Raw genomic sequence first — 144,179 nt, 5'->3', positions numbered from 1 at the left:
AAAATTCCAAGAAAGTGGGTCCAAGGGGTTCAACATTGGCTCGGAAAGAGGGGGTCAAAAGGGTCAAGTTGAATTACTGGCCGGCCATGAACTTTTAGGGGCCTCCCATGTGTGTAGATCACAGATATGTGGTTGAAAGTTCAAGAATGTGGGCCCAAGGGGTTCAACATTAGCCCGGAAGAAAGGGTCAAAAGGGTCAGGTAACCTTAATGGCCGGCCACCAACTTTTAGGGGCCTCCCATGTGTGTAGATCACAGATATGTGGTTGAAAGTTGGCAACATTAACTCCAAGGTGTTCAACATTAGCCCGGAAGTTGGAAAAATGGGTGCCGGGAGGCTCCGGAGGAGAGATAACTGGTTGCTGCAACAATTGCTGGCCTCCCACCCTTCAGTGACCTCTCCAGTGATAAAACAGAGGTACCTGCCAAAAATGAACGAAAACCGTTGCAAAACGAAAGCTCGGGGACCAAAACACGCAGTTCGGGGTCCCGAAAATGGGCTGTTAAGCACCGAAAGTGGTATTCGACCACGAAGTGGGTTTCTCAAACCTCAGTGTCCCTCAAAAGGGAGAAAATAAGAAGTATGCCAAAAATCAGAGCAATAGGAGATGGTTAAGCGGTCCCGAACCGAGGCACACGGCCTACGGTCCCGAAAACCGGGAACCGGACTCCGAAATTGGCAAAATGGCCTACGGCCACCAAATGTAGCCTACGGCCACTGAGAGATGGTCTACAGGACCTCTCCCTTCCCTCAGGAAAAGAAACAGAGAAAACCGAGTCTGGTTCGCAAACCGAGACAAGGCACAGAAGAGGGTTCGGAAGTCCGGAGACATGGCTCACGGCCGCGACTCTGAAACTTCTGAACGAGTACATTATGCAATATCACCAAGCGCTCAATCGGTGACGTCTGAGTCTTAAGGTCGGTCAAAAATGGGGTGCCTACACCTTGTTCTATCTCGTCCATGTTCAAATCATCCTAGTATGCAGAGTCTTTATTCTTGAAATCATTATATTCATAGATAAGGTTCACTACTTCATACTGGGTATGAACTCGACGGGCTGAGATTTGATCCAAAGTTCGAGTGGTGGCCAGAGAAATGTGATGCCAATGAAAAAGCAATGAGAGTTGGTCTAAAAACATCTGGAGCTCTGCTTGGGCGATAGGGTTAAGGACATGACCCGGGTCATAACATCACAAGCCCATCGAAAGTTCTTGAGAGGAACATTGTACTTGAGAACATTGAAGGACAAGTGAGAAAAGGCCGCAAGTAGAAGTTGGGCTTGCTGTCGCTGACATTTAGGAGGAGGAGATGGAGGGTGATTGTAGACACCCCATTTTTGACCGACCTTAAGACTCAGACGTCACTGATTGAGCGCTCGGTGATGGTGCATATTGTGCTCGTTCAGAGGTTTCAGAGTCTCGGCTGCGAGCCTCGCCTCTAGACTTCCGGACTTTTTCATGCTTTGCCTCGGTTTGCGAACCAGGCTTTGTTTTCTCTGTTTTCTCTTCCTGAAGGGAGGGAGAGGTCTCGTAGATCATCTCTCAGTGGCCGTAGGCTACGTTTCGTGGTCGTAGGCCATTTTGCCCGTTTGGAGTCCGGTTTTCGATTTTTCGGAGCCGTTGGCCGTGTGCCTCAGTTCGGGACCGCTTAACCACCTCCGTTTGCTCCGGTTTTTGGCATGCATCTTATTTGCTCCCTTTTGAGGGACACTGTGGCTCGAGAGACCAACTTCGTGGTCGAACACCACTTCCGGTGCCTAACAGTCAGTTTTCGGGGCCTCTGGCTGCGCGTTTCGGCCCCCGAACCTTCATTTTGCATCGGTTTGGGCTCATTTTTGGTGGGGACCTTATTTTCACTGCTAAGAAGGTCGTAGAAGGGTGGGAGGCCAGTAATTATTCTGACAACCAGTTTTATTCCTCCATCGCCCTCCGTCGCCCGTTTTTCTCACTTGAAAGCCAATGTTGACTACCCTAAGGCCACTTTTTCCAGCCCTAAACCACATATTTGTGTTGTACACACCTGGGAGGCCACCAATATCACATGGCCGGCCAGTAATTATGTTTGACCCTTTTGAACCCCTCCAAAAAGTGGGTTTTTCTCTCTCCTGGTTTACTTTCTCCAATTTTTTACCACATGGTTGTGTTGTGCACACATGGGAGGCCACCAATCTGGGGTGGCCGGCCACTAATACTTCTTGACCCTTTTGACCCTTGGCTGACCGGCCATGGGGAAGGCCGACCGGCCACCTAAACCCTAGAAAACTGGCCGACCATGATCCTCTCTACAGGTACTTTACGAAAATGCCCTCTGTTTCCCCCCAGATTTTGTATCCGGGGGGGCCAACTTTTGGGAGGAAACTTGAATTCCATTCCCCCCCTTTTTTCCCCCCTCTTTTGCCTATATATCCAGGCCCTCCAGCTCCCATTTGAAGGGTTACAAAATTTTCTTTAAGGCTCTTGCATTGCATCTCTCTCTCTCTACACTCCAACCCTCAAATCCCACACCCCTTTCTACACCACCACATAGCACCACACCACCACCATCCTTTCCAACACTTGGAGCTGGTTTTTCAGAGCTTAGGAGCACCTTTTCTCAAGCCAAGAGCTGCTGAAGCTTGGTCTACAAGGGTGAGTCTTCATTCTCCCTCTTTTGTGCTTTATTTTGTTCTATATCTAAGCCATACTTGCTTACATTTTTGGGCTCCGACCCTAACTGAAAATAGTCATGTTTTGATGTCTTTTTCATGATTGATTAAGGGTCCTTCCATGTTTAAGGTCTCTAGATACCACTTGCTTCTTTACCTCTCTTGTATGCCTCTTTCTTGCATAGTATTTTAGGCTCATTTGTAAACTTTTTTGAGCTTGGTCATAAACTAAAAAGTGGCTTATTTTGAGCCCTTATCCAACATTGTTGAAGGGATCTTCACTTTTTGAGGCTTCCTTTTGTCACTTGCCTCTTTATCCCTCTTTTGGCCTTATTTTTGCATGTTTTGTTAGCCCCTTGTGCTTGTATTTTTGGGCTCTGTTCCGAACTGTAAATAGCCTTATTTTGACCCCCTCTTCATGTTTTATCAATGTACTTTTGCTTTTTGAAGCTCCCTTTTTGCTCTTTGTGTTTAAACCTCTTTTTAGGCCTTATTTTGCATAGTATTTTAAGCTTGCATGCGCACTGTTTTGGGTTTGGTCACTAACTGTAAAATACCATGTTTTGGGCCCCTCTTCAACTTTGTTGAAGGGCCCTCCTCTGTTTGAGGCCAGCAACCATCACTTGCTTCTTTGTCTCCCTTTTGGCCCATTTCTTGCACAATAGTTTAGCCATACTTGTGTTTGTTTTTGTGGCTTGTTGTAAACTATAAAGTGCCTCATTTTGAGCCCCTCTTCAACTTTGTTGAAGGGCTCTTGGCTATTTAGGGCCAGAAGATGCTACTTGCTTAATTATCTCTCTTACAGGGCCTTTTTTGCATGTTAACTTAGCCCTATTTGTGTTCACTTTTTGGCCTTGCTTAAAACTGGAAATATGCATGTTTTGGGACTGCCTTGATTCTGTATTTATGCTTCATATTCAAATAATGCATGCTTTGTATAGCTATAAGTCATTCCATGCGCCTAGTTTCGAGTTTCAGGTCTCATTTCATGCATCGGGTGCCATGTTTCCATGTTTCGGGGCTGTTTTGCATCATATTTTGGTACTAAAATTTGCATGTTTGCATATCATGTTTCATACCTTGCCATGCTTTGTTAGAGTGGCATTTGTGCCTTAGGTTCAGTCCTCGGTTTGCGTGCATGTGTGCACGCATCTCGAGTGTCTCATTTTCATCCAATGGCTACTAATGTGAGTGTGGCTGAGGTCCACTTATGTTGGTGTAAGTTCATTGTGCATTGAGTATGCCATTTCATTTTATAGCATTGCGTATGCTAGGTTGTATGTTAGAGCATTGCGTATGCCTTGTTACATCGTGCATTGTGTATGCCGTCTCATAGCATTATGCATGCTAGGTTGTATATTAGTTGCATTCATGCATGTCATGCATATTGCATTGTGCTTGGGATAGGAATTAGCCCAAGCACGGGAAACGAGGTACGTTTCATACTTCGAGTGACGGAACGTGTCTCAATTCCTGGTCGCCGATGCTCCGGATTATCCATGATGGAGTCTAGGCCCTATTGTGTTTTCATGTGCATTCATTTCATATTGAGTCGTGCAATTCGACTCCTCGGCCATCATGCATCGATATACGTGATTTGTGGCACGAGGACCGAGGACTACACTCCCTGAAGAGTAGTCATGCATACATATGTGAAAATACTTTGCCATGTCCCTTTGTTGCTTTCTGTTGCAGCAAATCAGAAATCGACAGCCTTCCGGAGCTTGGCACGTATTCCAAGAACAATTGCAAACAGAGGCAAACCGGGGCATCGCGAGGGATTCTTCGCACAAGGTAACCCGAGCATGCATCATTCATCATCCGGAGCAGATTTGAGGCAGTCCCTGGCTTGCATGCCAATTTATTGCTTTCCTAATTTAATTTGTTAATTAATTAGGATTTTGTACATATTTGGACTGTAATTATTCATTTGGGACTGTATATTATTTATTCGGACCCTCTGTGTGAGGGCAATGTTGTAATAAGTGTGCGTATGTCTTCCAACCCCACGTCTTTCTCCCTTTTATTTATCAACTTATGATGGTTAGATTAGGGCATGTTTCAATTAGCATACAGTATGATAGCATGTTTGCATTCATTCATCTGTTTTGCATGCACCGGGCTTGGCGCATCATACTAATTGCATTATATTTCAATTTCAAGTTGAATACGTGTTAGCTGTAGCATCATCATCTGACATGTTTAGAATAGCCGAGCCTATCTTAGTTGCATTTTGCATGTGTTGCATTAGGCATTTCTGCATAGTTAGGATCATGCATGGATTTCTAATTAGCTTCTGTTTTGGCTTGGAGTACTCGGTAAGTTTTATGCTTTAGCATCCTTGCATGCGTGTGAGTAACTGCCATGAATAGCATGCTTACCATGAGGCTATATGCTTATGTGATATAACTGCCTGAATGCCTATGGGTGAAGGTTGGGTTATTTGGATTGGAACAATTCATTCACTGTGTGTTTTAAGCCCACTAGATAGTGGCAAAATCATGTTTTTCTAAGCCCACCCGAGGGTGGCAAATCCATGTCTTAGCCTACTTGCGGGTAGCACCATCAAACCATTTTCAAAATAAACAAACATGAAATGTTTTGTTCCAATTCAGACGATCCAGTCTATACTTGTATGCTGTGCGCGTCACATAGTAAATCTAGGCTAATAACCGTAATAAGAACGCATAAAGTTTTCAAAACTAGATATCATGGTTAGTAGAGGCCGATCTTTGATCGGGCGAGCGGGGGTGCTCACGAAGTGACCTTCCCTAATCGTACCCAAGTTCCCGAGCCGAGGCAACTTTGGTAATGACGAACACGTGGCCTTAGGCAAACGAGTCAGGGTTTCCTAAATTTCTCCAAAATAAAATATTTAGGTGGCGACTCTGTATCTGACAAAGCAGTCCATGTTTAGCACTTCTTTCTAAAAAAAATCTGCTTTCTCAAAACGATTGCCGGATTTGGACTCTTTGGTTCAGATTAAGAACCGTGACAATTTGAGAGTCCGAACTGTAGTGAGCCCAATATCGAACGAAACGGGGGACCTCGTTCCTCCCGGGGCGTTCGGGGACGTCTATAGTGATAGGAGGGAAGAAACTGGTCCTCAAAGAGAGTAAGTCTTAGTTCCTCCATCCAATGAGGATTTTACGGAAGAGGATGCGCATGAGCTTCCATCTTGAAAGAATGAGGAAATTGGGGGTTGTTGACAATATCAAGCCAGTCAGAAGAGCAAAGTTTTGCCTTTTGAGCTAAGAATGACGGGTTGTACCCTTGGGCCTCTTCTGGACGATGAGTGGCTTGTACTATCTTCGTAGGCATGGAAGACGTATACCATGTAGGTTGTCTTCCAAATGGTGTCGGCGGTCGATGGGTACATATGGGTAAACTGCCGAACTCCGAGCAAAGGGAGGGAAAGTTAGGGGATCAACAAATTCGACAAAATGATGATTGATTCGTTCCCTTAACTTAGACTCTTCAGGTTCTGGCCAGCTTCTCCAACCAGAAGCCCCAGAGGAAGAAGAAGCTGCAGCCTCATTCCACGCAGAAGGTTTTGGGTTAGAAGAAAAGCTTCCAATATCCATGTTTGCAAAATTTTGGGTTAAAGAATTGTGGATAACGGGTTCGTAATCCAAAGGTTGATAGTTTACAAAAGCTTCCATGACTTGAATATAGGAAGGTGGGTAAAGGTTGCTAATCAATGCATGAAGGTTCTTTCAATGATGAACAACATCATCAAATAACTCTTCGTATGCTTGATCAATGTAAGAGAAGATTGGCTTGGCCATAAAAGATGTATCAGTTTTTCCGAATACTGGGATAGTGGGGATGTTCAAAAGATTAGAAGAGAATTTAATGCAAATGATGAATGACGGTTGCATTTCTGGAAAATACAAAGCCCATACACGTTCTAAGACGTGGATAAAATACCTTGATCCACTAATATCACCAAGTATTGGGTATATTAGTACGGGGGGTAATGTTGGCTACATATTTTGTATAAGCCAATTATAGTTCGACACATGGCTGGATAAGAGCAATATGGGAAGACAATTCAAATCTTCAATCATAATCACACACGTAGCAGTTAGTATTGGTTTTTTTGTAGATTTACATAGCACTGGATCAGCAAAGAGATGCAAGATGACGTGGCTTCAATGGTTATTCATATTTAAATTCAAAATCAAGTGGGAAACTTAACTGCAGATATGGCATAATAGAGCTAATTATAAGACAACATGATCAGCGACAATGGAAAGATGGTTCGATCATTAGAAATGCAGTTCGACAGTTGTCATTGAGAAGTATAAATAGCAGAGAAGGCCCCAGAAAGTGCCCCCCAAACTCAGATCTAAAAAACCAGTTTTGTCTACTTTATTTCCTTTCTAGTTTTTACATTTCTTGTTCTTTACATTTCTGTACTTCAAATTCCTACACTGCACTTCGTTCATAGGAGTAGTTTCAAGTAGTTTGTTACTGTAAATCTCTACGAGGCTGATTTGGATCTTTGCAAGTCTTTCATTTCACTGAATGAAATGTTATAATTGTTCTTCATTTAATCATTGTTTACTTAATTTTTCTAAACAAAGCCACCAGTAAAAGTCCTCTTCATTGAGGCTGAAAGAACTAAAACACAATCGTCTGATAATTGGTTGGCAATTAATATTCTGTAAGGACTGATTGATCATTACTGGCACGCTCACAATTACAAAAATAACCTTCGAAAGCCAAAAAGTCAGCAATAGAGTATAAGTTCATAAATTAAGACTTGTGTGTAAATATTCCTATTTTTAATACATTTTCTAGATTTGAAATTATGGCAAGTTTTAATACAAAAATGAAGACAAAAACGAAAAATTAAACACTAACAAAATAATTTTTATTAATCTTGTGAAAGGCTATTCTTTTTTTATAATTGATATGAAGAAAATAAAGGAAAAAAAAATTATACATGCAAATTTAATATTTTTTTTGGGAATAAATTGTATTTGCCTCTTTCAAAATTTAGAAAAAATACAATTAGTCTTACATTTTCAACTTAATTTTGTTGATCTCTATTTTAATATGGATAAAATGACTTAAAAATTTTACATTAAACTGAATAATTAAAGCCATGTCAACAAACTTAAATTAAAAAAAAAATACTTAATCTACGAAATCAATCCTACAAAAGGTGACCTCATTTTCAACCAATTCAAACTCAATTATTATTGCTTTATTCTTTAAAAGAAAGTTAGAAGGAGTCCAATATTTGGACTCGCTAGTCACCTAAATGTTAAATTAAAGGATGATTGCTTTGTTTTTGGGAGTGACGAAATTAAGCCTAGAAGATGTTAGGATCTTTAGGCTAGAGAGCTACCCACAAAAACCAAATCAAGAAAAGGGGAAAAGAGAGTAATATAGGAGATCCCATTCATCACTCTTTTGGTTGGTATTATCCATGGAAAATACTACACAAATAAATTTTATTTTTATTTTTTTTAAATATTTATAACTTGTAGTGCTAATAAATTCTAGTATTTACAATGGAACTTGCTGAAATTAACAATTCAACTACCACATGAAAATACAAATTAAATTTGTACAAAAAAATATCTGTATAACATTACTCTTGTATAATAAAATATACTTCTTTGGCTAACAGCTAAAGGTCTTAAATATATCCAAAATAAGAATTTCTTTGATAATTTACAATTATCTCTCTATACATAGTGGCTGTAAAGAGTGTTATCCCTATAGTAGTGTGTGTAAATTAAATATATAAATTAAATATACAGTAAAATAAAGTAATTCAAAAAATAATTATACAAATTAAATTTCAAATTAAACGCTTACAGTAATTAAAGTCGAGTCTTGTGTTGGATACAATCTCCTTAAAGTAGATTTTACCCTCACTTCGCTGCTTCAAGTTTTAACCTGCGTTTACTTCCCAGGATGCAGCGACTAACACTTGAATTTGCAGCACTACAAAACAAGTCTGGCGAACCAAATTATGTTGTAACTCTTTCTCTTTCTTTTCCTAAAAATAAATGCAGAAACAGGCATTGTAGTGCAGGAGGTCGAACTGAAGAAGAAAGGGAAGAAGTTTGAAATTTTTTCGATGCAAATGAATGCTAGAATGGCAGTGTATATATAGGAAAATTGATGGCTATTCAAATAGGTACCAAACAGATAGAAATCTGTTTGGATAGATTGAACAGATACGGTTTGAATTTCAACAGGTAGAAAACCTATTCGGGTGGAACTTAACAGGTAGAAAACTTGTTTGAACCTGTTCGGGTGGGTTAGGATCTGTTTGGATGAAGGAAAAAATTTGGACCAATTTATTTTGAATTTTGAAACCAAAATAAAAAATAAATAAATAATTTACAAATGTTTTTTGCCCAAAAAGATAATTATTGGGCCGGACAAGCCCAACCCAACCTCACATTATGTGCCCAAGCCTAGCCCAACTAACCAAATGGACGGACGGCGGCGGCGTGAGTGTGTGTGGTTTTAGTTTTGGGTCCAATGGGTCTAGCCCACTTTATTCATAACCTCTCGCTTCCACAAACTTGGGTATCCCTTGGAGCCCATCCTAAATATCACAAGCTAAGGTATATAAACCCATTCAAAACCTTAAGCCTTTCTAATGTAGGATAAGTACATTTCACAAATATGTAGAAAACCCACCTAAAGCCATTCCATGAACCCGAAAACGCGTGTTGAATTCTCATTCATCCGGAAATGGTTTTGTGTAATCAAATTCACGATGTTATTCACTATGCGGCATTAAATATGAACCCAATGAAAAACGTTAAAAATAATGCTTGGGTCCCACCTTAATTTATGCTCAAAGTTTGCAAAAAATAAGAAATTTTCAAAGCCATTTTTCCAACAATCCTCCACATGAATGGAATTCACAAGAATGGATATGCAACAAGATACAGACAAAGAAAGAGTACATTAAGAAGAAACACCACATTGAGATAAGTAACTTTTGGCTTTGAACCTCCTCTAGTGAAAGCCTATCGGACTTACTGGCAATGGATACGATGCCTTGAACTATTTAGTTGTTTGTGTAAGCCAAGACAATATCCGCGAACACAGTTTAGTTCTTACGGTTGTGTTCATTTTGGCCCTGAACAACGCTTGGTAATTCAAGAGTGCTCTAGAGAATTTAGCCTTCTCAATTCTCACAGAACTGGCCTAGTTCACACTCATATAGATGATTTTTTATTAAGAGTATCATACTATATCCCACTTGGATGTCCAAGCTATAAGAATCATTAAAAGCAAACCTTATCCTACTAACGCTACAGATATCACTCTTCTTATCATAGAAATAGGTAGGAGTAAACCTCCTTAGTGATACTTGAAGTCATTCATAATTCGATTGTAACGCCCTCAAAATTAACCCATTATATATATATCATTGACATACAATATTTAAAGAAAACAATTCATTAATTCATTCATCAGAGTATTACTAAATAAAAGCGTTACATGTAACATCAAATTAAATGCCCTACGGGCTAACATCTTTCCAAGCCAACACTTGGACACAGAATATGAGTTCTAACTCAAATACAAATAAAGCCCTAGGCTTGAATGTTTACATGTTATATCAAATAAATAAATAACAACTAAACTAAACAGAGTCTTCAACTCCAATTCCTTCCAAGCTAAGTCCTTGGAGGTAGCTTATCACCTGAACTTGAAAATGATGTTCCCATAAAGGGTGAGCCACAGCCCAGTAGAAAAATACTAAACCAAATATAAGCATTGGATAAAGCTATAGCATTCAATAGATGGTTAACCAAGATAATTAATTATAACTTGATACTGTCTCATGACACTAATGTCTATGACATGTTTCAATTCCCATTATTATCAATATGGCTCAGAACCTGGCCAAACCTACAACAGTGAACTATATATCACATTCACATTACTTCCAATATCAACAACACAGATGAGACTCAGGCTCATATCAAAACACTTCGTACTTCTCATTTGATACACATTTTAGTGCTGTATCAATAACATGTAAAAACACTTCAATATAATAAGCACACATAATAGTGATGCTAATGGAGTCCATCCCCTATCTCCTCCCAAACAAAAATCGGGTTTAGAGGTCCATCCCCTATCTTCCCCTAAATCGTGGAGTACATCCCCTATCTCCTCCCAAACAATATGCATATGCAATGCTCAATCAATACATGTATTTTCTGTATTAATTCAATAGTCTAAATTTATGACTTAAACAAATTGATTAGTTTCAATTTTCCCTAATCCACATGCAATGTCTACAACAAACACGACTATCCTCCACCGATAGCCCAAAACAGTTATTTCTAGACTGGAAATAAATATATCAACAATTCAATAGGCGAGTGATTTTAATGATCCAACTACACCATTTAATCAATGAATTCCTCAATTTCCTTAAATTAATTATACAAATAATTTATTAATACAACTAGGGTTTTTCCCAAAATTACCAAAGTACTCCCAACATATTAAAATACCAAAACTTAGAACTAAACTTATAGAATGGAGTAGGAAATCCCTACCTCGAAGAAAATAACCCGAATGGAGAAGACGAAGATGAATACCCAAATTCCAAAGTGCTCCAAACCACCAAACGTTCAGATTGAATGAAAGCCCTTGACTCACTCTATCTTTTTAATAAAGGACCAAGGTTAGATACTCACCCTAGGTAGATCAATTTTTAGAGAGAAGGCAGGTTTAGAGAGAGAGAAAAAGAGAGAGACTCTCAAGGGGCGGTTTTCTAAAAGTTAAGAAAGAAAAGTAGGTCAAAAAGTGATCCAAAAAGTGAAATCTCAGACTGATGTAGTCGACTCCCCGCTCGAGCGTGAAAATCCCCGCTCGAGCGTCAGACACAGACTCACGCTTGAGCGTGAAAAGAGCCGCTCGAGCGTCGATTGCACACTTCCAGAAGTTTTGCAGGCGATGGTACCCGCTCGAGCGCCAAACTCTCCGCTCGAGCGGAGGGACTGCAGAGTAAAGTACTGGGAGATGGAAAAACACGCTCGAGCATCAAAACTCCCGCTCGAGCGGATAAGCAACAACGAAGAGCCCGCTCGAGCGTTAAAACTTCCGCTCGAGCGTGAAGGCCAAAATCTGGACATCACCTTTTGGTTTCAAAGTGCAACCAACCTGTTTCAAACCTGCCCATCACAACCCAAGATTCAAATACAAAGAGGAAAGGCTAGAAGTGATAATGATACAAAAACAAGTCCACGGAACCAAGTCCAGAATACAGTATAGAAAGAAAGGAAAAACCGGGATCGCTATATCGATTGTCCCTTTGAACCTAGATCTTGAGATCTCCAGTCAACTAGGTTGGGTTGCCATTATGGCGACTTTTAAGTAATAGGCTTTAATCCTATTCCCCTCGATAAATGGTACACTTGCTCTCTGGCTAGCCCTTTAGTCAATGGATCCACAATATTCTTCTTTGACTTTACATATTCAATGGAAATTATTCCATGTGAGAGAAAATGCCTAACGGTATTATGTTTTCGACGAATGTGTCGAGACTTACCGTTATACATACGATTATGTGCCCGTCCTATTGCTGTTTCACTATCATAGTGAATGCATATAGCTGGCACAGGTTTAGGCCACATTGGAATATCTTTTAAGAAATTACGAAGCCATTCAGCTTCTTCTCCTGTATTATCTAATGCAATAAACTCATATTCCATTGTTGACCTTACTATGTATGTCTGCTTGGAGGATTTCGAAGAGACTGCAACAACCCCCAAGGTAAAGACGTATCCACTAGTGGATTTTGAGTCTTTAGTATCCGATATCTAATTTGCATTGATGTACCCCTCGAGTACTGCTGGATATTTTGTATAATGTAAGACATTATTCCGGGTATGTCTTAGATACCTAAGTACCTCAATTATTGCTTTCCAATGATCGAATCCTGGATTACTTGTATACCTACTCAATTTGCTTACCGTATAGGCTATATCTGACCTAGTGCAATTCATTAAGTACATCAAGCTTCCAATTATCCGAGAGTACTCTAATTGTGGTATGCTTGCACCTATATTTTTTGACAAATGATGACTAATGTCAACAGGTGTTTTAGCATGACGGTCGTAATGCTTTCCAAATTTCTCTAGAATCTTTTCAACATAGTGAGACTGAGATAAAGTATATCCTTCAGATGTTCTAGTAATTTTTATTCCTAGAATTACATCTACTATTTCCAGATCTTTCATGTAAAACTTTTTGTTCAACATTTTCTTTATGGATTTAATCATGTCATTATTGCTTCCAATAATGAGCATGTCATCCACATAAAGACAAACTATGACATAACCTTTGTCTGTGCTTTTAACATAGACGCATTTGTCACATTCGTTTATCTTAAAACCATCCGAAAGCATAGTGTGATCAAATTTTTCATGCTATTGTTTCAAAGCTTGTTTTATTCCATAAAGGGATTTGACAAGTTTACAAACCTTTTTCTCTTGGCCGGGAACCTGAAACCCTTCCAGTTGTTCCATATAGATTTCCTCATCTAGCTTGCCATTCAAAAAAGTTGTTTTAACATCCGTTTGATGTATTTCCAAAGTATACAAACTTGCAATCACTATCAACATGCAAATAGATATTATTCTTGTCACTGATGAATAGGTATCAAAATAATCAAGGTCTTCCTTCTGCCTGTATCCCTTAATAACAAGCCTAGTCTTGTATTTATCAATTGAACCATCTACTTTCATTTTTCTCTTGAATATCCACTTATATCCAATAGGTTTACACCCTGGTGAAAGATTCACCAGTTCCCAAGTATGATTTTGCAGTATTGATTCAATTTCACTATTCACAACCTTTCTCTATAACGGAACTTCAGGACTTGACATTGCTTCCTTGAAGTTTTGAGGCCCATTTTCTAACAGGTATGCCAGAAAATCTGGACCAAATGATTTAGAGATCCTACCCCTCTTGCTACGTCTAGGTTCATCTGCTTCATTATCATCGTGGTCTTCACTGCTACCTATAGCAGTATCAAAAGTTCTTTTATTTAAACTTTTCTCTTCAGTTTCCTTCCATAGAAAAATGTGTTAAAAAATAACGCATTCCTTGACTCAATAATAGTGTTTACATGCATATCAGGATTTTCAGATCTATAAACTAAAAACCTATATGGACTACTATTATTTGCATAACCAATGAACACACAACAAACGGTTTTTGGTCCTATCGTAGTCGTTTTGGGACTAGGGATTGCCATCTTGGCTAAACACCCCCACACTTTGAGATAATTGTAGGTAGGTCGTCGATTTTTCCATAATTCATAAGGTGTTTGATTGAGTTTCTTGTAGGGTACCTTGTTAAAGATAAAGTTAGCAGACAAAATCACCTCCCCCCACAAGTTCTGAGGTAACCCTGAACTAATCAACATGGCATTCATCATCTCTTTCAAAGTTTGATTCTTTCTCTTAGCATCTCCATTTGATTGATAAGAATAGGGTGCAGTGATTTGGTGAATAATACCATGTTCAGAACAAAATTCCTCAAATGGTGCATCATACTCACCACCTTTGTCACTTCTCACTATCTTTAATAGTTTTACCAAGTTGATTTTCAACCTCAAGTTTATATTGCTCAAAAGCTTTTAAGGCTTCGTATTTATTTCTTAGTAAGTAAACATAGTAATATCGAATGCAATTATCAATAAAAGTAATAAAGTACTTTTTACCTCCTCTAATTTGAACAAATTTTAAATCACAGATATCTGTATGAATTAAACTTAGATGTTCAATACTTCTTTCTACTTTATTAAATGATGCCTTAGTGAGTTTTGCCTCAACAGAAATCTCACATTTATAATTAGGATAAAATTCTAAGTTTGGCAAACATTCTAAAGCAACAAGTCTACGCAAAGAATTAAAATTAACATGTCCTAATCTACCATGCCATAAAAAAGAAGACTCAGCAATATAAACAGAAAAAGCGTTCTTACTATTAATAGCCAAATTTGGTACAACAGTATTTACATTGAGCTAAAAAATCCCATCACTCATATAACCTCGCCTCACATACATTCCACTCTTGGAGAGTACAACCTTGTCAGATTCAAAGATTAATTTAAACCCATTCTTAATCAACAATGACCCTGAAATCAAATTTTTACAAATTTCTGGCACATGAAGTACATTGTTAAGAGTGAGTTCTTTCCCCGATGTCATTTTCAGCACGATCTTTCCTTGTCCTTCCACAGTTGGAGTGGATGAGTTTTTCATAAAAAGTTATTCCCCATTTTCCACTACTTTGTAGGTTGTGAACATCTTATTATCTGCACAGCTATGGCGGGTTGCTCCAATATCCACCCACCACTCATTGGAATTGCCCACCAAATTTGCTTAAGAGACTACTGCAGCAAGATTGATGTGGGCCACTCCATCAGAAAGATAAAAATCCTCGGCTATGTTAGCTTGTGCTGACTTTTTGCTTGAACTCCTTCCGTCCTTGCGAACATGACAATCCATAACGCGATGTCCATCTTTGCCGCACACAAAACACTTGCCTTTGAACCTCTTGTTGAACTCGTTGTTGATCCCTTTATTGATCTTACTTGTGGATCCTTGTTTGGGACCATTCCCATCATGCTTTCACTTTTTGTTGTTGAACTTTAACCCTTGTCCATGTTCCACAACATTTGCCTTAGCCTGCATGACATGGATTCCTGGCTTTTTGTTGGAACCACGGTTGTCCTCCTCAATCTTGAGTCGTACTATTAGTTCCCCAATTTCATCTCCTTGCGCTTATGCTTTGGATAATTATTGAATTCTTTCCAGGATGGTGGCAATTTTTCAACGATTGTCGCTACTTGGAAAGATTCACTAAGAACCATCCCTTCCGCATGTATGTCATGGAGAATTAATTAGAGATCTTGAACCTGGCTAATAACCGTTTTGGAATCTATCATTTTAAAATTTAGAAAACGGCCGACAACAAATTTCTTTGTACCGGCGTCCTCCACCTTATATTTATGATCTAGAGATTCCTACAGGTCTTTAGCAGTGCTTTTAACACTATACACATTGTACAGTGTATTGTCCAACCCATTGAGGGTATAATTCCAATACAAAAAATCACCATGTTTCCATGCATCGACTGCGGCAACCACTTGCCTGTCAGTTTCTCCCTCGTTCAGTGCCGGAGCTTTTTCATGGGTGAAACGAGCCAAATTCAATGTGGTAAGATAAAACAACATTTTTTGTTGCATCTTTTAAAATCATTTCCATTGAATTTTTCTAGCTTCTCCCCATGATTTATCGGTACTGCCGGAGTTATCACTGGCACAACAGGTATGGGGGTTTGAGTAATAACAGTCTCAGTACTGTTTATTTCAATTGTCATAATTCTGACGAAATAATAAGACACCAATCACAACTTTATACAGAAAAGAATTTACACACAAAAAATACAGAATAATATTTTGCAACAAAATTTCAATGATAAACAGTATATTAGTACTATGTTATCAAAGAAATCATTAAATAGTATATTATTACTATTTAATTTCCCAAAACAAAATATTCGTTTGTCTAACACAAAAATAAATAAAAAATAAAAAATCTATTTTAAGATTGATATCCCCACAGTTGTGTATGTGTATAAATTAAATAAACAACAAAATAAAATAATTCAAAAAATGATTATATAAATTAAATTCCGAATTAAACGCTTACAGTAATTAAAGTCGAGGCTTGTGTTGGACACAATCTCCTTAAAGTAGATTTTGCCCTCGCTCTGGTGCTTCGAGTTTTAACTGGCGTCTACTTTCCAAGATGCAACGACTAACACTTGAATTTGCAGCACTACAAAGACAAGAATGGCGAACCAAATTATGTTGTAACTCTTTCTCTTTCTTTTTCTAAAAAAAATGCAGAAATAGATGCTGTAGTGCAGGAGGACGAACTGAAGAAAAAAGGGAAGAAGTTTGGAATTTTTCTGATTCAAATGAATGCTGGAATGACAGGGTATATATAGGAAAATTGGTGGCTATTCAAATAGGTACCAAACAGATAGAAATCTATTCGGAGAGATTGAACATATACGGTTTGAATTTCAACAGGTAGAAAACCTGTTCGGGTGGGTTAGGATCTGTTTGGGTGAAGGAAAAAATTTGGACCAATTTAATTTGAATTTTGAAATCAAAATAAAAAATAAATAAATAATTTACAGATGTTTTTGGCCTAAAAAGATAAGTATCAACCCAACCTCACATCATATATCCAAGCCCAACTCGACCGACCAGACGGATAGCGGCGGCGCGCGCGTGTGGTTTTAGTTTTGGGTCCAGTGGGTCTAGCCCACTTTACTCATAATCTCACCCTTCCACACATTTGGGTCTTATCCCAAGTATCCCAAGCTAAGGTATATAAATCCATTCAAAACCTGATGCCTTTCCAATATGGGACAAGCACATTTCACAAATGTGTAGGAAACTCACCTAAAGCCGTTTCATGAACCCGAAAACGCGCATTGCATTTTCATTCATCTGAAAATGGTTTTAAGCAACCAAATAGACAATGTTATTCACTATGCAACATTAAATATGAATCTAATGAAAAGCGTTAAAAATAAAAATTGGGTCTCACCTTAATTTATGCTCAAAGTTAGCAAAAAATAAAGAATTTTCAAAGCCATTTTTCCAACAAAGAGAAATATGTTTGGTGTATTTAGAACCTCTTGCTAACAAGGCATGTCAACTTGAGCTTAGCTCTTTTAAAATTTGTTTGCCAAATGAATGAAAATTAGTCTTATTTAGTAATTGAGTAGAGCTCAAGCAATTCAAGCTCGACTTGATAAAATTCGTGGTTACAAAAAATATAAATTAATTTTATTTTTTTATTACTATATTTATATTTGATATTTTTATAAATTTACATATTTGATTTATAAAATTTATTATTAATATGAGCATTCTTGTAACAACCCTTGTTACTGATTACCGATTAACTACCGATTACTGCTAAACTGAGACTGATTATGATTGGTAATCGAACTGGTTGAAATACTGAACTGACTGACTGAAATCTGGTACTGAATTGACTGAGTATATCTGTTTAATTGTATATCTATTTGTTTGTCGTTCAATTATCTGTTCATGTTTTTGTGTTTAAATTGCGAATTGAAGGCCTTATCGGCAGCCGAACCGGAAATTGATTAGTGTTCCATGATCAGTAGAATTAATGTGACTTTATGGCATGTTCAGTTAAAATGTGATTTGGTATGATTAAATTGGATCAATATTGATAAATTACGTATATTGGCTTTAGTTACAACTTTGCCATTTGAGTGGGCCACTACACCAAACTTTGTCTAAGGCTTAGTCTTGCATTGCACAACTCTTCCTCAGCCATTTTGAGAGCATAGCCGACTAGAGTGAGAGAGTGAGAGGAAAAGAGTGTTTTCAACTTGAATTCATCAATTTTAGTTTGGAGATTTGAAGGAAGTGAAGAGAGATTGCATAATTGAGCCTCCTTGCCTTTGATTCAAGACTTAAGGTAGAGATTGTACCTTCTTATTCATGTAATCAAGTCATATGTTGCATGGTTTATGGAAGTTTAGAGATTAAGGGCATGAATTAACTTTAAATTGTTGAATTGGAGCTCATTCCATGCATGCATGTTTGAATTGTTGAGTTGTGAGTTGATTTCATGGTAAAATGTTATATGCATGTTCATATTGTGTTTAAGTCCATGATTTCATCTTGTCCTTGGAAGAATTGGCTTATTAGAGCATGAAATTGAAGCTTTGAAATGGTTTAAATTCATGCATGTTTGCATGTTCTTCATATTCATGAAATTTGGTTTCAAATTGGGTTCAAATGATCTTCATTTGGGGCTTTGATCTTATATTTGAGCAGGCTTCGTTTGGGAACAGGCTAATTTAGTAACTTTTTGGCTATTTGGCTAAAAAGGTAGGTAAAAAAAACTTGTATGTTTGGAATGACTTTTTGGCTAATTACGAAAAGATGTGCAAAAAGTAGAGAGAAAAGAGAATCTTTGACTTTTTGGTATGGGTTGTTGGCTTTTTGGCTAATTTAGTAACTTTTTGGCTAATTGGCTAAAATAGCCTCTTGCCAAACGAGGCCTAGAATCATGTTGAACTATGAGTTTTGGAATGTTTTCTGGAAAATTAGCCCAAAAAGGTTTGGCTTTGATGCATCAAAAGTTGAATTTGAGCTTGAGGTTCAAATCTAGGAATTCCAGATTTTGAACTCACGCTCGAGTGGGGTGACTGGCGCTCGAGCGTGAAATTCATGCTCCCAGTACTTTGCACTGTTTTGAAGTTCGATCGAGCGAAATAATTGACGCTCAAGCGAGACATTGTGTCTCATGCTCGAGCGGGTGTCGTGCGCCCAATCAAGCGTGATTTTCACCTATCCAGCACTTTTGACTGTTTTGCAGAACGCTCAAGCGAGTAAGTATACGCTCGAGTAGAAACCTTTGTCTGCATGTCCGCTCGAGCGGAGTAACCTACGCTCGCGCGTGACCCCTGTTTTCTGAAAATTCTGAAAATGCTTTTAAAGTGCATCTTTGTATCCTCATCCCATCCTAGGCATTCTTAGGCCTAGTTTAAGGCATCTTAATGAGGATATAGATGTAGAACACACCGAGGCAAATTAGGGATTAAGCTATTATCTTTCCCAACTGTGTAACTTAGTGTGTGTTCAATCTGTAACTGTATAGGGTTGGCGACTAGGGACGCGCTCTAGCTTTACTGTAGCCCAGAACTCTGTGAGTAACAACTGTGTAAAGATATGTTCAAAATGATTATCTTCTGAACAATTGAACTGTACTGTTTCTGAATTGATTACTGTTAACTGAATGAATGAATGTCCCATATTCTGAACTGTATTGTGGCATCCTTAGCAACTACTATTTACTGTTACTGTTACAGAGATCTCTGTCGGTACCCTTGTTGGAACCACTACTGTTTACTGATTGATGACCATCATTTACTATTCGGTCGTTTAAGACCTACTGTTTACTATACTGTTATGCTAATGGGTGTACCACATATGACTGAACGACCGATATACTGAATCAATGAACTGTTTTCATTACTGTAAGGACATTTCATTCTTAACCTCTTTACGCATTACGTTATTCACTGGGCTTTAGCTCACTGTTTATATATATATGTTGGTATTCAGGCACCAGACCGGAGCTAGGAGTGTGGGTTAGACTCCCTTTTTTGTCAAGCCAACTACTGTGCCTCACTGTGAGGTTCCGAGCCCACCAAGCCTTGGCTTAGGGGTGTTTTAGTTCCCCCATCTGTCTCTGTAACTGTTTTGTTTACTGTATTGTACTGTTTAATAGGGAATAAGGCCCTACTCTGAATGATTGTTTACATTGTACATACTGTTTTGTCTGACTGTATATACATCAATGAAAAGTCTTTTTCATACAGACTGTCACAGCTCATTGGATATTGTTTATTTACTGTATTGGCTTCCGCCAGGCCCATGTACTCTGTTTTACTGTATTACTGTTAAGCAGGCCTTTGGTAATCTCGGATTACTAGCCGGTTACGGTGCTAAACCCATAGGGGCGGGTTTGGGTCGTGACAATTCTTTTATATTTTTCTCATACTTTTTTTCCTTCTCATTATGTATATTAATTTAAGTTTGATATTTCTTTTCAAGCTCGACTTATGTATTTAATTGAGTTAACTCAAGTTGAATTTGAGTTTCTCAAATATACTTGACAAGCCGAGGTTGAACTCAAGTTTTTTATACTTGAGTTGAGCTTTAACTCAACTAATTTTAGTGACTTAGCTCAAACACCTCAAAACTTGACTCTATCTTTTTTTTGCAGCTTGGGACTTGCATTTTACTATTGTTTTGGCAATTGTTTAAAATAATCAAAAAAAATAATAAATCACTACAAAAAAATAAACTCTTATCTCTACTTATCTGCTATGGAATTTTTATTTCACTTCGAAACTCAACGTTACACTCTTGACAATCCCTCCAAACTAGGGATGACAATTTAAACCCGGCCCGATGGGGACCCGATCCCCCGACCCCGATTAGAACGAGTTTTCTCCAAAAATTACCCCCGTAGGGCCGGGGATGGTATTGAAAATTAAATCCCTGATGGTTTTCAGGCCGAGGACGGGGATAGGTTACCCCAGCCCCGGCCTTGCCTCGAATTACCCCCACATAAATCCCCGAATATTCCCCGAATATTCCTTATATATATGTTAGTCTGCCTCTCTCACTCACCTAATTCATTTCATTTCTCGGAGTCTCAACCTCAGCCTCTCTCTCTCTCTCTCTCTCTCTCTCTCTCTCTCTATACACAGTTGGTCTCAACTTCAGCCTCTCTCCCTGTCTCTCTCTACACAGTTGGTCTCACGGCATCGGCGGCGATCTCCCTCCTCTTATCACCGCCGATCGCCGTCATCCCTCCATCGCCGTTGTCCTTCCATTCCATCGCCGATTTGCCGTTGTCCGCTATTCCTCCTCTCCAACGACGCTGTCCTTTCTCCCCATCGCCGTCGTCCCTCCACTCCATCACCGCTGTCTCTTTATCGTCGCAGATTGCAGTCATCTCTTTCTCTCTGAATGTGTTAATTTTTTTTTTTTTTTGAGCTCAGATCTATTCGATCTGTTGTATATATATTAAATCTAGTGTTGAATATATATTTGGGCTCATATCTGTTGAATATAGCTCCGAGTTCTATTGTTGATGATGATGAAGAGATATGATTTTTGTTGTTGTTGATATATATGTTGAATCTCCGTTATTGAATATATGTTTATTGTTTTTTTTTTTATATTTTGGTCGGGGAATTTTCGGGTCAGGGAAACCCGATCCCCGTTAGGGAATGGGGGTGGGGGCGGTGATAGACTCCCCGTCGGGGATCGGGGCTGGGGACGGGAAAACTCCTACCATCGGGGATCGAGGACGGGGAGTGTGATCCTCGACCCCGCCCCGGCCCGTTGCCATTCCTACTCCAAACCCATTTATTAGAATTAAAAAAGGTCGGAATCAATCCGGTCATTAGGTTTTTGTCATTCTTATTAATGAAAAATAAATTGAATACAACGGTGATATAAGTAAATATTTTAGAATAAAATCAAAAATTTCCAATTATCTTAAAAGGACCACTAAACATTTATTTGGAGCTTATTTGGTATGAACTTAAAAAGTATACTTATTTATTATTTTATTTTTTTGTATTACATTACTTCTTTATTTTTATTTTTTTTTGTATATTATTTTGTAAAGAAATAAAAATTACACTAATGTGAATTATCTCAAATAACTACTTCATCATTAATTTCAATACTTCAAAATTAATCAAAACACATCTACACTGACTCAAACATCTTATTATAAAAACGATGGTGTTACATACATCAATTAGTGTACAAATTAATGTATTAACATTAGTTATGATATTATTATTGATTCCACTCAGTATATAAATTATAAATATTAAAAATTTCTTAAATTATATCACTTTATCAATTGATATACTAATTAATTAATACATATAATATTATACTTATTAAAAATGGTGATATTTAACCTTGAACATTTATGACTGTTGGCGACGTTAATTAATGACAACCGTTACATGGTCTGATAATGACAACCGTTACAACAATATGCGTTTTTGAGAAAATCAATTTTTTTTTTTGGTTAAAAACATTAAACTCAAACATTCAAGTGGCAACCGTTACAACAATATGGGTTTTTGAGAAAATCACTTTTTTGTTAAAAAATTAAACTCAAACATTTAAGTGATTATTTTTTTATATAATTTTTATTTTAATGATATATTTAAGTTTATAAGTGAAAATGGAGAATTAAACCGTTCACAAAATTATATTTTAAAATTTATTGGTGTTTCACCTTAACACTTAACATTCATTTTTACTAATTTATGTTCATCTTATATCTTTTAACTCTCATTAATTATAAATTATTATTTGTAATATCTATTTTTTTAATACTATATTTTTTGTAGTTTCAAAATTTATCTAACCTCACTCTAATTTGCTTCACCCCAACTATGGAATAGGGCGCGGCATGACCTTACAAATCACATCATTGCCATCTCTTGTGAAAACGGTACTACTTAATGACATATTTAGGGGGTGTTTAAGGTGTTCTAAATAAGTGTATTTTTTATCTTTTTAGATTAAAAAATTAAGGAAAAAAATATGGATGTTTGGGTTAATTTTTTGAATTTTTATGAAAAAATGTGTATTAAAAAATTGTATAAATTAGTGTGTAGGGAAAAATTAAGATTAGGAGTTGTGCAGTCGTAATTTTTGACTTTTGGTGAATAGAAATAATTTTTTAACTTTTTAAATAACTTTTTAACTTTTTGACAACTCGTCAAACTTGACCTTATAATTTATTTTAGCAATAATTTATATTTATCACATATTTATATGATATTACCGTTATCATTTTACTTCTTATTATAATATTAATGTAATAAATCTTACCACTTATGTACATTTTTCCTGTAATACACAATTGGACTGACACATTAGATGATAAAATAAGATAGTAGAAATAAGGATGAAACATCAATAAATTTTAAAATGTGATCTTGTGAACGGTTTAGTGAATCATTTTTTCTTATAAATCCAAAGATTTTATTAAAGTGAAAATTACATAAACAAGTAGTTACTTACATGTTTGGATTTAATTTTTTAAGAATAAAAGTGATTTTTCAAAATGTAAAATTACATATTTGGGTAATTTGCACAATAGAAGTTTTAATTTTTCTCTCATTCTAGAACAAATCATACATTACAAACAAAAACCTAAACTTTAATGTAACACTCAAATAACGTAACATGTCAATGTAACACATTAAAAATCTCATTGGTGTACTTTTTTCCAAATATAACAACGTAACACTCAAAAAAAATATTTGTGTACTTTTTCCAAACGTAACGCTCTAATTTTAAAAAAATTATATTTCTTAGTGTACTTTTCCTAAACGTAACACTTCAATCAGTGTAATCTCAAATGTAACACTCTAATATAATATACTCCAATGTAACACATAAAAATGCTAAAAAAACTCTTTAGTGTACTTTTTTCAAACGTAACACTCACAGTTTGAAATTATACATTTATTCAAAACTTACTAAGGAATATTTGTACTCCTTTTGGAATGATTTGAAGAATTTCACATTTTTTTAGTATTACATTGGAGTGTTACATTTAGGAAAATACCCTAAAAAGTTTTTTTTTTTTTTTTTTTGGTGCGTTACGTTTGGGATATGTATACCAAAGAGTTTTTTTGTGTGTTATATTAAAGTGCTACACTAAAAAAAAAATTTGGAGTGTTATATTGAAGTGTTATGTTTGGAAAAAAATACACTAAGCAATTTTTTTGTGTGTTACATTAGAATGTTATATTAAGAATTTTTTTTAGAATATTATATTAGAGTGTTACATTTGGAAAAAATACATCAAAATTTTTTTTGTATGTTACATTAGAGTGTTACACTAAGGAGTTTTTGTGTGTGCTACATTAGAGTGTTATATTAAATAATTTTTTTGCATGTTATATTAGATTGTTACGTTTGGAAAAAAATATATTAAAGAGTTTTTTGTGTGTTACATTAGAGTGTTACATTAAGGAATTTTTTTGTATGTTATATTAGAGTGTTACGTTTGGAAAAAATATACTAATGAGTTTTTTTGTGTGTTACATTAAAGTGTTACAATAAGAAATTTTTTTATGTGTTACTTTAGAATGCTACACTAAAGAGTTTTTTTTTTAGTGTTACGTTTGGAAAAAGTATAATAATGAGTTCTTTTTTGTGTTACATTAGTATTACGTTTGGATGTTAATTAATGTCAATGTTACAATAGGGATGAATACTACAAAAAGGAACGAAACACCACACCAATAACACCACAAACAAGGTAACATCGTCCACCTACAAATCACTCCACTAAATCTTCACAAAAAAATAGAAACGTAAAACCTACCGCATCCACGCACACCCAACATTAAGAAAAATGATTAAGGGTCACTGTTGTGTCTCAATTTGAGATATATTATGGGATTGTGTTTTATGATCTGAACTGTATAATTTATAGAGTTTGTTGAGTACTTCGTGCCTACCAAAAATCATATTAATCGGATATCAATAACTATATGATCGAATTGCATATTTTTTATGCTATTTCTCAAAAGAAAAACTTATTGTTTATTTTTTTGATTATTGATCATATAGTTATTGATATCTGATTAATATGATTTTTGGTAGACACGAAATACTTAACAAACCTTACAAAATGAACAATTCAAATCATAAAAATAAGCCTATAATACATCTTAAATTGAGGCACAACAATCACTGTTGTGCTAAAGAGCACAGCAATGACCCTTAATCCTAAGAAAAAAAATCCAAACAAAATCACACACAAAGGCAAACAAGTAAACTTTCAAACCCCCAAATCAAGGAAATACAATACATCCAAAATAAAAAGACTAATCGGTTTGAAAGAAAACTTTTAGAACTAAATGGAATAACTTTTCTCCAAATGAGATTTATAAATAATTTTTTCAAAATTAAAAATTACACTTATGTAAATTATCTCAAATAATCGCTTTATCATTAATTTCAATACTTCAAAATTAATCAAAACACCCCTAAACTGATTTAAACATCTTATTATAAAAACGGTGATGCTACAGACATCAATTAATATATTAATTAGTGTATCAATATTAGTTATGATATTATTATTAATCTCACTCATTTTACAAATTATAAATACTCAAAAACTCTTAAATTATGTTATTTATTGATATATTAATTAGTAGACTAATTGCTACATAGTGGTGTTTGGGAAGTTTGAGACTTGGGTTTTTTTTTGACAAAATGACAAATTTTTTGCAAAACTAAAAAAAATACATCCAAACAAAATATTACATCCAACCCCATAATCATTTTACTTTTTTTCTAACAAACATCACATCCAACCACAAAAAAACCCAACTATCTTTTCAAAAAAAAATTTCTCTAATAATATCCTACAACTAAAAAAACCAACATAATAACTCACTTCCCGAACATCCACATAGTATTATTCTTATAAAAATGGTGATATTTAACCTTGAACATTTATAACTGTTGGCGTAGTTAATTAAGGTCAAATTTGACATATCTTGAAAAAGATAAAAGGTCAAAAAATCACTATTCTATTTAAATCACATCACTTCTCTAACACATCATTTCAAACATAATCCAAATTCAACTCATATTTTATAAAAAATCAAAAAATATATTTATTTAGATCACCATAAACAACCCTTAAAATCACTTCTACGGTTACGAGTTGATTTAACCTATGAATTTTAGAGTACTCCACATGGTCTGATAATGACGACCGTTACAACAATATGCGTTTTGACTCTGTACTGTAAAAACTCTCTCTCTCTCTGTCTCTCTCTCTCCACAAACCTTGGAGATTATTACCCTTTCCTTGCTAACACGTGGTTGAGATTTAACCCCAGGTAAAATGATTCCACTGTCAGCGTACTTTAGCAGATCCACAACCCACCAAACAACTCGGTTATTGCTAAAGTGCGCTGGTAGTTCAAAGGAAGCCCTCAAACCACCCTCTCTTGGTTTTTAGGGGATTTTCTTTTTAAGTACCAAAACAAAGTCTGAATTTAGAAGAGAAATTATAAATTGGAAAGTGGTGAGAGAGAGAGAGACAGAGAGTTCATACATATATAAAAAACAGAGCATAGGACTCATGGTTAGATATAGAAAGAGAAACAAGAGAGGGTGAAGAGAGAGAGAGAGAGCACTGTGCCTTTATATTGTGAGAGATATTAGGGGGTTGAGATCTCTTCCTTTTTAGGTATACTTGCCCGTGTTATAAGCCTCTCTGCTTCGAGAGAATCAAGAAATTTTTGGGGCAAACAGATCACCAATCCACAAGACCTGCAATGGGTACGAGCCATTGTTCCCCTTCTTTCTCGTTTTCTGTTCTGAATTTGTGTTTATTTTGTTTTTTGGGTTTCTGGGTATCTCTTACAAGTGGTGATTTGAGGGGTTAGATTTGTTGTTTACTGTGTTCTCTAAAAATTTGGTTCTGGGTTTTCATTGGGTAATATGTGGTTGTGATTAGTTTTGGTTTGAGTTATAATTTTTTAGTTTTATAGCAAATAGTGTCCTCAATTCATGGTTTTTGGGCTATTATGACTTTTTTATTTTTTATTTTTTCTGTTTTTTGGGGGATTTGGTCTCTGCTTCTGTTCTGGACTCTGCTTGATTTCACTTGTCATCTCTGCTCTGCTCTCTCTCTCCCCCCCTCTCTCTCTCTCTCTGTCTCTGTCTCTGTCTCTCAGTGTGTGTGTTTCAATGGCTTGGTGGATTGCTGGATCCTAAACACACACAAAACCCCACCACCCAACTCCACATAAAAAGAGGCACTAACTCCTTTTTAAGGTGGTTTAAGCTTCTTCATTGGCCTTCTTGGTATCTGGGTTATCCTGGTCCTCTTTACATCTCCATGATTGGTCAATTTATTTCTTCTATATTCTCATTAGATTCTTATTACCAAGCTTTTTATTATTATTATTATTATTTATTTATTTATTTTATTATTTTTATTTTATTTTTTCAGTTTCTTCTTTTTATTTTTTGTCTTAATTACTTGCTTCACACTCCTGGTTCAGTATCTTTGTTGTGATTTGGATTGGTTGTTATTTTGCTTTATCTCATTTTTTTGTGTTAATTTTCCCAGAGACCACAAGGAGCTTTTCACAGGACATAAATGATGAATATCAGAAATTCATTAGAAGAATGAACCCACCCAGGTACCCATATTCTTCATCTTCTTTTCTCTCATTGAAAGTCACTTGAATTTCTTGCTCATAAATATGTTTCGCTTGTTGTCAGAGTTGTGATTGATAATGAGACCTGCAAAAATGCCACTGTTATACAGGTATGCCTCATTTTTAGTCCTTTAAGCTTTTATCAGTACTTTGAATTACCTTCATTGGGATTTTTGTATTTTTCTTATCTTTGAGATCTTGTTGGTACATCTGCAATTCTGTGATTCAGGTGGACAGTGCCAACAAACATGGAATACTTTTGGAAGTTGTACAAGTCCTCACTGATCTCAACCTTATCATTACCAAAGCTTATATTTCCTCTGATGGAGGCTGGTTCATGGATGGTACTAAAACCGCCACTTTTTCATTTTCCTTCCTGTAGTCACATTCTTTAGCTGTTTCTTTTGTTTCTTTGGGCTTGAAAAAATTAACTTTCGCGACTTTTGCCAGTCTTCAATGTCACTGATCAAAATGGGAGCAAGATTACAGATGATGAGGTTCTTGATTATATCCAAAAGGTGTGTTGAATTTGGCCATGCTTACCTCTCTAATCTACTTTTATGTGCAAAACCCACCTAATTTCTTGTGTTTATGCTCAGTCTCTAGGGCCAGATTCGTGCTTTACCTCTTCTGTGAGAAGATCGGTTGGGGTTAAACCATCAATGGACCATACTTCCATTGAATTGGTTGGCTGTGATAGGCCAGGACTACTCTCTGAAGTGAGTGCTGTCCTCACCCACCTCAAATGCAATGTGGTTAATGGCGAGGTGTGGACCCACAACACGCGTGCTGCAGCTGTGATGCAAGTGACCGATGAAGAAACTGGCGGCGCAATTACTAATCCGGAGAGGCTCTCTGTAATCAAGAAACTTCTCTGCAATGTGCTTAAGGGTAGCAACAAATCAAGAGAAGCAGCTAACACTGTTGTGTCTCATGGAATCACCCACACTGAGAGAAGGCTTCACCAGATGATGTTTGCTGACCGAGACTACGAAAGGCCTTGTGATAAAGCCTCGGGTGAGAAGCAAAAACCAGATGTTAGTGTTGTTAACTGGTATGACAGAGACTACTCTGTAGTTACTATTAGGTCTAAGGATAGACCAAAACTTCTTTTCGACACAATATGCACTTTGACAGACATGGATTATGTGGTTTTCCATGGAAATGTTGATGCTGAGGGGCCAGAAGCTCATCAGGTATATAATCTTCTTTCTATTGCGTACATTAACACTTTTAAATGAGCTTTGTTTTGGTTAAATTACAGAGTTTGAAATAATTTCTTGTGGCATTTGAAGGAATACTGCATCAGGCATATAGATGGTGAGCCTGTGAAATCGGATGCAGAGAGACAAAGACTGATTCAATGTCTTGGAGCAGCTATTGAAAGAAGAGTATCAGAGGTATTGCCTCTAACCCAAATCAGAAATTCTCAAGTTTTACTCAGAATTTAACCTTTTCCATTTCCCTGCTCAATTTAGGTTTTTATTTTTTTTACCAATAATACGTAGTGTAGGTTAATTTTACCAAGTTTGGTTCCCTGTATATTATCTTCTGTGATGCTTATGCTGTTGAAGTATTTGTGATTCCAAATTTTTTATTTTAAATCTGTGGCTTGCTGATATTTTTCATGTTGAGTAAATTTTTTTTTATAGATGGTCATGTTGAGTTAATTATTTGCACCAAGTAATCCATTCTTTTGTCTGATTATGTTTTGTTACATCTACTTGTTGTGTCTTAACAGATGATGTTCTCTGATTAAATCAGACATGCATTGTCATATTGATGTGGACTTGCAATATTTATAGTCCTCAATGTTGTGCAATAAGATACTCATATATACAAACATTATTTTGTTACTTCTGGTTCCCACATAGGCTCCACTCATTTCTTTTCCTTTCTTTTATTTTATTTTCTTGACAGTTCATTTGTTTTTGAATCATCCAGGGGTTGAAGCTAGAACTATGCACAACTGACAGGGTTGGGCTTCTCTCTGATGTCACTCGCATCTTCCGTGAGAACAGTCTCACTGTCACAAGAGCCGAAGTTACAACTAGATCAGGGAAAGCTGTCAACTCGTTCTACGTCCGCGATGCCTCAGGGTACCCTGTCGATGCCAAGATAATCGATTCAATTCGACAAGCGATTGGGCAGACCATACTCCAAGTGAAGGGCAGCCCTGAAGAGATGAACCAAGTTCCTCAAGAGTCTCCCACTAGGTTCCTCTTTGGTGGCCTCTTCAAGTCCAGATCTTTTTGCAATTTTGGCTTGGTTAAGTCCTACTCTTAGCTCTTAGCTCGCACCTTATGTACATTGAAACCCCTCACACTTGTCCTCTTTTAGGATATGTGTGAAACCAAAAGATTAGAGTATCAAAAGCATGTCTCAAGAGGTAGAGAAAGGGATAGAAAGAGTAAAGTGCCGGTACATATGCCCTCATTTTCACTTGTTTTAGATCTTTACTTGTTAGTGTGTGAGTCCAATGCCGTGTTGGAGCCACAATAGGAGAGAGATGGAAAATAGTTGTATATACTTGCTTTCTAGCTCTTAATTTTATGGCCTTATTATTAGTCAAATCCTCCTTTTTTGTTATTTAAATCTTTTTTGTTATTTAAATTAACTAGCCTTTCTTTTCTTTTCTTTTTTTGTGTGTGTGTGTGTTGCAAGATTTGTGATTTATTATGGTTAAATACTCTTTCCATTTCTTTCCACAATTTTGTAGAATGATGATGGAATGAGTAAGGTTGACATTGTATTCATCTTGATGGAATGCGAACTCCATTCATGATTATTTCAAACATCGACAGCACTATTTTGTGTACCTTTTTTTTGAAAGAGATGTAGACTAGACTTGAGGTTGTTATTAGAGGTCAATTTAATTTAATTCTTTCTATGAATAATTTAAATACATAGTCCAACAAAATAAATAGTTTTAAGGTAATATTTATGTAGACCTCATAAACTCCCAATATTAACTCATGTTTCTTGCATTATTTTTTTTATTATTTAATTCTTGAAAATCAAGGCCATGGGTTCGGCAAGGCGGCTTGTGTATCTCTAGTCTTGACTTTGGTTGTTAGGAAACTACGGATCCAAATGATTAATTGTTAGATGAGGACAGGCACCAAAGTATTCATCCATATTTATGGAGTTAGTACTTATCTAGTTGGTTAGTGGCTGGATTTCTATTTTATTTTTTATTTTCTAGTTGATTTGCTACTCATTTGGTTGTTTTCTTTTTGGTGATCTGTTGGAATGGAACCCACGTAATCCTCTCTTCATGTTATACAAGTTAACCACTACGGCATACGCCAATCACAAATTCAAAATAAATATATACTTTAATTTGGGGATTCTTAGAATTTTATTAAGAGAAATCACTAGGATAAGCTTTATTGAGGTCAAGAGAGAGGGGTCTGGTGGATTGACTTAAGTTGCTGTTGCTGTGGTTGTGGTTTTCCTACAATTTTCTACACCTTCAAATGGTCCAAAGGGTAGCGCAAGAAAAATATATTCCAATTGGAATAAGACCAAGCAACTAAATAGGAGTTTGGTTCATGCAACTCTTTGGGACAGTTTAATGCAAATTATTATAAGTTAAAAATTGATAATAAATAAGTGGAAGTCAAAACAATCCCTTCTCAATTTTGAGATAATTATTATTTTTTTCTCAACTTATTTAAATTATCTTTAACTAATAAGTTATAATATAAATTGCATCAAATAGTTTAATACAAATATAAGCAATTCAAATAAGTTGTATTAATTAGTTTCTTTATCCAAGTGTGAAAGGGAGTTAAAAAAAAAATAGTTAGGGATTGAAACGAGTACGTTATTCTATCCATACATATACAATAAGACACAACTAACTTACATGAGATAAAACTTATGTATTTAATCAGGATTTTGTCGTTTTCTGATCAAATTTTGTATCCTAAATATTTTTTTCCTCGATACAGGTAGGGAACCCCAACTCCACCTCATCCCATTTAATGGACATTGCCCTCGTATATGACTTTACCTGTTAGATTCTCCCCCAACCTCCACCCCTACCCTTCCTAGTCCCACCCCACCCCACCCCACCCCACCCCACCCCTCCCTGAACCATTTAATTTTGCAATGTACATTTTTAATATTTAATTTTAAAATTCAGAATGACAAGTAATTTATATAAGGTCAAATTATACAAATTTAGATGTTGGGTCAGTCACATTATATACAGAGAAAAAAAAAATACAAGATAAACAGAAAGGAAATTTTTTTTCGAAAAATCAAACAAAACAAGGTGATTATTTTTGTTTTCAAAACATTAAAAAAAAAAAAAAATTATGGTTCCAACCATCCAGAGCTAGGCTAAGACTAGTAGAAGTACAAGTTAAAATATTTTTTTTTTGGAAGGGGTGGGGGACAATTACAAAGCAGGGTAGTTGACTAAAAATATTTAATATATAGTAGTAAAACTCTTTCCTGTATAAAAAACCACAACAAAAATTACACCCCACAAATATTTTCACATTTCTGTAAATATTTTTTCTAACTTCTCACTCGTTAATATGTATATATATATATATATATAAATATTTTAAGTGACTATCTACAAAGAGCTTTCCAAGAATGACATCATTAATAACTTGTTGAGGAATTGGTGTATGAATCCTTGAAGGTTTGAGTCCATATTTTCATCCCAATGACCACACTTATGCATAGTAGGATCTAATTCTGGTGTATATCAACATCAATTACTTCATACAGAGAGGTTTGTCCCCTGCCTGCAAATCAAACCAAACCAAAATGAGGTCTTACTACTCCCATCTCCATTAGTCAAAGCTTATATGAGCCTCCATTTCCTTGATGGAAAATTATTTAGTGCTCTTGAGCTAAGGTCATGTAGTATTTTAATTTGATTTTTATTGGTTTAAACGGTGAGGCCAATCACTTTTATATTCGGATCCTTTTCAATACTTTTTTCATCTAATTATTATCTAGCAGTTGATTCAAATGTCACAGTTTAACACTTTTATGGATCAATTACTAGATGATGACAGGATGAAGAAAGTGTTAGAGATGATTCTATTCCATCACTTTTAGCCTTTCTGGTTTCCTTAATTCCCAATTGACCTTTCTTAGGCTATGATTTTCTCCCAAATAAGGTGCAACTTCCTTTTTTCAAAATCACTAGACCAAATGAAAATTTTATTGATATTACCTAATTTTTCATGCGTGAAAAGGTGACTAACAGACTTGCCCATGGTACAAAGTGGGCAGATCTAAAATCACTGCATGAATGAGAGCAGTTTTCCCAACAATATTTAGGAATTTGGCTTTCCCACTCCAAACTCTGTTCTGCATCCTTTCAATCAACTCCATATAGGTGTTTTTAGTGATTCTTTTGTGAAGTTGAAAAATTCCCAAGTGTTTCCCTAGGCCATTGGTAGGTTTAATTTTGCAATTTTTTCGAGCAACTGGTCCAAAAGTGGAAGGAGAGTGAAAATTTTATTTTTGCCGAGCAGACATGCAAATTATGTTAAGGATTTCCATAAGCTTGCTAGCTTGGGCGGGGTTTGCTTTAGAAAACTTGATCTGATCATCAGCAAAAAAACAGATGGAGGGTGTTGGGGCCTTATTTAGTGGGCTTCATCGGTCTCCAAATTTTTATAGTAATGATATGGGAAATTAAAGGAGAATGTTCTTTAATGAATACATAAAGAGGTATGGTGATAGAGGGTCATTTTGTCTTCATCCTTTTTTTAACACAAAACATGATGAATTTGGTAATTTCGAGAAATCAAATTCAACGTGGGTGTTTTTTCAGAAAGGATCAATTGATTTTATCATAAGTATTTTTTATCAATCTTAATAGGTATCCTACCTATCTTGCTCTTGAAATTTTCCATGGAATGAATGACTTTGTTAGGATTTGCATAGGAAAGAAAAAAGAGAAGACAAGAGTAAATATTATATTTTTTCTTTCCATTAACAGTAAAAGTGAGGGTCATTAATAAAATGCTGGATTTAGAAATCCTAGTTTTACAAAGTACAACTTAGTAAAAAAAAAATTAAATTTTTCAAAAAATTTTAGACTTTTAGATTCTACTAAACAAAATGAATAGGAAAATTAAAAAATGGAAAAAAAAGTTCAGAAAAATAAAAATAAGCCAACAATAGTAGGCTGTTTTTTTGCTTATTTTGGATTTTTCTTTCAAGAAAAATTTACTTTTTAGATTTGTATACACAAGATGGGCCGAAAAAGTTTAAAAAAAGAAAATAATTTTGACATAATTTTAAAAAAAAATGTCGCTAAGAACAAAAAAATTCAAAAAAGAGATGGCTTTTTATTTGTTCATTTTTTAAGTTAAGCAAAATAAACTGCAAAATACATTTTGGCAAACGGAGACTTAGAAGTCTTGCATAAAGCTTTCATTTTTTTTTTTTTTCCCTTTTCTATATATTGGCAAAAACATTTTTATTCCATGCAGTCACTGCTGTTGTCACAGCATTCTCGAGAGAAGAGAGTAAACCATTTTATTAATCTATATGAATTAGATCTTGTTCAATGCATCATTCAATAATTTGTTTAGTCCAAATACAATTTGTGTCCATATATAACTGACTTATTTACCAAATTCTCGAAGAGAGAGTAAATTATTTGGGTTAAGCTTCTCTTCATTTACATCACTAATGCGTGAAATGCTCTACCGGAGTTGGTGGGTCTATCTGTAGCCCACATCGATTCAAAATTATTAATATTATAAGATTTATTGAGTATATTAGTTACACAGTAATGTTAGGAATACATAAATCAAATACAGAATGCGATTTACGAAATGAACCATTTACATTGTACATCACCTATCCGAGGGAGGCCATTCCTTATTTACTTATTTTTGTAGCATTATCATTAGTTAATTTTACAGGCATGTGTTTTCGAAGGAAAAATTAAAAAAAGTTGATCAATAGTCAATGATTTTGAACATGTAAAGTGTTTGGAGCTGTCCTATTGTTTGATTTAATGGAGATCAATTGATGGCAGTATAGTCACTGCAAAATCATGACTATTCATCCAACACAAAATTTAAAAAAAAAAAAAAAAAAAAAAAAAATTGACTTGTGATTGGTTGTTATCCAATCATCTATGACACAATGACTATGATTCATAGATTCTTTCTTATAAATGCTTAACAGATTTCAATAAAAAAGATGTACCATGTGCCTCTGGTGCTTTTGCCACTGAATTCGTTTTTTAATTGTATGCACTGATTCCTTGCTCACATGAGTGATAAGCCTGTTTGTCAAAATCTCAATCTCAAGATTATCCGTTTAAAAAAAAAAAAATTTGAGAAAGAAATTTCAAAATAAAATCATTGTCAATATATTAAAATTATTGTGAAAGCATTATAGATTATATGAATAAATTTTACTTTTACATATATAAAATTATTTCATTTCCAATAAATCAATGTATTCTCCTATGCCGTATATAATTTTTGAAATTTTTTTTTTATTAAGTTGACGTATATTAAAATTTAAAATTTGATGTGACCAACTTGTTTAAGGAAAATATCTCGTAACTCAAATTTTGTGACTCAAAAGTAGCTCAAATGGCCAAAACGACGTCGTTTTGGCCATTTTTATGTTGTTCTGTACTCAAAACGACGTCGTTTTGGCCATTTGAGTCACTTTTGAGCCACAAAATTTGAGCTACGTAGCATTGTCACTTATTTAAATATGCACATGTACCCAAGTTCATGGAACATAATATAAAATAATGTAAGATGACATAAGATTGCAAGTAGGATAATTAAGATAATGATTTTTTACTTTATTTTAACATACATCATCTATTTTTATGAAAAATAAAATTTTACAATATTCGATTTGATCCTACAATCCAATAACGATCTCAATTTTAAAATCTGGTGATAAAATACAACAGTATTGAGCATAACACAGTAGTAACTTCTCCTCACATGAATGGCATATCATGACCCCTAACAGGCTGGAACATGTTCCCATCAAATTATCATAGGATACCCCCAATTACATAGGGTCTTAGCCAAACATGATGATCAAATTAAGACTGTTATATACTAATAATCACAACATATCTATTAAGATTCCAAACCTTCTATGTCATTCACACTCTAGCTAAAAGGGAGTTGCTCTTATCCCACTCTTTACATTTGCTTTTCAAATGATCAGTACAATGGAGGGATCAGAAAATGATTTTCCAGGCTTCCAAACAGCTCTTCCAAAAGATGTGTTTGTCTCGGGCAGGCTTTTGAGCCGGTTGCAGGCACAAGCTCCCCGTCCTCTCCAGCTGAAACCCTCTCCCTCCTCTGAATTCAAGAGTTCATCAAATTCAAAAGGGTGCAATTTGGATTCGTCGTCGTCGTCGTCGTCGTCGTCATCATCATCACCGTTGTTTTCTTCATTTACTTCCTACTATAACAGTAAAGACCCAATTCCTCTTCTTTCTCCGCTCGTGTTGCCCTCTCTGCTTGATTCAGCCTATATGAAGCCGGAAAACACTGCGAAATCTCATTGAATTAATATCAGAAACTGTATTCCATTGCAAAAGTACTTATTCTTTTTTTTCTTTTTTTTTTTGTCTCAAGTGACATTTTCCTCTGTACATTATGTAGATTTGCTCTTTTCAGTGTTGGAAAATTTACAGGTTATATAGATTTGATGATGTTTTTCAGAAACTTGGCTTTGCAGCTTATTATTAGTTTGATTTTTGTTTTGTTTTGCCTTTTCTCTTCCCTTTCAGTAGACAAACAATGGTCAGCACAAGTATTGAATCAAGTCTGCAATTAGCTCCATAACAAGGACTTTTTATTATCTCTATTTGTTTGGGCATACCTCTTTATTAGAGCGTGGGGCTAATTGATTTATTAAAAGAATTTTAATTTGATTTAATTTGGATATAATATATTTTATATATGTTATATCTAATTTTTTGGAGACCTAATTTAATTGGATAATAATTAGGATTTGATTTCAAAATCTAAGATTCAATATATATATATATATATATATTGTTTTACTTCTTGAAAAATCGGTGAGGCAGCTACAACGTGGTTGATTTTCGGTGGGGTGAGAAAATCAAAAAGGTGCGGCTACTATACCAATTCTATTGCTTCGGTAACAGTGCCAAAGAGTAAAGATTTGTCGAGGCTACTTGATTGGTTGATGGTTATGTTGCCTTGGTTCTGAAGATAATTTGGTTCGTAATCTTGAGTGTTCTTCAACTCTGGTTTTGAAGATTTTGCTTCATCTATTTGGTGAGGTCTTTCCTCATTGTTTATTTGTGATTATTTGAAATTCACCTAAGGGAGGTTTTGTGAGACCATTCGTGTCTCGTTTGTAATCGTTTGGAAACTTATTTGGTTGTTAGTGGAATAGGATTTCGATCCCGTGGACGTACCTCACATTGAGGGAACCACGTAAAATTCTTGTGTTGCTTTTGATTTAATTTTTCCGCATTAGTTTTTATTCTCTTTTTTTTGGTTACATCGGAAAGAAGCATTAGTTTTTATTCTCATTGATTAATTTACTTGTGGGAATCATAGATTTTTCCTAACAACTGGTATCAAAGTTTACGGTTTATTTGAGTTTATTTATTTGTGTAAATCAATGGAGGGGAATGTGGATCGTATATCTAGCTTCAATGGAAGCAATTGGGTAACTTGAAAAACTAAAATGGCGGACCTATTATTTTGTAAAAATTTGTATGGACCCATTGAGGGTGATAGTGGCAAACTCGAGGGTATGAAAGATGATGAATGGAATAGGCTTAATCGAAAAGTCGTTGATGTTATCCGTCAATGGATTGATGATAGTGTGTTTTATCATGTTGCTACTGAAATTTCAACACATGATTTATGGAAAAAAATTAGAAGGCCTTTATGATAAGAAATCAACCACAAATAAAGTTTTTCTGTTTAGTAAGTTGGTTAATTTAAAATATAAAGAGGGCAGCCCTATTCCGGAACATCTGAATGAAATAAAGAGTATTGTTAACCAACTTGCTTCTATGAAAATTGTTTTTGATGATGAGTTACAGGTTTTGATGCTACTTAGTTCTTTGCCCGAAAGTTGGGAGACCTTGGTTGTGACCGTTAGTAATTCAGCGCCCGATGAAGTCGTCACAATAGGCCAAGTCACTAGTAGCCTGTTGAATAAAGAAACTAGAAGAAAATCAGCGGGTTCCTCTCATTCAGAAGCATTTGTTGTGAGAGGCCGAAGCAAAACAAGGGGGAGGAGTAAGACTCCTCATGGTCATGATCAAAGCCGTGACAAATCAAGAGATGGTTCTTTTTCAAAGAAAGACATTGAGTGCTATTATTGCCATGAGAAAGGGCACATGAAGCGGGAATGCCGAAAGCTCAAGAATAAGGAGAAAATGCGTGACAAAAGTGTGGATAAGAAGCAAGACGACACAACGGTTGTTACTACCGATGATCTCATAGTCATTTGTGAAGATGATTGTATCATTTTTGTGGGCCAAGAGAGCAGTTGGGTGATTGATTCCGGTGCTTCTTTTCATGTGACTTCTCGAGTTAATTTCTTCACTACCTACACCGAAAGAGATTATGGTTTTGTTCGAATGGGTAATGAAGGTTTGTCCAAAATTATTGGTATGGGTGATGCTTGCTTGGAAACAAATTTGGGCTGCAAGTTGTTGCTTAAAGATGTGAGGCATGTTCTCGACATTCGCCTCAATTTGATCTCTACTGGGAAGCTAGATGATGAAGGCTTCAACAACAAATTTGGTGATGGAATATGGAAGCTCACAAAGGGTTCTTTGGTGGTGGCTAAGTACAAGAAGACTCATACACTTTATTCGATGTGTGGAAAAATTTGTAAAGGTGTTGTCAATGCACTTCAAGATGATACTTCTACCGAATTATGGCACAAGCGGCTTGGCTATATGAGTGAAAAGGGGCTACAAGTTTTGTTCAAGAAAGATCTTCTACCTAGTTTGAAAGGTACACATCTTAAAACTTGTATTCATTGTTTGGCGGGTAAACAACATAGAGTTTCTTTTCATAAAAATGTTGCTTCTAGAAAAGAAAATGTGTTGGAGTTGATTCATTCAGATGTTTGTGGTCCTTTAAAAGTTAGAACACATAGTGGTGCACTTTATTTTGTTACTTTCATTGATGATTATTCAAGGAAAGTTTGGGCTTTTCTGCTAAAAACTAAAGATCAAGTTCTAGAAGTATTTAAGCATTTTCAGGCCATGGTTGAAAGAGAAACAGGGCAGAAATTGAAGTGCATTCGATTAGACAATGGTGGTGAATACATTGGGCCATTTGATGAGTATTGTCGCAGCCAAGGTATTCGGCACCAAAAGACAGTTAAGAAGACTCCTCAACAAAATGGAGTTGCCGAGAGGATGAACCGCACCATTGTGGAAAGAGCAAGGTGTTTGCTTTCACAAGCTAAATTGCCAAGATCCTTTGGGGTGAGGCAATGAAGACAGTGGTTGGCGTAATCAATTTGTCTCATTCCTATCCTTTGAATGGTGATGTTCTAGAAAGAGTTTGGACCGGTAAAGATGTATCTTATTAGCACTTGAGAGTGTTTGGGTGCCGAGTTTTTGTTCACATTCCAAAGGATGAGAGGTCCAAGCTTGATAGTAAATCAAGACAATGTATTTTTCTTGGCTATGGGCGTGATGAATTCGGGTATAGATTGTGGGATCCGGTCGATAAGAAAGTCATTTGAAGCTGTGATGTTGTGTTTCTTGAAGACCAAATGATTGAAGACTTTGGCAAAGGTGATCAACCAGAGCCAAAAACTAGTGATCTCATTGACATGGATCCATCTTCTTCATCTTTAGTTGATGATGAAAGTGAGGGAGAGGTGCAGCCACCTCTTGAAGATGTAGATGATGATGCTATTCAAAATGAAGTTGAGCCCGAAATTAAGGAAGAGCATCCAACTTAAGAACCACCACCACAACTTGAGTTGAGGAAATCTACAAGGGACCAACAATGTCACGACCCAAACTCGCCCCTATGGGTTTAGCACCGTAACCGGCCAGTAATCCGAGATTACCGAAGGCCTACTTAACAGTAAAACAGTAATACAGAGTACAGGGGCTGGCGGAAGCCAAAACAGTAATTAAAAAATGTCCAATGAACTGTGACAGTCTGTATGCAAAAAGACTTTTTAAAACATATTCATATTCAGGACAAACAGTATATACATATGTCACATACAATCATTCAGGTTAGAGACCAAGTCCCTACCATAAAAGTACAGTACAGGTCTATACAGTCTATACAAAACAGATATAGAAAGGGGAAAATCTAAAACACCCCGAAGCAACCTTAGCTTGGCAGCACTTGGACCCTCAAGGTGAGGCACGATAGTGTGCTTGACAAAACAAGAGCTAATTCGACGCTCCGAACTCCGGTCCGGTGCCTGAACACCTACATATATATATAAACAGTAAGCTAAAGCCCAATGAATAACATATGTGTAAAAAGGTTAAGAATGAATGTCTTTTCAGTATTGAAAACAGTCATTTATCAGTATATCAGTCATTCAGTTTGTGGCTCATAATTCATGCCATAACAGTCATTCAGAAACTATAATAGTCATATGTGGTACATCCAATAGCAAAACAGTACAGTAGGTCTTAACAGACCGAGCAGTCAATGATGGCCATCATATCAGTATACAGTAGTGGTTCCAACATGGAAACCGACAGAGATCTCTGTAACAGTAGCAGTAACAGTTCAATAACAGTAAATTGCTATGGATGCCAAGAATATAATTCACAAATAGGACAAACATTCATTCAGTAAATAATGTCATTTCATAAAGCAGTACAGTCATTTGTTCAGAAAATAATCTCAATTGAACATATCTTTACAACATTGTTACTTACAGAGTTTTGGGCTACAGATAAGCTAGAGCGTCCTCGGATGCCAACCCTACACAGTTACAGAATGAACACACACTAAGTTACACAGTTGGGAAAATAATAACTTAATCCCTTATTTGCCTCGGTGTGGTTCTACATCAATATCCTCATTAAGATGCCTTAAACTAGGTTTAGGAGTGCCTAGGATGAAATGAGGATGCAAAGACGTACTTTAAAACACTTTTCAGAATTTTCAGAAAACAAGGGTCCTGCTTGAGCGTGGGTTTCTCCGCTCGAGCGGACATGCAGACAAAAGGGATCCGCTCGAGCTTGGATTCCTCCGCTCGAGTGGACTGTAAACTACAGTAAAAGTATTGGATGCACGAAATTCACGCTCGATGGGCGCTCGACACCATTTCGAGTGTGAGACACAAGTCCTCGTTCGAACGTGCACTCCCCCGCTCAAGCGGACTGTAAACACATGCAAAGTGCTGGATACACGCATTTCCCGCTCGAGCGTCACTTTCCCCGCTCGAGCGGATTGCACGAACACAGGTTGTACGCTCAAGCGAGGAGTCCCCGCTCAAGTGTGAGTCCAAATTTTGAAAATTCCAGATTGAACCTTCATGCTCAAAACTCATCTCTAATGCATCAAAACTCAACTTCTTGGGCCCATTTTCTGTAAAAACACTTTAAACCCATAATATAACATGTTTTGAAGATCAATTTGTAAAATCAAAGCCCAAGGGTAAGTCAATTAAACACAATTTCAAATAAACATCAAGAACAAGACTCAAATGTAACATGCATGAGCTTATATGAACTTAAAGCTTCAAACACAAGATCAAATGAGCCAAACCTTCCAAAAACATGGTGAATTCATGGATTATAATAATAATATGGACATGCATGTAATAATTTCCATGAAAACAACTCTAAATTTCAAGATATGCACATGCATGCATGATTTAGCTCTCAATTCAACATTGTAAACCAATTCTAGACTTAGATCACTAAAATTCCATGAATCATGCAAGACACAACTCAAATTCACAAACTAAAGGATGAGTATCCTACCTTAGGTCCTCAATGTCAAGTATGGAAGCTCAAATATGCAATTAACCTTCAATTCCAAGCAAAACCTTCAAGTTGAACTCACTTTCTCTCTCTCTCTCTCTTAGTCGGTTATGGTTCAAGGAATGGGCTGATAGAATGATATAATGCTAGCATATAGAAATCAAATAAAAGCTCATGAAAGTCCACTAAGTGGCACTCTTGTAAATAAGTCCAACTTTGATAATTTAGCTTATTTGATCCAATTTAATCATACCAAATCACATTTCAATTAAACATGCCATAAAATCACATAAATTTTAATTAGCACAAAACACTAATCAATTTCAGATTCGGCCGCCGATAAGGCCTTCAATTTGCAGTTTAAAACATAAAACACGAACATATAATTTAACAGTCAAACAGATAGACATGCACTTAACTAACACATTCAATTAATTAACTCAGAATTTTAATCAATTCAATTGCTTATCATGATCAGTCTTAGTTTAGCAGTAATCAGTGGTGTTATCAGTAAACCGTAGTGAGGGTTGTCACAGACAACCTTTAAGAAAGTATCCTCCCAATGAATTTGTGTTGATTTCTGATCAAGGGGAGCCTGAGAGCTACCAAGAAGCAATTAAGCATGCAAATAAAGGTGATTGGAAAAAGGCCATGGACGAGGAGATGAATTCCTTGCTTGAAAACCAGACTTATGATTTAGTGAAGTTGCCTAAAGGGAGGAAAGTTCTGAAAAATAAGTGGGTTTTCAAATTGAAGAATGATGGCAAGAATCTGAGCTACAAGGCACATCTTGTTGTGAAAGGCTTTGGGCAAAAGAAAGTTATTGACTTTGACGAGATTTTCTCACCGGTTGTAAAGATGTCTTCTATTCGGGTTGTACTTGGTATAGCTGCAAGTATGAACCTTGAAGTTGAGCAACTTGATGTGAAGACCGCATTTCTTCATGGTGACCTTGAAGAAGAAATTTACATGGAGCAACCGGAAGGTTTTGTAGAGAAAGGGAAAGAGAAATTTGTTTGCAAATTGAAAAAAAGTTTGTATGGTCTCAAGCAAGCCCCGCGGAAATGGTACAAAAAATTTGACTCTTTCATGATGAATAATGGTTTTTCTAAAACCACTTCGGACCATTGTGTGTTTGTGAAAAATTTCTCGGATGGTAAATTTATTATTCTTTTGCTTTATGTTGATGACATGTTAATTGTGGGTCAAGATTCTACCATGATTAACAAGTTGAAGATAGAGTTGAGTAAATTTTTTGCTATGAAAGATTTGGGACTGGCAAAGCAAATACTTGGTATGAAAATTGTTCGTGATCGCAAAGAGAGGCTGATTTGATTGTCTTAACAAAGCTACATTAAGAAAGTTCTTGAGAGGTTCAACATGAATAAAACAAAGCCGGTTGGTTGTCCACTTGCAGGTCACTTCAAACTTAGTTCGAATCAATGTCCTACAAGTGAGAAAGACAAGGAAGAGATGTTGAAAATTCTTTATGCTTCAGCAGTTGGTTCTTTAATGTACGCCATGGTTTGTACAAGGCCGGATATTGCTCACGCCATTGGTGTGGTGAGTTGGTTTCTCTCTAATCCGGGTAAAGAACATTGGGCAGCGGTAAAATGGATTCTAAGATATTTTCGAGGGACTTCGAAGGTGTGTTTGCGTTTTGGGGATGGTAAGCCGATGCTTGATGGGTTCACAGATTCTGACATGGCCGGTGATATTGATTCTAAGAAATCTACTTCGGGGTATTTGATGACTTTTACAGGGGGAGCTGTGGCATGGCAATCTAAATTACAAAAATGTGTTGTTCCCTCAACTACCGAAGCTGAATTTATTGCCATTATAGAGGCTTGCAAAGAAGAGTTATGGTTGAAGAAATTTTTGCAAGAATTGGGTTTGAAGCAAGAAAAGTATGTGCTTTATTGTGATAGTCAAAGTGCTATTCATTTGAGTAAAAATTTCTGCTTTTCATTCGATATCGAAACACATTGATGTGAGATACCATTGGATTCGTGATGTGTTAGATTCGAAATTGTTGCAACTCGAAAAGGTTCACACAGATGATAATATTTTGGATATGTTGACTAAGACTTTGTCGCGGGACAAACATTTGAAGTGTCGAACTTTGGCGGGTATGGTTGATATCTCCACCTAAGTTGGTAAGGAGAGAATTGTTGGGTATACCTCCTTATTGGAGTGTGGGACCCAATTGATTTGTTAAAAGAATTCTAATTTGGTTTAGTTTGGATATAATATATTTTATATATATTATATCTAATTTTTTGGAGACCTAATTTAATTGGGTAATAATTAGAATTTGATTTCAAAATCCAAAATTCAATATATATATATATATATTGTTTTAGTTCTTGAAAAATCGGTGAGGCAGCTACAACGTGGTTGATTTTCGGTGGGGTGAGAAAGCCAAAAAGGTGCGGCTGCTATACCAATTCTATTGCTTCGGTAGCAGTGCCGAAGAGTGAAGATTTGTCAAGGCTACTTGATTGGTTGATGGTTATGTTGCCTCGGTTTTGAAGATAATTTGCTTCGTTATTTTGAGTGTTCTTCAACTCTGGTTCTGAAGATTTTGGTTCATCTATTTGGTGAGGTATTTTCTCTTTGTTTATTTGTGATTATTTGAAATTCACCTAAGGGTGATTTTGTGAGACCATTCGTGTCTCGTTTATAATCGTTTGGAAACTTATTTGGTTGATAGTGGAATCGGATTTCGATCCCGTGGACGTACCTCAGATTGAGAGAACCACGTAAAATTCTTGTATTGCTTTTGATTTAATTTTTCCGCATTAGTTTTTATTCCCATTGATTGATTTACTTGTGGGAATCATAGATTTTCCCTAACACTTTTTTCTCCCCCACATTATAAGGTTGTGTTTGGATTTAATGAAAAGATTTGAATCCATTGAATTTCAATGGAGAATTTGACATAAAATTCAATGTCAAAATCTCCATCCATCAAATGGGCAGCTAGGAGGTTGAGACTCTAGTCTGGGAAGAGAAAATCTTGCTTACAACGCTTCCATTGCTGCTGGAAGTCAGGCATATTGTGAATTTGGGAAGAGTAGTCCTCAACTAGTCGCAATTTTTTTTATTTTTTTATTTATAGACAAAACTAGTCGCAAACTCAGCAAGACAAAACAAGAATAAAATTGATATTGATAGCATTCTTTGAAAAGGGTCTTTGAAAATCATTACTATAGTAATATTTCACATATAAGTGTACAGAATACAATGATACCTCCAGGCTCCAGTACTCATTTTAAATTGGACTCACACTACATTGTCTTGTAAACCATGTTATGGTGTTTGAAAGCTCTCAGCAAACTTGAACCGACAAATAATTGGTCTGTGTCTTAGAATTGTGAAAGAGAAATTAATAAGGGAATTGTTTCAACTTATTTTGTCATAGATCCTATAGAAATATTTGTGATGGGTGATGATTGAGATCCCTTCAATCACCACCCCTATCACCCAACCCCCCCAGACACGTGGCGGGTGGTGATTGGAGGAAAAGGAACAAAAAAAAAAAAAAATGAAAGAAAGAAAAAGTAGCCAATCAGGTGAAGAGGGGGTCAGGGGTGGAAAAAAATGGAGTCCAAGTCATTATTGTATTTGTGATCCAATAAGTTTTTGGAAGATCATTTTTTTGAAATTAAATATTTTGTCATGACAATTTTATTTCTTTTTTGGTCAAGATGCTTTTATGGCATTTTTTTAAGGAAAGTTTAAAAATTTGTTACTTTTAAAATACAAATTCCTTTTTGGTAAAATTTGGATTTTTAAAAAACTACATAACTAGATCTATAAATACGATTTCAATTGAATATAAAATTACGTAAAATGAAAAAGTTAAAATTTATACTTTTTGTGAATTTGAAAGTATCACAGTCTTTTACTTTTAAAATTTCACATTTTTGAGAAATGTTTTGTTATTCCTGGATAAACGAATAAGTATATATATTATCCAAGTGGGTTTTATGGGGGATCATATGACCAAACTCGATGGTCCAGTAGAGAAATGGGATAATAAAGAAGTGCCCAATGCCATATGGTTAAGCCATATTGGACTAGCTTAAGGGATTGTCTGGGACTAGTTAAAAAAAAAATTGATTGGGAAGTAATTTTTGGTTAAAAAATATCAAAAAAATAAAAAAATTAAAAATTCAACCTCAACAATATGTCAATTAATTATTTTTTTATCTTAATTATTTATTCAACTAAAAAAATCACTGTTGAATACATTAATACTATTAACCTTATAAAAAAAAAAATACTAAAAAAATAAAATCTCCAAACGGGGTAAGTTTGAATGTAGATTGTAGAGTTGGGCTTGGCTAAAAGTTGCAATTCCAAACCTACAAGTCTAAAAAGGGCCGGTAGCCCACTAAGTGTCAACTTCCCCAATAGGAAAGTCAAACGCGAAATTCCCAATCTACCCATTCCAACAACGCGAAGAGGCAAGTGACGTGACCGACCAATAACAAACCTCCACGTATCACATTACGCTCGTGACCGTCTGTCATATCTCCACGCCGAGCTCGCATTCATTTTCGTCGTCGTTGTGATCGTACATACACAGCAAAGCCATTTTAATTTCCTTTCCATTTTTCGGTACCAAATTTTTGAAATTTCCTCTTCCAAATTCCCAAACACGCCCCGTGCTTTTCCCCCCACTTCTCTCTCTAAAAAACTGTTTCTCTCTCTAGATTTTCCCCATTTGTATCGGTCTCTCCGCAGGTACAAACCCTTTCTCAATTTCTGATTTGATACTCGAATTTCATTCTCTCTGAATATGTGTTTGGTTCTGTTGTCGTATCTGTGTTTGCTGATTTTGATTAGGGTTTTATAACTGATTTGATATTTGTTTGCTGTTCTTGATTTTCTTCTTGTTGAAATATGGGTTTTTAATGTTTTTGTTGATTTCATTAGGGTTTTGAATTTTCTTGATTTTTGCCTTTTAACAGAACTCGATTCTTGTTTGTGCTTCTTATAGTATTACTTCAATTGAGCTTGGTTAGTTATAGATTTTGGTTTGTTTTGTCCAATATAATGAAGAATCAACACTAAATTTATGACTTGTTTGGTAGTGTTTTTAGCATTTTTTTGTTTTTATTATCTTAAAACCTGAAATTCCAGCGATGAAAATTATGAAAATGCTTTGGATTTCAGGGAGTTTGTTGTCACTCTTTGTTAAATTCACAGTTGATTTTTAGATGGTTTATCTAGTGAACTGAAGTCATTTTTATTTTTTTCTATGTAGTTGTCTTGTGCTTCTCATGGTGGTGGGGTAAAATTGCATATTCACAAGGTGAAACATCTGCCTTTAAGCTCCTGTGGTTTTCTGGGATTTGTTAGTTCCACAATTTTTGTTTTTTAAAGTTATTTCGTGTCTTTTATGTATTAGTGCCTGTGTGTGGTTGCGCCCCTTTAGTGGTTTTTTAGTGCAATTTCTTATTTATCATCAGGGTTAAGAATGATTCTCGTCAATATAATACTTTATTGTGGACAAGTGTGTTTGGCTGGGTAAATGTGCATTTAGTTTTATGACAGTTGTTGAAACAGTTGTGCCAAAGAAAGCAAATTGGGAAGGTGGTTGCGCATGGGATGCATGCTGATAATAGCCATTTTTGTTGTCATGATTAATATTAACCTGGTCACTTAACAATCAGATTTTCTAGTACCAAATTGCCCTCATTTTAAGTTATAAACGATCAATAAGAAAGACTAGTCCAAATGAACTCTGCCCCTATCTCACTCATGTATTCGTACTCCACATCAAATAATGATGCCAAATATGATCTCTTTTCTGCTAAAAAAACGTTGGTGTGCATGAATATATGAATTCCTTGACATCACTGACAACAAAATGCATGCATAAATGCAAGGTTTACCTTTGCACCATTTTTTGCTTCCCGTGTGTGAGGGAGGTGGTGGGCGGGGATTGCTTGTCACTTGTGCTTGACTCAATTTGTGAATTAGATTAGATAGGCTTGAACTTACTAGCTCTGTAGTGGTTAAAGATTATTATCATCATTGTTATTTTATTTTTTATTTTTTTGAGTCATTCCTTTCTAAGATATAGAATTTTGGGTTACTATTTGACATATATGGTACTTCATCTTAAATTAAGAGTATTTCAGTCGTATCAAGGTGGATATCTTTTGTAAGTTTCAAGTCCTGTTTTGCAGGGACAGATGCGAGGAAAAGGTAAATCTGTAGGTCACTCTCAATCTAGTACTTGTTCTGGAAGGAAGACATTGCAAAGGTGCAAGAATAATGGGGAAGCTGATAATGTTGTCCTCATTGATGTTGATAGTGATAATATCAATAACGTTATTGTCATCGATATTCCTGAGTCTTTAAAGCAGAAGCTACGTGGTTCAAGTGATAGGTGTAAATTACGGACTGTAATCTGCATTGATGATGATGAAAGTTCTGACAACGATCATCCTGGGATGGGTGTAGAAGGTGGTGGTGACTTTTATAGTGATGCCTCCTCTAGTGGGAGATTTTTCCCTACCTCAAACCACACTCAAAAGTCTGCAGATCAGGTTGGTGATGAGTGTCAGTTTGTTCAAGAAAATTTATCCCCATTGAAGTTATCAAAGTGCAAAAGGACCTATTCTGGAAAAGCTTCCAGCAGAAATCGTTATGGTTTAGGTCCTGAATCGGACACTGGTTCAGCTGATAATGATTATCCTGATTGTGAATTCATGGAAGACTCTTTTGGAGAGCTTCGTGAACAGTGGGAAAAAGCTAACATGAAGAAAAAATATGATGTTCGCAATGGTCAATCTGGTAGGGTAGATCAGGCTACTACTTCTGGGTTGCATACTGGTAGTCAGCAGAAAGTTGAAGTAGAGAACATGACTGACCAACACACAGAAGCCCAGGTTTGTCCTAGTTCAAGCAATGCTTGTTATGAGGAAGAAAACCCATCTCCTTTTGCTGATTTTGGTTTGAAGTCAACTGAAGAAACTCAATTTTCTGATAGTAAGGCTGATAACTGGGTCAGAGAAGAGTCATTCGCAGTTGACCCACCTTTCAACAATTCTGAGGGGCCAGCTACTAAACATGTTAAGCATGGTCGTTCTAGTCTTCACTATGAACATGACCACTGGTCTCGAGGATTTTCTGCATGTTCCAGTCATGAACAAGGTAATAAACAAGTTAATCATACTAATAGATTTTCTCAGGATAAAGACAAAACCCCGCCTGCAGAACCTTGTATGACAAATCCTGATCCAACCATTGACATACACTTTGGTTGTAGTAAAACTAGTTTCCTAGATGAGGAGTTTTCCTTCTTTATGATACCAGATGAAGTGCTTTTGTTCTCCAAGACCCAACATTCAGTTGATACTGAAGTTGGCAATGGCAGAGAGAAGTTTCAGCAGCCTCGTAGTTGCAACTCTCATTTTCCTAATGAATTTGAAAATGCAAGTGGTAGTTCTGTGGATAAGGAGAAATTGGCATCTAGAGAACCTTCATTTCAGAATATGAAACCATCTGATGAAACACAAGTTAATCATGGTGTTCCGGATAATGAAGTTGGAGCTATTCCTGTGGAAACTTTCTGTGAAGATACACCCTTGGGAGAGTCAGCTTTGAAAAAAGTAAAGGTTTGCTGTCAAGTCAAAGTGAAGCCAGTCCCTGAGGAACCATCTTTCTTTAGCATTCCTCGTAATGAAGCACATTCTTCACCAAACATGGGGGCAGGGAAATTATGTAGTGATTTTATGTCTAATCATCAACAAGAAGTAGAAAAGGATGGTCCATTGCATGCTCAAGATGGTGATGTTACGAATGCTGATCAGGGTTGTATAATTAATGAACGGGAAAAGCTTAAGGAGACTGATGAATACAAACGAGCAGTAGAGGAAGAATGGGCATCCAGGCAGCGAGAGTTACAAGTTCAGGTGTGGGCTTATACAACTTCATTGATTAGTTTCATCCCATTAATTTATACATATACCATTTCATATTGTTGTTGTAGATTGTATTGTTTGGCCGCATGGCTGACTTCTTTCTGTCTAACACCTTTTCACTGTATGATATAGTCAAATGAGGGTAGCAAGCTTTTCAAAATGGACTCCTATCTTTTTTTGATTGTTGTATTAATTTAGAATTGAAGTTATTTAACCTAGTTGAAAATGCTTATAAATCGTACAAGGAGTTGAAGGTGTAGTGACTTAAATTAATTACTTAATCAGCTTTACTTGTAAGAAATGAGGTTATGTCTTTCAGCGTGTATTTCTGCATACTTTGTCACTTAATGCATAAACAGTATCATCTAGTTATTCTTTTTAAGTATTGGTCCCATTCCCTTTTTGGGAAATTTAGCCAAAACCCCTAGGCCCAACATGTTAGTGTGTCAAGGACAGTTCAAAATATTTTACTTCCTAAATCCCTTGAGCAACAAGTGTTTCCTCCACGAAGGACATACTAATATTTTTTCTCTTTTTTCTGGACAATCTTATACCTATATATATATCCAGTTTGCTTTCACTGGTCTTTACACGCTAACACCCATTGTTCATCTCACGGAAATCAAGGACCTAAGAAATCAAAATCCAATTCCAAAAATTCATAAACCCAAATGAAGAAGAAGAAGAAGAAGAAGAAGAAGAAGAAGCTTTTATGCCGATTGTTGCAGTGAAAGTAGGTTTGGATTTGGGTCTTGGTTGGGTTTTGATGAAAGTAGTAGTGGGTGTAGAAACCTAGTGTGATTAAGGAGAGTTTGGTTGAAGGACCCTATCAATCGAAAATTTGATGGGATTTGAAGGAATTTGTTGAGTTTGTTGATTGTTGTTTGTAAAGTTTTGTTTAGGTATGTTGAATTATTGTTGATTTGTTTGCGAACTCGTAAAGGAACTTGTAGAGCTTCCTTTCATACTCTGTTTTTTTGTTACTGATATCCTACTTAAGAAGACTGTAAAGTGTTACTCTGGTAATCAGTAACATGTTACTATTTATGTCAATTTTGACGGTATTTTTTTTTTAACGAATTTTATAGTCAACATGGATCTCGTTTGATAGATCTTGATGAAAGGATTCTTAAAATATTCACTTTGCTTGGTTTGGGTTTTCATAAAACACTTTTCAGAAAATTTTACTTTTTTGTTTTTGGTATTTTTTTTTGTTTTCACTGAATTTTATTTTAAGTAATTTTTTTAATTTTAGACACATATAACATAAATACACTTAAAAGTATAATATTTGTGAAAAAATTCTTTAAAAAATTCACTAAATACCAAAAATATAAAAAAAATACAAAAATTCAGTACATTTTTCATATTTTTGTGTATTTATTAATTTTTTAAAATATTTTTTCACAAATATTTTACTATTTAGATACATCTAAGTAAGGTGCATCTAAAAAAGAAAAAAATTGCTTAACATTTTAAAACTATTCACTAAAAACAAAAAAATACGAAAAATAAAAAACTCCATTTCTAAAAAATTGAACTCAGAAAACTGAAACCAAACACATGAATTAATTTTATTAAAAACCAACATCTAGATCAAAAGTTATATTATTTTAAAGTTTAAAATATTAAATTACTCACTAAGGATTTTTTGGTAATAGTGGTATATGCTGGACTTTTCAAGGAAAACTTTTTGTACTTGTCCTTAATGTATTAAAGTTTTATTATGAGGGGGCTTTGACCAAATTTCCCTTCCTTTTTGTGGAATAAATAAATACTAGATATTTGCATCTGCCTGAATATAATTGGATGGTGTCCCCCTCCCATTGCCTGTTTTTTTATTTTTCTCAAGCTGGACATGGGTCTAAATTATGTTTAGCATGTTACAAATGTCAATATAATAACGCTTTAGAGGGCTTTTATCATATTTTTTTTCTCATTTTTAAATTTTAATTTAGGTTCTCGTTGCCATTCACAAGAAATTGGTTGTCCACTTTGTTGTGCTTGTTCTTGAATGAAATATCAGATTACTAGCAACATATGTGGCTGCAAAATTATTGTAAAAACAAGCACTATGAAATCTTTTTGCTAAAAAAAATTTGAATCCTTCACATCTTACACTACAGGAATCGCACTTTATATTTAGATTTGGAACCTAACCTTGTAATCTACTTTCATACCATTGCAAGTTGTCAAAAAACCCCCGGAGGTATATGTAGATCCTCGCGTATGGTAAATGGATTTGAGTACGGGTATGTGTCCAAGTTTAGATTCGTCTAACTCTTATCAGGACACGAACATATTTCATATTTTTTTTAAAAATATTTCCTTTATTATTAGGGTAGAATGATGTTTACAAACCAAAATATAGCATTTTATGTAGAAAGTGGAAGTCTTATGCACAGTTGTGTATTAAACTCATCTAGTCACGTATACTTATTGGGAGTATGTCCAATTAGGCACATCGGACACATATATCATACCTTTACCCAAAAGTTTTAAAAGGCGTTATTGAGGCTCACCTAGAGGCAAGGCGGAGGAAAACTGTATCGACACTTTCATATTTCAATACTCTCCAGAGGCTTGTGTATCACAATCAGAGGTGTGCATCTCAAGTTTGTCTTGTATTTATGAGGGGTACACACATAAAGAGCGTACATAGGAAGAGTTTGTTTTGGGCTGTTGTTAAACGTAGACTAGATAGCTTAAACATAAAAAAGAAGAATTACTTTTGTAGCTATATTCCATGAAAAAAATCAAGTAATGGCCCATCATGAAAAGCATAAAGTTAAGACTCAAGTGAGAAGCTCGATAATTGAAGCTAAGAATGTTGATTTCAACTTCAATGAAGGCAGACTTCCAGACATTTTGCATTGAGCTGTGAGAGCATCTTCTTGGAAAGTATTTAATGTCAAGTTGATGGGGAAATTGATTTCTATAGACAAGTGGAGGCATGGCCATTAGAAGAGAAGTCTAAAAGCATTTCTGTGTGTTACTTAGTCTTTAGGTGTGCTTTTTAGGTGTTCCATTAATCCAAAACGATAGCTTGGAGCTTAAAAGAAATTTGAAAAATGAAAAAAAAATGAAAAAGGGTATGTGAAGTTTCATGTGGTCGAGTTGCCACTATGGAATTGTAAGTGCTTGTGAGTCTCAATCTAGCTGCTCCAGCTGGTCCAATCGAAACTGTTGAGTAACAGCCGTGCAACGGTGTATTGACCAATTTTTAGAACATTATAAAGTGGCTGTACAGCATTGTCAGCAACTGCTTGGCCAAAATTGGAATCTGATGTGCGGCTGTCAAAGATCTAAACCTGAACTTAAAGCTCAAATGCTATCAAACACCTTTTTCAGGCTATCGTTGCAAAGGCATTTTTTTGTTGGGAAAGAACCTAATCACAAATGGATAGTGTTTGAGCCCTTTTGTTAGTGGTGTTGACCCACAGCAGATCCATGAGATTGTGTAGTCAAACCAAAATTGCATTAGATGAAATGGTACCCCATGATGCTTTCCACGAGTTAAAGTTTTTCACCACATAGATATATTGTCAGGTCCAATTTAAATATAAAATAACGATGTCTGTGCTCTCAAGTGGATGAACGATGATTTCACAGTCAATATGCTTGCTCCTTTGCAGGCTGAAGAAGCACAAAAGATGCGGCAACTACGGAAGAGGGAGAAAGCTGAAAGTATGCGGTTATTAGACATGGAGAGAAGACAAAAGCAACGGGTGGAAGAAATGCGAGAGATTCAAAAGAAGGTATGCTCAATTCTGACATTTCCTTTTTCTAATATTACCAAAGATTTGTCTTCTGTTATATTTTCTTTGCCTTGGCTTTAATTTTCCTCTCTCTCTCTCTCTCTCACACACACACACATACACAGAGACACACACAAACACAAATAATAAACAAAGAAAAGGAAAGAAAAAGCTTTCTAATTAGCAGGAGATGAGTGTTTGTTTTTCTGTGATCTGATTATGTTTTTATATATTTTTAGGATGAAGAGAATATGAACTTGAAAGAACAACTTCGTGCTGAAGTTAGGAAGGAGCTTAACCAATTGGAAATTAAATGTCGAGATATGGCTTCACTATTGCGTGGCCTAGGAATCCAAGTAGGTGGTGGGTTTCAGCCCCAGGCACATGAGGTGAGTTAAGTTGTTTGTTTGTAATACTTCAAGTCTTATAAATATGGTGCAAATCAGTGATCAATTGGAGAGTAGTTTTGGTAGTGACACAATCTTTACCTAGTGATGATATGGCAATGTGTTGCTTGCTTCTCATTATTGAGTTGCCTTGATGTTCTTCTTATGTTAGACTCAGTGAGCTCAATGTTTTTGTCACTGATCACCACAAGTCCATGATTTGTTGTTTTCGTATGATTTTTTTATTATTTATTTTTTAGGGCTTCTGTTTTCCTTTTGCTAGTTTCTAGTAAGTTTTTTCATGATCTATTTAGCACTCTTGTATAGTGATCATTGCATAGAGTAGCCCTTGTTCCATGGGATGACAGTAGTGAAAACTAAGTGGTGTGCCGAGTATTTTAAACAATAGTGTTTAAGTTAGTGGTTGGTGGACTTGAAGGAATGTGTTCAATCCACAATTTATTGGCTCTTTTCATCTTTTGTATGTCCCAATAATTCGCTATCATTGCTTGATGGCCAAACTATGTTCATATACTTCCAAGAACAATTTTTATTTGGAAGGGGGTAACTTAAAATGTTATATTTAAATTTAATGAAGGGTTTTAAAATGAATGTGAATTCAAGTCTGAAGACCATGATACGGTTAAGAAAGTTTGGAGGCTATTGGTTAAAGAATCTGATCTAATACGTACATATTCATGCTGTTTTTAGGGTAGGTAGGATAAGCCTGATTAGGAAGCTTATTATGTCTCTTGACAAATTCACATGCACTCACTCACTGTTATGCTCTGCCATGCATCATCATATGTTGTGCGAAAAGAATGATTTTATTCATGTTTGCATCCCTATATTTTATGTAATTCTTTTCTGACAGGTTAAATCGTCGTCCTCTTCTTTTTTTTTTCCTCATTTCTTTTGGGTACTATGGGCCTGTTTGGTGCAGGTTTTAAGTCTGTTTATAGCTTTTTTTTTCTTCTTTTTATTTAAAAAATTTGTATCGATGTAGCTTTTGCTTACAATTTATGAGGTAGAAATAGCTTATATAAGCTTGAAAAAAAAGAAGAGGATTATTGGGAAGTAGGGGGAAGTGTTGCTTTTAGTTTCTGTATTTTATGTAATCCTTTTACTACATGTTGTTCTTCATTTTCACCATTGCTTACCCAGTAGTACAACTTTTTCAGGTCCGCGCAGCATATAAACGAGCTTTGCTAAGCTTTCACCCAGATAGAGCGTCTGGGTCAGACATTCGCCAGTTAGTTGAAGCTGAGGAAAAATTTAAGCTTATTTCACGTATGAAGGACAAGTTTTTGTCTACTTCATGAGATATACACTTGAACATATATATATGTTTTAGTTTTCAGTGAAATTTTACCAATCTTCTCACTGGTATAGCTTGAAAATGCTTTAGATTTTTCTCTTTTAAGAGAAATATCAGTTACCTAGTCGGCTTTCACAGGGTACAGAAAAGTCTGCTTTCGCTCGCTGCGTACGAGAATTCATTATTTGTACATCGGTTGTAATTTTTGCAACGAGTAGCTGAAGCAAATTTTTTTATCCCAAGGTGTTCTCACCGTCCGGTGGGTGGAGCTTTGTGCTAATCCATTGTTCTAACTACTGTTGGGTTGTGTTAATCATCAATCCTTTAGTCCTTTTTGTACAATGTTTTGTCATCTGTATATTGCTTACAATCTTATGGTGTTTGATTCTGGTATGTGCGACTAAAGGGGACAGGTTATATATTTTTAAAAAGGATCGATAATTTGAATTGTTTAAGCATGTTTGAGATCAACTTGTTATGAAAATAAGTAAGTTTGAATGGATTTTAAACTTGTTAAGTATTGAAATTAAACGAACAATTTATTTCTCAACGCAACTTGATTAATGCACTATTAAAAACCAAATGACTTGAACTCAGTTCATAATCAACTTGGTTAAAGTTTGTTTGAGATTGGTTTTAAAGGTGAATTGTTCAAAATTGAATATATTTTCAAGTTGGTCAAGTATTCAAGCTGAACTTGATTAGTTTACTAATATTGACTTGTTTACAACTCTACAACAATTTACAAGGCACTTTAATGCTAAAAATCCATTCAGACATTAGTACTGCTTGTTGAAATAAATTTATGTCTTAGATAACTTCACGCACATAAAAGAGACCCTCAACAAATAAATTCATATGCCTAAAATAATTTCACGTATACAAAAGAGAGACAATATTTAATGTGAGAGAAATAATACTAGGGTAGGTAAAATAAATAATTCTATTATGATTAATAGAGGGTAAAATGGTGAAATAAAGCAGACTAATTTTACACGAATACCCAAAACCCCTTGTGGAACATAATCGAGTCACTAGTATTTTTATCTCTATCACACCCTTGGTTCTAGGAATGGTAATGGGGGCAATGGGGTGGATATTAATTTCCTATCTCCATTCCCTTATAATAAATTTTCTCCATTCTCCATTTCTCATTCCCCATGGGTACCACCCTCCCCATTTTTTAATGGGTATGAATTTTTCCCATCCCACTTTAATCCCCATTTTTATTTTTTATATTTAATGTTAACAACCACTTTTTTTTCTTTTTTTTTTTTAAAGGTTCACAACAAAAACTAAATATACCTTCAATCTTTTTTCTTTATTTTTTAATATATTTAATGTTAACAATTATTTTTTTTTTATTATTTTTTATTTTTTTATTTTTTTAAGGTTCACAACAAAAGTTAAATATACCTTCAATCTTTTTTCTTTCTTTTTTAATATATTTAATGTTAACAACCTTCTTTTTTTTTTCTTTTTTCTTTTTTATAAAGGTTTTAGCTAAATATACCTTCAATCTTTTTTCTTTCTTTTTTAATATATTTAATGTTAACAACTTATTTTTTTATTTATTTTTAATTTTTTTAAGGTTCACAACAAAAGCTAAATATACATTCAATCTTATTTTATTTTATTTGGTTCAACAACAAAATCAAATACACATTAATTAATTAATTAAAAAGTTTGTTTTATAATAATCAAATATATAATTTTGAGACAATCAAATAAGTTTTAGTAATTGAAAAAAAAAATGTGGAAGATTAAAAAAAAATTACAACTATATCTCTCTCTCTCACTCTCACACTCTCTCTCTCTCTCTCTCTCTTACATGTTATAAGAATCTGATTACAATGTTATAAGAGCCTGTTTGAAGAAAGTGTTATAAGACTCATATTAAATTGCATCAGGGTATAAATAAGGAATTGTTTGTTGATTTGTTAGCCACGGACATTTTAGACATTAAACCATCTTTTTCTTAGCAAATTTGAACCATTCATTTTAATTTATCCAAAATCTAATTATACCTTTAACAAATCTGAACCACTCATTTTAAGATATCTATGCATTACCACACCCAATCCATCTTCCATCTTCTTCCTTTAGTCCCCCACGAATTTTGTTGTTTGTTACTTTTAAAAAACAAAAAATGTTTTTTCAATTAAATTTTTACTAATTTCACAACACCATCACCACTATTCTCACTTTCATTGTCACACTACCATCACCATAGCCACTACTATCATCACTGCCGCCATCACCCCACCACTATGTAACAATCTTTACTTTCACATTCGTTCCATCACCACCACCACCACCACCAAATATAAAAAAATATATTTTTAATTTTTTTTATAAAAAATATTTTTCATTAAAAAATATTTTCTATCTAAATAAATGAAGCATAGCATTGGGAAACAAGCTGATTTCAGTTAAATCTGTTCATAACTAAGAAAAATTCTTTTAATTTAAAAAAATTATTTAGTAAGACTTTGTATCCCCTTTTTGTTTTTCTAGCAAATAAATCTTTGTACCCATTATTTCTAACCACTCACGACTCATGCTTATTTTGATTCTCTACAATTTCTTTATTTTCAAATACATTCATATATATATATATATATATATATATTACATAAATTGTGTGATAACATAAAATAAATAGATTCATACTCGTTAATTGAAATTTCAGAACAAGTTGGTTCAAACAATTATTTATTTTAAATCACACGGACAGAAAAACATAACATTATTCTTACAAGACATGAAAATTTTACTATTCAAATTTAGAGCTGGTGGAATATGACTTGAATTCCATGCTGCGGGCGAAGTGTGAGCATTTGAATCGGCCAGTGGACATAAGTTGGTGATAGAGTGAACTTATAACGTTGCAGAATCATTGATAGTGCTATCTTCGATTCAGCGTTTGCAAAATTCAAGCCGACGCACATCCGGGGTCCAAAGCTAAATGGAATAAATGATGCAATGTTGTTAGTTGCTTTAGCCACCCCTTCTTCAAATCTCTCTGGCTTGAAGAGATGAACATCTTGTCCCCATATTTCAGGGTCATGGTGCAGTGCTAGAATTGGAACGGTTACATCTATATTAGACGGAAGATTGTGCTTCCCCAACTTGACTGCCCTTTCAACTTTTCTTATCACCTGGATTACTGGTGTATACAGCCTCATAGTTTCATTTAGGATCATGCTCACCTACAAGAATTTCAACAACAAAAAATAAAATAACAAATAAATAAAAAAGAGGAGGAAGAAAAGAATAAGGGTAAGTTAAACTGACTTACTTCGAAATTTTGAGAAAATACAGCACAAGTGACAGTTTTGATTTGCTTACCGTCTTTAATCTCGCAATGCCCTCTAGATTTGGGTTTTGGTTGCCAAACAAATCAAGAACCTCCTTTCTTGCTTTGTCTTGCCAATCTGTGTGGATTGCTAGGAGAAGAACACTCCAAGCTAGTGAGCTATTTGTTGTTTCTTGTCCAGCAATGTAGAATGTCTTGCACTCATCTACTATGTTGTCTATTGAAATTCTATTATTCTCATTGGCATCATGATTAACCTTTATAAGCGATCCAAGAAAGTCACTCCCATAGCTCTCTGTTTCGCCTGTTATCACCTTGTTTTCTCTTTTCTTTACCATTGCTATGATTGCATCTCGAATTTCTTGTTCTATTTTATCCGAATCAATTTCATCGCGTGATTTCACAAATTTTCTGCAAAATGAAATTTGATTAACTAGCAAGTTAGAGAGAGAAAGAGAGGTTGATTCATGAATGAATACCCGATGGCCGGAAAGCTAATTTTCAACTCATTTCTTGACACAATCACCCCCAACTTCATCAACATGTCAAATATGTTCTTGCCTTCCAAGTAACTACTTCCAAAAGCTGTTCGGGAAATAATTTCTGATGTTAGCATCCTGAACTCTTCATACACCTCGATCTCCTTTCCTTCATGCTGTCTCCATCTTTCTAGCATTGTTTCCACACTCTTTACCATTGCTGGAACCATTTCCTACATATAAAAGGCCTCATTTGAAACTTTTTGTTGCAATATCCGCAATATACCTCAAAACTATGCTTGATTATGCTCAAAAAATAAAGTTTAATTACCTTCAAGCTCTCTCCATGGAAAGCATGGTTGGCTATTTTGCGTAGCTTTGACCATTTTTCTCCTTCACATATCACAATTCCATCTCCTAACAGCTTCTTCAAGTAATCATCGATCTTTGTTTTTGGGTATGCTCCATCTTTGTTATTCAATATCTCTTTAACCAGGCTAGGTTCAGCGACTACCAATTGAGCTCGAGGACCATGCCAATTAAGATAAGTTTTCCCTATTCCAATAGGTTAATTGAAAAAAAAAAAAAAAAAAAAACTAAAATTAGCAATCTTGATTATCATAGTAATCTCCTTCAAATTTGTAGTTAAATCCCGATTCACATAGCAGTTATGCAAGTGTTAAACCATATTATTCTAAAAAAATTGGGCAAATTATACATGTGGTCACTATAATTTGTCTATTTTGTCAAATTGGTCCATATAGTGTCAATTATATCAATTTTTCCTAATGAATTTTCATATTGTGTTAATTTAGTTTTATTCATAACGTCTGTTAAGAAAATGGACAAAAATCAATGGTAAAATGGTCCAGTAATAGACTAACCCCTTTATCACTTTCAAGAAAGTGAATAAACTATTTTGTCAATTGATTTTATTTTAATTTCTAAAATGACATCATCAATTGAACTAAATTGATAGTACGAAAAGTTTAAAATCGATGCAATTGACCAAACTAACACCAGAGATAAATCCAAAAAAATTTCCCAAACTATGTGCATGGTCCACACAAAGTATGGTAGAGAGAGTACAACTTGTTGAGAGCTAAAACAACCATTTGTTACCGTATAGTTGGGTCCAAGCATAAACATGGGGCAGCAGTCTTGGGAATAAATGATGAGATATGTCCTCCATTGGTTTGCTTTCGGTTTCCTCCAACATGGTGCTGATCTGCTTGGTGCTTCCATGAATGAATCTATAAGAAGGTCCTTTGATTCCTTGTGAAGCCATGAAACTTTGAATCCGAATTGGAGTCCACCATACCTTATGCAGGAACCACAGGAGTGCAAAGAGGAGGAAGATGCATAAAGTGGTTGCAAAGAAGGTTATCATGGTGCCCTAACAATGAACTTGTTGCAATCAACTATGTTGTTATAAGTTATGGTTATAAAGCAAGTGTTTGGGGAATCTTTGTGTTGAAATGGATACAAAAACTAGATGCTAGGCATGGCTCCATCTGTTGGGGTGGCGATGAAGACTACATCAAGGTAGTAGTGGAGAGCTGGCCTTGGCCCAAAGCCGACAAAGCTTTGGGTCTCAAAAATTGATGAAAAAAGGGTCTCAAATTTGTTTTAGAGTAATGTTAGAGAACTCAAAAATTTTATCAAAAGTTCTACCAAATGTCTCACATAGGTTTGGGGTCCACACCCATATGAGACATTTGGTATAATTTTTGGTAGAACTTTTAGGATCTCTAATATTTTTGTTTGTTTTAGCTATTTCTGCTAGTTCCAAAAAAAAAAAAAAAAATCATTTAAATTTAGAATACCCCAACAAAGTTTGATGAAAGTTCAAAACTAATAAATGATTGATGTGGTGAATTATTTAAAATTAATAGATGATTGTTTTACCCAAAAATAAAAATAAAAAAGCAGATTCATATATGGTGACTTTTTTAAAAATAAGGATGATAGTTTCTTAAATGCATGAATTGTGAGTAGAATATGATTAGTTATATTAGTTATAATTGTTTATAAAGAAAAAACACTTTTTAAATTTAAAGTTGATCAAAGTTTACTTTCGGTCAACTCTGCCACAAAAAAATTGAATGGATTAGCAATTTTAATCATTGAAAAGTATTGTACAAGCTTAATTGGCGATTTTACAATTAAAATTGAGAAAATTATCGTATTTAAGTGATATTTTGTTACAATTTGTTGACTTTTTTTATTTGTTACTTGAGTTTGGATTATTTTAATAGTTTTCTTATTATAAACTTTGTTATATATTTAAATAAATTTTAATAATTATATATAGAAGTAACCTTTGTCTAAAAAAATGAATACATAATTTTTTAGTTACAAATTTTTAATTTTTTTTTAAATGTTTGAAAGGCCTCATATTGAAAGTTCGCTTTGGATCCCGAAAATGTGAGAGCCGGCCCTGCTTCTAGTTCATTGTAAGAGTGTAGTATATATTTTGTGATTTAATCATTGTTGGCATAGTGAAAATTGATTTGGTCATTGTTGGCATAGTGAAAGTTGAGAGCAATTAGGGATGGCAACGGAGCACGCTAGTGAAAGTCGGGTTTGTAGTGTTCCACTGTGGATGGGAAAAAAAAAAGGAAGATAACTAGAGTTAGGTGGATTAATTTTATATTGTGGGTGGAGGTGGATTAATTTTATAACATTAGGAATAGTGGTACTAATAAGATTAAAAGATGATATGACATATGAAGAATAATAATTGATAAGTAATGAAGTGTAAAGATAGAGAATGAGAGATAAAGGATAAAATTTGAGTGTTTTTTTTTAGATCGGGAAGAAAATTTTTATTGCAAAACCAATAAAAGATTGGATCAATTTAGTATAGCGGTATCAAAAGATCTCAAAAATAGATGAACAACTTCCATAAAAGGGATGAATAAAACAACCTCCATTGAAGAGAAGATAAAAATTAGATTTTTAAGTTTAATATTTAGGTGTTTTAGAATTACTATAATTGAAAATTAAATCAATATACTATATGTTAAATTACACTTTTAACCCTTTTTATTTGACTCAAATTTTATTTTGGTATATATTGTTTCAAATTGAACAATTCAATCCTTATACTTTAAGTCTAATTTCAATTTATGTTCCAGTTGAAAATTAATATTAACAATTTTGGGATATTTGTCAATCTTCTTAAGTGTACACATAGAAAAAAATTAATAAAAATTTGAACAAAATAACTAAGTTAAAATTGAACTTAAATATCAAAAAGAGATTGTTTAAAATAAAATAATAAAAATAAAAATAAAATTTAAATCAAATTATAAAGGTGACAAGTACAATTTACCTTGCATTATATACAGACATTAATAAGTAAAGTTGAGATGTGGCGGAGATCTCATCCACTTTGTTATTGGGTAAGACAATCATACGCAAAACGAAACAATGATGCACAGACAGAAAGGGACGGAAAAAAATTGACATCCCCAAGTATCATGATTATAACATGTTAAATAAACTTTATTTTTGTTTGTTTCAAGGAATTCAATTAGAAAAGTATATGTTTGTTGTCAATGCCTTATTTGGCAGTGTCTTTTGGATGTTATGACAGTAGGGGTTCAACAGGGCCGGCCATAGGCAAGGCTATCATGGCGGCTGTCTCCTGCTTCTAAATTTTGTGTAAAAATTAGGGTCCTTGAATGATTTATTAGTTTGTAGGTTAGGTTTGATTCATTAAAAATAAATAATCATTCTATTTTAATGTTTATTTTTATGTTTGATTTATTAAAAAAAATAAAAAAAAATATTACAAATATATATATATTTTTTTTTGATGACTCAGGTATCCCCACAGCCGAAGCATGAGACTAATCCTGAGGGCCCTGAAGTTAACGACCGGACAAACCTCCAGTGCCCCACACAGTAACCCGTGGAGAGTGGGATTCGAACTTGGAACCTCCAGGAGGAGCAAACTCCCAGACCCCAGGTTTTCTTCCCTCACCCACTGGGCCACCCTTGCGGGTTAAAAATATACAAATATTACAAATACAATTATTATTGTGAGAGAATAATCATTTTATAGAGAGGATGAAAATGATCATACTATTCCATTCAATTTTATTACAATGAACCAAACATTACATTATTATATTAGTAATTTAAAAATAAAGTTTAATTGATTTTTTTATTTATAAAATAATTGAAGTGATAAATTATTTAATAGCAATGGACGTTATTTGCTAAATGTATAAATTATATATAGACTATTGTTGACTATGCCAATTACATTTGCCTCTTGAGAAATAATTATTTTAAGCTGAAATCGATCAAATTTTACATTTAATCATTTACGTTATAAAAAAATTAATAACATTATCCATTGAAAATGTCTAAAATCTATTTCAAATTATATTTATTGTGAAAAATAAATTATAATTGAATTATTCACTAATATGATATTTTTAAATTGGATTTATCACTTAATATTTTAAATAATTTTCGTCCATATCAAAGGTAAAAAATTAATAATTTTAGTATTTATATATGCAAGCAAATTTGTATGGATGCAAATTTATTATTATTATTATTATTATTATTATTGTTATTTATAATTATCTATAAAGGCCTCATTTTAAACTTCGTTTTGGGCCCCGATGGAGTCAGGGTCACCCCTGGGGTTCGAGCACCTTTGATATTCATCTACAATTTATTATTATTTTTTGTTTGGAAAAAACATTAAATATATTTATATATATTTTTGAATGAAAATAAAAAAATAAAAAATATTTAATACACCTATGTTTGAAAATTTTATTTTCAAAACAAGTGAGAGTCGGTAGCCGGAGATACAGGTTGGAGAGTTCCTCGACATGTTGAGAGAGAGGAAGAGATGAAAGCTTTTTTTTGAAATTTCAAAAACTTGCTTTCAAAACAAATTAAAATATCTTTTTTACTTACAACAATTTAGAAAATTTTGTAAGTTGTTCACAATTTCTTAAGGAAAAAAAAAAAAAAAAAGGAGAAGACATAAAACCAGTTTTTATTTACAGTTTTTTTTAAAATTTTATTCATAAACAAAAAATTATAAACATAAAAACGTGTTTGCCATAATTTGAGTGTGAATTAAGCATTGTTCATTCGAAATTAATTATGCTTTCTTCACAGATTACTTATTTTTTCACACGGCTTGCCATTATTCAAATGCTATCTCTGCGAAGTCTGATTATTCAAATGCACATCTTGTTAACAACTCTTGTCCAAGCTAGAGAGCATGAAGCATTACTTGAATCCCATGTTGTGGCCGAATCGTTAGAAGTTGCACAGGAGAGTGAATATATGCAGGAGAGAGAGTGAACGCATAGCGTTGTAGGATCATCGACAGAGCAATCTTTGCTTCATTAGTTGCAAAGTTCGTCCCTACGCAACTTCGAGCTCCCAAACCAAAGGGAATATACACCGATGAGTTGTTGTTGGTAGCTTTAGCAACTCCTCCTGAAAATCTCTCCGGTTTGAAGAGATGCACATCTTCTCCCCATATTTGAGGATCACGATGAAGTGCAAATGTTGAAATCGACAAGTTTATGTTGGCTGGAAGGACTAGATTTCCCAATTTGACTTTTCGATGAACTTTTCTTGTGAAGTTTGTTAGAGGAGGATACAGTCTTAAAGACTCGTTAATGATCATGTTCATCTAAAAAAAAAAAGACAAAACAAATCAAAAGGTCATGTTAATATTATAAGGAGATATAAAGTGATAATGGGATTAAGGTCATTCAAAATATTTTTTTAATAGTAAAAACAATAATAATAATAAAAAAATCATATTTGACAAGTATATCGTTAAATTTGTCCAACATCATCTTTCTAAATCACTTAAACTTGGTTAATATACTTTAGAAATCCTCCACTCATATCTAATTAATTAGTTGAGTTAGATGTTGATACACATTTTTTCAAAAGCTTATTCTTAAAACAAATGAGAGGAATATTGAAGTTGGTTAACAGTTGTCAGAAGGAACTGGACTTGCAAGTTGTGGTGGTCGATTGGCTGCTAGTAGTGGTCACAAGGACTTGACGTCAGAGATAAGAAAGGAATTAGAAGAAGATTATGAAGAGCTATGGCCCTCTTGTTTTTGTGAAAAATTAATATTTTTCATAAAACTTTATATATATATATATAATTTTATATATAAAATGGTTTCTAGTATAAAAAATATATATTTAATTTTTCTTCCATTTTGCATTATCTTTCTATTTTGCACCAACTTTTTTTTCCATCCTATTAGAAATTGCTTCTACGGTATTTACAATTTTTTTCTATGTATATACATATATATTATATATCATATTATACATACATGTATGCTTGCTTATATGGTGAAAAAAAAGTATTTTTCTTTTAATTCCCTTGATAATGAAATCTTGGTTCTGTCTCTGGTCAGAGGTGGTAGTGTTTGGATTGGAGCTAAGGAGTTCGTGTTGGCTGTCGGTGGTGATCGGATGGGAGAGAAAAAAAAATTATTTGAAAAAAAAAAAATTGAAAATCATTTTTTAAGGGTAAATTATAAATAAACCTCATAAGATTTGCTTAAAATATATATCATTTCTTGTGATTTTAGAAATTACAAATATTTGTTTGTCAGAATTTTTTATTTAACAGAATTGTCAGAAAAAATGAAATTTATAACTATTCTCCTATATAATAATAAAATTAATAGACTTCTAACATTATTAAAAATCGTTGATTGACTTGATGATTTATTATAAAAGATGTCATTTGTTATGCGATTATAAATATAAATAGGTGAAATATAATTTTTAAAATTATGAAGAATAATCTGTATATTAAGTAAAACTCGGGTGGTGTATTTATAATCTACTATTTTTTATTACAATTTAGGCCAAGTTTGGGAAGACTAAATAAGTGCACTTTTTGTCTTTTTAGACTAAAAAGTTGAGGTTGAAAATATGAATGTTTGGGTTAACTTTTTGACTTTTTATGGAAAAATGTGTAATAAAAAATTGTAAAAATTGATTTGTAGGAGAAAATTAGAATTGGGAGTTGTGCAGCCGTAATTGTTGACTTTTGGTGAATAGTGATAACTTTTTAACTTTTTGAGTAACTTTTTGACTTTTTGACTTTTTGGGGTGTTCCCAAACTTGGCCTTAGTAACCAGATGGGGAAGAGAGGAATGAAACTTTTTGGGTGAGTAGAGGAGTGAAACTTATTTAGTAAAGTTTGTAAACTATTACACACCAAAGAAATGGCATATTTAGCGACGATTTTTTTTTTGTCACCAAGTATTAAACTTGCGTCATTGATTCACTTGTAGAAAAGAAAAATCTTAAACGCCAAATAACTTTTTTTTTTGTCTACTAGAATTTAGCAAATTTTGTATTTAAAAAATAAATCAAAATTTTGTTTTGGATAAATATAAACCTTACCAAATGGGAAAAATGTATACCATTTTCATTCGTGCAATGCCTTGTGCATTTGGAAGTTTTTGGCCAAAAAGCTCAAGGACCTCCTTTCTCGCTTTGTCTTGCCAATCTGCGTGGATTGCTAGAAAAAGAACAGTCCATGAAAGCAAGGTTGTCGTAGTTTCATGTCCAGCAATGTAAAAAGTCTTGCATTCATCAACAACTTCTTCTACTGTAAACCTATTATTCTCATCTATATCGTTATTAGCTTTCACTAGTAGTCCAAGCAAATCAGTCCCAAAGTTGCCTATTTGTATCATTGCCTTTTCTCTCTTATTTATCATCTTTATAATAGAATCTTGTATCCCTTGTTCAAGTTTTTCTGATTCTACGTCATCGCTACTTTTCCAGAATTTACTGCACAAATTGACAATTCATTAATCAATCAAAATTAGTTCTTGACATGAAGCACTAACTTATGAACATTGTTTTAAATAACGGTATCAAGATATGTAACGGAAACGATGATATATTTATATATCAGTTGATATCCGGCAGTGTCGGTTGCTATGTCAGTGACTAAAATGGTATGATAGAAAAATGAAAGTTAACGAAACATTTTTTCTTTGATAAACAAAAAATGAGCTTATTTTGATAAAAAGCGCTAGTAATTCAAAAGTAGAAAATGTTCTATCTGAACTATAGTCCTACAAATATCACTACTGCCAATGCCACCACTTCACCACATTGCCACTGCTTCTATCGTCGCCACCACCACAATTAGCACATCATCATGTTCAAGGCTGCAATCACAAACACATGAAAAAGTTTTTCATGGAAAACGTTTTTCAGAAAACGAAGGATGGACTTACCCGAGGCCAGGAAGCCTAATGTTTGAAGAATTTCTAGAAAATATTATAACCAGCTTCATCAACATTTCAAATATTTCTTTCCCTTCTAAATAATTGCTCCCAAAAGCTGTTCTTGAAATAATTTCTGATGTTAATATCCTGAACTCTTCAAATACCTCGACCTCTTTGCCTTCATGATATTTCCATCTCTCTAGCATCATCTCAACACTCTCAATCATTGCCGGAACCATATTCTACACAATACATATACCAAATCCTCATATTATTAACAAAAAGTGAATATTTACCAAAATTGTTATTTTTGTTAATTTAGACTCAATAACATGAATAATATGATCATAATCAAAATACTAATAAAAGCATACTTTCAAACTCTCCGCACGGAAAGCATGATTGGCCAGTTTTCGTAATTTCACCCACTTTTCTCCTTCAGATGTCAAAAGACCATCACCAAATATCTTCTTTAAGTATTTTTCCGTGTCTACTTTCTGATAAGCTTTTTCTCTGTTGTTAAGTATTTCTTTGGCAAGCTCTGACTCAGTAATAACTAGCTGAGCTCTAGGACCATACCAGCTAAGAAAATTCTTCCCTGTTCCAAATAAATAAATACATAAAAGTAGAGCAAATGTTAAATTAGTTAAATTGTGTATTGAAACTGTTAGTTCATCAAATGTCTAAAGAACTTAAGTTGTTAGAAAATAAGTCTAACAACATGTATTAAGTTGGCACTCCCTTTCGTGTGAGACACCATCTCGAGCGTGAAGAGGTAAACATATTGAAAAAAAAGGTATATGAAGACAGATAAAAAGTAGTGCACAATGATAGAGATAACATGGTGACAAGACTTTAATCTAGAATTTTCTGAAACCAGATCACTAATATGTGTGTAAGACCCGACCATAATGAAAAATACTTCTAAAGTGGAAGTTGGACGGTGAGTCTAAAAAATGTATATCAAGTTAACAAAAACCATATGATCGAAAAGTTTGGAAAACTAAAACATAACTACCAAATAAGGTGAGCCAAGAGTGGATATGAGGATGTAATCTAGGAAATATGTCATGGGATAAATCCATGGGCTTGCTCATGGATTCAGCTCTCATCTTGATGATCTCCTTGCTGTTTCCATAGATGAATCTATAAGGAGGTCCTGTGATTCCCTGTGAGCTCATCACATGTTGTATGGAGATTGGAGTCCACCATACTTTGTGAAGGAACTTGATGAGGACAAAAATGAGGGAAATACATAGAGAGCTTGAAAAAAGGGTTATTGAAGATTCAAGGACACCCATTGGCTCAACTTTGAGAGTGAAGGGTGGCTGTGTTGTGTCTTGCTTTATTGGTGATGGAGGTGGCTAAGGATCTTAGTGTTGTACAAAAAGACGCACACTAAACTTTTGATTTTATGGCTTCATTTGTATCACCCTTGAAATTTGGTTAAGAGAAAATTATTCTACAAGACGGCAAATTGAATTTTGTGGAATGAAAAAAATTGAAAAAAAAAGAGTCAATTTTGGTGAAGAAAATTATTAAATAGTCTAAGAATATTATGTGACGTTATTTATGTGATACTCTTAATAAGTGAAAATTTTATCTTTTAACTATTTAACAAAAATGAGTTACTATATCTATTTGTAAGATTTTGCGCTAACATCTCTCTAAGACCCTAACCCAATGGCAATCGGTTGTCGTTAAAAAAAATTTGTTGACACATTTTTTTAGTATATAAATAATACATGAAATTATGATTAGTCTAAATTTGCGAATGACCTTACCCAAAAATAAGTCCCACTATAATCCATCAATCAAAATATATGTATATTATTCACCCATTTTTTAAATGTATAAACAAAATCGGCCTCACCAGTGGATTCTAACTATTTTTTTATGTGAAATATTTTATCATTTATTTAATAAAAAATTTGATATCTTTAATATTAACCTTTAAAAAATCTTTTTGACTTAAGCTTTTGTTGTATATCTAACAAGTGGGGCCTTATCCATCAAACAAAATACTGTACAGTAGTAAGACCAACATCATTAGTTCACTTCCCTACGGCTAAAAATAGAGAGATATAGTCAAAACTCTTATAATAAAATTTTAATGCGTTAAGAATAAGTATAAATTTTTTTTTAAAAAGTTCAACACATATTATTATTATCAAAATATCTTTAGTGACTAATTTAATATTTTAAATTTTAAAATGATATAACTTTTAATTTAGATATCGGTTTTTAATAAAATTTATATTTTTAGAATCCTCTCATCAAGATCTATCAAACAAAATCTAGGTTGAGTATAAAATTCTTTAAAAAAAAAAAATACTATCGAAATTAACATAGACAGTAAAATTTTACTCTATTTCACAGTAAAATTTTATTCTGTCATAAATAGAGTAGGCGAAATCACAACATCATTCAGAGTAAAATTTTACTATGTTTCACAGTAACTATCATTAAGCATATCAGCAATCAAAGTTTATTGTCGTTAATCAGCGTAAAATTTTACTTTACAAAAAACAGAGTACATATTAGATGAACGAACGAAAAATACATATACACAATATTTCTAAACTTGTAAAATAAAAGTGAGAATTTATTGAATTGATAAACAATGATGTTAGCACAAGCCTAGTTTAAAGTACATTAGAAGAAACAAACAATGATTACCTTCTCTTCTTATCTATTTCTTCGAACTCAGACAATTAAATTATGGCTTGTGAGTTTCGCCTTTGGTGATTGATGAATGAAGAAGATCATAGATTTTGAGACTTTCAAAAGTAATTCGATGACACTACCAAATGCCAAATAAAGAAGGATTTCTCAGATAATTACAAACTAAAGAATCCAACAAATTTCAAATATGTGATATATGAGTAATATTGTTCAGGAAAAAAAAAAAGAAATTTTATTCTGTCCTTACTCAATTATGCGACTCCTTCCTAAGGGGTTTATGAAACAAAATAAATTAGACTGTCGTTTTCACCAAAGAAGGGCTCAATGGAAGGGTTTTGGCCAAGTATCCACTTCTTAATGGTGGTTTGGCATCTAATTAAAAAAATACTATGTTTTCTCTCTTATTTATTATTATTATTATTATTATTATTATTTTATTATTTTATTTTTTTTTGTATATATGCATATTAGTAAAATATTAAGATTCATAAAACCATTAAAAAAAAGTGAGTAGCACACCAACAATAAAATTAATATTTTTATCAAGAAATTAAAAATGCATATAATTTAATAACATAATGGATATATTAATGTAATTTTATGTTTCGATAAATAAAGTTTATTTTTTTATTTTTCATTATTTCTAATCGTCACAATGCATTTTATGAAGTTTTGTATTACAATTTTGTTTCTTCCTAACAAATTTTGAATTTATTAAAAAAGTCCGAATTATGGTCAAATTAAATCGATATTGGGACTCCCGTCCGAAATCCATAAACCCATATTTTGAAGCTCATCAATTGGACCTAAACATTTACAAGTTTAGAATGAACTTACTCGAGCTTAGCTCATTGACCGATCAAAATCCATGAGTCAGCGCATGACGACACTATAAGAAATAACATTTTTGTTGATCAAAAAATTGATCGTTAAAAATTTATTTTTAGTCGGTAAAAGTTATCCGCGATCAATTTTTTTGGTCGCTACTTTGGTCGCCAATTGAGGGTCGGCAAAAGTAATTCGTGACCAAAATTTTGGTTGGTCGAGAAAAGTTGGATTTGCTGACTAAATTTTTGGTCGCTAAATTTATCATTACTGTGACTAATCCATTTTGTCGCTAAAGTACTTTGGTCGCGAAAAGTGAAATTTTCCCGACCAAATATCTTAGTCGCCAATTGTCATATTCCACGACCAAAAAGTTTGGTTGCCAATTATCACATTCAACGACCAAAAAGTTTGGTCGGCAATTGTGACATTCCATGACCAAAAATTTTGGTAGCCAATTGTGACATTCTACAACCTCTTAGTTTGGTCGCCAATTGTCACATTCCACGACTAAAATAATTAGTCGCCAATTGTCACATTTCACAACCAAATTATTTGGTCGCCAATTGTCACATTCCACGATCAAACATGTTTGTCGCAAAAAGAAATGTTTGCGCAACTAAAACTTTAGTCGGCAATAGACCTATTCGCGACCAAATTCTTTGCTTGCCAAAATTAATAATTTTAACGACTAATTATTTAGTCGCCAAATGTGCTTGGTGATACACCGACTACTTTATTTAGTCGGCAAAAGTATAACTTATCTTTCCCGACTAATCAATTGGTTGCAAACACTAGAAAAACAAAACTAAAATTTGGTCGCCAACATCCAACAAAATAAACCTGTAATTTATAATAATCCATCCAATTTATTCAATATAATCTGTAATTTGCAAAAATCATTCAAACCAACAAATAAATTGAATCATGAACATTCAACAAAATACATATATCAACCATTTCTGAACCTGTTTAATTAAAGTCAGCAACTATTATAAGTTTTCATCCACAAGTAATTCTAAACTACATATTTCATCTAGCATAAAAATTTAAAACATAAGTACTTATTATTATGTTTTAAATTTTTATCCATGTGCATCAACCCAAAAATATAACTAGTCATCTACCAAATATTTTCCATACACACCCATCCAAAAATATAAGTACTAGTGTATCTAAAAATATAACTACTAGTCTACCTTAATATTTTCCATATACATCTATACAAAAATATATAATCATTCCAAAAATACAAAAAGTGCCAATTTGTCCTATACAATTTAGCTTTGTGCACGAGTTCATCCATCTGTACCAAAGAAAAACAGAAATAATGTCAGGTAAAATTGGACAAATAATGAAAAATGTCCATAAAAAGTTAAGGTCACATTAGCAAATTAAATGACTATCATTATCAAATTGTAAATAAAACAACAGCATTCTTATGTCTATAGCATTACCACTTTGGTATTTCATTGTTTAGCTTTTTGAACAGACTTAAATGTAATTTAAAGAAGAACAAGTCAAAAATAATTAAATAAAACAACAGTTCACAATAATATGCAATGAACTTCTCAACTAGCAGAAAAATGTGGAGTGTTAAACTGTAGTGTGGAGTGCTAATTAACCAGAAAAGTGTAGTTTTTTTAGTTTTTCCTATAACTGCTGTAGTGTGGAGTGCTAAACTATTGTGGTGACTTGTATTGCTATGCTTGGTTTGGGTTGGTATTGGTGTAGATGGGCTACTGATACAAGGAGTAATTAATGGAGTATAATCAAATGGAGTATAATTGACAACCAAATGGAGTATAATCAAAAACCCAAGAAGTACATAGAGAGAGGATAGTAACTAATGCTTTGATTTTTCCATAATCCAAACAGACAACAAAATTAAGAATTCAATTAACTAATGCTATCTACTTGTACTACGCTAAGTTGAGTAAAACATTTTACATTCCCAATACAAGTAATGCGAAACCTAATAAATTCAAAATTTTCTTCTCTTTACTAGATTTTCTAGGAAACCAAATGGAGTATAATCAACAACCCAAAAAGCAGATAGAGTTAAGAATCCAATTAAAAAATCTTGTTTACTTCTAGGTGGCTGCTAAGTTGAGCAGAAACTTTAAAAATCCCAATCCAAGTAATGAGAAGCGCAATAAATTCCAAATTCTTCATTTGAATTTTGATGTTTCTGCTCAACTAATACATTCAACTTGGCCACTGGTTACAATTTAAAAAGATATCTGATAGAAGTGTCTCACATGTAAAATAGTTCCAGACTTACATCCATGTAGAGGCAGTGCAATGGCAAAAGGCTTCAGTGCATAAGCATAATCAGCAGGTTGATGGTAGCTTCACCAAGGATGGCAGATTGTGAAGAACCCTGACGCCAATTCAATTCAAGATATCATAAAGTTAATCACTATGGGATAATGTGCATAATAAGTGCAGAAAAATACAAGAGGCATCAGTGTATCAAGTACAGATAACTAGCAGTACAAAAAAATATATTTATAAACATAAGAATCAAAGTGAAGAATTAGTGAAGAATAAGAATCAATTCGAACTCTTTACTACTTCCACATTATATGGCATATTGGACAAGTTTGTTTATTCCTATCGGGAAGAGTCAAGAAAAAAGATGGTCACATTGCTTTCTTCCATTAGAATCCCCTTAGCCTTCTCGCATAACACCCTAACCTACAACAGAGAGAGAAGATGTCAATGGAGAACCCTTTTCCATTACACTAAAACAGAAAGGTATCCATTAAAAGGTGAATAGCATAATAATAACAACAGTTTCATAACATGGATAAGGCAAAGTACAAATACATGGATAAGGCAAAGTACAAATATAATAATAACAACAGTCTTCAAAATCGATTCTTCAAAATTCAACAATCACACAAATCACAAAAAAAAAAAAAAAAAAAAACTCAAACATAAATTGAACTCCCGATTTTCAAGTGAGATAGATAAATGAGCTCTTATTATTATTATTATTATTATTATTATTATTATTATTATTATTATTATTATTATTATTATTATTATTTAATACTACAACTCTTAATGTTGGTAGAGGAAGAAAGAAAAACAAAAGACAAGGTTTACCAGTTGGATTGAAATGAAGCAAATCCATATCTCAATTAGGTTGAAACATGAAGCAAATCTAATCAAATACAAAGTCAGTGCCTAAAAGAAAAAAAATAAAAGAACACACTAGGGAAAACAAAGCAAAATAAGGCAAACCAAAGACTCCCTAAACAAAAAGATGGTAGAAAAAGACTACTCTTGAAAGTCAAGACCATGATTGGAGTGGGTTCCATCCTTTGAAAATATGCACACTTCTTGAGAAATTGCTGATTTCGAATCTAAAGGTTGAGATTCTTCATCAAAATGAAAACTTTTGTTGTTCAATAGTAGCTTTGAAGTGGAACATGAACCATGAGGTATATTCCCTCCAAAACATAGACTAATCCACAAAGACATTAAAGTTTGTACCACTCCTTTTTGCCCTTGCCCTTGCCCTTGGAGATGGTTTTAGGGCTTGTTTATTTGGGAAAGGCATTGGGTCTAAATTACTCCCTCATGTCTCTTCTCCTAGTTCATTATTTGGTTGAGAAAGTGTTAATCTTGGGGCTACCTTATTTGATTTTGATAAATAAACCCAAATTATTTCATTTTTAATTTATCTTTTCTTTTTGTTTTTTTTAAAAACTATTGAGGAACTTCTATAAGACAGAGCAACATTGACTCACCTTACAAAATAAACTCCAGTTACACATAATAATCCACCAATCATGTGTATCTAAGTACAAGCACATCACCAGAAATAATAATAATAATAATAATAAAAAAAAAGATTGCACAAAGCATTCAAGTTTACAATTAATTTCGAAAATCCTTGACAACTAAGCTATCCATGTGAGTTAGAGATAAGAGTTTAGAAACATACTGATAGTCCAACTCCACTAGAGTTCAAAGTTTTTGAAAAGGGTGAAAGCTCTTGAACTTTAAAAATCAAATCTAGGTCTTTATAGCAATAATGAAGATGATGAACAAGATCATGGAAGGGGATATTTTTCTGCTATTTCTGCTCTTTGAATTGTGAAAGATTCAAATATCTAGGAATGATTTTTAACAAACTGTTGAATTAACATTGGATCCATCTCCTCAGCTCAATTTATTTATTTATTTTTTCTTTTTCCTTTTTGTTATGGCTTGTGATATTTGGCACTAGAGGGCTGTGAATCTTGTGCTATTATCTCTACTTTGAATGGTTTTCTATGTAGTCTGGAACAACTTGCTGTAAGAAGCTTGATTTGTATAGTCGTTTCTGACTGAAGCAAACTTGAGGAACCTATTGTTTTCCATTGTTCAATCAGAAACTTTCTCAGTTCTCCAACCCTTGGTGTGGTGCTAATACATGATTAAGCTTCCTTTTCCGTGCTAACTTAGTTGGGGTCGGAAGTTTTGCTATGATACTGAAAAATCTAGAAATCCCCTAGATATTGATTTGTGATTATGTAACAAATTTAAGCAGTATATAACAATCCCAATCAAACAACCAAGACAAATCAACACAACGATTTTAACGTGGAAAAAACCACAATTGGACACCTCTAACTGTGATTAAAAAACCACGGGCAACAGCCACAAAACAATCGACTAAGAAGATTTAAAGGAATTACACAGGTATACTCTCAATTACCTAGCGAATCCACGCCTAATTGAACCAACCTCTATGTGCCTCTTCCAACCCGTCTTCACCTCGGAATTGTCTTTACGATGAGTCACTCCGGAATCCACCAAAGCTTCAGGCTTGAATTCTTCAGAATCCACCGAAGAACAACTCTCTCTTTTGTAGAACAAACAAAACCTTTGATGTATACTCTTTAAAACATGAGTTGAATACTCAATCAAAACATCAAAGAAAACTCTCAAAGTATCCCCAGATATAAACCCTAGAACCCAAAAAGAAGATCTGGAGTAGTAATCTTAAAATCTGACCCAACACGCGAATTTATAGAATCTGTCCCGCGATCCCGCTCGAGTGCACAACAGCCCGTTCGAGCGGCTTCAGCAAAATATGCACGTGATATAACAGAGGTTCGTTCGAGCGCTAGAGAACCCGCTCGAGCGCGAAATCACACAGTTCAGTATTTTTACAAGCGACCAAAACTTCTGGAACTAGGGATTCTCCGCTCGAGTGGACAGGCAACTTGGAATGCATTTTTGCATTTTACTTCTGGGGTGCTGCCCCTCGACCCCGTCGTGGCGCTGCCCCGGACCCGCCAAGGGGCGCTGTCCCCTGGACCCCCGCGAGCTGACCGGGCAGCTCAATCCCCGTCATAATCAGCGAAGTGGCAATCTTGAAAGTATTAGCATCACAAACTTCTCTAAAAGGCACAATTCGGGTTGGATTCGCATCTAAACACTCACAGTCTCACTGAAATAAAAGTGCGAAAATAAATACAACTGAAAGGAGTTTTGTCAAACGAGGTTGCCAAGAATAAAACCTAACAGATACTTTATGTACCCACCTTTTATTTTTTATGTTGTCTCAATGCTTTATGTACATTGAATTTCATCAATAAAATTTTTTGTTTTGTTGATCATTCCAAAAAATTTATTTGGAAATTGGGCTGGCTAAATACAAGAGAATTTCACTAATTCTCTTTTATTTGATCGGCAAAAGAAAACAGCTATATTGATAAATATATGAATATATAATCAATATAGACAAAGACGGATGGGTGTGGTGATACACATTCTGTTCTGCTCTAATTCTTTTGCATCAAACCCAAATCTACAACATGTATAAACCGTTTTGCTCTAGTGCAATATTTCCTAAGTGTTATACACATTCTGCTCTCTCTCTCTCTCTCATGAGTGATCCTGTTCAAGTAGCATAGGTCCAAAAGCATATTCAATTCAAGTACCTAATTTTTCTCTAATGCATGAAACTAGGATCAGTAATTATCAATTAAATTTCAACAGTTCAAAGCATGGTTTTTCAATAGATAATTTTTTGGATGATTATTTTTAACACAATTTATTTTTAATAGTTCAAAGCATGGTTTTTCAACAGTTCAAAGCATGGCTTTTCAATTAAATTTCAACAGTTCAAAGCATGGTCTTTGGTTTGCCTTATTTTGCTTTGTTTGCCCTAGTGTGTTCTTTTATTTTTTTCTTTTAGGCACTGACTTTGTATTTGATTGGATTTGCTTCATGTTTCAACCTAATTGAGATTTGCTTCATAACTAAGTCTCAATTACTTATGTGCATATACATATATGTTGGATTGAAATGTGTGTGTGTGTGGGTGTGTGTGTGTGTGTGAGAGAGAGAGAGAGAGAGCGAGAGAGAGAAAGAGAGGTTTACCTCAGTCGGCGTTGCCGGGTTTTCGTTTTGGAGAAAAAACCTAATAACTCAATCGGAGGGACGGGTTGAATCGGCAAAGGTATCTGAGACGTCGCACCATCGCTGCCGCTGCTAGCTGTCGTCACTCGCTGCTCACCGTCATCGCTCGCTGCTCGCCATCGTCCCCCCTTCCTGCTGCTACCACTGCCACTGCCGCTGCTTGCAGACGTAAGAGAGAGAGAGAGAGAGAGAGAGAGAGAGAGAGATGGTACAGTATTTTGGAGATTTTTGAAATTGGGGATTTTTTTGTTTAAGGGATTAGGGATTGGAGATTTGAGTTGGTGAGAAACAAAAGGGGGGAAAGGAAGGGGGGAATTTGGATATAAAGGGGGGAAATGAAAAGAAGAAAAGTAGAGGAGAGGAGAGGAGAGGCGGTGTGAATGACGTGGTTTTATTTATTTATTTTTGTTATTTTTTTTGTAGTTAATATTTTTATTTTTTATTTTTGATTTTTTTTTAGTTACTAAGGTTGAAAATTTATTTGTTTCATTTTTATTTTAATGAAAAAAATTATTATTATTTTTATTTGGTAGAAGTTGGGGTAATATTTTAATGAAACATATTTTCCATTAAAATAAAGTTAATTTTTTGTGGTCAATTAAAAACATTTTTCTGCGGCCCATTTTTTTTTGTTACCAAGAATCAGGAACTAATTTGCTATGGTAGAAGAGAGGGAACGACAGTAGTAATGAATGTGGTAGATAAGAGGGGATGGTGGTGGTGGTGGTGGTGGTGATGGTAAAGGAAATTAGTGGTGAAGTTGTGGTAGTGGTAGAGGAGATGGAGTGGTGGTGGTGGAGGAGAGGTAATGGTAGTAGTAGTGGCAGTAGTAGTGGTGGCAATGGTGGTAATAATGGTAGTTGTAGAGGTGGAGTGGCAACAGTGGTAGTAATGGTGGTAGTGGAATGACATTTGCAGTAGTAGTGAAGGTGGTAGAGGAGATGGTTGGTGAGAGAGAGAGATGAGTGAAAGACAGACAAAAAATAAAGATAGAAAGACGGAGACAGAGTGATGAGCGAGAGAGACAAAGTGGTCGCTAAAAGTGCATTTTCTTGTAGTGAATTGATAAATCGAGAGGGAGCTCAGTAAATAGAGAAGAGGGGAGAGAGAAAGTGAGTAAGGCGAACACAGTAGGGGAGAGAGACAGACAGACAGACAAACAGACAAGTAGACAGAGAGAGAAAGAGAGATAGAAGAGTGATGAATCAGAGAGAGATAGAGAGAGAGACAAAAAAAAGAGAGAAACAAAAGATGAGCGAGAGATAGACAAAAAGAGAGAGAGAAAGAGAGCGAAAAGAGATAAACGAGAGAGAGACAGAGAAAGATGAGCGAGAGAGTGATAGAGATAAAGAGAAGAGAGATGAGCGAGAGAGAGAGAGAGAAAAGAGACGGAGAGAGAAGAAAGATGAGAGATAGAGAGAAGAGAGATAGGCGAGAGACACAGAGAGAAAGAGAGAGAGAGAAACAAATAGACAAATAGACAGAGAAGAGTGATGAGTGAGAGAGAGAAAGATAAAAAACTTTTGGTCGCCAAAGATAAAAAAATATTTTTTTTCTTTTTCATTCGGCGACTAAATAATTTTAGTAGCCAAAACTCAACATACGGCGACTAAAATAATTTTTTTGTCGCCAATTCTGGTATTTTTAGCTACTAAATTGTTTAGGGGGGAGAGAGAGAGAGAGAGAGAGAGAGAGAGAGAGGCACCAGCAGTGAGGTGGGGGTAAAGGAGAATCTGTGTGAGAGAGAGAACAATCTGATTTGTTTAAACAGAGAACAGACGGGGACAATATTAAATGGTTTCCCTCTAAAATTTTCACACCTTTGGCGACAAAAGTAGTTTTTGGTCAGCAAATGTTAATAATTGGTGACTAAAATTTTGTTGTAGCCAAAACTTAATTAACGGCGACTAAAATATTAGTCGGCAAAAAATATTAATTTGGCGACTAACTTTCTTTTGGTCGGAAAAAATAAATATATGACGACTAATTTTTTTTTTGGTTGCTAAAAAAAAGTTTTTGGCGACCAGATAAAAAATAATTTTTTATTTTCCATTCTGTGACTAAATAGTTTTAGTAGTCGAAACTCAATATATGACGACTAAAATTTTTTTAGTTGCTAAAAATAAATTTTTGGTGACCCAAATTTTGGTCGCCAAAGATTAAAAAAAAAAAACATATATATATCTTCCATTCGGCGACTAAATAGTTTTAGTAGCCAAAACTCAATATACGACGACTAAAATATTTTTAGGCGCTAAAAATAAGTTTTTTTGCGACCAAAATTTTGGTCGCCAAAAGATGAAAAATAATTTTTTATTTTCCAGTCGGCGATTACATTGTTTTAGTAGCCAAAACTCAATATACGGCGATTAAAATATTTTTAGTCGCTAAAAATAAGTTTTTTGGCGACCAAAGTTTTGGTCGCCAAAAGATAAAAAATATTTTTTTATTTTTCATTCGGCGACTACATTGTTTTAGTAGTCAAAACTCAATATACGGTGACTAAAATATTTGTAGTCGCGAAAAACAAGTTTTTTGGCGACCAAAATTTTGGTTACCAAAAGATAAAAAATAATTTTTTATTTTCCATTCGGCGACTACATTGTTTTAGTAGCCAAAACTAAATATACGACGACTAAAATATTTGTAGTCGCTAAAAATAAGTTTTTTGGCCACCAAAATTTTGGTCGCCAAAAGATAAAAAATAATTTTTTATTTCCCATTCGGCGACTACTTTGTTTTAGTAGCCAAAACTCAATATACGGTGACTAAAATATTTTTAGTCGCTAAAAATAAGTTTTTTGGCGACCAAAGTTTTGGTCGCCAAAAGATAAAAAATAATTTTTTATTTTTCATTCGGCGACTACATTGTTTTAGTAGCCAAAACTCAATATACAGCGACTAAAATATTTGTAGTCGCGAAAAATAAGTTTTTTGGCGACCAAAATTTTGGTTGCCAAAAGATAAAAAATAATCTTTTATTTTTCCTTCGGCGACTACATTGTTTTAGTAGCCAAAACTCAATATACGGCGACTAAAATATTTGTAGTCGCTAAAAATAAGTTTTTTGGCGACCAAAATTTTGGTCGCCAAAAGATAAAAAATAATTTTTTATTTTCCATTTGGCGACTATATTGTTTTAGTAGCAAAAACTCAATATACGACGACTAAAATATTTTTAGTCGCTCAAAAATAAGTTTTTGGCGACCAAAAAATAATTTTTTATTTTCCATTCGACTACTATATTGTTTTAGTAGCCAAAACTTAATATACGGCGACTAAAATATTTTTTGTCGCTAAAAATAAGTTTTTTGGCGACCAAAATTTTGGTCGCCGATTCCACAACCAACTTATTTTTGATTTTCGGCGACCAACTTATTTTTTGGTTGCCAAAATGTGACATTTCGCGACCAAATTTGTAGTTGGTCGCCAAAACCATACCACTTTCTGCGACCAACTCATTTTTTGGTCGCCAAAATATGACCTTCTGCGATCAACTCATATTTGGTCGCTAAAAATAATGATCATTCGCGACTAATTAATATTGGGTCGCCAAAGGTAACTTTTAGCTACGAACTTTTATATTGGTCGCGAAAAGTGGTCGCTAAAAGTGCAGATTCTTGTAGTGCGAGTGCTTCAAATGAGGCTTAACATTATGAGATCACTAGCCGGACCTGTTTGTTTTGCAAACTCAATGATGAGATTAGTAGCAATGAGATGTGACTCACAAATTGTGTGTTTGGTTGACAAATATATAATCGCATTGGTGTTTCGTTCGGTTTGCTAATCCCGTAGGGGATTTGATATTGAAAATTGAATCCTATCACTATTGCTGTAAAAGATTTTTTTGACCTTGCCATCATCATTGCAAAAGCACATTGAAATTATACCATAAGGATTTCTTAAGGGATTGTTTGGGATATGTTACTTTAGCACATCTTTTTATTTTATTTGAGTCGCATTATTTTTTAAAAATAAAATTAAAAATATAAAATAAAAACATAAAATTACATAATCAGTTCTCATCAGAATTTCGTAGAAAATTGACTGTCAATTCATCTTTTATGGGGGTTGAATTTGTTGTGGTTTAAGGCAACCCACTTGAACTACTAGAAATTAAACACACAATAAATGGACACAAAATTTACGTGGTTCGGCCTCAATGCCTACGTCCACGGAGAGAACCGGAGATTTCCATTAAAAGAAATAGAGATTACACAGAGGAGGAGACACTCTCTCAACTCACCCACTCTCTATTGCCTTACACTCTCTGATTTTTCTCTCACTTTCACAAAGATATACACTCACTTGTATATAACTTGTGTTATTCCCTTCAAATCACTACACAGACCCTCTCCCATTCACTAATCATTTATAGGAGAAAATGGAGGGCCAAAGTTTTCAACAAGCAACCACCAACATTTATGGCAACCACTAACATTTATGGCAACCAATTGTCAACAATGGTGGCTGCCTCTCCACATGGGTGAATCTCAACAAATCACCCCCTTCACCGATGTAAGGTGATCCATAATAGCACCCCCTGCCTGGAATGCCCTGCACCCCCTCACTGGGGTGCCATGCAAAGCTTACTTTGCAACTTTTTGTGATTGCATCTCTCTCTTCAATGTTGTCTTGGAGAGATCACAATAGATCTCTAATTCAGGAGCAAAAGAAACTCTTTTCTTCCCTGGGATGTGCTTTGTTGTCTTGGTCTCTTTGCTCTGAGCTTTCTTCAAGATTGGCTGCAATGGCTCCGTTTTATGCACTTTTGAATTGCCTCGTGTTCTTGTACACTTTGGTTGCCATGTCTGCTGAGCCCTATGTCTTTTCAGTGCGTGTCTTGTACTTCTTGCCCGGTAAGTAACAGTAGCTCCTTCTGCCACAACCTCTTCAACAAGTCTGTACAGATTCCCCTCTAGTTGTCCATGCAGCATCACTGTATCTCCATGGATAACTTTGAGATTTTCTTTACTAGAAGAGAAGCTGTAACCCTTCAAGTCTAGCATACTTAAGGAAATTAGATTCTTCTTCAGCCTCGGCACGTGTCAGACTCCATCCAACGTGAAAATTTTTCCATCTTCCATTCGGAGTCATATTGTTCCTATGCCAACAATCTTACTCACAGTGTTGTTAGCCACTCGAACAATACCTCTGTCCTTTGCTTGGTAGGTGGAAAAAAGTTTCTTGTCCATGCATATATGGTATGTACTTCCAGAATCTAAAATCCAATCAGGTTTCGTCATACTCGACGAAACTGTGAATGCATACTCATCCTTAGCATTTACTGCAGTAGCGACATTTGATGAGCTCGCTTGTTCCTTGTTTGCCTGTCTTCCTTAAGCTTTGCACATCTTTGATGAGGTGATTCTCTTGATCAAAATAATAGCACTTTCTTCTGTAGCCTGGTCTTGATTGCGAACGCCCTCTTGATTTGGATTTACCCCGTCTCTCATTGGTCCTGCCTTTGCCTTGATCATCTTCTGATGCAACCATGGCATTTCCTTCTGGGTGTTTGCTGCTTTCCCTTTTCTTCATCGTTTCATGAGAAATAAGTGTAGCAACCACCTCATCTAGTCCAAGAGTATCTTTCCCATACATTAGAGTAGTCTTGATATGCTCATATGATGGAGGTAAGGAGACCAGCAAGATAATAGCCTTATCTTCCTCCTCGGTTTTCACCTCAATAGTATCCAACTCCATTGTGAGCCTGTTGAACTCGTCCAGATGTTTTGTAAGGTTCGCTTCTTCTGGCATTTGAAGAGTGTGCAACTGCTTCTTCAAAGATAACCGATTTGTCGAGGACTTTGACTTGTACCTCATTTCTAACTTTGCTCATAGCTCTGCCAGATCTACTTCATTGATGACTTCTCGGAGTGTGTTGTTCCCGAGATATAACTGGATTGTACTGTTTGCCAATTCTCTCAACTCCTCCCACTTGTCATCTCCCATGTCTGTCGGTTTGTTGGACTTCTTGTTGAGAGCTTTTACCAAGCCCTCCCGCATTAAAATATTTTTTACCCTTTGCTGCCATAGGGTAAAGTCATTATTACCATTGAAAGGTTCTACTATGAAACTTGCACTTTTTCCTGCTATTTTAAACTTCTTTCCATTTACAAAAATTTGGATTCAACAATCTGACCATACGGATGTGTTCGAAATACTCCAAATAGTTGGAAAGCACTATTGGATCGTCAGAAATGGACTCCGACTGACTCAGATCAAGCCAAAACAGTTTGGACGCCTCAGATTTGCGGCTACACCATAGCCGCGAAGCACTGGATCCCTCCTCTTGCGTGCTGACAGGGTGCTGACTGGTCGGATGACGTGGCACACCGTGGCAAACCTGATGACGTGTCACCTGACGTGTCAGACGACGTGGTAGACACATGTGGCAGTTCGGCTGACGTGGTGATGACCTGTTAGACACGTGTTACTGAGCTGGCGTTAAGTTGGCGCGTGACGTGGAGATGACGTCAGAACCACGCGCACCATACTCGTCTTCCTCATTGAGTAGCGCGTGTGGCCGACTGTTCTTCAAGACGCTTGTGGCACATACAGCGCGTGAGATTCACGCTCAGATTTCAGAAAGCGCGTGAGAGCGCGTGCCAAATCTTCTGGGACTGTTCTTTGCTGTTCTAGACTTCTCTCGTCGAGATCTTCCTCCCGGTATGCTCAAAAGTGAATTTTGGGCAACTTTATTTCTGTCAGTTTTGAAAAAACAAAGCTTCCGAGCCTCTATTTTGCCTCCTTACTCAACCTTAGCTCTGATACCAATTGTTGTGGTTTAAGGCAACCCACTTGAACTACCAGAACTTAAACACACAATAAATGGACACAAGATTTACGTGGTTCGGCCTCAATGCCTACATCCACGGAGAGAACCAGAGATTTCCATTAAAAGAAATAGAGATTACGCAGAGGATGAGACACTCTCTCTCAACTCACCTACTCTCTACTGCCTTACACTCTCTGATTTTTCTCTCACTTTCACAGAGATATACACTCACTTGTATATAACTTGTGTTATTCCCTTTAATTCACTACACAGACCCTCTCCAATTCACTAACCATTTATAAGAGAAAATGGAGGGCCAAAGTTTTCAACAAGCAACCACCAACATTTATGGCAACCAATTGTCAACAATGGTGGCTACCTCTCCACATGGGTAAGTCTCAACAGAATTTGCATAGAAGATGGACCATCATCAATAAATAATATAAATGTAATCTGTTAAGCCAACCCAGAAAAGAGAGACCAAATTAACTCATGAGTGACTCTTTGTTTCTCTCTTAATATTTTCCTTTATAAACAAAAATGGCTCATTGCATTCACTCCATCAATCATAAAAAAGCAGTAAACAACTATTGGGCATAATGGGTAGTTATGAGAACACCCAAATTGAAGAAGATTTGTTGGATCAGAGGAAGAAAAAGAAGGAAGAGATGATAATGGAAACAGTGAAGACAGTTGGTGTGGGTTGTGGTGTGTCTAAGCTGCTTGTATCATCATCATCAATAGCAGCAAAAGCAACTTCGAGCTCAATCAGGAAAATCATGAAAGCACATGGAAAGGACTTCTACATCTATAGGGATGTGTTTGAGAGTGACCCTGCTGAAAGTGACCCTGTTTGATAGTGACCCTTCTACATCTTCCGCAACAATCGCCATTAATTAGACTGAAAGATTAAAAAGACTTTGGCGCACATATAATATTATTTCTTTTCTTTTTGAAGCTATGGTTTTTTGGCATTTTGCTAAGCTGTTGAGAGTATCCAGAAAGGATGAGGAAGAGCAAAGAATCAAGCATCACCGAAAGGGATGCCCAATCAATTGTGAGGACAACTCAGGTTGATGAGAGAACAACCAAAGATACAAGACCAGCCCAACAACAAAGCAAGAAAAAGAAATCAATTACAGAGCTAGCCTTGGATACAAAGCCTAACACCTGAGATGTTATATAGGAAGTCATTAATTGAAAATTGAAGCTTCTTGGACGTAGCCTTCAACTAGATGGCAAGCCTAGTGATAATGAGCTCTTGCAGCTACTCCAGTTTTGGTGGAGAAGCTTGAAAGAAACAATCATTCTTGTGTTTTTAGATCGACCAAAGAGTCACCAGAGATATGGCGCACCAAATTTGCCGTTCAGATTTCTTGCAGTTGTAACCTGACCACCATAGTAGCAAACTTTGAACAGAAACTGGGACAACCCAAGTAATCCCCTGTCACGCCCTAAAATTTGGATAATTAAATATTAAATTAGGACTAACCCCCAATTAATATTCCATCATCCAAATCTTAGGGGTGAAACAAAAAAACTAAACGCCAGTCAAACTATCCACCATAATTTCATAACTAACCAATACCTCCAACATTAAAGTAACAATACATACTCAAAACAACTTAAATAATGTATGGTTACAAACCATGCCAAAAATTATTCCAATACTAAAGTCATAAAAATAATAATAATAATACATACATAAACTAATATCAACCCTAAGCTCAAGAAAATGAAAGAAATCCAATAGACAGGTCCAACAACTATAGTTATTCCACATCATCACCGTAGCCCCAACTAATCCTGCAAAGGAAGCTCAGCTACGCTGAAACAGAACGCACCCGAGTTGCCAAGAGACAAAACGGGTTAGTATACAGGTATACTGGTATGAGTATAAGATTAACACCCATGTGTCCACCAGACACAAACAAAGATTCATTTAATTCTTGTTATGGGATAAGACAAGTAGTTCCAACTGCACCGAGACGAATGGGTAGTTTCCGGAGATACGGTGGCATTTAGTTTCTTGTCCGTACACAACGAAATATAAATTGATTATAAAATAAACAAAATAAAAAAAAAATATGGTGGGTCATCCTTGCAAAAAAAAATTAGTAAGACCCACCACCCTGCAAAAAAAAAAAAAAAATTAGTATAATTTAATCATAAGTAACTTGCTGAAGAAGTATAATAATGCATCGTTTTACTCTTAAATAATTCGAATTGACAAAAACTCAAAGAACGAAAGTTGTACAAAATCAAATTTCCTAAAAGATAAAGTGAACAAATTTAACACAAACTAAACAGGTTGAGAGAAAAACTTAATAGAATATCCTAACCGAATTTCAATCGAAAAATCTAGAACTGAAAACGAAAAGAAACTGCTGTAAGATGAATTTTTTTGGAAAAGTTCAAAACATGAAAAATGTTCATAATAATGTTTTACTTCAGTTTACGTGAAACCAAAAAAATGAGTTTGTTTCGTGGGTTAAAACAGTATCTAAAGTCTGCATTGCCAAAATGAATTAAAACTACTATCATCAAGATCATCCGATTATAAGTTCTAATCGATCTTTTTAATAAAAAGTTAAAATACAAAAGTTGTCTAGAATCACACATACATGCCTCTTCTCAAATTTCATAATTTATCGAGGTCATTTACTATTTTTTCAAGATGTACAAATCATTACAATTCACACTATACCAATAAACTCATAATTAAATTCTTTGTACCTTAACTCTACCACTTCGGCCCTCCACTTCCGGCCTACACATATATCCCATGTACCTCTCGTATGCCTAACACTGCTCCGAAGCCAAACTTGCACAGGGATATCGTCCCGAGTTTGACTCACACTCCCCGGATGGTTAGCATATACGTACGCGCGTAAATCAAAGCACTCATCTACTCATGAAAATGAGGCAACAATATATATACACAGCATCTCACTCATGAGAATAAATATAACAATGCCAAGCCTAAGGCATTCAAATAAATCTCATAATCCTCATTTTTTTTATATACTCTTTCTCACTAACACTTAAATAAAACAACAATCCATCAAGTCATGATGGAGTATAAAGAATTTATCTATGGGTTCCTAATTAATTTTAATTTCATATAACCATGAGGGTGATTACAACCATAAAATAAATCTATATAAAAAAACCCCCTTAAACCTGGCATACACCACTAATCAAAATAATTAAAATCAATCAATCATCTAAAAATTCTAAACTTTACCTACACAACTAATCAAAGTAATTAAAATCAATCAATTATCTAAAAACCCTAAACTTTACATATACAGCTAATCAAAATAATTAAAATTAATCTATCATCTTTATATAAATACAAAATCAAACTAATATTAAATAAATAAATAAAAACAAAGAAGTAAACATAAAACAAGGAAAGTGAGTTTTGTACTCATAATATTTTTTTGGAGATCAAAAAATTATTTGAAGAACTAATGGAGCCACTAAAACAAAACCCTAATCTTTTTTTTTCTTTTCTCTCCTCTCTTTTTCCTTTCTCCCGCCGTCTCTCTTCCTCACCTCTCTTTGATCGATCTCTCTCTCTCTCTCTCTCTCTCTCTCTCACAGCTGTTCTCTCTTTTTTGTTTTTTTTTCTTTGTTTCCTTATGAACTTCTAAACCTAGTTGAATACTTATATTATATTATATATGTAATAACCTAATTTCCTATTATATTATATTATACAAATAAATCACATATATAAATATAAATATCTTATATAAAATTTATATCAATAATTTCGTTTTTTAATATATATATAAATATAAAAATATAAATATTCAGATTACTTATATATAATTAACTAACACATTAAATTAATTTAATACCACATTAAATTCTCATGTAACCACACAATTAATAAAGTAAAAAATAAAATAAAATATAATAATAATAGTAATAATAAATAAATAAAGGCTTACCAAAAAAAAAAAAAAATCAGGGTCGCTACACACCACTGTAACAGCCCAGTCCATACTCTCCACACTAGAGGGCAGAAAATTAGCACATGTTCTATTGTTTCCTGTTGAACTTTACAAAAAATGCACAAGGTAGAAGCATACCCATCCAAGATACCAATTCACTGTAAGAATACAAAGGTTTTCAGCTTGTGCTTCCATGCAAGCCCACCAAAGAATTGCACTTTGGGTGGGAGATGCTTGATCCACACCATTCGAATAGAACCATCAGAAACTCCATAAGCAATGCTGGTGTGGTTATAAAGAACCGATACAAGAGATTGCCCTGGTTTAGCTTCTGACCAAACTGCATTGTCTTGGGCCTCCAAGTTCAATGAAGGAATTGGAGATAAGATACCAGTGAGTCTGAGGAGCTCATTCTTCTCCCAATCAAAGAGGGGCCTCCTAAAGGTGAACAACCAATGCTCAGCAAGACTAGAGACATCCACAAAGTCCTTAAGTAGCCCTTCCTTATCAAGTGACAGTCTGAAAAATCGAGGGAACTCGTCTTTTACACAAACATCTCCACACCAAAAGACAGCCCTGGTTTAGCTTCTAACCAAACTGCACTGTCTTGGGCCTCCAAGTTCAATGAAGGAATTGGAGATAAGATACCAGTGAGTCTGAGGAGCTCATTCTTCTCCCAATCAAAGAGGGGCCTCCTAAAGGTGAAAAGCTAATGCTTAGCAGGACCAGAGACATCCACAAAGTCCTTAAGTAGCCTTTCCTTATCAAGTGACAGTCTGAAAAATTGAGGGAACTCGTCTTTTAGACAAACATCTCCATACCAAGTATCATACCAAAACTTGATTCGACAACCATTTCCCACCCTTAATTGTAGATTATTGACATATTATTGTAAAAGGGACTCTTTCTGCTTCGCTGCTGTCGCAATGCCACTCCATATGTTTGAAAATTTGATGCTTAGGCTGAGATTTGGGAACCATTTCCCTCCAAGGAATTTGTATTCGCTGCAAATGACTCTCTTCCATAATGAGTCATTTTCAGATGCAAACCTCTACCACCACTTTAGGAGTAAGCACAAGTTTAAATCCCTAACTCTTTTGATGCCCAGACTATCTTGCTTTATACTCTTAGTTACCTTTGACCATTTCGCTAAGTGGATTTTTCGCCTTAAGTCTGAGCCCCCCCCATAAGAACGAGGCTTGAATTTTATCTATCTCCTTAGCAACTCCTTCAGGCAGCCTATATAGAGACAAGAAGTACACAGGTAAGCTTGACAATATTGCTTTCACTAAGGTTAATCGACCTGCAACAGAAAGAAGTCTTCTTTTCCAACTAGCAAGTCTCAATTTAAACTTATCAATAACAGGTTACCATGTTTTCTTTCTCCTTGGATTAGCACCCAAAGGCAATCCTAGATACTTAATTGGAAGAGTTTGAGTCCTACAGTTCAACAGGGATGCAAATACAGCAAGAACAGAGTTAGAGATACCAATACCACAAACCACACTTTTGTGATAGTTGATTTTAAGGCCGGATGCCACTTTAAAACACCTGAGTAGTCTTTTCAAAGTAAGGACTTTTGACAGCTTAGCTTCACAAAATAGTAGAGAATCATCTGCAAATTGTATGTAGCGATCCTGATTTTGACCCGGTCAGCTCGCCGAAAGCAAAATTGCAACATGCATTTGAAATTGCTTACGGGAAAGTGTATTTCACGCTCGAGTGACCTTGATATATCAGTCCGTAAATTAGGGTTTCAGATCACTTTTTGCAGCCCCCTCTCTCTTTAAAACTCTCTAAATTTCCAGGTCTAGAGCTTCTCTCTCTAGAAGTCATCTTCTCTCTTTAATTTCTCCAAATCTATTGGGATTTAGGCCTAAGTTGTAACGCCCTCAAAAAAAAAACCCATTATATATATCATTGCCATGCATTAATTAAAGAAGACAATTAATTAATTCATTCATCAGAGTATTACTAAACAAAGCATTACATGTAACATCGAATAAAATGCCCTACAGGCTTACATCTTTCCAAGCCAACACTTGGATTCAAAAATATGAGTTCTAATCTCAATACAAGAAAAGCCCTAGGCTTGAATGTTTACATGTACTAATAAATAACAACTATTAACTAAAGGTAGTCTTCTTCAATCCAGAAGCCAAACCCTCCCAAGCTAAGTCCTTGGAGGTAGTTTATCGCCTGAACCTGAAAATGATGTTCCCATAAAGGGTGAGCCACAGCCCAGTAGAAATATACTAAACCACTTATAAGCAATGAATAAAGCAATAGTATTCAACAGATGGTTAACCAAGATAATCAATTACTTCATTTTACGATCTCATGACACTATTGTCTAAGATACGTTTTACTTTCCAATTTTATCAACATGGCTCAGAACCTGGCCAAACTTACAACAGTAAATCACATATATAATATTCACATCCTTCCAATATCAACAAACAAATGAGACTCAAGCTCAAATCAAACACTTCATACTTCCAAATTGATACACATTTTAGTGCTGTATCAATATAACACTTCTATATAAATAAGCACACATAAAAGTGATGCTAATGGAGTCCATCCCCTATCTCCTCCCAAACAAAATCCGGTTTAGAGGTCCATCCCCTATCTTCCCCTAAACCGTGGAGTACATCCCCTATCTCCTCCCACACACAAACAATGTATGCAAATGCAATGCTCAATCAATACACGTATTTTCTGTATCAATGCCATAGTCAACATTAATGACTTAACCAATGTGATTAGTTTCAGTTATTCCTAATCCACATGCAATGTCTACAACAATCACGACTATCCTCCACCGATAGCCCAAAACAGTTATTTCTAAACTGAAAATAACTATGTCAACAATTCAATAATACAACAAGGGTTTTTCCCAAAATTTATCAAAGTAACCCCAACATGTTAATATACCAAAACTTAGAACAAAACCTATATAATGGAGTAGGAAATCCCTACCTCGAAGAAAAAAACACAAATGGTGAAGACAAAGATGAGTGCCCAATTACCAAAGTGCTCCAAATTGCCAAATGTTCAGATTAAATGAAAGCCCTCAACTCCCTCTATCTTTTTAATGAAGGATCTAGGGTAGAAACACACCCTAAGTGGATCAAATCTAAGAAAGAAGGTGAGTAGGGAGAAGGAGAAGTCGGACCTAGGGTTTGGAATCAAAAAGAAGATGAAAAGGACTGATCAAAACCCGCTGCTGTAAATATATACTGGACAGGCTCGCTCGAGCGAAGACTTGGTCGCTCGAGCGACCAGACACAGAGAAACTACGCTCGAGCCAAGGAAGCCTTGCTCGAGCCAACAACCCAAAAGCTCGCTCGAGCGAAAGAAAGCTCGATCGAGCGAAGAACTCAAACCCTCAGGTCTGTAACCAGACACACGCTCGAGCGAAGGAACTATTGCTCGAGCGAAGAACGAACTAACTCGCTCGAGCGAAGAAAATCTCGCTCGAGCCAAGAATGCAAAGCTACAGGTCCAAACCAGATGCAAACTCTCGCTCGAGCTACCAAACCCCGGCTCGAGCGAAGAACCAAAAACAACTGCTCGCTCGAGCGACAAACTCCTCGCTCGAGCGAAGATCCAAAATACTGGACAGCAACACTAGATTTCTAAACCCAACCAACCTGAAACAAACCTGCCCAACACATCCTAAAATTCCAAATGAGAAAATAAGGGACAACAACAACCATTATACAATGACAGAATCTACGGAACCTATGTCCGGACACAATAGTCAAATGGGAAAAAGACCGGGGTCGCTATATAAGTTCTTCACCAAAGTTCGTTATCACCTTGAGGGCTTCATTGTGTGTGGTGGAGATCGAGTTTCGACACTATGGATTTTGGGGTTTCGTCTCAGATTCTCTTCAAAACTTGAGGTAGGGATTTTCTACACTCTAATATGGTTTTTAGCTTAGTTATTTGCTATTGTGTATAGATGATGAGATTTAGTTGTGTTTTGGACAAATCTAGGATTTGGGTGTGAAATGAAAAGAGGGGTTTTGATGAATATGAGGTAAACGAGTATGCGGCTTGAATATAAGATCATGTTGTGCCAAAATAGTTGATTTTGGTGTTTGGGTTGATATTTGGTGAAATGGGGAATTTGCCCAAATTTTGATTAAATTATTATTTTGCATAAATAATTGGGATTAACAGTGAAAACGTGAAATTGGAAGGTTGTGATTATAAATGGTGATATTTGATATGTATTATCTCACCTATGGAAGTTTTGAATAAACTATTTATTTTGATAATAAACATCTCTTTAGAAATAATTGCATTGGGCTATCGGTGGAGGATAGTTATGGTTGTTGTAGAAATTACATGAAGATTATGCGATTTAATACTAATCCATTGTTGGTGTCATTGAATATGACCATGTTATAGATATATTGTATATGTATGTTTATTGGGAGGAGAAAGAGGATGTACTCCATATGTGATTATATTTATAAATACATTGCATATGTATATTTGTTTAGGAGGAGAAAAGGGATGGACTCCATTTAAAGCAAGTTGGCCAGCGTGTCCTGGGTGAGAGACCCGAAATTTTATATATAAATGGGTGCCGATTCCTTCGGACGAAATATTCGTAAAATGGCAGGTTTGAAGTGTTTATGTGAGTTTTGCATACTGGAAAAATCATTAAGTTGCAGTCTCATTTTGATTCTTGAAAGATAACAAATTTAACTCATGAATTGAGTAGCATCTATGAACTGGAAACGAAATTAAAGGAAATGGAATAAGGTTGGTCTTAGTGGCATATGGATATGCAGGTCTTGTGGATGTTTCAGGATCGGTATTGTTTATGTACGTGGCATTTATACCTTTGCTAAACCTTATAAATTGTGTTGGATTATTTCTACTGGGCTGTTGGCTCACCCTATATGGGAATACCATTTTCAGGTACAAGTGAGATGCTTCCTCCAAGGCAATAGTGTGGATGGAGTTTTGGGAAGCAAGAGCTTCTTAATTATGCCTTATGTGTGTGTGTTTGTTATTTGTAAAGCCAAGGGCTTAAGATGTAATGAGTGAGACTCCATTTTTTGTACCAAGGATGTTCTTGGATAAATTTGTAAGCCTGTAGGGCACTTATTATCTGTTTGGCTTCCATTTCATACTTGTTGTAAAATGCATGTATGGGATTAGAACTGGGGCTTTGAGATGTGAACAACATGTATTTGGCATTTGGTATTTAATGGAACTGGGTGTATGGATTAGTTTGCTATATATATGTGGTTGTCTATCAGGTGGGTTTTGTTGCATAAATAGATATATCATGCCCAATTTTTGGGGCGTCACAACTTGGTATCAGAGCGTACCGGGTTTGAATAGTTTGGGTACGTGGGAAGTGGTTAGTACCACAATGGGTTTGTCTCGCTTGATTGAGACGTTAGCATGTATTGTATGCTTATGTGATAACATGCTTATGTGTTTATATGAGTATGAGATTTGGTTCCTAAGATGTTGATTGAGTTTACGATTTTTTGGAAGTCCTATTGGAAGAGCACTTGATCACTGCTATTTCTAATTAGAACTCTAGCAACGCCGTGGGACAGTCATTATCTAGGAATAAAATTCTTATGTGTTTATGTGACTATGTGCATACATGGAATGATTTATTGTTGTCCAATGCGTTAGGCCACAAGTGAGTTAAATCTGGCATGTTTTTTTAAATGTGCTAATCTTATTGTTACCTTTATTAGGATGTCAGGATGTGGATGTGGTGGTAGGCATGGGAGGCCTAGGAGGAAGGAGATACCTATACCGAATGAAATTCCGGCGCAGGAGGAAGGAGGTTGTCAAGCCAACATGGCCAAGCCAGTAGGTCAGCAGGCCATGGGCGCCTTAGCCCACGAGATGACAGGAGCATTGAGGGAATCCATGGACATTCTTAGGGCTGAGAATCAAATCTAGGCGAATGTAGCTGAAGCAGGGCCGTCTTTTCTGAAGAGAGAGTTCTTCCGGTCGAATCTGGATGAGTTTTTGGGTGACCCTAAGGAGCCATTGAAGGCTGATGAGTGTCTTGAACAATTAGCGAAGACATTCGAGATGCTTGGCATCGAGGATGATCAGTTGAAAGTGACCTTGGCGTCCTTCCAGTTAAAGGGGGATGCGGGGCAGTGGTGGAAGTATGCGCGGGGACGCATTGGAGGGACTTGGGAGGCATTTGTTAACGCCTTTCAGGAGAAGTTTTTGCCTCCCACTGTTAGGGAGAAGTTAAGGGATCAGTTCTATCAGCTCAAGCAGCTGAATACACCAGTGGCGGAGTTTGAGGCCACCTTTACTAGTCTATCCAGGTTTGCACCGGAGTTAGTGGCGACTGAGGAACATCACTGTCTGGAGTTTGAGAAGAAATTAAAGACCAGACTCATGTTTCGAGTGGCTGGTTCCATGATTAGAGATTATGAGCGCCTTGTGTAGTCTGCAGCCCACCTTGAAACTATTATGTAAGCAAAAGATGAAAGGATGAGGGGCTCCAGGAGGAGTCAGGATAGTCAGGGAGACAGTAAGAGGCAGAGGGGTTCCTACCCTCAGCAGTCCCAGGGAACTCAGTCGAGGTCCACTTTTCCAATACCGAGTTCAGGTTCTAGGAGAGGTGGGCATGGAGATTTTACTTTCTTTAATTGTGGTCAGTTGGGCCACAAGTCTCCAGCTTGTCCTCAAACAGGAGGAGGATAGCAAGCATCATCATCTTCAGCTCGTTTTCAGAGCCAGAGTTAGGGAAGAGGCCAGCCGCGCACTTGTTATCAGTGCGGGCAAGTGGGGCACCTGAAGAGGTTTTGCCCACAGTTGGGTGGTACACCTGGTGCATCTGGTTCGAGACAGACATAGAGTCACCAGCCAGCACAGTCAGCACAGGCCTCAAGGGCCAATCAGGGAGTTTCTTCGGCTCAGTTTGTGCATCAGGCTTCTACTCCGAGGGATGAGCAGGTTGAGCAGAGGCCTACTGGACGTATGTATACAGTTGTAGGGCCAGATCTTGTACCTGATCCTTTTGTAGTGAGAGGTACCTTTTTGTTTTGCAATTCAGTTGCTAATGTGTTGATTGATACGGGTGCATCCCATTCTTTTATTTCGTATGCATTTGCATTAGTTTTGGGTTTGGAGTTGGCACAGTTAGCATCTCCTATTTGTGTAGAGTCACATATTGGTGGTCAGACTGTTTTGAGACAGGAATGTCGGGGTTGTGACATCGAGGTTGCTGGTCGTCAATTACCTTTTGCATTTGTATTGATTGACATGCTTAGTTTTGATGTCATATTAGGTATGGACTGGTTATCGTCATACCGGGCTGTTATAGATTGCTACCGTCAGAAAGTTACTGTATGTACCTTGAGTGGTGATTGTTTTTATTTCTTGGGGGACCGGGTGGATAGAGTCTTATCACCGGTATATGATTCGCATGGGTGGAGTGAACTTAGTTGTCTCCTTGCTAACTTTTTGAGTAGTGAGTGTGATAAAATTCGGGTTGAATTGCCAAGGGTAGTTTGTGAATACTCGGATGTTTTTTTCGAGAATCTTGTCAGTTTACCGTCTCATCGAGAGATCAAGTTTTCTATTGATTTAGTGCCAGGCACGACACCGGCGCCAGGCACCAGTTTCTATGGCACCATATAGATTTGCACCTGCTGAATTGAGTGAGTTGAAGATTCAACTCCAGGAATTGTTAGATAAGGGTTTTATTCGCCCTAGTATTTCACCTTGGGGAGCGCCGACTCTCTTTGTTAAAAAGAAAGATGGAGCATTACGGCTTTGTATTGATTATTGAAAGTTGAACCGGGTTACTATTAAGAATAAGTACCCAATGCCTCGTATAGATGATCTGTTTGATCAGTTGAAGGGGTTTTCTTGTTTCTCTAAGATAGACTTGAGATTGGGTTATCATCAGTTGAGAGTAAGGGAGGAGGATATCCCGAAGCCGGCATTCCGTATGCGGTATGGCCATTTTGAGTTTCTTGCAATGCCTTGTGGGCTAACTAATGCTCTAGTTGTGTTTATGGATTTAATGAATCGGATCTTTCGTGAATTCTTAGATTGTTTTGTGGTTGTCTTTGTGGATGACATTTTGATTTATTCACCTTCTGAGGAGGAGCATAAGGAACATTTACGAGTAGTACTTGAGTTACTTAGAGCCCATAAGCTGTATGCTAAGTTTGGGAAATGTGACTTTTGGCTGGAAGAGGTTAAATTCCTAGGGCATGTAGTATCAAGGGAAGGGGTGACTATAGATTCATCCAAGATAGAGGCAGTGCAAGATTGGGCACAACCTAAGAATGCTTTCGAAATTCGTAGTTTCTTGGGTTTTGCCGGGTATTACCGTCGGTTTGTGAAAGATTTCTCTAGACTAGCTTCACTTTTGACTAAGTTGACAAGGAAAGAAATCAAATTCGTGTGGAGTGAGACTTATGAGAAGTTGTTCTAAGAGCTTAAGATTAGACTCACCATTGCTCCAGTATTGATTATACCAGAGAGGGGCTTGGGTTATTCAGTTTACTGTGATGCTTCACGAGAAGGTCTAGGTTGTGTATTGATGTAAGAGGGTAAAGTAGTAGCCTATGGCTCACGGAAGATGAAAACACATGAGAGAAATTATCCCATCCATGACTTAGAGTTAGCAGTAGTGATATTTGCCTTGAAGATTTGGAGGCACTATCTGTATGGTGAGAAATTTGAAATGTTCTCTGATCACAAGAGTCTGAAATATCTGTTTACACAGAAAGACTTGAATTTGAGACAGAGGAGGTGGATGGAATTCGTAGAGGATTATGATTTTGAGTTGCATTATCATCCCGGGAAGGCCAATGTTGTGGCCGATGCCTTGAGTAGAAAGCTAGTTGGCAGTGTAGCTTCTATCGCCATCCGAGAATGGGAAATGTTGGGTACTCTTAATGAGTTTGACTTGTATCTGGGCGAGTTTGTTGAGTCTGCAGCTTTGTTTTCAGTAGTTGCTGTAGACGTCCCCGAACGCCCCGGGAGGAACGAGCTCCCGTTCCGTTCATATTGGGGTCACTACAGCTCAGGACTCTCAAATTTGTCACGGTTCTAAGTCTGAACCAAAGAGTCCAAATCCGGCAAATCGTTTTGAGAAACAGATTTTTGAAAAGAAATGCCAAACATGGAATGCTTTGCCAGATACAGAGTCGCCACCTAAATGTTTTTTAATGGGAAATTTAGGAAACCCTGACTCGGTGCCAAAGGCCACGTGCCCGTCATCACCAAAGTTGCCTCGGCTCGGGAACTTGGGTACGATTGGGGAAGGTCACTTCGTGAGCACCCCCGCTCGCCCGATCAAAGATCGGCCTCTACTAACCATGATATCAAATTTTGAAAACTTTGTGTGTCCTTATTCCGGTTATTAGCCTAGGTTACTATGTGATGCACACAGCATATAAGTATAGACTGAGTTGCCTGAATTGGAACAAAACATTTCATGTTTGTTTATTTGAAAGTGGTTTGATGGTGCTACCCGCAAGTAGGCTAAGACGTGGATTTGCCACCCTCGGGTGGGCTTAGAAAACATGATTTTGCCACTATCTAGTGGGCTTAAAACACACATTTGATGAATTATTCCAATTCAAATAACCCAACCTTCACCCACAGGCATTCAGGCAGTTATATCACATTAGCAATTAGCCTCATGGTAAGCATGCTATTCATGGCAGTCACTCACACGCATGCAAGGATGCTAAAGCATAAAAACTTACCGAGTACTCCAAGCCAAAACAGAATTTACATTAGAAATCATGCATGATCCTAAATATACAGAAATGCCTAATGCAACACATGCAAAAATGCAACTATAGCAGGCTCGGCTATTCTAAACATGGCATATGAAATGCTACAACTAACATGTATTCAATTTGGAATTGAAAGTACGATGCAGTTAGTATGGTGCGCCGAGCCCGGTGCATGCAAAACAGATGAATGAATGCAAACATGCTATCATACTGTATGCTAATTGAAACATGCCCTAATCTAACCATCGTAAGCTGGTAAATAAAAGGGAAGAAAGACGTGGGGTTGGAAGACATACAACACACACACGCACACTTATTACAGTTTTGCCCTCGCTCGGAGGGTCCGAATAAATATACAGTCCCGAATAAAAGAATATTACAGTCCAAATATTACAGGCCGAATAATATACAAATTCCTAATTAATTAACAAATTAACTAAGAAAGCTTAATAAAACTGGCATGCAAGCCAGGGACTGCCTTGCTTCTGATGGATGATGCATGTCCGGGCTGCCTTGCGCGGAAATCCACTGGGATGCCCCAATTAGCCTCTGTTTAGCAGTTATTCTTGGAAAGCGTGCCAGACTCCGAAAAGTTGCTGATTCTTCATTTTGCTGCAACAGAGAGCAGGAAAGGGGCATAGCAATGTATTTTCACAGATATATGCATGCCTCGATCCTCGTGCCACCAATCACGCATATCGATGCATGATGGCAGAGGGGTCAAAATGTGCAACTCAATATGGAATGAATGCACACGAAAACACAACAAAACCTAACTCCATCATGGGTAATCCGGAGTGTCGGTGCACCTCGTTTCCCGTGTCCGGGCTAACTCCTATTCCGAACACAATGCGATATGCATGACATGCATGAATGCAACTAAGATACGGCCTAGCATGCACAATGCTATGAAAATGAGATGCCTCGAAGTGCGTGCGCACGGGCACGCAAACCAAGAAAATGCATGAATGCGATCTAAGATACAACCTAGTATGCACAATGCTATGAAAATGAGATGCCTCGAAATGCGTGCACACGGGCACGCAAACCAAGAAAATGACATACGCAATGCAAATGATATGAAAATGCGATATGGGCTTACACTAATATGAGAGAGACTCAGCCACACTCACATAAGAGGCCGATGGATGAAAATGAAGTGCCTCGAAATGCGTGCACACGGCCACGCAAACCGAGGCAATGGCATACGCAATGCAATGGCATGGAAATGGCATATAGAATGCAACATGGACTTATACTAACATGAGAGAGCCTCAGCCGCACTCACATAAGAGGCCGATGGATGAAAATGAAGTGCCTCGAAATCGTGCACACGGGCACGCAAACCAAGGCAATGGTATATGCAATGCAAATGACATGGAAATGGAAAGCAATCATTCTAATGGAATTTCAGCACTAAAATATGGGGGAAAACAGTCCCGAAATGAGGCGAAATGACACCAAATGCATGGAATAGTCCCGAAATGCGAATTTAGGCACCCGAAATGGCCTATAGCTATGCCAAACATGCACGATATGGACATGTAATGCAAAGACAGAAGCTAGGCAGTCCCAAAAAAGGCACTTTCACAGTTATAAACATGGCCAAAAATCAAGCATAGGTAGGGCAAAAATGGCATGCAAGAATAGGGGCCAAGAGAGGGGTAATGAAGCAAGTGATATAAGCAAAATCCAAACTGAAAAATTTCCTTCTACAACATTGAAGAGGGACCAAAAATATGAATGTTTACAGTATATGGAAAACCTCAAATCAATATACAAACATGCTAAAAAAAGGCACAAGATTGAGGCTCAAAAGGTGCTATAACATGAAGTATACAAAATAATCACCAAACAGAAAAAAAATGTTAATGAAACATGAATTATAGACCAAAATAAGACTATTTCCAGAACTGTAAAATGGCCAAAAACAAAAGCATGATAGGCTAACTAAACATGCAAGAATGGGGAATAAAAGAGAGATATAACATGAAGTGGCATATGGAGGTCCCAAACCATGAAGGCCCTAAATGAAACATGAAGAATGGACCAAAATAAGACTATTTCCAGAACTGTAAAATGGCCAAAAACAAAAGCATGGTAGGCTGCCATAGCATGCAAAAATGGGACCAAAAAAGGAGTATAAAGGGAAGTATAACATGGAAGTCTCAAACAGTGTTGAGCCCTTCTTAAATGTTGAAGAGGGGCTCAAAATAAGCCTATTATCAGTTTACAACATGCTCCAAAATAAATCACACACAAGCTAAAAATATCATGCAAGAAAATGACCTTTTAGAGGGATAATGAAGCAAGTGCAAGATGGAGGGCTCAAACAGGGTTGAGCCCTTAATGAGACATGAAAATGAGCTCAAAAAAAAGATACTTTCAGTTTTGGTCGGAGCTCAAATGTATAAGAAGGAGAGGCTAAGAAATATTGCAAAGAAAAGCTCAAAAAAGAGAAAATGGTAAGTCACCCTTGGAGACAAGTCTTTTGTTGCTTCTTGGACCAATTTGCAGCTCCTTTAGCCTTTGAGAAGCCCTCCTTGTTGCTGGAAATGAAGTGGTGATGGTAGAGCTTGGTGGTGATGAAGAAAACAAGGTGTAGGACTTAAGGTTTTTTAGGAAAATGAGAAGGATGGAGGGAGATATGGATCTTGAGGCTTGAAGAACAAATTTTCTAACCCCTAAATGTGATGCCACCAGCTGGTTATATGGACAAGAAAAGGGGAGTAAAGGAGGGGCAAAAGGTGGGGGAAAATAGGCAAGTTTTCCCCCACAAAATATCCCCCGGATTGAGATCTTTTCTGGGGGAAACAGCTGCACAGCTGTAAAGTACCAAGCATGAGGAGCATGGCCGGCCACTTACTTTTGCTGCAGGTGGCCGGCCGGCCACCCCCCCTAGCCGGCCAGCTAGGGGTCAAAAGGGTCAACTTGAAATAGTGGCCGGCCACCATATATTGGTGGCCTCCCAGGTCTCCTCTTCACAACCCTGTGGTTCGAATTTGGAAATTCTAAAACAGGAGAGAGAACAAGCCAATTTTAGGAGGGGTTCAAAAGGGTCAAAAGGAAATAGTGATATGATATTAGGATCCTCCCATGTGTGTACAACACAAATATGTGGTTCAAAGTTCAAGAAAAAGGGCCCAGGTTGTTCAACATTGGCTCGGAAGGAGGGGTTCAAAAGGGTCAAGCAACGTTAGTGGCCGGCCATGAACTTTTAGGGTCCTCCCATGTGTGTACATCACAAATATGTGGTTTGGGTTTGAAGAAAATGGCTCCAAGGTGTTCAACATTAGCCCGGAAGTGCGAAAAACGGGTGTCGGAGGGCGAAAATGGAACATAACTGGTTGCCAAGATAATTGCTGGCCTCCCACCCTCCAGTGACCTCCCCGGTGATAAAACAGAGGTACCTGCCAAAAACGAATGAAAACCGATGCAAAACGAATGTTCGGGGGCCAAAACACGCAGTTCGGGGCCCCGAAAACTGCCCGTTAAACACCGAAAGTGGCGTTCGGCCACGAAGTGGGTTTCTCAGACCCCAGTGTCCCTCAAAAGGGAGAAAATAAGATGTATGCCAAAAATCAGAGCAAATGGAGATGGTTAAGCGGTCCCGAACCGGGGCACATGGCCAACGATCCCGAAAAACCGGAAACCGGACTCCGAAATGGGAAAATGGCCTACAGCCACCACATGTAGCCCACGGCCACTGAGAGATGGTCTACGGGACCTCTCCCTCCCCTCAGGAAAAGAAACAAAGAAAACCGAGCCTGGTTCGCAAACCGAGGCAAAGCACAAAAGAGGGTTCGGAAGTCCGGAGGCAGGGCTCACGGCCGCAACTCGGAAACTTCTGAACGAGCACATTATGCAACATCACCAAGCGCTCAATCGGTGACGTCTGAGTCTTAAGGTCGGTCAAAAATGGGGTGTCTACAGTTGCACAACCTACACTTGTGAACCGAGTGTTGGAAGCGCAAAAGGGTGACCTTGAGGTGGAATCGTTTCGAGAGAAGATTTCGAATAGGAAAGTAGAAAGAGGTTTGACTATGTATCCCGACCTAAGTGTGAGATATCGTGACCATTTATTTGTACCGGAGTCTTGTCGAGAGGAAGTACTTTGAGAGTTTCATCATTCGCGCCTTGCGGTGCATCCGGGAGGCACAAAGATGTATCATGATCTTAGTCGCCAGTTTTGGTGGAGAGGTATGAAAAAGGATGTAGCTGTGTTCATATCAAAGTGCCTTACTTGTCAACAAGTGAAGGCTGAGCATCAGAGGCCAGCGGGTTTGTTGCAACCCTTGCCTATAGCTGAATGGAAGTGAGAACATATCACAATGGATTTTGTTCTGGGTCTTCCGAGGACTCAACGGGGTAGTGATGCCATTAGGGTGGTCGTTGATCGATTAACTAAGTCGGTGCATTTTATTCCCATGCGTGTAAGTGACTCAGTAGATTATCTTGCCGACCTGTATATTAAGGACATAGTGAGGTTGCACGGGGTCCCTGTGACGATTGTTTCGGATAGAGATCCGCGTTTCACTGCTTGGTTGTGGTAGAGTTTCCAGAGTGCCTTAGGTACTAGATTGACTTTTAGTATTGTGTATCACCCTCAGACTGACGGGCAGTCTGAACGTACTATTCAGATCCGTGAGGATATGCTTAGAGGCTGTGTTCTTGATTTTAAGGGGTCGTGGGAGAGACACCTACCCTTAGTGGAATTTGCCTATAACAATAGTTTCCAAGCAAGTATTGGCATGACACCGTTTGAGGCCTTGTACGGTCGACCGTGTAGATCTCCAGTATGTTGGGCCAAGGTGGGTGATGCACCTTTGTTAGGTCTAGAGTTGGTTTGGGAAACGACAGAGAAAGTTACACTTATTCGTAAAAGGTTAGTTACAGCTCAGAGTCGCCAAAAAAGTTATGCCGATCGTAGGAGGAGACCTTTGTCTTTTGAGGTGGGAGATCATGTCTTTTTGAAGATATCACCTAGACGGGGTTTGATGAGGTTTGGGAAAAGTGGGATGTTGTTCCCTCGGTTTATTGGCCCTTTTGAGATCCTTGAACGGATTGGGGAGGTTGCTTATTGTTTGTCGTTACCGCCACAAATTTTTGGGGTTCATGACGTGTTTCATATTTGTATGCTTCGGAAATATGAGCCGGATCCATCGCACGTGTTGGATTGGACCGACTTAGAGGTAGATGAGGATGCCTCGTATGAGGAGAGACCGGTAAGAGTCTTGGATAGATAAGATCAAGTTTTGCGAGGCAAGACAATTCCATTGGTAAAAGTATTGTGAAAACATCACGGAGTAGAGGAAGCGACTTGGGAACGTGAATTAGAAGTCCGAGAAAAATATCCGGATTTGTTTGTTGATGCATAGGCATGTATTGAGAATTAAATTTTGTTAATGAAAATTATGAGCATTGTATATGTTTTAACTTGTAAGAACATTGTATATGTTATAATTGTTTAGGAAGAACATGGATTCAATATAAACATTGTATATGTTTTGAGAATGTGGAATATTGTGGGTGTTGTATCACTCTTGGAAGCATCGTATATGTTGTTGGTAATCATTTTGGAAATTGGCTAAAACATAGTTTTGAAACATGATTTGTAATTTCGGGGACAAAATTCTTTAAGGAGGGGAGGTTGTAGCGATCCTGATTTTGACCCGGTCAACTTCGAAATTGCTTACGAGAAAATGTATTTCACGCTCGAGTGACCTCGATATATCAGTCCGTAAATTAGGGTTTCAGATCACTTTTTGCAGCCCCCTCTCTTTTTAAAACTCTCTAAATTTCCAGGTCTAGAGTTTCTCTCTCTAGAAGTCATCTTATCTCTTTGATTTCTGCAAATCCATTGGGATTTAGGCCTAAGTTCTTTACCAAAGTTGGTTATCACCTCGAGGGCTTCATTGTGTGTGGTGGAGATCGAGTTTCGACACCATAGATTTTGGGGTTTCATCTTAGATTCTCTATAAAACTTGAGGTACGGATTTTCTACACTCTAATATGGTTTTTAGCTTAGTTATTTGCTATTGTGTATAGATGATGAGATTTGGTTGTGGTTTGGACAAATCTAGGATATATGGGTGTGAAATGAAAAGAGGGGTTTTGATGAATATGAGGTAAACGAGCATGAGGCTTGAATATAAGATCATGTTGTGCCAAAATAGTTGATTTTGGTGTTTGGGTTGATAATTGGTGAAAGGGGGATTCTGCCCAAATTTTGATTAAATTATTATTTTGCATAAATAATTGGGATTAACAGTGAAAACGTGAAATTGGAAGGTTATGATTTTAAATGGTGATATTGGATATGTGTTATCTCACCTATGGAAATTTTGAATAAACTATTTATTTTGATAATGAACATCTCTTTAGAAATAATTGTATTGGGCTATCGGTGGAGGATAGCTATGATTGTTGTAGAAATTACATGAAGATTAGGCGATTTAATACTAATCCATTGTTGGTGTCATTGAATATGACCATGTTATAGATATATTGTATATGTATGTTCATTGGGAGGAGAAAAGGGATGTACTCCATATGTGATTATGTTTATAAATACATTGCATATGTATATTGGTTTGGAAGGAGAAAGGGGATGGACTCTATTTAAAGCAAGTTAGCCGGAGTGTCCTGGGTGAAAGGCCTGAAATTTTATATATAAATGGGTGCCGATTCCTTCAGACGAAATATCCGTAAAATGACAGGTTTCAAGTGTTTATGTGAGTTTTGCATAATTGGAAAAATCATTAAGTTGCAGTCTCATTTTGATTCTTGAAAGATAACGAATTTAACTCATGAATTGAGTAGCATCTATGAACTGAAAATGAAATTAAAGGAAAATGGAATAACGTTGGTCTTAGTGGCATATGGATATGCAGGTCTTGTGGATGTTTCAGGATCGGTATTGTTTATGTACGTGGTATTTATACCTTTGCTAAACCTCATAAATTGTGTTAGATTATTTCTATTGGGCTATTGGCTCACCCTATATGGGAATACCATTTTCAGGTGCAGGTGAGATGCTTCCTCCAAGGCAATAGTGTGGATGGAGTTTTGGGAAGTAAGAGCTTCTTAATTATGCCTTATGTGTGTATGTTTGTTATTTGTAAAGCCAAGGGCTTAAGATGTAATGAGTGAGACTCCATTTTGTGTAACCAAGAATGTTCTTGGATAAATTTGTAAGCCTGTAGGGCACTTATTATCTGTTTGGCTTCCATTTCATACTTGTTGTAAAATGCATGTTTGGGATTAGAATTGGGGCTTTGAGATGTGAACAACATGTATTTGGCATTTGGGATTTAATGGAACTGGGTGTATGGATTAGTTTTCTATATATATGTGGTTGTCTATCAGGTGGGTTTTATTGCATAAATAGATATATCATGCCCAATTTTCGGGGCGTCACATTGTAGGTGGGAGAATTGCACATGATTGATCCCAATAGATACCCCTTTTAGCAAATTAAGCTCCGTAGCTCTCTGGAGGAGTATATTAAGAGCCTCAACAACCAAGTTGAATAGAAATGGTAATAAGGGATCACCTTGCCTGCGACCTTTTTGAGGGATGAACTCCTTGGTTGGTGAGCCATTGACAAGTACTGAAATTTTCGCAGTGGAAACACATTCCAGAATCCATGAGATCCATTTTTGACCAAACCCAAAGTTTGTGATCATTGAGAGTAGAAAATTCCAATTGATGGAATCAAAAGCCTTTTCAAAGTTTAATTTGAAGAGCAACCCTGATTTCTTGGGTTTATGCCAGCCATCCACAACTTCATTTGCAATCAAAACTCCATCAAGAATGGCCCTACCTCCCAGAAAGGCTGATTGTGAGTCCCCAATTACCATAAGCATGACTTGTTTAAGTCTAGCTGTGAGGACTTTTGAGAGAATTTTATAAACAGAGTTAATCAGACAAATAGGTCTGAATTCATTTAGGGTCACAGCTTTCTCCTTTTTTGGGATGAAAGTAATGAAAGAACTATTTAAACCTGGAGCCAATATGCCACTAACATAGTAAGTCTTTCATAAATTTAAGAACTTCATCTTTGAGTACCTTCCAAAATTTCTGAAAGAACATCAAGTTGAATCCATCTGGACCTGGGGCTTTGTTCCTATTACAGTCTCTAACTGCTGCCCAGATTTCTTCTTCAGAAAATTTTGCTTCTAGCAAATGGAAAAAGGCACTGAGCCTAACACTTTTGAAGTCCCCAGCTAAGACAGGTTTGTGCTTCCAATCATTTGTGAATAGGTTTAAGAAATGGTTCCACACCTCAGTCTTGACAGAGTCTGGCTCCTCAAATAGCACATCCCCTATTGTAATGGAGTTGATAGTGTTTCTGGTTTGCCTGCTGCTTGCCATTATATGGAAAAATTTAGTGTTCCTATCCCCTTTCAAGTTCCAATCCATCCTAGACTTTTGAAGCCACTCCCATTCTAACTTCCTGCTTAATATCCACTTTTCATTTCTTCTCTCTCTTAGTATTTTCAACTCTGTCTTATCTAAAGGTCTTGTTTCAGCTTTCAGATCAACGTCATGGAGATCAGATTCAGTATCTTTTACTTTGTTCGCAACATTACCATAGACTTCTTTATTCCATTTTTTTAATGCTAATTTCAGAATATGTAGTTTTCTTTTCAGAATGAAGCCATCGGACCCACTCAGCTGTGGTTCTGTCAAAGTGTTCTCTACCATGGAAGCTAGGTTTGGGTGTAAGAACCAAGCATTCAGAAACTTGAATGGTTTAGGCCCCAGTCCCTTTCATCCTCCATGAGTATAAGCGGGCAGTGGGCAGTAGGCAATGGTCAGATATAGATCTGGAAAGACCCCAGAGTTTGAGCTTAAACCTCATCATCCACTCAGGGCTAATAAGAAACCTGTCTATTCTACTCCATTTACTCCCATCCAGTGCATTGCACCAAGTGTATTTTCTGCCTAGCATTGGCACATCCACCACCTCACAATTGTCTATGAAGTTATTAAACTCTTTCATGCCTCTATCCCTGCATGAAACTCCTATCCTTTCCCCTATGGTCCTAATTTCATTAAAATCTCCACCAAGACACCATGGTTTGGGGAAAGAATGCTTCAGGTTTAGTAGGGTCACCCATTAAAAATGAAAGTTGATTACATATCGGATTTGTGGGTTTACTTCTGTCTTATTTTGTTGATTTAAATTTATGCAATCTAATTATATTTGAATTTTAAAAATGAAGGCTATATTTTAAAATTCAATTTTTTTTTTGTATTAAAAAAATATATGTTTGTTGAAATTACATAGTTAATTATCAAATTATTTATATTTTTTTTATGAATGATTTATACGTAGGTATAAAATAAACAAATTTAATCATCAATGGAGAGAGCATGTGATCATGCCACAAAAACCTCCAACATTGAACATTTTTATTCTAAAGCCATAAACAAACTCTTTGAAAGGCCAAACATCTGTAATTTCAGGGTGAGCTTAAAACTTACGTCAAACCAAACCATTGTACATCAAGATTGGTGAACATTGAAAACAAGAAATATACATAAACAAACTATAGATTAATAATATAGCAAACAAACATAGTTCAAACGAGTACTAGGTATACAAGGCTTTATTATAAGAGAAATTTACGTTTATTATGGCTTTCCCCGGAGACCACGAAAGTAACCCCTGGGATTACTTTCAAAAACATGACTAGGAATCTTCATATAACTCCTTCCTGGAGCTTTCATCATCTTCACAACTAGTTTCCCTCCACCAGTGGCGACATGGTAGAAACAATTAAAAATACCTTCTCTCATATTAATAATTAGTTTTCCTGCAGCGCCGCGGCTGCGGGGAAAAAAATAAAGGATGATGATTAAAGCCGCGGTGGGAATGACATAAGGTTTAGAAACTTAGATCAAATGTTAGAGTTGCCCCTTGTCCACCTTGCTCATCAAATTTTCACCCATGTTTCCTATCATCCCCGGCAATTCCTTGGACTTCTCCACCACTTTTCCAAGCTCTGGCGACAATTCCTTCCACTTGTCCGCTGAGTTATCCATCAAATTCCCACCAATGTTTTCTACCGCCGTGGGTAATTCCTTGGACTTCTCCACCACTTTTCCACCCAATTTTCTTAGCTCCGGTGACAATTCCTTCCACTTGTCCGCTGCGTTATCCATCAAATTCCCACCTATGTTTCCTACTGCTGCCGGCAATTCCTTGGACTTGTGTATTGCCACTGCTAGAAAAATTATTTTTAGTGGCGTTTTAAAAACGCCGCTATATGTCTGAAAAACGCCGCTAATTCCTTCAGTGACGCTTACCACCAAACGTCGAGGACGCGGCCGTCGCTATAAGTTTAAGACGCTTTAAAAACGTCGTAAAATTAAACGCCGCTAAATGTGACAGCCCCAACGGTAAAATGACGTCACACAGCATTCAGCGACACTTCAAAAACGCCGTAATTGCTTTTTGTTATGTTCAAAAAAATAACTACAATGGCGTTTTGTAAAACGCCGCAATAGTTTGTTTTTTTTGTTTTAACTACTACTTTTGTGAGATTACTGAATATGATCATTTGATTGATTCTCAATCATATCATGAAAAGGCTTCTACATTTCATAATGGTTACATGATCAACGAACTTCTGTTAATAACAAGAAGAGTAGTTACATGAAGTATGAAAACAAAGAGGGAAAAAACAAAAAACAAAAAACAAAAAAAAGGTAAATAAGAGAAACAGAGAGAGAGAGAGAGAGAGAGAGTACAAAACTTTCAGATTTGATCAAACTATTCTAAAACCCTAATTTTTTGAGACTTGAAAAAACCATTTCCTTAATAAGGTGGGGACAAAGCGGGAAAGATTATGAGGCTGCAATTTTCTCAAATAGGCCCAACCTATTATCAGCAAGTCAAGACTTGTATGCAGATTTTTTGTATTCAAACCACGTAAACTCTTTGTACAAGCTGTCTTCTCCTTCCATGAGTGAAGGCAATGGGGCTATCTTTTCACTCAATGGTGGTCCTCCAAAATATATCATTGAAACCCTTGATTTCAAACTGTTTGCTATAACTCTATGCCTTACACTTTTAAACCTCCCATTGGTCATCACCTGCAAAACCGACCAGGCACATTTCAAAACCAAAAAAATTACCCACTAGCGCAATTCAGAAAATTAAACAAACAGCAAAAAGGTTTGAGTATAAAGAATGTGTAATTCATGAGGAGCAACATTAAAACCTCTAAAGCATAGTTTTCCAGTCAAACAATTCTCTAGCTTGAACCCCCAGATAGACTATTTTGCTGAGCTTATAATCGATTTACAAATATGTAATTACAAATATGTAATTTCAATCCAAGAAACCTCTATAAGACAGCGCCAAATTGGATCCAACTCTGCATAGTAAACTCCGAATACCTACAATCACTGTAAATCACAGTAAATCACAAATATCAGTTAAGCTCAACAACTACTATCAATAGTCAAACTTAAAATATCTCAATTTACAATTTATTCCAGAGTTTAATCCCTTTGCCACTTGGATAACTATGACTTTTCAACCAGCTAGACTCAAAGTAGGTATTTAAAAAAATAATAAGAAATAAGGCTTCCATATTCTTTAATCACATTGTTTATGCATATTTTTAAATGCATTGTTTATTCATATAAGGTGAAAATAGGGACCTAGCAAGATTTTCTCCACCAGGAGAGAGTGATGATGCAACATTTGCATGAAGCACCTAACGTAAATTTTGCTACACTAACATAAACCAAATCAACATATTATGGCTAGATTGGCAAATTTTTATCATTAACTTCATCAAAAGAGTCTAGAGAAAACAACAGTGCATTTCCAGTTCCAATACAGCAAACTGGATTACCAAAATAAATAAATAAATAAATAAAATTAAAATTCTGAATGCAATTTTACAAGGGACTTCTTGAAGGAGGAAACCATAAAACAACAATGCAGTCCAAATTGCATTTCTCTCTGATAAATAAAATAAGCAGTATTCATCTGGATTAACTTTCGCCAGTCCTGAACCATTGCATCTGAATCATATAGAAGAAGAGCTCGAGTTCAATTCATTATCCAGCTGAAAGAAACAGAGTGGTACCCATTTTTCTAGGATTAAGAGATAGGCAGAAGCACTATTTCCAAAAAGGGTTGAAAGAATCTACTCCATTCTCCTCCCAATGATAGGGATTCATGTTATCTATCCATCCGGTATTGAATGAAAAAAGGCAGCCAATCCCTTCATATGCATAACTATTATATCTCTTTTGTAGCTGTCGGGAAACATTTGACTGTTTCAGAGTCAAATTAGCAATTACTCTTTTATGCTATATATATATGTGTGTGTGTGTGTGATTCACATGTTTCTAGCTCAAGTTGATTCCCTCAAATACACATTAATGGATGAAGCAGAAGTTCCCAAAGAAAATAATGCCAAGGCAGCAGGTAATTGGATCCTTCCCAATAATTGCAGATACTTCAAAGTCATCCTATTGCATAAACAGAAGGTGTACAAATCATCCATTCAATCAGCTTCCTGCCAGCAATGAAATGATAAACGACTACTTGGAACTAAAAATCCTAATATCTTCTCGCTTTTTTTTTTCAACGAAGAGCAAGAGCTAAGAACAGCCATCAGTCCAAAATTCAGAAAGGGTCATTTAGGAAGATGCACAGTGCATTGGTCAATTGTTAAGTTTGAGAGCATGAAGCATAAGTTCCCAAAGAAATGAATCCATCGGATTCATCAGCATCCCTCACATATAGTTGACTTCAGTTCGTAAGAAATTTGAAAAAAAATAAAAATAAAAACAAGAAAGATAGATGGTTAAAAAACTGTAGAAATAATCAGTCACAAAGTTTTGCTTATCCCCTTAAGATCTGTACATGTGAATTTAGACTATTTAAGTGTATTAATTTAAAGTCCATACACCAAGTGTTCGTAACATTAGCTAAGCTACAGAATATTACAGTTCACAAACAATATTGTCAATTTTCCGTTTCCATTAAGAATGAGGCATTAGTTTTTTTCCTATTAGGAGGTAATCTTGGAATTCAGAAAGTATTAACTCATAATGGCATAACCAGACACAAAAGTAACAACCAGGCCAAAAATTCCTATTCAGAAGAATTACATATTGGATTCCTTCAAATAAGAAGGCTTTTGCCCTTAGAACTTGAAATGGTAATCACGTACGCAACCTAAAGAAACAGAGCAGCCAAAAGGAGTTCTACAATGTAACCAGTTTATTATTACTTAAGGACGACTAATATTAACGTTGACAATGGTAACTTGGAAGAAGGAAGAGGATGAAGGAAAAGCCTGACAATGGTAACCAGTTTATTATTACTTAAAGACGACTAATATTAACGTTGACAATGCTAATTTTATGGATTGAACTAAGAAAAATGGTAACTTAATAAGTACCTCTTGCCGTGCCAAATGATCCATATCCTTAGAAGAGCAAGGCCAAAGATCCATGAAACTATAACGTGATACAACATCTTGTAGTGAACTCTCTAAAGCTGATTGACTCTCTTCGCTTGTTCTGGAAAGCGCTTCTTTCCTTTTTTGCTCAACCTGTGTCAGAAGAACAATTGTAAAGCTCAGACCTGAAAAATTTATAGATCTAGATAATACGATAATAATCCAAAAACTAACAAAAAAAATAAAGAAAATACACTAAAGCTAGGTGAATCTTTTCCAAAGTTTGCTCAAACTGGGTGAATCTTTTCCAAACCTACAAGAGACAATACACTAAAGCTGTCCATTATCAATTAGCAATAACTGAAATCAGATGATGAAAGCCTAGGATCTCAACAGACAAATATGAATGAATGGGAGAAGGTAACAAGTGTGTGAGGGTTGAACCTAAAGCTGTCCATTTTTATTTTTTTGTGGTTTACCCTTTTTCTTCCACAAATATGTCAATAGACTAAGAAAGAAGCTTAACATGGCACAATTGCAGTATGATCTACACAACAAGACAACCAAAAAAAATCTAACAAACCAGCAATTCTGTTGAATAACACCCCCCCACTTGCTGTGATATACTATATCATCCCGTATATAACAGTTGCATACCTTCTAGCCACTATTACCAGACAAAATCAACATCAGCTGACTTGAGAAAGTTCAAAAAAAAAAAAAAAAAAAAACCAAAATCTCAGAATATTCAAGATATTTAAATCAAATCAAAAGATTTAATTCGAAATCCATGATTCAACAGATATATACAGCAGTGCACTTTAGTTAAGTTCAATTCCAAATGTCAAAGAAATTAAAACAAGTAATACCTATACGCAATTAACACGAATTTCAGTTCACCGAAATTCAACTATAAAAATAAAAACATTATAATCAACAAACACTGGAATTCACTCCAAAAAAATAAAATAAACTATATTTAGATTTACAAGTTTCATTATTAATGAATGTCACTACAAGTCTACAATAATGATGATTCTGAGATTGTAGACAGTGGTGTGCTCACCTTAGTAGACGATGGTGGCGGCGGTGGAGCTTCGAAATCGGTAGAGAGAGAGAACTTCGAAATCGCAATCGCAACTGCAAATAAAAGACATAAAACAAAACATTAGAGTGAAATCAAACAAAAATTCTACTGGTGTGCAATGTTGATAGCCAAGTGATTGAATCATTGTGTCCCTGTCTGAGGACGGCAGAGTGTGCAATGTTGCAGGTCATCTGCTGCAAGAAATGTGAGAAGTAACGATTAACAGGGGTATTCTTAAACTTACCAACTATGGAGCTTGTGATGCTTGGTTCTTCTCCCACTTTCCAAATGGAAGGTCAAACTTTAAATTAGTTACTTCCTAAAATGTTGAAAGAAGACCAGAACAGCATGATCAAGTCTTTGCTTGGTTACTTCGCCATATCTCTGACAAGTGCAAGAGAATATTAAGGATGATATACATAGCATAATGATAAAAGACGAGGGCTAGATGAAACAAAGAAAGGCAGGTTTTACTTTGAATAAATTTAAAAAACCCTTTCCTTGCCCCTTCTAACCAATTAAACCTCACTGCATAACTCCAAAACCAAACCCTTTATTACACCAATTTCAGACCTTGAGGGTCCACAATAGTCACTCTCGAAGACCCTCTTTGAGAAATCAAAATCAAACTTTAGATCGGAGTTTATAAGAGTGTGCTTCGCCCCATCAGTTTCATGTTTTTCTGTTAGTCAAAGAAGCAGACCACCCAAAAGTCCCACACTACGATTTAAATGCCCAGCATCTGGTGCATTTAATTAGAGCAAATACTTTTACCCCCACATTGAATTTTGTTATCCTGAACTTAAAAGCAAGTAAGCACGTTGGTGCAATATTAAATCACAAATTCATTAGAGTAACAATGTTCCATAAATACACATGTATCAATAACCCAGCACCAAAAAAATGAATACAAATGCATCAGTATGACTAATACATGCATAATGATTTCATCTAGTTAGCACATGCACAATAAGATAGATTTATAATTTTATATGACTGATTCATGTTAACTTGTTTAACCAAGTCGAATGTAATGGCAGATCAATCATGAGCCTTGTGAAATGCACCTCCTCAGAAGACAAATTGCACAAAGACTATGGGATCTGAAATAACACAATCAAGATTACATCACCTTCTTATTGCTGGCTGCATCTTCCGCTTGTTTAACCAATGTTGTACCTTCAGCAGTAACATGTTGCATAAAGAAAAACCCAGCGAAACCTCAAAATAAACAAGGGGAAGAAACAAATAATACCAGAGGCACAATGCTACATTCTTTACAGAACAATGTACTGCAAGTTAAAGACCAAAACCTGTTTAAATATACTAGAAACCGGATCTAAACCTCGAGGTATTTTGGAAAAGAGCCTATACATCCTTGATAAATCCTCTACCTACAAGAGAACAGGAAAAAAATGTTAATAAACTTTAGTTAATTGCAACTGAAATAACAGCAAGAAGGCTTGAATAATAACACTGTCCAAGTCTGATAAAAAAAAATGGTCCAAATGACTACCTTGTCATCCCTAAGCAATGCATGACATCCAGAGTGCTCCTTCTCGAGCAATTGGGTTGCATAAACAGACAACAATTCATGTTGAACTTTCTATAGGAAGACAAAATTACCCACAATTATAACAGCAAAAGTGCATATCTTCAAAATTGGCCTCAAAATAAATAAATAAAAAAGAATTTGTTATATTTACACATGTAGGGAACCATAGCTTGGCTCAATTTCCAAAAGTAAGCTTTCATTACCAATGTTTTAATTAATATGAATATGCTTTTATTTCATGTAATACCCCGATTTTTCAAAACTACAAAGGGAAAAACTTTTCAAAATCACAAAATGACTTCTGATTCATATTTTGTGAACACTAGATGGATTTCTTTTATCAGATAATTTAAAGCATTTACTGTCATTGATATTTTACATATTTATGTGACTTGCATATTTATTGGGAGAAACTGTCAGGTTGCTTGGGATGTCTGTCTGTAAGAGGCATGGACCACCACATGGCCTTCGCCAGGTGATGTCCTGGAAGCACTGAATAACTTCTCCCAAAGCAGAGCCCACCTGTAGGCCTTTTATCCACTTTTAAAAACATATTTATTTTTATCACAGCACAAACCAGATACACATTTGAAAAACATAATATACCATGCAATCAGCGTAACTGGAAAACATGCAGAAAGAAATGTAGACCTGATCCATACTTATATCAATGCAAATAACTTACAGTAGAAAGTCGGAATGGACAGAACTTCGGCTTCCCTCTGCGTCCATACTTTAGCAGATATGCCCCCATCTTTAAGGCTGCAATAGACTACATTTAAAAATAAGATACAGAAAAAATTATCAGATCACTCACGGATAATTTAGCAAAAGCATATAGCATACTGAAGTACCCTAAGAGGAAACAGGGAGAATACTAAGAAAATTAGCATATGTGAAGATAAATAAAAACTTCATGATATCACAAGAAATTCCCAATCATGGGCTTCCTACACCAAAAATGGTGTTTAATCATGGGCATCCATCCCATGTCTAAGGCCAAAGCAAAGATAGAAGCATAGGAACCACTGGACCACAAGCAACAAAATCACTTGATGCACTGCTGGATTACTCTACACAATAAATACTCGATCAAAATGAGGAATCGCTTAACTCCAAAGCAAGAACACTTGCAAACTTGATCAAAAGGCCAGCCTTCCTATCATATTCTCAGTGATGCCTATAGATTACAATGTAAGAAGAGGGACCATTCGACTCAAAGAGGAAGCCAAAGGAATTAACCATGTAACTAATATTCAAAACTAGGATACTACTTGTTCACAATTCAAAATGGCACATAAGCATTTTAATTGTTCCTAGGCAGTCAAAATGTAAAACTGGAATGGAGACTTGCACCTTAAAGTGAAAAATATTTCATATGACTTCTTGTTGGTTTTTATTTTTTTGTTCTTCTATTCTTTTTTCTTCTTTGTTTATGTTTAAGAACTCCAGCAAGACTCATTTCCATCAATTGCAGATACCAACAGCCATCTTAGTTCTCTCAGAGAAAAGAAAACTGAAAGCACTTAAAGCAGACTTTCAAATGGCTTCTACAATATTTAATAGTTAAAGCTGTCCCCATCATATAGCTATGGAAGCAACCTCAGATAGGAAACAAAAGCAAAAAAATTCTAATTGGCAATAAAATTATGAAAGAAAAGAAAAGGAAAAAGATAGAGAAGTTACATCACCTGCTCGACATCCCTTTCATCAAAACTAGTCCTCTGTACATGAGCCATTCACACTGCAATATCAGGTATAGCCCTTGTGCAGTGTAAATTCCATTTGGACAACACAAAATCTCTAGAAGATGCATCGAAATTCGCCCCATAAAAAACCTAACAGCACGCTCGGCACTAAAGAATCAAAACTTGGCAACAACCAAATCAACAAAACAGAAGAGAGTTATAATATATATACATATATATATATATATATATATATATAGAATCACTGAACCAACACAAACAAAACAGAATCACCGAATCAGATTTACGATAGTCATATAGAGAGAGAGAAGGGGTAGATCCGAACCTTTCTGCCTTCTCTCAATGCCTTGATCTCCGCATAACAGATAGACCTTCGCAATCGAGAGAGAGACCTTCGAAATCGAGAGAGAGACCTTCGAAATCGAGAGAGAGAGCGCTTTGAAATCAAAATCGAAATCGCCGAGATGTCATTCTGAGATGAATCACCGAGATTTGATTGATCGATCCGTTGAGAGAGAGCTTGAGAGAGAGCGATCCGTTGAGATATCGATCGATTGATATTCTGAGATGAATCACTGCTATTGGAAGTATTTGAGAGAGAGAGAGAGCGAGCGAGCCGTCCACAGATCAGGAGAGGGTTGAGTGACTGAGAGCTTAGGAAGAGGGTGTAGAAGAGTGTGTCAGCGGCCGGCCCATTTAGGGAGATAGTGTTTAGAGATTTGAAGGCGCTTTTGAACGCCTCCTATCATTAAAACGGTGCCATTTTCATTTAAAAAAAGGCGACGTTTGCAAAACGCCGTTAAATATTATAAAACAGTGACGTTCAGAAAAACGTCATTAAATAAACGCCGTTAAAACCTACATTTCCTGTAGTGTGCATAGTTCATCACACTCTCTACTCCTATCACTTTTTGTTTTTCTCTAAACTTGTGTAGCACACGGCTCACAATTGAAATTGCTGGCCGCATCTATCTCTCTCTTTCTCTAGGAAAGCAACCACAGCACGACTTGAAATGTTTTGGGGACGCTATAAAAGATGGACAATTTTTGCATATGAAGAATTCACAAATATATATAAATTATCTTAAAAAATTTTATAAATTTTTATAAACAAAACATAAGTTAATTTAAAAAAAATTGAGAAATCATTATATATATTTGTGAGAACTTTCATGATCTTATTAGGTAATTTATGTATATTTGTGAGAACTTACGCAAATGCATATGATATGCATAAAGTTGTAAGTGAATAGAGCCATTCGTGAATAGGCTCAAGCTTACACTACAACATTTTCTTAGTTTAGTGACATTTGAAAGTGCCACAAAACTATTCTTCTAATGACATTTTTCGGTCTTGTGGCATTTTGAACAAGTGCCACTTCTATCGGTGCCACGGTAGATACGAGTGCCACGATAGATACTTGCAAGTGCCACTGCACCATCATGGCTGAAAACATTCAATGACATTTTAATGTCATGATAGATATTATTTGTGGCATTATCAAGCGCCATTAAAAAAAGAGTTAGTGACACTTATAAGTGTCATTACACCATCAAGACTAAAACTTTTCAGTGACACTTTCATGTCATGGTAGGCACTATTCGTGACGCTATCAAGTGCCATTAAAGAAGACTTGCAATCTAAAAAATGCCACGATATGGATTTTTAATGACGCTTATTATGCCACAATTGATATTTATAACGCCTTCATAAATGCCACTAAATCCAATTCATTTATGCCATTAAATAGATATAAGTGCCATTGGAACTTATTTTAGTGACACTTTGCAAAGCTACTATCACTACTACAAAATGCCACTTATATATTTTTTTCATTGACACTTTTAAAAGCTACAATTATGCATGCGTATCTATAAAAATTGAATCAATTTTATAAACAATTAAATATTAATTGCCACATCATATATTAATTTAACATCCATTCATCCTGTAATATTTTCATAATAATAAACAAATATTACCACCATAAGATCATCACATCAAAAAAAAAAAAAAACCACAATCAATTATTTATTATTGAAATATAAATTTATTTATATTGCACAAAAAAATCCCTTGCCAAAATTATTAAATATTCTACCACACTAACAAAGTTAAAGCAAAAACAATTTAAAAGAAAATTATTCCAACCATAAGTTCTGAAAAGCCATAGTGATATGCATATTCCGGAGAGAAAAATTATCAAAAATAAAATCAGTTCCCAAATTCTCAACCTCACTTGTATAAATATTCTCGGCTAGCATCCATAACTTGTGAAATCTGCATCCAAAAGATAAACATATGAAGGTAAAAGTTTTCTCAAATTCGGTTCGTTAATTATTTTTTTATTTTATTTTTATTTTTATTTTTATTTTTTTTGCGTTCAAGTTCGAGCTTGTTAAATTTTTAATAAATAAGCCCAAACATTCTAAGGCTCAGCTCGTTCGCTGACTCATTTAATATTTATTATTTATATATTGAATAATGAAAAAATATGTATAAAAAATAAGATAAATATGTTATTTATATATTTAAAAAATATTAATGTAAATAATAGTTAACTATAGATAATACATTTATATAGTGTCAACCTAGTTGGGATTGAGTTAATTTGCTATGACACTTTTTGCTTCTTCACTCCTTTATTTGATATAATTTCATTTGTTGTATGGTTTTATCATTAATAAAGATTCTTTTTTGCTAATAAAAAAAAAGATAGTACATTTATATAACAGTGGTAATAAATATTATTATTTTGATAAAATATTAAATTTTTTTTAGAATATTTATATATATTATATATATAATTGTATAATCAAAATTTTAATTGTAACTTTAGTCTCATACTCAAGTATGAATTTATAGATTTTTTTGCTCATTAAGACTCGTGAATAGGCTCGAGCTCTAGTCAAGTCTAAATCAACTCAGCTTGAGCTCGATTCGTTAAATTTTTATTAAATTCGAACTCAAATTTATTAAAATCTTAATAAATAAGACAAACATAATAAAGTTCGACTTAGCTCAACTCACTCGCAGACTTTGCATATTCAAAAAAGGTGAAGCTTACACTTTTCCTTTCCTCTTTTCTTTTTGCTTTTTCTTTTGCTTTTCCTTAGAGTAAAAATTATGTTGCCCAATCCGGAGTAGGGATGGCAATTTAAACCCGGCCCGATGGGGAGCTGACTTCCGACCCCGAATAGAGCGGGTTTTCTCCGAAAATTATCCCCATAGGGCCGGGGATGGTATCAAAAATTAATTCCCCGATGATTTTCGGGCCGGGGACGGGGATAGGTTTCCCAGCCCCAGACCCGCCCCGGCCCCGGTCCCGAATTAACCTCGTATAATCCCCGAATCTATATATATGTTTAGGTTATATATATATAAATATATTTAGGTTACTTTTTGAGATTATACACTACTCACCTCTCTTCTCCACTCACACTCACCTCTCTTCTCTCAGACTCTCTCTCTCTCTTTCTCTCTCTCTATATGTTGCAGTGCTCACGGGACGGCGTCTCTCTGACTCTCTCCCTCTCTCTCTCTCTATGCTGCGGTGCTCACGGCGTCGGCGTCTCCTCCTCTCTTTCTCACCGGCGTCACTCCTCTCTCAAGGCGTCGCGGTGGCGGCTCCTCTCCTCTCTCACTGGCGGTAGCTCCTCTCTCTCTCTTACAGTATGTCCTCTCTCTCTCTTTCACGGTATCTCCTCCTCTCTCTCAGGGTATCTCCTCTCTAGTTACTCTCTCTCTCTCTATCTGTTTTTTGATTTTGTTTTTCAGATCTGGAAGTTCTAGCCAAGATCCGAGTTGAGGAGTGAGAGACGAATCTGGTGTATGCTAGGGTTTCGCCATTTCTACTGTTGAATCTATCGAATATTTGATCTGAAGTCGAATTTTTTTTTGATCTGAAGCTGTTAAATTTGTTATTCAATATTTGATCTGATGTTGTTGAATTTTTTTTTGATCTGAAGCTGTTAAATTTTTTTTTTGAATCTGTTAAATTTTTTATTCAATATTTGATATGATGTTGTTGAATTTTTTTTTGATCTGAAGCTGTTAAATTTTTTTTTTGAATCTGTTAAATTTTTTATTCAATATTTGATCTGAAGCTGTATTTTTTTTTTTGGCCGGGGACTTTTCGGGGTTGGGGAAACCCGATCCCCGTTGGGGGGCGGGGCGGGGGCAGTGACAGGTTCCCCGTCGGGGATCGGGGCCGGGGACGGGGGTATTTCCACCATCGGGGATCGGGGACGGGGAGTGCGATCCCCGGCCCCGCCCCGCCCTGCCCCGCCCCGTTGCCATTAGTAATCCGGAGTAAACGAATAAAGGATTTTATTGAGGACCACCCGATGAGCATTAGTTAAAATCATAGACTACCCTTTACAATTATAGGCTTTTCTTAATTTTTTTATTGATGATTTATATGTTGTGATTTAAAAAATAAATAATTCAAATCATTAAAGTTAAACCTATGATTGGTCCAATTTTTTTTTGTGCAGCGGAGAAAATCCTCTTTTTATATAATTTTATGGAAGAGTATTTTTTTTGGTCCAAAATCTAGATTTAAGGAGATTGTTTGGGCTCATGGGACCGATTACATGTCTCATTTTAATGATTTAAACCATTTATTTTGTTGGGCACTTTGTGTATTTCACTCAAAAAAAAAAAAAAAAAAAAAAATTTTAAGTCGATTCGATAACGATAACTTGTTCAATTTACCAAATTCTTCACTAAAAAAATGAAGGATAATTATATTTTAAAAAAATAAACTACATATTTTTTTGATGACAAAAATAATAAATTGAGCAAGTTGCAATTGTTGGATCAACCTAATTATTTTTGTGGATGAAATATACATAGTACTCGACAAAATGAACGATTCAAATCATCAAAACAGGCTCGTAATGGACCTTACGGACCCAAATAGCCCCCTCCATAACCTCCTCCTTACTGAAAAACTACTTTTTTTTTTTTTTTTCATTTTTTTTTTTCAAAAACTGTACTCACACAGTAAGAGCCCTCAAAATATTTGTTGCAAAATAAAGCTTTCTAGTTGCAAATTTGTATTTGGTTGAGTTTTTAAAATTAAAAATTAGTTTGATAAAAAAAATATATACAAAAATGATATTTTAGAATTTTAAAATTATTGGTTTCTCAAAAAGAGAAAATTATATAAAAATAATGAGTGTTAATTAATCTTTTTTATCAAACTAATTTTTTAAATTTTTTCTAAAAAATAAAGTCTAAAAAATTCAATCAAATTAATAGTGTATTTTAACAAATCCAAATCAAAATTCCAACAAAAAATAAAAAAACAGTAACTACTAACCCAATCCTAAACATTTCATTTGAACAGGTTCTGGATTGAAGACGGGTGCAAATTTAGCCCGACTGGGCCTACTGTTAAGCCACACAGGATTCCGCCAAAATTCGAGTTGGGATTGGGCCACGGTTCAAAAAGTTAGGTCCAAACCCAAGCCCAAGCCCATGCTGTTATTTTTTCTTTGGGAGCAGTTTGACGGTATTGTTGGGCCCATCATGGGTCCTATTTCGATGATTCGAACCGTTTAATGTGTTGAACTCGTCGAGTATTTTTATCCCTGTAAAAAATCACGTTGATTGGATATCGATAATTACTTGATCAGATTATATTTTTATCAACAATTTATTTGAAAATTATATTTACAGTGACAGAAATTGGGTCTGATCATGTAGTTATTGTTATCCGATGTAGTCGACGAATTCTACACATTGACGGTTCGCATTATCGAAACGGGATCCATGGTGAATTCTACGAGCCCAACAATACATTCCAATTCGAACACGAACTAGAGAGGAGCCCAACATTTTTTCGTTTCATTTCACTTTATTTTTCAACTTGGTTTCACACTAATCAAACGAATCTTTCCACATATATCTTTGGCCTCATTTGAAAAGAAGGTTATTTTAGTATTTGACTATTTTAGTTGGCTAAAATTTTTATATTTAGAAAGATTGTTAGATTTTTTTTGTAATTGGATGTGATATCTGTGAAAGAAAAAATAAAATGATTATAGATTTAGTGTGACATTTTGTCTTATTAACTATTTTTAACATATTTTATCTTTTTATAGATTTTAATAAATAAAAATAAATAATAAAATTTGCTGAATAGGATCAAAGTTTCAAGACGACACTACTTTCGCTTTGATTGATACAACTTTTGCCTTGATTTTTTGATCTTTTTGCGTTCCCCTTTTTCTTTTGCTTTCCTTACATTACATTTTATACCAAACTCAATTTTAAAATATTTTCTAAATTCCAAACTCACCTACTTATTCTCATATAAATTTTTTTATTTTATTTTTTGAATAATGAATTTAGTCCTTTTACTATTTATTTGAATTTGACCTATTACAAATTTTATTTTAAATGATTTTAAGCCTTTAAAAAATATGCTTGAACTGAAGCTAGAAAAGTATAGAATCTATATATTATTCGGTTTTTTTTTTATTATTTTAAATTTCTTATGTAACAAAATAATATAAAAATTGATATTAATATTTTATATATAAGTGGACCGAGCCGCACTGCAACTTCTCCTGGCCCAAAAACATACATATTCAGAACTTTAAGCCAAATCCAGCTTCATAGGCTTATCGCAAATAACATAAAGTTAGATTTATTTTTTAAATTTAGTGATACGTTAAGAAAATAATTGATTGATAATTAAATATTCTCTAATTATCAATCAATCATTTTTTGACACATCACTAAATTTAAAAAGAGTCAAAAAATAAACTTTTATATCATTTTCTTTTTAGAAGTTGGCCAATTTTGGGCAATTTGGTTGGGCCACCCTAGTAAATTTTACGGACCTCTTTGGAATAATGTTTAATTATAATTAAATCATAATATACTATTTAACATAATTATATTATAGTCTCTTGAATTATAAATTTCATAATTTTTTAGCTCATACTCTTGGTCAAAATGATGAAAATGATGGTGTCATCATTTTTTAGATTAAAATATCTCCTTTAGGGTAAATTATATTATTAGTTCCTATAATTTAGGTGAAATGTCGTTTTAGTTTCATAATTTTTATTTGAACAATTTAGTATAATTTTTACTTGAACAATTTAATTCCTGTACTTTTAATTTTATTACATTGTGATTTTTCCGTCACTTACCGCTAGTATTGTTATGATCATGGATGAATCTTGAAAATTTGAAAATCTAAATATACTTTCGCACCCTGTAGATCAGTTCTTGGTGATGATTACAAAACATAAAAATGATGATTTTTCTATTTCAATCAATAACATTTGGTGGGGTTGGTAACTAACCAAAAAAACTCATTTTTTTTTTCTTTTGAATATTATATATTTTAAATTTGCGTCAAAGATTTTACATTTTTTGTGTATCTAGTGTAGAATGATCTAAAAACATCACCAACTTATTTTTCACTTTTATTTTTAATGAATTGTTTTTCATTTTTTTTTTGTAACTTATTTGTTCCATGTAGTCGCGTAAATTCTAAAACGCAAAGTTTTTTCAAAAAAAGTTCATCAAAAATGAACCAAAAAAAAAAAAAAAAAACCACAAATACTTACCGCAGTTCCACTAAGTTTTCTTTACGAAAAATTACAATTAAATGGTATTTTCAAAAAATAATTACAAATTTATTTAAAAAATAATTTTAATTTTAATATTTAGAAAATTTAACACTCTGATCAGATTTTTTTTTTTCAAAAAAATAAATCGAAATATATTCAAAGCACAATAAATATTTAAAAGCTTTGACAAGAGAGGGTTCGGTAACGGTGGCGGATGATGACGGCTACTACGGAAAAGAAGGAAACATAATCTCATTAGAAAAGAGATAGGGTAAAGTTTAAATATTGGTAGTAGTAGAATCATAAATCCATACCACATTGTTCATAATCTAATTAGAAAAAAGATAGTGTAAAGTTTAAATATTGGTAGTAGTATAATTAGAAACTTATCCCACATCGTTTAAAAGCAATGCATAATGTTTAAATATAAGATGTGATTGAGAGATCTAATAATTAGTGAGCTAAGTAGCCTTAGCTAATCACTCAAGTGAGGGCACCAAAGTGATTGGATAATGGTAAAGTTGAAAGATGGCTTCAAAACTTGAACTCAGGCAAGAGCAGTGTACCGGTGGGTTCTGGCTACCTTTAGGTTGTTGAGTTAAGTCATTGGACAACCAATTCTTTTTTTTGTTTTTTTTAACATATAGAAAATAAAAAATTAACACTGTGATGATCAAGGATGGAATTTTTTTTCATATATAAAATAAATTAATTAAAATTGTTATGATCAATGATGGATCCTGAAAATTTGAAAATCTAAATATATACTTTTGCGTCTTGTGGATCAGTCCTTGGTGATGATTACACAACATAAAAATGATGGTTTTTTTTCTAATTCAATCAACAACATTTGATGGGTTTGGCAACTATATAAACCCCCCTTTTGAATATTATATTTTTAAAATTTGTGTCAAAGATTTTACATTTTTTGTGTATCTAGTGTAGAATGATCTAAAAACATCACCAATTTATTATCACTTTTTTTTTAAATGAATTGTTTTTCATTGTTTTTTATAGCTTGTTTGGTTCACGTAGTCTAGTATATTCCAAAACGCAAAGTTTTTCGAAAATTTTAGAAAAAAATTCATTCAAAATGAACAAAAAAAAAAAAAAAACCCAAATACCCACCCTAGTTCCATTATTTTTTCTTTACGAAAAATTACAATTCAATAGTATTTTCAAAAAATAATAAGAAATTTATATTAAAAAAATAATTTTAATTTTAATGTTTACAAAATTTATCACTCTAATCTGATTTTTTTTTTCAAAAAAATAATTTAAAATAGACTCAAAGAACAATAAATATTTAAAAGCTTCGACAAGAGAGGGTTCGGTAATGGTGGAGGACAATGGTGGCTACCACGGAAAAGAAGGAAAGATAAATTCATTAGAAAAGAGATAGCGTAAAGTTTAAATATTGGTAGTAGTAGAATCGTAAATCCATCCCACATCGATCATAATCTAATTAGAAAAGAGATAGTATAAAGTTTGTAACGCCCCCAAAATAATACAATAACCCTATCTACCATGCGGAAGAATATAACAGAAATACAATACTTGCATTCATCAGAGTTCAGTGTTTAACAAACGGTTAAATGCCATGTAGGCTTACATTTTTCCAAGTCATTGCTTGATTACACAAATTGAATCTCGCTCGTTACATATTAAGCCCTTGGCTTTACAAATAATAAAAATATACACACAACAAGATATAATTAAGAAGCTCTAGCTTCCCAAAACTCCATCCACGCTATTGCCTTGGAGGAAGCATCTCACCTGCACCTGAAAATGGTATTCCCATATAGGGTGAGCCAACAGCCCAGTAGAAATAATCTAACACAATTTATGAGGTTTAGCAAAGGTATAAATACCACGTATATAAACAATACTGATACGGAAGTATCCACAAGGCCTGCATATTCATATGCTACTAAGACCAAACATCATTTCCATTTTCCTTCAATTCATTTCAAGTTCATATATGCTATTCAATTCATGAGTTAAATTCATTATCTTTCAACAACCAAAATAGACTATAACTCAATAGTTTTCCAACAATTCAAAAATACACATAAACACTTCAAACCTGCCATTTTACGGATATTTCGTCCGAAGGAATCGGCACCCATTTATATATAAAATTTCGGGTCTTTCACCTAGGACACTTTGGCCAACTTGCTTTAGATGGAGTCCATCCCTTTTCTCCTCCCAAACAAATATACATATGCAATGTATTTATAAACATAATCATATATGGAGTACATCCCCTATCTCCTCCCAATAAACATACATATACAATGTATTTATAAATATAATCACATATGGAGTACATCTCCTTTGTCCTCCCAATAAACATATATATATACAATGTATTTATAAACATAATCACATATGGAGTACATCCCCTTTCTCCTCCCAATAAACATACATATACAATGTATTTATAACATAGTCATATTCAATGACACCAATAATGGATTAGCATTAAATTGCCTAATCCTCATGTAATTTCTACAACAATCATAACTATCCTCCACCGATAGCTCAATGCAATTATTTCTAAAGAGATGTTCAATATCAAAATAAATAGTTTATTCAAAACTTCCATAGGTGAGATAATACATATCCAATATCACCATTTGTAATCACAACCTTCCAATTTCACATTTTCAATGTTAATCCCAATTATTTATGCAAAATAATAGTTTAATCAAAATTAGGGCAAAAACCCCCCTTTCACCAAATATCAACCAAAACACCAAAATCAACTATTTTGGCACAACATGATCTTATATTCAAGCCTTATACTTGTTTATCTCATATTCATCAAAACCCCTCTTTTCATTTCACACCAAAATCCTAGATTTGTCCAAACCACAACCAAATCTCATCATCTATACACAATAGCAAATAACTAAGCTAAAAATCATATTAGAGTGTAGAAAATCCCTACCTCAAGTTTGAAGAAGAAACGAGTTGAAACCCCAAAAATCAACGATGCTTAAACTCAATCTCCACCGCACACAACGTAGCCCTCGCCTAGATAACCAACTTTGATAAAGGACTTGGATATAAATTCTAATGGATTTGGAGAAGTCAAAGATCTTGTGAGGTTTTTGGTAGGAAACGTAGAGAGAAAGGAGAGGAAATGTTTTTAGAGAGAGAGATATATACCAAAAAGTGACATTCAATCAGCCCAAAAAAGAGAAGAAAAGGAAAAATTTCGGATCTACCTAACTTCTCGCACCTCCAGCCGCCCCTGCTTTTTTAGCATTGTGCTTCAGCTCCCCTGCCCTGTTTTCCGAACGTGCGGCCTCATTCCCCGCATGTGCGGACAAGCAACTTCGAATGCATTTTGCATTTTTGTTTTGAGGGGCGCTACCCCCTGGACCCCCGCGAAGGGCGCTGCCCCCTCGACCCCCGACCGACCTAGTCGAAGTGGCAAAACATAAAAGAAGGATCGAAACCGGGATTGCTACACATAAAGTCGCGTAGATTCTAAAACGCAAACTTTTTTCAAAAAAAGTTCATCAAAAATGAACAAAAAAAAGAAAAGAAAAGAAAACCACAAGCTCCCGGGACTAAAATACACAGATGGTCCTAATAATCAATACACATCAGTATCGCAAAACGTGGTAGTTCACCATTATAAACATGAGACCAAAACAAATAGTTTACAGTATGCTAAGTTCACACATGTTTTAGAAATAATTTGATTCCATTGATAATATAATAATTTTATCAAAACAGTTTAGTCCTGAAACAACAATTTAATTTTCCAACAGTTCAAGGTAGGGAAACATTTATAAAAATATGTAGTATGAAACTTGTCACGACCCAAACCCGCCCCTAAGGGTTTAGCATCGTAACCGGCCAGTAATCCGTGATTACCAAAGGCCTACTTAATAGTAATAACAATAATACAGAGTAAGGGGCTGGCGGAAGCCAAATAATAAATAAAAGATGTCCAATGAGCTGTGAAAATCTGAATAGAAAAAGACTTTTATAGACTAGTCCACATCATAACCATGACATATATATACATATCAGATACGCGTAACATATAGGTTAGGGATCCAATCCCTTCACAATAACTGTATAGTCAAGAGTCTAAAACATTCATTACAAAACAGAGGCAAAAGGGTGAGTCTGAACACCCCAAAAACAGCCTTGGCTTGAGAAGACTCGGAACCTCGAAGTGAGGCACAATGGTTGGCTTGACAAAACGTGAGCTTAACTTGACGCTTCTAGCTTCGGTCCGGTGCCTGGCCACCTACATATATATATATATATATATATATAAACAATGAGCTAAAGGCCAGTGAATAACAAATGCGTAAAGGGGTTAAGAATGAATGTCCTTTCAGTAATTAAAATAGTCATTTGCATCAATAGATCAGTTATTCAATCAGTGGCTCATATTTCATGCCATATTAGTCAATTAAAAATCATAACACTCATATGTGGTACACCCAATAGCAAAACAGTACAGTAGGTCTTAATAGACCGAGCAGTCAGTTGATGGCCATCAATATAATGACAGTAGTAGTTCCCAACATTGGAACTGACAGAGATCTCTGTAACAGTAGCAGTAACAATAACAGTAACAGTAAGTTGCTATGGATGCCACGAGTATAGTTTACAAATAGGACAGACATTCATTCAGTAAACAATGTCATTTCAGAAAGCAGTACAGTCGATCATTTAGAAAATAATCATAATTGAACGTATCTTTACAGTATTGTTACTCACAGATTACTGGGCTATCGACAGGCTAGTCAGCGTCCTCGGGTGCCAACCCTACATAGTTGCAGAAAGAAAAAACACTAAGTACACACTCAGGATTAACAACTTAGCCCCTAATTGGCTTGGTGTGGTTCTATAACATTATCCTCATTAAGATGCCTTAAACATGACCTAGGAATGCCTAGGATAGGATAAGGATGCAAGAAATGTACTTTGAAACACTTTTTCAAAATTTGCTGAAATAGGGGTCTCGCTCGAGCGTGGGTTTTCTCGTTCGAGCGGACATGTAGACAATGAAGCTCCGCTTGAGTGTGACTTCCCTCGCTCGAGAGGACTGCAAATTCATGAAAAAGTACTGGTTGCACAATTTTCACGCTCGATTGACGCTTGACCCACGATCGAGCGTGAGACTCAGACTCTCGCTCGAGCACAGATTACCTCGCTCGAGCGGACTACAAAACACATGAACTTCTAGGCATATGCATTTCACGCTTGAGCGTGACTCTCGACACTCGAGCGGAAGTGCATGTACTCAGAGTGTACGCTCGAGCGTGGATCAAAAATCTAGAATTTCTAGATTGATCCTCAAGCACAAAACTCAACCATTAAAGCTTCAAACTCGATCCTTCTAGGCCAATTTTTCTGGAAAACACTTTGAAACTCATAATACAACATGTTTCAAAGATCATTTTATAAAATCAAGCCCAAAGGTGTGACAATTGAACACAATTTTTGATGAAACTTGAAGAACAATGCAAGAACATAACATGCATGAGTTCTTATGAACTCTAATGCTCCAAAACATGATCAAATGCAAGATTGAACTCTAAAACATGGTGAATTCTTGAACCAAAACTAAAATATGAACATGCATGTAGAATTTTCATGAAAACAACCTCAAAATGGACATGCATGCATGAATTCACTCTCAAATCAACACTTTGAGCTAATTCTTGACTCTAATCACCAATTGATCATAATTTCAATGAAACCTATCATGAATAATGCATGTAACAACTTAATTTCACAGTTAAGGGGATGCATTTCCTACCTTAAGTCTTGAATTCCAAATGTAGAAGCCTAATTCCTCAAGTATCCTTCAAATTCTTCTAAATTTCAAGCCAAACTCTTGTTGAATCTATTTTCCTCCCAACTCTCTCTCTTTCTCTTACCGTTTTCGTCTTGAGAATGGAAGAGATGATGAAATGATACTGCCAAACATATATGAATCAAGACTAAATTATTGGTCTAGAAATAAACCACTCAATGGCAATTATGTAATAACTCAAGCTAATGCAATTTAACATTATTTATTCTAATTTAATCGTTCCAAATCGGATTTTAATTAAACTTACCATAAAATCACATAAATCCTAAATAGCATATAACACTAATCAATTTTTGATTTGGCCGCCGATAAGGCTTTCAATTTGCAATTCAAGAATTAAAACATGAACAGATCATTCAGTAATAAACAGATAGAAATGCATTTAAAGCAACACACTAATGCAATCAATTCAGGATTTCATCTTAATCAGTTACTTATCATGCTTAATCACAAATTAACGCTAATCAGAGGTGAGGGTTGTCGTAGTCTTCCCCCCTTAAAAAGAGTTTGGTCTTCCAAACTCGGATTACCTTCATTTTGGAAGAATACTGGGTTTAGGGGGAACAATTCAGGATATCTCTTTATCATATCGTCTTCCCTTTTCCAAGTGGCATAAACGCCACCATGGTTTTGCCAATCCACTTTCATTAACGGGATTTCCTTACTTCTCAACTTCTTGATTCGTCGGTTTACAATCTGAATAGGCCATTCTTCATAAGTGTAGTCATTGCTCAGTACCACACGGGTAGGCTCAATAACATGGAAAGGATCCTGAAGATAATCCCTCAGCATTGAAATATGGAAGACATTATGCATATGCTCCATTTTAGGAGGAAGCGCTACTTGGTACGCCATTGGATTAATCTTTTCAATGATTTCATACGACCCAACATATCTCGGTGCTAGCTTACCCTTAGCCCCAAAACGAGTCTGTCCTTTCATTGGTGTCACTTTAACAAAAGCATGATCACCCACTTCATATTCCCTGTCTCGCCTTCGTACATCCGCGTAACTTTTCTGTCGGCTTTGTGCGGTTTTCAATCTCTGTTGAATTAGTTTCACATTTTCTGTGGTCTCATGTACGATCTCGGGCCCAAGTAAAGGCCTGTCTCCAACTTCTGCCCAGCAAATAGGAGATCGACATTTTCTGCTATATAAAGCCTCGAAAGGCGCCATACCAACACTCGAGTGATAACTGTTGTTATAGGCGAACTCAGCTAAAGGTAAATGACTTTCCCAATTTCCTTGGAAATCAAGAACACACATACGCAGTAAATCTTCCAGAGTCTGGATGGTTCTTTCTGATTGGCCATCTGTCTGAGGATGGTATGCACTACTCAGCATCAATTCAGTACCTAATGCCATTTGCAGACTTTGCCAGAATCTCGATGTAAACTTCGAGTCCCTATCAGAAACAATAGACACAAGCACTCCATGCAATCTAACAATCTCATCAATATAAATTGTAGCCAATTTGTCCGCATCATAAATTGTTTTGACAGGTAAGAAGTGAGCAGATTTAGTCAATCGATCAACAATAACCCAAATTGAATCCATACCTTTAATGGAGTGAGGCAATCTAACAATGAAATCCATAGTAATATGTTCTCATTTCCACTCCGGTATTGGTAAGGGCTGAAGTAAGCCTGCGAGTAGTTGATGTTCAGCTTTGACTTGTTGGCAATGTAGACATTTCGATACAAACTCGGCAATTTCTTTTTTCATTCTCGGCCAGCAGAAATTAAGTTTCAAGTCTTGGTACATTTTTGTATTTCCTGGATGGATGGAAAGTTTTGAATTGTGGCTTTCCTGCAAAATTCGACTTTTCAGTTCAGAATCATTTGGCACACACAACCATCCCTGAAATTTCAATACATTGTTTTCGAATTTAAAGTCCGGCCTTGGTTTGGATTCCCGTTCATCAATGACCTTCTTCAAAAAGTCATCTTGGTGTTGTTTCTCTTTAATCTCCTCAATAAGTGCCGATTGAGCAGAAATAGTAGCCAATGTCCCACCTTGTTCTTGTAAAACAATCTCAACTTCAAATTTCTCAAGATCACATAGCAGTTCTTTCTGTCTGGTGAGTAAACAAGCCAAATTTCCAATTGATTTCCGACTCAGTGCATCAACAATGGTGTTAACTTTCCCCGGATGGTACAAAATTTGCAAGTCATAGTCTTTTATTAGTTCTAACCATCTCCGCTGTCTCATGTTCAACTCTTTCTGTGTAAAGAAATATTTTAGACTCTTGTGATCTGTGTACACTTCACATGTTGCCCCATATAAGTAGTGGTGCCAAATTTGTAATGCAAATACCACTGCGGCAAGTTCTAAATCATGAGTGCGGTAGTTCTTTTCATGTGGTCTCAGTTGTCGAGAAGCATACGCAATAACTTTACCATTCTTCATTAACACACATCCCAAACCCTTATAAGAAGCATCACTAAAAATAGTAAATCCATCCGTACCTGAGGGTAGGGTAAGAATCGGCTCAGTCACAAGTTGAGTCTTTAATTCTTGGAAAGCTGATTCTCTCTGATCGGTCCAGTCAAATGATATTCCCTTTTGAGTCAATTGGGTCAATGGTAGAGCAATTTTGGAAAAATCTTTCACAAACCGTCTGTAGTACCCAGCTAAACCTAAGAAACTCCGAACTTCAGTAACATTAGTCAGTCTAGGCCAATTCACCACTGCTTCAATCTTCTGTGGGTCAACTAAAATGCCATCCTTACTAATCACATGCCTGTAGACGTCCCCGAACGTCCCGGGAAAATCCCGTTTTGTTCATTGGGCTCACTACAGTTCGGACTCAATGTCACGGTTCTTAATCTGATCTCGCAATATGCAATGCAAGATTGATAAATCACCAAAGAGTCCAAATCCAGCAAATCGTTTTGGAAAATAGATTTTTAAGAAAGAAGTGCCAAACATGGACTGCTTTGCCAGATACAGAGTCGCCACCTAAGTATTTATTTTGGGGGAATTTAGGAAACCCTGACTCGTTGCCTAAGGCCACGTGTCCGTCATCACCAAAGTTGCCTCGGCTCGGGAACTTGGGTACAATTGGGGAAGGTCAGCTATGAGCACCCCTGCTTGCCCGATCCGAAAATCGGCCACTACTAAACATGATGTCTTGTTTTTGAAAACACATGTGCTCTTATTCCGGTTATTAACCTAGAATTACTATGTGATGCGCACAACACACAAGTATAGACTAGATCGCCTAATTCGGAACAAAGCATCACATATCCGTTTGTTTGGAAAATGGTTTGAGGTTTGTTACTCGCAAGTAGGCTAAAACACAAATTTCAATGAATTGATTCAATTCAAGTAATCCAACCTTCACCCACAGGCATCCAGGCAATTATATCACATAAGCACATAGCCTTATGGTAAGCATGCTATCATGGTAGTCACTCACATGCATGCAAGGATGCTAAAGCATAAACACTTACCGAGCACTCCGAGCCAAAGAAAGAAGCTAATTAGAAAACATGCATGAATCCTAACTATGCTAAGAATGCCTAATGCAACATAGGCAAAAATGCAACTACAATAGGCTCGGCTATTCTAAGATGGCATATGAGATGCAACGGTCGATACATGTATTCAACTTGGAATTGAAATACAATGCAGTTAGCATGATGCGCCGAGCCCGGTGCATGCAATACAGATGAATGAATGCAAACATGCGAACATATAGATGCTAATTGAAATATGCCCTAAAACTAACCATCGTAAGCTAGTAAATAAAAAGGAGAAAAACGTGGGGTTGGAAGACATGCATCACACACACGCACACTTATTACAAAGTTCACCCTCTCGTAGAGGGTTCGAATAAATAATACGGACCGAATAATTTAATCAACTACCCTAGCTAGTTAAATATTACAAAGCCCTTAACTAATTAACAAATTAATTACAAAATAATCTAAGTATGAAATAAAAGAGGCCGCCGCAGCTCTGCCTCGGAATGATTAGATGATGCATGCTCGATTCGTCTTGCTCGGCAACCCGTTGCCATGCCAACTGTTGCCTCTGTTTGCACTGTTTCATGCCTCTAAAAGCTGCACAAGTCCCAAGGCTACTTCTGAATCACTCCCTGAGCACTGTGAGAGGTCACCGGCCAAGAGACAGGAATACCGGCCATGGAAGGATGGCCATCGACCAAAGATGGGGCCATCGGCTGGATATTGGTAGTTGGCCGGCACTGAAAGTGGCCGACCGGCCATTTCTTCCTGCAGAACACTGGTTTTGCTGCAACAGAGGACAGACAGTGCATGGCATGGAATTTACAAGCCAAATGTATGCACGACCACCCTCCCTATCATGCTATGGACTCAAGGGAGTGTGGCCCTCGACCCTCGGGCCACCAATCACGCATTTTGGTGCATGATAGCCAATGGTGTCAAAGGTGCATATCAATATAGAATGAATGCAACAAACAAATGAATGCTACACACTCTATCATGTTGGGTCAAGAGTGTCGGCGATCGAGGATTAAGGCACGCTTCGTCACTTTAAGTACGAAACGTCCCTTGGTCCTCATGTTTGGTTTGACACCCCAAACCAAACAAAAATGCAATGCATGTATGCCAAATGCAATGCGAAACATGCAATTAATGCAATGCAACATGGACAATGCAACTTAATATGCAAGCAACATGGTAATACAATAGGTATGTAATACTACAATGCAACCTAAGTATGTAAGTATATCAAGTGATAGACATGTGACAATGACACTAACCACAAGGATGCGGCAACATACAATGCGGTAAGCCTACAACAATACACGAGTGCATGATCCATGGACTTACACTAAGGATGGATAGGCCTCAGCCTTACTAAAACAGTGGCCAAAGTGCCAAGAAATGATGGACAAAGCAACACCCAAGCATGCACATGTGAAGGTCCAACACTTAGGCATGAAAAGAGTCGACTCTCAAGCGCATTAAGAAGAGACAAATACGGACAAATCACAAGCATGACAAGCTCTGAAAATGTGTAAAGGATGATGCCAAATCAACCAAGCCATGCAAGTAAGGCATGCAACAAAGCCCAAAACTCAAGACTAACAAAGGGGTTCAAACCATGGCCATATCAACCAAGCCCCAAAGAGCCAAGATGACTTAAAACAGTCCCAGGGCAGACCAAAATAAGGCTAAAACATGCATGGAACAAGGCCAAAAACATGCTAAGAAAAGGGCGCAAAACAAAGGGCATTCAAGGCCACAAAGAGAACACTCCACTACAACTACCTCAACCACACATGGCATGGATTATTCAAAGAAAAACAGAGCTATAATATGCCAAAAGGAGCCCCAAAACCCACTGATATGGCAGCCTAAGGACTTAAACAAAGAGGCATGCACAATGACCTATTTTAAGACACAAAAGAACAACTCTTCAAAGCATTGAAAGGATGGTAAATGCAAGCATACAAGCATGGAGCATGGATTGAAACAACATGATAAGTGATTCCAAATCACTGAAATAACCCAAATAAGGCATGCTCATGACTCACACACTCAAAGCTAACAAGCTAGGATACTTGGTGGCTATACAAAACATGGCAAACATGATTGAATCAACACCAAACAGAACTTAAACATGTCACAACATGGCTAAAAGCTTCATGAAGTCAAGCTAAAACATGCAAGCATGATGGCCTAAATGCATGGTACATGTTATGATAATAGAGGGGATTACAAAGCAAGTGCATGATGCATACAATAGGCCAAAGAACCAACATGAAACAAAGGTCTAACATGATAAACTAACACCAAATACCCTCTAAAATGGAGCCAAATAAAGCTATGCAAACATGCTACCTTTATGAGCCCTAAATGTAAGCAAATGAGTCATAAGGGGAGAGGGGTGTCCCTCCCCTATACAAGATCTCAGAACCACTTCTCCACCACTGAAAATCCGCTGGATTTTAGTGGTGAGAAGGCCAAAATAAAAGGGTTACAAAGCCCAAAGAGGAAGGCACAAAAAGAGGCCAAACAAGGCCTAAGAGGGGGTGGACGACCCCCAACACAAAAGTGACCTTAATGAAACATCTTAAGCATAAAAATACAAAAATTTTATCAGTTATACACTAAGCTTAAAAAAGCATACAAGATAGGCTAAAAGCTTAAGGAAAAATGGGGAATAAAAGAGGTAGTTCTCACCTTTGAAGAACACTTCAAGAACACCAACTCTAGCACCCCCTTTTGATCAAAACTAACTCAAAAACTCTGAAATCAAACCCCTCAACACATCAAACCCGAGATTTTTCGATCTCACTGGAACCAACGGGAGGATCTACCATCCAAATATAGAAAAACTCCACTCCCCAACAGCAAGTAGACAGTATATGCAGAAAGAGGGCGAGTTCGTCGAATGGGGAGAATTTTCAGCTAAGGGGAAAAGTCCTTCGAAAAAAAGAGATGAACTCTGGAGGGGAATACTTGGCGAAGTAGAAATGAAGGAACAATTCTTTGCTCTCTGTAAAGAAAGATGTCCCACCGATTACGTCACAAAATAGCCCCAATTAAAAACAATATCAATAATTTATATACTGATGAAAAACTCTCCTCCTCCTCTGATAACAGGAACCAGAGCAGAGGCCCATCCGCCCAATCTCCCTTTACCTCGAAGGACCCTCGAGAACAGGCAAAACTGCCTGGGCCAGAAGCCTCGGACGACACAATTACTTCTCCGACAGAATAAGCTTCAAGGACTACGACCAAGACGCCATCTACAACGTCATAGACGACATCAAATACTCGACAGTCCCTACCGAATTAATGAAGAATTTAGTAGGCTGCCAGAGGGATTTCCATGTATTTGTTAAGTTCCAACCAGATCTCACTATTAAAGGAGGAATTCCTTGTATTTTATTAACAAATGGGGACAGTAGTTGGTTAGATGCAATGTCCCCAAAAATGAGAGAATGGTTTGATGTTAATGTAACCACTGTCATGATTAATGAAAAATTTTATTAATTTTATTTATGAAACCACTCAAAATTTTATTTACTTATTACATTTCCCTTATCATCAACTATTACATCTTGAGTCACATCACTATTTTTTACACTGATGATTACCTTTCGTGAAACATTAGAAAATTCTGCTGCATCCATAACAATTGATCCTCTATGATCAACTTCCTCTTTGCTAACACCAACCTCTGAAATTGACGGACCAGGATCAACATCACTAGTATCATCACCACCTCTGCGTACGTCAATCTCTGACAAACTCAGACGACCTCTGCGTTCATGAATAACTGAACCACTTTCCCCAAAACCTCCTAATAAAAAATCTCTTCGCCTCTCCGGTAAACCAACAGACTTAGTCTGTGTCAGAATCGGAATGGCCTTCGTTGGAGAGTTAATAAAATACAAGGAATTCCTCCTCTAATAGTGAGATCTGGTTGGAACTTAACAAATACATGGAAATCTCTCTGGCAGCCTACTAAATTCTTCATTAATTCGGTAGGGACTGTCGAGTATTTGATGTCGTCTATGACGTTGTAGACGGCGTCTTGGTCGTAGTCCTTGAAGCTTATATACAATTAGAGAGAGGGGGAGATATGGAGAGAGAGTGATATATATCTTGTATATCAGATGATTCAACCCCTGGAAAGGGAGGGGAGGCCCTCATTTTATAGAAAAACTAATTTGCAAAGCTTCCAAGAGAAGCTAAACAAGGATGAAATCCCTCCATACACGTGTATGGAGGGCAGGGTCTGTGCTTACCAGCTGGCACAACTGACATGCACAATGCCTGAAAAAGGCAAAGAAAAGGGCTCGGCCAGAAAATGTGGTCAACCGACCAAATAAATGGCCGACCGACCAACTAAAGTGCCGATCGGCCAACACACTTAGCCGATGGAAAGGAAAAGGGGCCGATGGCCTCAGTCCCTGGCTGGTGGGTTGAGAAAATGGTCAACAAGCCACCCTCTTCCCTTAGAAGCAAAAACACAAGTGTTTGGTCCATGACTAAGCACATAATAGATAAGTTGAGAGATCTTGAGGCAAGGCACGTAGCCGAGACCTCCGAGAACTCAAAACAAACACGAGCATGGATGATCATCGAGTGTTCAAACGATGACGTCCAAATTTTGAGGACGGTCAAAAATGGGGTGTCTACAGTTGCCCCTCTTTGACAGAACTTGAAAGTCATAACAATGACGGGAGTGAATGTCAAAGCCTAGAGACGACCCATTTTTGACAAGGCCAAAGACTTAGACAAGCATGCAAGATAACAAGATATGTGCCCAAAGGCAGGGGCAAGATGCAAGAACAATGTACAAAGTCGAGCATAACTTATGATTATGCAAAGAAAGCTGTAACGAAGCATAACATGCAACAGTTTTAAGCAAGCCAAAAACCAAACTACATTACAATGCAGAAAGGATGTAAGAGAATTATGTAATTCTTGCTACGTCTCACGCGGAGAATACAATACCTGTCCGGTTCGTCTGGTCGCGCCAGCTTCAAATGAACCGTACATACAATATCGTGCCTGCAAAAGAAAGAAACTTAATAGGTACAATATCGTTAGAAACATGCATAGCAACGCAAGTGAAAAATGCATGACAACGCAAGTGAGGGGGTGCATGACAATGCAACCTAAGTGTGACGCATAATAATGCGATTTGAAACAAGCATAACAATGCAAGGAGGGCATGCGCGGCAACGCAAACTGAATGATGCATAACAATGCAAACCGAGTAGTGTATAAACTCATGTAAGTAAAGCACACGTGAAAACGCATGCAATGTGTATAGCAGGAATGAAATGTACACATGTAAGTAAAGCACACACGACAACGTGTACAATGTGTAAAGCAATGGATAAATATACACATGTAAGTAAAGCACGCGCGGAAACGCATGCAATGTGTAACAATGCGAAAAGGGGAGAAAGGTGCATAAACACATGTAAGTAAAGCACACACGAAAATGCATGCAATGTGTGTAACAATGCGTGAAGGTGCATAAACACATGTAAGTAAAGCATACGCGAAAATGTATGCAATGTGTGTAACAATGCAAAGAAGGAGAAGAGGTGCATAAACACATGTAAGTAAAGCATACGCAAAGACGTATACAATGCGTGTAACAATGCGAGAAGGTGCATAAACACATGTAAGTAAAGCATACGTAGAAACGTATGCAATGTGTGTAACAATGCAAAGAGGGTAGAAAGGGGTTAGAAAGGGTTAGTTACGGTTAGTAAGGGTTAGTTACGTCCACACGCGGCACGCGAGTGGAGAAAAGTTAGATACGTCCACACGCGGCACGCGAGTGGAGAAAAGTTAGAGACGTCCACATGCGGCACGCGAGTGGAGAAAAATTAGATACGTCCACACGCGGCACGCGAGTGGAGAAAAGTTAGAGTTACGTCCACACGCGGCACGCGAGTGGAGAAAAGTTAGAGATGTCTACACGTGGCATGTGAGTGGAGAAAAGTTAGATACGTCCACACGCGACACGTGAGTGGAGAAAAGTTAGAGTTATGTCCACACGCGGCACACGAGTGGAGAAAAGTTAGACATCGAAACATGTTCCGAATTCTCTTAACCAAAGAAAGGGAAACATAGGGATATATCCCGGTGTTTCAGAGAAGGAATGTGCAGAACAATGCAAGTTAAAGGGGTGCAAGACAATGCAAATGAAATATGCAACAATGCAAGAGATTGACATGCATGATAATGCAAATGGAAGATGCATGACAATGCGAGTTGTTCGAAATGCAAATCAATGCAAACAGGAGATGCATGACAATGCACATTGTTGAAATGTATGACAATGCGAATTATTGAAACGCATACCAATCCTTCGCTCGAGCGAGCTTGTGTTATATCAGCAGACAGCAGCGGGATTACACTTCACTTTTTCATCTCCTCTTTTGTAAAAACCCTAGATCCGGCTGCTCCTCTCTCTACACTTACCTTCTCTCTAGGGTTTCATTTATCTTTAGTGTGTATCTACCATAGGTTCTTTGCAAGAAAGATAGAGGGTGTTGAGGGCTTCCTTTTAATCTGAAAAATCTTGGATTTGGAGTACTTTGGTTTTTGGTCATCCTCTCCATTTGAGCTTCTAATTTCGAGGTAGGGATACCCTACACCATCTTATGAGTTTTGTCTTTAATTTTGGTCATTTTGAATAGTTGGTGATGTTAGATAATTTTTGGGAAAGTTAGGGTTTGTTATGTAATTAACAAAAGAGGGGTTTTATGATATTAAACTCCATGTGTATGTAAGGGTTGGAAAATGGAACTATTGTTGTCAAATTGTTGAATTTGAGCCATTTGGGTTGATATGTGATAAGGGGGGAGAATGCCCTAATTATGAAATAAATTAATTTGTATAATTAATTTTGGAAAAATGTGGAAATGTGAAATTGAGTTGAGAATAATGAAATTGGGAAAGTATGGGATTGAATGGTGTAGTCGAATAAATTTATCACTCACCTATGAAAATGTTGATATTATATCTGTTTATGCATTTATGTTCTGTTTAGAAATATCTGCTTTGGGCTATCGGTGGAGGATAGTCTTGATTGTTGTAGACACTGCATGTTGATTAGGGAAAATCGAAACTAATCACATCGAATAAGTCATTGAATATAACAGTTGGAATCATACATCAAATATGTGTATTGATTGATCATTGTATATGATAATTACTTATATACTTGGAATAAGTGTATTGTGTGGGAGGAGATAGGGGATGTACTCCATGGTTTGAGGGAAGATAGGGGATGGACTCTCAAACCTGTTTGGGAGAAGATAAGGGGATGGACTCCATAGATACAACAAATATGTGTATCAGATTGAAATGTTAGTACATCAAATATGTGTATTAGATGGAAGTGTTAATACAACAAATATGTGTATTATTTGAAGTATTGGAAGTGTTTTAATATGAGTTGTGATCTCATAGGAATTGTAAAGTATGGAACTGTTATAACTTGAGATATAATCTCATTGAATGATTGGCCAGGTTCTGAGCCATCTTTATGAAATGATTTGATAAGTAAAGGGAATTGGAATGTAACATGGACACGAAAGTCATGGAATAGTATTGTGATATACATTGGTTTATACGTGTTAACCATCTGTCAAATGCTGTTATTTTAGTCATTGTTCATATTTGGTTTAGTATATCTCTACTGGGCTGTGGCTCACCCTATATGGGACAACATTTTCAGGTACAGATGGTATGCTACCTTCAAGGACATAGCCTGGGAGGCTAGAGGCTGACAGACTTTTTGTGTTATCTTTTGCGTATTACATGTAAATCAAGCCAAGGGCTTAATATGATACGAGTTAGCACTCTCTTTTTTGTAACCAAGTGTTGACTTGGAAAGTTGTAAGCCGTTGGGCATTTACTTTTATTGTCAACATGTAATACATTTGTATGGACTACTCTGATGAATGGAAAAGTGTTTATTTCTCTTATATCAATGCATGGCAAGAATGTGGGGTTTTATGTATTATTTTGAGGGCGTTACAGGATCAGTCTTTGGTGATGATTACAAAACATAAAAATGAAGATTTTTTTCTATTTCAACCAATAACATTTGGTGGGGTTGGCAAATAACAAAAAAAACTCATTTTTTTTTCTTCTTTTGAATATTATATTTTTTAAATTTGCGTCAAACATTTTATATCTTTTGTGTATCTAGTGTAGAATGATCAAAAAACATCACCAACTTATTTTCACTTTTATTTTAAATGAATTGTTTTTCATTTTTTTTATAACTTATTTGGTCCACATAGTCGGGTAGATTCTAAAACGTATAGTTTTTTCAAAAAAAAGTTCATCAAAATGAACCAAAAAAAAAAAAAAAAACAATAATTGCCGCAGTTCCACTAAGTTTTCTTTTCGAAAAATTACAATTCAATAGTATTTTCAAAAAATAATTACAAATTTATTTAAAAAATAATTTTAATTTTAATATTTAGAAAATTTAACACTCTGATCAGATTTTTTTTTTCAAAAAAATAAATGAAAATATATTCAATGCACAATAAATGTTTAGAAGCTTTGACAAGAGAGGGTTCGGTAATGGTGGCGGACGATGGCGGCTACTACGGAAAAGAAGGAAACATAATCTCATTAGAAAAGAGATAGAGTAAAGTTTAAATATTGGTAGTAGTAGAATCATAAATCCATACCACATTGTTCATAATCTAATTAGAAAAAAGACAGTGTAAAGTTCAAAATTTGGTAGTAGTATAATTATAAACATATCCCACACCGTTTAAAAGCAACGCATAATATTTAAATATAAGATGTGATTGGGAGATCTAACAATCGCTGAGCTAGGTAGCCTTAGCTAATCGGTCACAGAGGGACCAATCGGTCACAGAGGGACCAAAGTGGTTGGATAATGGTAAAGTTGAAAGATGGCTTCAAAACTTGAACTCAGGCTACACCAGTGAACCTGTTGTTCTGGCCACCTTTAGGTTGTTGATTTAGGTCATTGGACAACCACTTCTTTTTTTTTTTTTTTTTTTTTTTTTTTTAACATATAGAAAATAAAAAATTAACATTGTGATGATCAGGGATGGAGTTTTTTTTTCATATATAAAATAAATAAATTAAAATAGTTCTGATCAAGGATGGATTTTGAAAATTTGAAAATCTAAATATATACTTTTGCATCTTGTGGATCAGTCCTTGGTGATTATTACACAACATAAAAATGATGGTTTTTTCTATTTCAATCAACAACATTTGGTGGGTTTGGCAACTATATAACCCCCTCCTCCCCCTTTTTTTGAATGTTATATTTTTTAAATTTGTGATAAAGATTTTACATTTTTTGTGTATCTAGTGTAGAATGATCTAAAAACATCACCAACTTATTATCACTTTTTTTTTTAATGAATTGTTTTTTATAACTTGTTTCGTCCACGTAGTCTAGTATATTCCAAAACGCAAAGTTTTTCAAAAATTTTAGAAAACAATTAATTAAAAATGAACCAAAAAAAAAAAAACCAAATACTCACCTCAGTTCCACTATGTTTTCTTTATGAAAAATTACACTTAAATAGTATTTTAAAAAAATAATAAGAAATTTATATTAGAAAAAATAATTTTAATTTTAATGTTTACAGAATTTACCACTCTGATCTAATTTTTTTTCAAAAAAATAATTCAATATAGACTCAAAGAACCATAAATATTTAAAAGCATCGACAAGAGAGGGTTCGGTAATGGTGGAGGACGATGGTGGCTACCACGGAAAAGAAGGAAACATAATCTCATTAGAAAAGAGATAGCGTAAAGTTTAAATGTTGGTAGTAGTAGAAACGTAAATCCATCCCACATCATTCATAATCTAATTAGAAAAGAGATAGTATAAAGTTGAAATATTGGTAGTAGTATAATCGAAAACTTATCCCACATCGTTTAAAAACAATGCATAATGTTTACATATAAGATGTGATTGAGACATCTAATAATTGCCGGGCTAAGTAGTGTTAGTTTATGACTCAAGTGAGGGCACCAAAGTGGTTGGACGATGGTAAAGTTGATAGATGGCCTCAACGCTTGAACTCAGGTTGTGGCCAGCATAGTTGAACTCAGGATAGACTAGTGAACCTGTAGGTTCCCTGGCTATAGCTTTAGTTTAAGTCATTGAACAACCACATTTTTTTTTTTTTTTTACGTTTAGTAGAAAATAAAAAATTAATGTTGTGATGATCAAGGATGGACTTTTATTTTTTATGTATAAAATAAATAAATTTGTATTGTTAAGATGTTTAGTAGAAAATAAAAAATTAATGTTGTGATGATCAAGGATGGACTTTTATTTTTCATGTATAAAATAAATAAATTTGTATTGTTATGATCATGGATGGATCTTGAAAATGTGAAAATCTAAATATGCTTTCGCACCCTGTGGATCAGTCATTGGTGATGATTACAAAACATAAAAATGATGATTTTTTCTATTTCAATCAATAACATTTGGTGGGGTTGGCAACTAACCCAAAAAAACTCTTTTTTTTTTCTTTTGAATATTATATTTTTTAAATTTGCGTCAAAGATTTTACATTTTTTGTGTATTTAGCGTAGAATGATCTAAAAACATCACCAATTTATTTTCACTTTTATTTTTAATGAATTGTTTTTCATTTTTTTTATAACTTATTTGGTCCATATAGTCACGCAGATTCTAAAACGCAAACTTTTTTCAAAAAAAGTTCATCAAAAATGAACAAAAAAAAAAAAAAAAAAACCACAGGTTCTTGGCCCAACCCGGATCTGTTCCCTAGTGGCTAGAGTCACCACGCACAGTGGAATAATTTCCCTGGACTAAAATACACAGATGGTCCCAATAACCAATACACATCAGTATCGCGAAACGTGGTAGTTCACCATTATAAACATGAGACCAAAACAAATAGTTTACAGTATGCTAAGTTCAAACATGTTTCATAAATAATTTGATTCCATTGATAATAAAATAATTTTATCAAAACGGTTTAGTCCTGAAACAACAATTTAATTTTCCAACAGTTCAAGGTAGGGAAACATTTATAAAAATATGTAGGATGAACCTACTCACCTGAAAAATAAATAATATAATCCTCGAATAGAGTATGAAAGTCCAACTAGTGCCCTGAACAAAGTATGAAGACTACACGTCACTACTAATTTAAAAATACTAAAGAGAATAATAAATTAAGTATCCCACACTAAAGCGCACTAACACAGCTCAACCCCACTCACCGTTACTCTTAAATAATACCTAAGTTCATGTTCTTCAAGGTCTAAAATTACCCAAGACATGGGTTCAAATCGAAACTTAATGAAAAGTAACTTTAACAGAAAACAGAGTTTTAAACAAGCTTTCCCAATCTATTCGCTAACTTTGAAAATTACAAAACCCACTGCACGCTATTCGAAAAATTTCAAAACCCTCTAGATAACAACTAATATATCCTAAGTTTCAAACCCAATTGGTCTCACTTGATTTGCTTATCAAAATAATTATTTACAATTAATTATATCTAAACAGGTTGTTTTCTGCAACACTCTAAAAAAATTAATTGTTCTCTTAGCATACATGAGCAATCAATGCAAGGCCAAAAATATAAGAAACTAGACTCGTAACCGGTTCTAATGACCCTAATTTGATCATTTTTGGATTTATACCCAAAGATAACGACACTCCCGAATTTACTGTTTTAAACCAGTTTTCTGGACAGATTTGAACGCATTAGTTTATATGGATTTTGACTCCCAAAAATTATGAAAAAATTTTGATATTCAACTCAATATGTAATTAATCTACTGTAAAAATTTCAGTTCAAAATTTATTCGTTTGATATGGCTGCTTGATTTTTAAAGTTTGTGATTATGTGCAGAATTTTTGGACTAAGAATTATACCCATTCTTTATACATGAATTTAACTCCTCAAATTTCTTAACCGTATATATATATACAAAATAAATAAACCTACAACCTCTCCATCAATGAACTAAATAATATTCGAGTAA

At 35.6% G+C, this 144,179-nt stretch overlaps 4 protein-coding genes and 3 long non-coding RNA genes across 10 annotated transcripts; 2 read left to right on the top strand and 5 right to left on the bottom strand.

The window, feature by feature from the left end:
• Positions 1-26,317: 26,317 nt before the first annotated feature.
• ACR4 (ACT domain repeat 4) lies at positions 26,318-30,109 on the top strand. Its single transcript, XM_028248221.2, has 8 exons — positions 26,318-26,649; positions 27,446-27,518; positions 27,601-27,646; positions 27,766-27,880; positions 27,987-28,054; positions 28,136-28,732; positions 28,832-28,936; positions 29,481-30,109. Exons 1-8 carry the CDS (start codon positions 26,646-26,648, stop codon positions 29,820-29,822), a joined length of 1,350 nt encoding a protein of 449 aa, XP_028104022.2. The 5' UTR covers positions 26,318-26,645; the 3' UTR covers positions 29,823-30,109.
• Positions 30,110-46,013: 15,904 nt separating this feature from the next.
• LOC114303065 (Chaperone DnaJ-domain superfamily protein) lies at positions 46,014-55,237 on the top strand. 2 transcript variants are annotated; one of them, XM_028248216.2, is made up of 6 exons: positions 46,014-46,242; positions 46,766-46,813; positions 47,694-49,424; positions 53,069-53,191; positions 53,431-53,580; positions 54,759-55,237. In XM_028248216.2, the coding sequence occupies exons 3-6, from the start codon at positions 47,700-47,702 to the stop codon at positions 54,897-54,899; spliced, it is 2,139 nt and encodes a 712-aa protein (XP_028104017.1). In that variant the 5' UTR covers positions 46,014-46,242; positions 46,766-46,813; positions 47,694-47,699; the 3' UTR covers positions 54,900-55,237. The 2 variants fall into 2 exon arrangements, with proteins under 2 accessions (XP_028104017.1, XP_028104018.1); XM_028248217.2 differs by lacking the exon at positions 46,766-46,813 and having other exon boundaries at positions 46,015-46,242.
• Positions 55,238-57,548: 2,311 nt separating this feature from the next.
• On the bottom strand, positions 57,549-60,296 carry LOC114303067 (cytochrome P450 CYP749A22). 2 transcript variants are annotated; one of them, XM_028248219.2, is made up of 5 exons: positions 59,816-60,296; positions 59,025-59,248; positions 58,694-58,926; positions 58,247-58,625; positions 57,549-58,107 (listed from the first exon to the last, which is right to left on the bottom strand). In XM_028248219.2, exons 1-5 carry the CDS (start codon positions 60,081-60,083, stop codon positions 57,682-57,684), a joined length of 1,530 nt encoding a protein of 509 aa, XP_028104020.2. In that variant the 5' UTR covers positions 60,084-60,296; the 3' UTR covers positions 57,549-57,681. The 2 variants fall into 2 exon arrangements, with proteins under 2 accessions (XP_028104020.2, XP_082724201.1); XM_082868075.1 differs by having other exon boundaries at positions 58,197-58,625; positions 59,816-60,271.
• A 3,497-nt stretch (positions 60,297-63,793) lies between these two features.
• LOC114303073 (cytochrome P450 CYP749A22) lies at positions 63,794-81,911 on the bottom strand. Its single transcript, XM_028248223.2, has 7 exons — positions 81,496-81,911; positions 78,052-78,112; positions 67,985-68,192; positions 67,341-67,564; positions 66,976-67,208; positions 66,148-66,520; positions 63,794-64,373 (listed from the first exon to the last, which is right to left on the bottom strand). The coding sequence occupies exons 1-7, from the start codon at positions 81,909-81,911 to the stop codon at positions 63,945-63,947; spliced, it is 1,944 nt and encodes a 647-aa protein (XP_028104024.2). The 3' UTR covers positions 63,794-63,944.
• LOC114303071 (uncharacterized) lies at positions 71,427-77,282 on the bottom strand. Its single transcript, XR_003643599.2, has 3 exons — positions 76,864-77,282; positions 72,761-73,176; positions 71,427-71,782 (listed from the first exon to the last, which is right to left on the bottom strand). It is a non-coding gene; the product is annotated as an uncharacterized LOC114303071 (long non-coding RNA).
• Positions 81,912-108,111: 26,200 nt separating the features above from the next.
• On the bottom strand, positions 108,112-112,491 carry LOC114314065 (uncharacterized). 2 transcript variants are annotated; one of them, XR_014329018.1, is made up of 4 exons: positions 112,192-112,491; positions 111,927-112,000; positions 110,861-111,173; positions 108,112-108,842 (listed from the first exon to the last, which is right to left on the bottom strand). It is a non-coding gene; the product is annotated as an uncharacterized LOC114314065 (long non-coding RNA). The 2 variants fall into 2 exon arrangements; XR_014329017.1 differs by having other exon boundaries at positions 108,112-111,173.
• A 1,422-nt stretch (positions 112,492-113,913) lies between these two features.
• LOC145790333 (uncharacterized) lies at positions 113,914-115,891 on the bottom strand. The gene is made up of 3 exons (XR_014329016.1): positions 115,537-115,891; positions 115,194-115,340; positions 113,914-114,274 (listed from the first exon to the last, which is right to left on the bottom strand). It is a non-coding gene; the product is annotated as an uncharacterized LOC145790333 (long non-coding RNA).
• Between the last annotated feature and the right edge of the window lie 28,288 nt (positions 115,892-144,179).

This window comes from Camellia sinensis, chromosome 5 (assembly GCF_055761805.1).
Source record: "Camellia sinensis isolate YWXY chromosome 5, ASM5576180v1, whole genome shotgun sequence".
Lineage (NCBI taxonomy): Eukaryota > Viridiplantae > Streptophyta > Magnoliopsida > Ericales > Theaceae > Camellia > Camellia sinensis.
The sequence above is the reverse complement of the archived record's forward strand: the minus strand, read 5'-3'. Positions and strand labels throughout refer to the sequence as shown.

What these genes read in the sequence shown, in the direction of transcription:
- ACR4 (XM_028248221.2), top strand. An exon ending in AAAATGCCACTGTTATACAG is followed by an intron (nt 27,647 to 27,765) that starts GTATGCCTCATT and finishes TCTGTGATTCAG; the next exon opens with GTGGACAGTGCCAACAAACA. An exon ending in TGGAGGCTGGTTCATGGATG is followed by an intron (nt 27,881 to 27,986) that starts GTACTAAAACCG and finishes GACTTTTGCCAG; the next exon opens with TCTTCAATGTCACTGATCAA.
- LOC114303065 (XM_028248216.2), top strand. Translation starts at nt 47,700, where the DNA reads ATGCGAGGAAAAGGTAAATCTGTAGGTCACTCTCAATCTAGTACTTGT. An exon ending in AGCGAGAGTTACAAGTTCAG is followed by an intron (nt 49,425 to 53,068) that starts GTGTGGGCTTAT and finishes GCTCCTTTGCAG; the next exon opens with GCTGAAGAAGCACAAAAGAT. An exon ending in TGCGAGAGATTCAAAAGAAG is followed by an intron (nt 53,192 to 53,430) that starts GTATGCTCAATT and finishes ATATATTTTTAG; the next exon opens with GATGAAGAGAATATGAACTT.
- LOC114303067 (XM_028248219.2), bottom strand. Translation starts at nt 60,083, where the DNA reads ATGATAACCTTCTTTGCAACCACTTTATGCATCTTCCTCCTCTTTGCA. An exon ending in ATTAGCTTTCCGGCCATCGG is followed by an intron (nt 58,626 to 58,693) that starts GTATTCATTCAT and finishes TTCATTTTGCAG; the next exon opens with AAAATTTGTGAAATCACGCG. An exon ending in GCATTGCGAGATTAAAGACG is followed by an intron (nt 58,108 to 58,246) that starts GTAAGCAAATCA and finishes AAATTCTTGTAG; the next exon opens with GTGAGCATGATCCTAAATGA.
- LOC114303073 (XM_028248223.2), bottom strand. Translation starts at nt 81,911, where the DNA reads ATGCTAGACTTGAAGGGTTACAGCTTCTCTTCTAGTAAAGAAAATCTC. An exon ending in ACTTGTCTGTTTGTCTGTCT is followed by an intron (nt 68,193 to 78,051) that starts GTCTGTCTCTCT and finishes GTCCTCATCAAG; the next exon opens with TTCCTTCACAAAGTATGGTG. An exon ending in CTCTTGGCTCACCTTATTTG is followed by an intron (nt 67,565 to 67,984) that starts GTAGTTATGTTT and finishes TATTTGGAACAG; the next exon opens with GGAAGAATTTTCTTAGCTGG.